The sequence below is a fragment of the Homo sapiens genome, chromosome X, assembly GCF_000001405.40.
Source record: "Homo sapiens chromosome X, GRCh38.p14 Primary Assembly".
Lineage (NCBI taxonomy): Eukaryota > Metazoa > Chordata > Mammalia > Primates > Hominidae > Homo > Homo sapiens.
Window position 1 is genome coordinate 94,503,924 of NC_000023.11, and position 144,179 is coordinate 94,648,102.

The 144,179-nt window shown below is 34.9% G+C and overlaps 1 long non-coding RNA gene and 1 pseudogene across 2 annotated transcripts; both read right to left on the bottom strand.

Annotated features, from left to right (window-relative positions):
• Window positions 1-19,471: 19,471 nt before the first annotated feature.
• LOC107985704 (uncharacterized) lies at window positions 19,472-96,402 on the bottom strand. Of its 2 annotated transcripts, XR_001755915.2 has the most exons (6): window positions 96,184-96,402; window positions 40,797-40,888; window positions 25,487-25,560; window positions 22,520-22,591; window positions 21,905-21,970; window positions 19,472-21,394 (listed from the first exon to the last, which is right to left on the bottom strand). It is a non-coding gene; the product is annotated as an uncharacterized LOC107985704 (long non-coding RNA). The 2 variants fall into 2 exon arrangements; XR_001755914.2 differs by lacking the exon at window positions 19,472-21,394 and having other exon boundaries at window positions 21,722-21,970.
• On the bottom strand, window positions 132,568-135,710 carry PAICSP7 (phosphoribosylaminoimidazole carboxylase, phosphoribosylaminoimidazole succinocarboxamide synthetase pseudogene 7; annotated as a pseudogene).

The following is a 144,179-nucleotide window of genomic DNA, read 5'->3' on the forward strand; positions in this document are numbered from 1 at the left end:
AAGATCAAGGCTCCAGAAAATTTGGTGTCTGGTGAGGGCCCATTCCCCACAGATGACACATTCTTGCTCTGTCCTCACATAGTGGATGAGCAAAAAAGGGCTAGCAAGCTTCCTCAAGCCATTTTGGTAAAGGCACAAATCCCATTCATGAGGACTCCAGCCTCATGACCTAATTATCTTCCAAAGACCCACCTCTTAAAATCATCATCTTAAGGATTAGGTTTCAACATGTGAAATTTGGAGAGACACATACATTGAAACCATACTAACAACTATCTCTCCCTCTATTCCTAATGCAGCTTGAAGCCAAATGAATAATGGTAGCAGTATATTGCATACTAGAAAGCGCAGAAAAGTACATAGACAAAAAAGAATTCTCTGTTGGTTTGTAGGTACTGACCAATGGACCATCTAGAGTTTATGCTAAAAATTTAAGATATTTTCAGAAACTCCCCAGGATTAGAGTGTTATAGAATGTTTAAACAGTTGTCATAGATAAATAATTTTAACATAGTAGAAATTGAAATATAATATAGTCATATCAACTTTCTTCATCTGTTGTTTTGGGAAAAAAATACCAATACAGTCAGTATCTAAGAGTAAGCACAGTAGCTCCTCATGTTTCTTACTGAGCAGTCAAGAATTTAAGCATTGTATCTGTGAAAAAAGAATGTGCCATGAAAACCTGTAAAGTGTTCCTTCTCAATCATGAAACTCATTGAATGAAGAATTCTGATTTTCCACTTCTATTAAAATTATATGACATTACTTGGGCCAATTCAAATGATATTATCTCATGGAAAACACTGCATACATCTCTCTTATGATTCCAGGATACTTTAGCAGGAACAAAAAAGTCTTATAAGGATTCTTTGAAATATATGGTGGGCCTAGGGAAATGAACCTGCTTCTGAAGTCTTGCTTAACACATCGTCCTGAAATTATTCATAGAAGTATAACTACTAAAAAGAAATCTGACTGGTATTACCAATGAGACATTGGAAAACATGCCCTCCATGAAAAAGAAAAAGCAAGTCATAAATGTAAGATAAACATCCTTAAGCTGCCAAAAAATAAAAATTAAACGAGTGAGTAGTTTCTATGCAGATCAAGAAAATGGGTATTCAACTTAAGAATTATAGTCCCACCTTATTCTTTTGCAGCAGTGATGGTGGCAGCAGCAGTTAGCAGTGCCAACTTGAGGCTGCACCCCAGGAAACCTCCAAGGTGGTGATCAGCTGAGACGGTTCTAAGTTCCCCGAAGGGGTGTGTTTAGTTAGGTTGAGATGTGGTGAGGTTGGATCAGCCAGTGGCCATGGAAACCCCCACGCACATGTCCCCCACACTCATCCCTTTTGTTTTGAAGTCTGCCCCTCTAAGAGCAGAGGCAGTGAGGGTATGTATGTGCCTCACAATAGTCCACATAAGGAGAGCACTGGGGACTGATTCCCAGCATCACCTTCTGGTCTTCCCTCCAGAGAAAACAGGAAAACTAGCATGAGCTACCAAGAACTAGCAAGTGCTTAAACAACAGACACCTGGCTCAAATTGGAAGGCTTTTCATTTGTCTATTGCTTCATTCCGGAAACTGTGATGGCACCATCTGACTAAGAAAAAACAAAAACAAAAACTTCTGAAAGAGAGAAAACAAAAAAAACCCAGAATTCCTAATAAAACAATGGTGGATTAGAGGCTTTGGGCATGCCCCAGCCACTTGGAAATAGCAAAATAGTGCATAATTATCAACTCTTTGAGATTTCATTCAAGAAGGAAAATGGGAATCCAATGTAACAATGAAGGGCAATCCAGATATTGGGAAGTAGAAGGTGGGCAAACACTCCCTGCAATGGCATCTAGCTGATAAAAGTCTGGGGTGGGAGGAAAGCTTCTGCAGCCATGGTTCCTCCTGGGTTACCAGCTTGGTGATGTGGATCTGGTCTGAATGTGTTATTGCTGCAATCACATTATCTGACTTCACACTATATTATAAGGTTATAATTTAAAAAATTAGCACGATACTGGCACAAAAACAGACACATAAACCAATGAAACATAAGAGAGAACCCAGGTAAAGTTGCACACCTACAGCCATCTGATCTTCAAGAAAGTTAAGAAAAATATGCAATGGGGAAAGGACTCCCTATTCAACAAAGGGGGCTTGGGTAACTGGTTAGCCATATGCAGAAGAATAACACTAGACCCCTGCATTTCAGCACATACAAAAATTAACTCAAGATCGATGAAGGATTCAAATGTAAGTTCTCAAGCTATAACGATCCTGGAAGAAAACCTGGTTTCCTAGTTTCCATTTTGTACACTGGTCCTGGCAAATAACTTAGGACTAATTTCTCAAAAGCAATTGCAGCAAAAACAAAAATGAACAAGTGGAATCTAATTAAACTAAGGGGCTTCTGCACAGCAAAATAAACTAACAACAGAGTAAAAATACAACCTACAGAAGAGGAGAAAATATTCACAAAATACTCATCAGAAAAAATCTATTATTCAGAATCTATAATGAACTTAAACAATTTAACATGCAAAAAACAGCCCCATTAAAAAGGACAAAGGATATGAACTGCCACCTTTCAAAAGAAGACATAAAAGCAGCTAACAAAGATTTGAAAAATGCTCAACATCCCTAATTATCAGAGAAATGCAAGTCAAAACCACAATGAGATACCATCTCACAGCAGTCAGAATGACTATTATTAAAAAGTGAAAAAAAAAAAATAACTGATACTGGCAAGGCTGTAGATAATAGGGAGCACTTATGCACTGTTGAAGAGAATGTAAATTAGTTCAGCCACTGTGGAAAGAAGTTGTGAAATTTCACAAAGAACTCAAAGCAGAACTCCCATTCAACCCAGCAATGTCATTACTGGGTATATACCCAAAGGAAAAGTATCATTCTACCAAAAAGATACACATACTCACATGTTCGTTGCAGTGCTATTCACAATAGCAAAGACATGGAGTAAAAGCACAAGTGCCCATCAATGGTGGATTGGATAAAAAATGTGGTACATACACACCCCTGAATAGTATGAAACCATTAAAAATAACAAAATCATGTCATTTGCATGAACATGGATGTAGCTGGAGGCCATTATCCTAAGTGAATTAATACAGGAACAGAAAATCATACCACATGTCCTCACTTATAAGTGATATCTTATCACTGGGAACAAATACACATAAATATGGAAACTATAGACACAGGAGACTATAAAAGCAGGAAGAGAGGGAACAGGCTAAGGTCTGAGAAACTACCTACTTAGTACTATGTTTAGTACTTGGGTGTTGGGGTCATTCATACCTCACACCTCAGTGGCACACAACATACCCAGGTAACAAACCTGCACATTTACACCCTGAATTAGAAATAAAACTTGAAATTATTTTTAAAAGGAATTACAGTTATCTCTGGACAACAAATCAAAACAATTGCAAATAAATATTCAACCCTATAGCTGTAGATTTTTACCAAAGTTGAAAAAATTCATGTGTATGCAGACTGATGGGTTCCATACTGAATAAGGTGAGACCCACACCTATACGCAACTGCAAATGTGTTCAGATTACAAAGGAAAATTTAAGTTTTTAAAAATATAACAGGAGAAAACTATATAACCTAAAAACATAGGATATAAGGGAATTGACATCACACTTCAATACAACCTTACTTGACAAAAACAACAACAACAACAACAAAAAACAGCCATATGTTTTTCTACCTTTTCATCACTTACGTGCTGAACTCACTCCCATTAACAGCAGCATTGCCTACATCAAGAGCTGGTAATTATGGCTTAGGGTTTGAAAGTTACCTACCTATTTCAGCATGCTATTTCATCATACCTATTTCATCATATGTCCTCAATGATTAAGAATTACCTTTCTGTAGAGTATTAAGGAAAAAAAGGTGACCAAGAATTTTATGCAAAAGTAGATTTTTTTTTTCAGGTATAAACACAACTAACATATTCTAATATGATAAATCCCTAGAAAACTAACCCATGAATATACTCTTCTTGAAAGACACAAGATTGCACTTTCACGAGTAATGAAGTTAATCAAAAAGAAGGAATGGACTCCCCCGAAAAGAGGGGTTAAAAAATTTAATTTTTTTTTATTTTTTCAAAATTTAGTTCAAAACTTTGATGTAGAGACCCAGGAATTTCAGTTAATTTCAGTCATCATGGAATCAAACCATAAACTCAGCAAATCATATTCAAACTAGTGAAACGAAAAATGAATTGTGAATCTTGAAAGCAGGCAGAGTTCATAACATCACCTTGAGAGAAATAGTGATAGAAATAATGGCTTCCTTCTCATTATAAATAATCAAGTACACACACACAAACACCACAATGGAACAGTACTTTTAAAATGCTGAAGATAAAAAAGGATCAATCCCTAATTCTATAACTAGTTAAAATATCCATAAAGTATTAAGGAAAAATACATTTTTAGATAAATTAAAATGAAGAATTTATTACTATGCAACTTTCACTTAAAGTAATGTTAAAGAAACTTCTTCAGAATGAAGCATTATATCACCAGATTAAATATCATATCTACACAAAGGACTGAAGTGTGACACAAAGAGTAAGTGCATAGGCAAATATAAATATATGTTTTCTCAATTTTAATTTCTTTAAGCAAATTGTTTACAACAAAATATGTATAGTAGATTTTCTGATACCTAAAGATGTGATCTATATGACAGCAATAGCAGCAAAGATCTGCAGGTAAATGTAATCATGCTATTCTCAATTTTTATGTTTTCTGTAAAGTGGTAAAATACTAGCTCTAAGAAGACTTTGTCTGATTATAAATCAAGAATATAGATTGTAATCACTAGCAATCATTATAAAAATAATCCAAAGAGATATAGCTAAAATAATTTAGGTACAAGAACAAACATGGATAGTTAGGTGACAAATTCAGAATGTTCTTCACCTGTCATGGTGTAGGAATTTACTGGATGAAGACCTAAAGGAATTCTGGGTGTAGTGGAACTATCCTATATCCTAATTAGGGTGATACTTACAGAGGTACACATATGTATCAAAATTTATTGAATTGTACAAATAATACCTTTGTATTTTCTTCTATAGGGATTTTCTTCACAAAATAATAACTGCAAACAAATATTGAACATGTTTTATTAAATTTTCTTTTAACAATGTTATGGGTTAGTGTTTCTGAAACTACTTCCTGTGTAAGCTAGGCTTGAGCAAATAAGTAAATACATTCAGTATAGATTCAGCATTCTCACTTTTAGAGCTGAAAATAATAAATAGTGAAAAAAGACAATTTGAGCTAGAATGCATCCATTAATCCTGTAATATCAGATTTTTATTGGACATGTTAGTATAATTTTCTACTGAGAAGAACTAGAATCAATGATTCCCCAGTAGGAATGAGCAAGGCTAGCAATCAGATTTTCATTTATGAATACCATTACCCAATAAAAGATTCCAGAGCTCCTTGGAGAAATAGCCAATTACAGGTCTGGAGCAAAAAAGTACATGATGGTCCTGGAAAAACTTGTTGTGCTAGAAATTTAGAGACTACTTGAAGAATGACAGGAATACGTCAAAGAGACCTGGAAAGTAGTTTGAATGAATCCCCACTGGTCGAAACTAAGGTGATATTACATCAAATTTCATTATTGTAGGCTGGGAATTATGGCTCAAGCCTGTAATCTCAGCACTTTGGAAGGCCAAGATGGGAAGATGCTTGAGGCCAGGAGTTTGAGACCAGCCTGGTCAACATAGTGATACCCAATCTCTAAAAAAATTTTAAAAAATTTAAAAAAAAACAGTTTAAAAAATTAAAAAATAGAAAAATAAATAAATAATTATATTAATGGGTTATAATTTTCTGAATATTATATAATTTATTAGTTCAAACTGATATAAATGACTAAATACGTAAATATGAAGGTGCAATGAGAAGCTATTCCTTATTTTTAATGATAGCCAATAAATGCAGAAGGAATAACACAGTTAGAAAATTATAAATAAATGTTAACACTAGTGGGTGGAGGGATTCATGTGGAAAAATATATTTAAATAGTCTCTAAGTATCTCCCAAATATTACTTATTACTTACAATAAAAATCATAGTATCTTTACCATGGAGAAATCTTGTAGGACTGCTTAGCTAGGTGACCAAAGTTAATATCACCAACACTGATATAAACCAATATTCACATTCATTTTGGTAAAATGCACCGAAATGAACACATCACTTCTGGCTCATTCTTGCCTTATATGATTTTTTTCATTTCATAATAAATAATAAATTAATTATATAATCAATAAAATATATTAATTATATAATAAACACAATATGGGTTGTGATTAGATTTTATATGAATATTAAATTCCCAGAGTGAAATAATTTTACTGTGGTTACCTATTTCCTTTTCTTAATAAATACATGCTGAGTTTTTCAGGAGTAAAGGGGCATGAGGATTGCCACTTACTCTTAAATATTCTGGAAGTGAGAGAGAGAGAACGATAAAGCGAATTGGACAAAATACTTTTAACTATCCTGAATCTGGATAAAGAGCTCATGACAGTTCTTTGTACTATTCTTCCAACTTTTTTGTAAAAATAAGAGCTCCTCTCTGCTAAAGGTACTGTCAATAGAATAAAAAGACATGCCACAGACTGGGAGAAGTATTTGCAAAAAAAGAGACATAGCTGATAAAGGACTGTTATCCAATACAGATGAAGAACTTTTAAAACTCAAGAATAGGAAAACAAAAGACCAAATTAAAAAATGGAACAACCACCTTAACAGACAAGTCACCAAAGAAGATATACAGATAAAAATAAGCATATAAAAAGATTCTCGATCTCATATGTATCAAGAAAATGCAAATTAAAACAACAATGCAATAATACCACACACCCATTAGAATGACCAACATCAAGAACACTGACACCAAATGCTCATAAGGATGTATAGCAACAGAAACTTTCATGCATTGTTGGTGGGAATGCAAAATGATACAGTCACTTTGGAAGACAGCTTGGTGGTTTCTTACAAAACTAAACAAATTGGCTGGGTATGGGGGCTCATGCCTGTAATCCCAGCACTTTGGGAGGCCAAGATGGGCAGACCACCTGAGGTCAGGAGTTCGAGACCAGCCTGGCCAAAATGACGAAAACCCATCTCTACTAAAAATACAAAAATTAGCCTAACATGGTGGCATGCACCTGTAATCCCAGCCACTAGGGAGGCTGAGGCAGGAGAATTGCTTGAACCCAGAAGGCAGAGGTTGCGGTGAGCCCAGATTGCACAGCTGCACTCCACCCTGAGCAACAGAGCAAGACTTTGTCTCAAAAAAAAAAAAAATCCTTTCCATATTATCCAGCAATAACACTCCTTGTTATTTACTCACAGAAGTTGAGAACATGTCTGTACAAAAAACTGCGGGATATTTTCAGCAGCAATTTTATTTATAATTGCCAAAACTCAGAAGCAACCAAGATGCCCTTTAGTAGGTGAATTATGGATACATGGACTGTAGTACATGAAGAAAATAAAATATTATTCATTGCTGAATATAAATAATCTATCAAGTCATGAGAAGACATGAAGGAATCTTAAAAGGATATCACTAAGATAAGCCACACTGAAAAGGCTACATAGTGTATGACTCCAAATATATGGCATTCTGGAAAAGGCAAAACTACAAAGGCAGTAAAAAATCAGTCATTGTCAGGGGTTTGAGAAAGGAGGGATGACTAGGGAGAGGACAGGGGATTATTTAGGTCAGTAGAGCTACTGTTTATGGTGCTATAATAGTGGATCCACGTCATTACATATTTGTCTAAACCCAGGTAATGTACACCACCAAGAGTGTACTGTAAAATAAACTATGGACTTTGGAGGAGAATGACTTGTCAATGTTGGTTCGTTGATTTCAACATATGTACCTTTCTGGTGGGGAATGTTGATAATCAGAAAGATATGCATGTGTAGGGCAGAGGTTGTATAGAAAATCTCTGTACCTTCCACTCAATTCTGCAGCAAACCTACTGCTGTTCTAAAAGTAAAGTTGAATAAACACACATACACACAAACAAACATTAATATAAAAAAAGTAAATAACAACATGATACCAAGGACTCCATCCAAGCCCCTCTGCACACATACACATTAAGAGAGTTGATCAAATCTATCATGACTATGTTACTAGGATGACTCTAGCCGCTTAAAAATGCCTGCCTGAGAAATCTCAATGATACGAAAATAATTTAGTCTTTGTTCCAGTCAAAACCTGACTGTAAACCCCTGACTTACCTTTCCTTAGGGAATTTACTTTAGAAAACTTGCAACTGTAAATATTTTCTCTGCCTTTCAGATGGAAATCTTCTACAATTCAGAAATGGACTTACATTTGCCATTTTGTTATTTGTTTTCTGTACAGTTTTTTCTCCTAATTTGCTCCATAGTTTCTCCTAATTTGCTCCATAATTTTTCATAGTGACAAATTTTTATACCCTTCTCATTTCCTTCTGAATATATTCTATAGGTATTTTATTTGTGGATAGTATGTGGATTGTATATAACATCTTAAAGTTAAAACCGTCTACTTTTAATTGATATGGTCTAACTTCAAGAGTATACAAAACTCTACTTTTTACAGCTCACCACCCCCACTTTATGTTAATGTACAAATAACATCTTTATACATTTTGTGCACATTAGCATACATTTACAATGATTTTTTTTCTGCATTTGTCTTTGATTTTCTTCATTTGTCTTTTCTGCATTTGTCAGAAATCCTGTGGTAAAGGAAAAGCAAAGTTATCAACAAAATTTGCATATATATATATATATATATATATATATATATATATATATATATATATATTTGTTGCTGTTGTTTGTTGGTTTGAGACAGAGTCTCCTCACTCTTTCACCCAGGCTGGAGTGCAGTGGTGCGATCTCGGCTCACTGCAAGCTCTGCCTCCTGGGTTCATGCCATTCTCCTGCTTCAGCCTCCCCAGTAGCTGGGACTACAGGCACCTGCCACCACGCCCGGCTAATTTTTTGTATTTTTAGTAGAGACAGGGTTTCACCGTGTTAGCCAGGATGGTCTCGATCTCCTGACCTCGTGATCCGCCCGCCTCGGCCTCCCAAAGTGCTGGGATTACAGGCATGAGCCACCGCGCCCAGCCACAATAATATTTTTATATTTGTCTATGTATTTGCTTTTCCTACAGATATTTATGTTTTCCTATGGCTGTGTGTTTGTCTAATGTCCTTTCATTTCAACTTGAAGAACTTAATTTAATATATTTTTTTAAATAAGGAAGCTCTAGAGGTAATGAATATTCTGAACTTTTATTGATATGGGAATGTTTTAATTTCTCCCTCATTTTTTAAAGACCCTTGATGTCTATCCAGTGTTTTGCTATATATAGTATTCTTGATTTACAGTTTTCTTGTTTTGCTAGATATAGAATTCTTGATTTACAGTTTTCTTCTTTTAGCACTTTAAATTATCATCCCAGTACTTCTGGCCTCTAAGGTCCTCACTGAAGAATCTACTGGTAATCTCGCTAGGAATTCCTGTGCAGTAGTCTTCCTTTATCTGCATTTTCACTTTCCATGGTTTCTGTTACCCATTGTCAACCATGGTAAAAATTATTAAATATAAAATTTCAGAAACAAGCAATTTATAAGTTTTGAATTGTGTGACATTCTGTGTAGTGTGATGAAATCTCACCCTGGACGTGAACTACTCCTGTTTCCAACTTATCCATGCTGTATACACTACCCACTCATTAGTCACTTTGTGGCCATCTCAGTTATCGGATTGACTGTTGTGGTATTGCAGTCCTTGTGCTCAAGTAACCCTTAATTTACTTAATACTGACCTCAAAGCACAAGAGCAGTGACACTGGAAGCTTAAAATATGCCAAAGAGAAGCCAAATATATGCCAAAAAGAGGTCACTTACTGTGCCTAATTTATAACTTAAACTTTATCATAGGTATATGTGTACAGGAAAACTTATAGTATACTTTGGGTTTGGTACTATCCATGGTTTCAGGTGTGTACTGTGGGTGTTGGAATATATCCCCCACAGATAAGGGAAGATTACTGTACTTGAGTCACTTCTCTCTTACTGTTCATCAAGATTTTGTGCCTTTTGGCTTTTGGGTATTTGATTATGTCTCATTGTGGGTCTCTCGGGGTATATCCTACTTGAAGCTCATCATGCACCTTGGATTTGTATATCCACACCTTTTTTTTTAAAGATTTAGAAAACTGTATGGCCATTATTTTTTCAAATAATCTTTTTTGCCATTTTCTCAGTTTTTACTTCTTAGAACCCCCGTAATGTGTCTATTTATCTGTTTGATGCTATCTCATAAATCCCTTAGGCTCTGTTAACATTTCTTTATTTCTTTTTTCTGCTCCCCAGACTCAATAGTTTCAAATATCCTATCTTCAACTTTGCTGGATCTTCCTCTGTCTGCTTCAGTCAGCTCTTGAACCCCTCTAGTGATATTTTTTTTATTAAATTATTGTACTTTCCACCTTTATTTATTTGTTGATACTCTTATTTTTGTTCACATATCATTTCTCTGTTGAGCTTTCTTTGGTTCTCTGTGCATGTTTTCCTTAAGCACTTTGCACATATTTAAGACAGTTTTCACATCTTTGCTTTGTATAACAAATGCCTTTGTTTTCCAAAGGACAATTTCTGCCACTTAATTTTCTTTCTTTGAATGGACCACATTTTTCTGTTTTAAAAATTTTCTTGTTTTATTTTGTTGAAAATTGGGCATTTGAAAAAAAAAGAGCCTTCTCTTAGTATTTACAGACTGGCTTATTTCTGGGGAAGCCCTTCAGTAATTATCAGGACATGTTCTGATCCTTGGGATTAGCCCAGGGTGAAGATTTCTGGAATTCTCAGGTTTTACCTGGTCATGCATCTTGCCTAATGTACATGTATTTTGGTGTGTGCATGTTTATTTTATTCCTCTTATACAAGGCTGCTTTTCAAGGTCTTAATTTACCAGCTTACTCCAGCTACTTCTTGGGGCCTTAGATGTTTTATTATATTTATCTACAAGTAATCTCTTGCTCTGAGGTATCTGAATGTTTGTAGTCCTCTTCAGCTTTGATGAAGACTGCTTGCTCTTTACATTGTCTTTTCCTAACCTGAGAGCTGAACTATGCTGCTTTCCCCCTTTGAGTTCTGAGTTAGACAAAACAAAGACCTTCCGGCATTCCACAGGCAGAATAGAACACTGCCTTCTCCTACTCTCTCAAGGGTGGCCATTGGGAATTGAGCTGTTGCTTCCTCCTGACTACAGTGTGTTTTGTGGTATGGAGGCAGGGCAAGGGCAAATCCATATGCCATGAAATTTCCTACTTTTAAAAATGTGACTTTTTCTTTATGGGGCATTTACTTGGTTTCTTTACATCTTTGACTGTCTTATAGAGTTCTTACAAAGTTATTTTAGCCAACTCTAAGTACTTTTTAAATGTTTCCATCGGGGGAAAAGAGCTTAAAACTTCATAGTTCTCTATCTTGCTCAGGTTGAGATCATCTTTATGGTCCTAAGTATACCAAAAGTCAAAAACAAAACAAAAAACACTGCATGCTGTTTGATTCAGCAATGTAACTTTTTAGTTTTCTTGAGCTGAATGATCAAGAATATTTACAAAAACATTATTCTAAAAGACCACAATTTTAAAATAACAAAGCATATGAAATGACATATGTATTTGAAATTAGGGGCTTGATTAAATAATGAAGCAGTCACACAATAAAATACTAGATAGCTATAAATTAATGTAGCATATTTATTTGTACAATAAATGCAGGATACTAAGTGGAAATTTTACCCTCAAAGTGTATGTAAAATATGTCATATTTTAGTTAAAAATACACATATGTGGATATATATATATATTACATATGTATCTATAAAGAGCAAAAACTACCAGAAACAATTTTCTCTGAGTCATTTGAAATGTGTGAATTTTTTTCTTCTAAATTCTTAATCAGATTTAAGAATGAATACATTTTAATCATTGATATGTTGTAGTTTTTCAAAATGTATGGAATTAATATGTTTTATTTTTGCAAATGTATAAAATGTGAATGTTACTAGAAAGGTCAATGACTTTGGGAACACTATATTATTTAGAGTAACTTAACCCAAAGACATAATCAGTGATGACCACAATGATGTATGTATAGGGGTTTTAGGGATTTGGGAGCATATCAAGAAAAAAGATCTGACTACTCATAGGCAGTAGAACACACAGATTTTATTGGGCAATGCCTTGAAATGTTTGCATGTGGGGGAAGTTCCTCACAGTAAGAATCTCAACAGAGGCTATAGCATGGTTCACCACTTAGAAGGGTCAGGAAATTCCCAGGGCACAGAGGAATTGGAGGGGAAGGGCTCACATGTATAGGTGATATTAGGCAGCAGCATAGTGCAATCTTTGTGTCATAGAGTTCTAAAGGGCAGCAGTGGCTTGGAGTCTTTATTGTCTGGGATTTATCTTATTTATGGCTAGTAGATGTTTAGTGCATTTTCATAGGCTATGAAAAAGGCAGAGTCTACATTGCTTTTAATTTAGGGCTAGGATTAAAACAATTTGATGGTAAAAATTTGACTTGGTGGTGGTGTAATTTTTTTTAAACTAATCCATCACATCCTGCTGTGAATAAATAAAAATTTCACACACTACATATCAATACACAGCAATGATCTTTGGCTTCTGCATATAATACTATCATTAATTATATTCATTAGTAGGAATTTTTAATAGCATAGTAAAATACATAACATCTGTAACAATTGTAATGCAGAAGTTAAAATTCCTGCTTTAGAGAAATATTTAGCATATAGGTAACACTTCATCATATAATAGTAACTAAAAAATGGGGTATAAACTATATAAAACACTTTTATTATTTTATAAATATATCTCTGACTATTCACTTATAAGAAACTGAAATTAAAACAAATCTGTTTATTTAGTAGCTTTGAAACCTTCTAATATATTCCTGGAAAATTAAAGGTGCTGTACATGTTAAAGACTAGTACATACAAAGGGCTGGTTCCACGCCCAGGAAAGATCTAATAAAAGACCCTAAACAATCACACCAGCCTGACCCTTAGATGTTGAGTTAGCACAAAACAAAGGCAGAATTACAAACTTCCTGCCTTTTACAGTCTGTTTAGGCTTCTTTAACAAAATTGCCATAGACTGGGTGGCTATAAATGACAGAAATTTATTTTCCAAGGTTGTAGAAACTGAAAAGTCTAAATTTAAGGTGACAGCAGGCTTAGTGAATACATTTCCTAGTTCATAAATGGCCTTCATATTACCGTGATGGCCTTACTGTGTCCTTACATGCTGAAAGTATGAGGGAGCTCTTTAGCGTCTCTTTTCTAAGGCCACTAATCTCGTTTAGGAAGGCACTACCCCATGACCTAATCACCAACCAAAGGCCCGACTTTCTAATACCATCATGTTGGGTGTTACAATTTCAACTTGCAAATTTTGGGGGACAAAAACATTAAGTCTATATAACTGCCTCAGCATTGAAGGTGTGCCACAACATACACACAGAGTAGACCTTAAAGAAATGAAAATGGGCCGGGTGCGGTGGCTCATACTTGTAATCCCAGCACTTTGGGAGGCCAAGGCGGGTGGATCACCTGAGGTCAGGAGTTCAAGACCAGCCTGGCCAACATGGTGAAACCTCATCTCTACTAAAAATACAAAAATTAGCTGGACACGGTGGCACATGCCTGTAATCCCAGCTACTTGGGAGGCTGAGGCAGGAGAATCTCTTGAGCCTGGGAGGCGGAGGTTGCAGTGAGCCGAGATTGCACCATTTCACTCCAACCTCAGTGACAGAGCAAGACTCCTTCTCAAAAAAAAAAAAAAAAAAAGGAAATGATGTAAACATGTTGAACGTAAAAGGATAGAAAAAGAAATGTTATATAAGCAAAATGAAAGCTTGATTGGCTAAACAAATATCAGACAAATGTAATGTTAAGACAAAAATTGTCATAGAGAAAAAAGCAAAACATTTATTAAGATAAAGGAGTCAATTCACCAAGAAGATAAAACAAATATGAATATATACGCACCTAGTAACAGAATACACAACATGCAGTAAACAACTGACAGAATTAAGGTAAGAAATAAATATTTAACAATATTATTTTTAGAGTTTAATTTTTCAGTTTCAGTAATGAATAGAATGACTAGACAGAATGTTAGCAAGGAAATAGAAGATATGAACTACGTTGTACATCTATAGATGTTAACTCTATTTTACATACAATGTAGTTTATGTCTTCTATTTCCTTGCTAATCTGACATCTATAGACCTATGCATCAATAACATCAAAATTCCCATTAAATGCTCATGAAACTTTTTACAGAATGTAACATATTTTATGTCATAAAACAAGTCTACATTGATTTAAAGGATTAAAATTATAAAAATTATGTATTCCCACTAAAATGGAATGGAATAAAAATCTATAATAAAGAAAATTTGGGAAATTCACAAATATTTGACAGTTAAAGAACACATTGTTATATAATGTATTAAGGTTCTCCTGAGGGACAGAGCCTATAGGATATATGCATATGTAAAAGGGAGTTTATTAGGGAGAATTGGATCACATGATTACAAGGCAAAGTCCTATGATAGGCCATCTGAAAACTAGAAAAAGAGGTAAGCTAGTAGTGTGGCTCAGTACAAGTCCAAAAACCTCAAAACCAGGGAAGCCTACAGTGGAGCCCTCAGTCTGAGTCCAAAGACCTGAACGCTTCCAAGAGGCTGCTGCTACAAGTCTCAGAGTCCAAAGACTAAAGAACTTGGAGTCTGATGTCAAAGAACTGGAGGAGAGGAAGCAAGTATCAGGTGTGGGAAGAGACACAGTGAGTAGACACAGCAAGCAAGTTACTTATTCCCCCCTTTCCCACCAGCTTTGTTATAGCTATGCTGGTAGGCAATTGAATGGGGTCCCACAACACTGAGGGTGGGACTTCCTGTCTAGTCCACTGACTCAAAGGGCAATCTCCTCTGGCAACATTCTCACAGAAACACCCAGGAACAATGCTTCATCAACCATCTAGGCATCTCTCAATCTAGTCAAGTTGATACCTAATATTAACCATTATATAAGACCAATATATCAAAGAATACATCATAAGAAAAACACAGAAATATGTTGAGAAAAAAATTAGAACAGTAACCAAATTTTATGAGACATAGTAAAAACAGTGCTTAAAGGAAACTTTATGGTTGTAAACACCTGTACTAAAAAGAAGAAAGATCTCAATTTAGTGATCTAACCTTCTACCTTATGAAATTCAAAAGAGAAGAACAAAAAATAAACTCAAGAAAAACAGAAAGAAGGAAATATTAAGGAATGAAAATAAATGATATAGCAAATGGAAAGCGATAGAGAAAATCAACAAAGCCCAAAGTTAGTTTTTTGAAAAAATTAGTAAGGTTGGCAAAACTTAGTTAGGCAGATCAGTTAAAAAAAAAAAAAAAGAAAGAAAAAGAAATTATTAAAATCGAGAAGGAATGATGTGGCATCAGCACCAACCTTACAGAAGTAAAAAGGATTATAATAAAATACCTTAACAATTGTATGCTAACAAATTAGGTAACCTATATAATAAAAATACCCCCCAATGTAAAATTTCCTAAAGTTAAAAACTATTGAAACTAACTCAAGAAGAAATTAAAAATCAGAATAAGCCTACAACAAATAAAGATAATAAATTAGAACCAAAGATTTCGCACAAAGAAAATTCTAGGACTAGATGGTTTCACGGGTGAATTCTACCAAACATTTAAGGAAGAAATCCACATTCCTTGACAATCTGTTCCAAAACAAAAAAGTAAAGGTAAAACTCTTCAACTCATCTTATGAGGTCAGTATGACTCTAATGCTAAAAACAGACAAATATATCACATGAAAACTATAGACCAATCATTGTTATAATATTGAGGCCTAAATACCCAACTAAACACTTAAATAACAATTTAAGCAAAATAGAAAAATGATTGCAGACAATAATAAAGCCAGATGAATCTCAAGAATAACCTTACATCAACAGGAAACTGACTTTCAAGAAGGGTGACAACATAACTCAGTGAGTTCAATAAAATATTGGCTTTTCAGCAGATGAATTTGAGACAACTGGATATCCATATGCCAAAGAATAAATTGGGTCACCTACTTCACAACATATGCAAAACTTAACTTAGAATACATAATTGACCTACATGTAAAAGCTAAAGTTTTGAAACTCTTTAAGTCAAGAAAAAAATCTTTGCTGCAAATGACACACCATCAAGAAAATAAAAAGGCAACCAATAGAATGTAATACTTATGTAATAAAATATCTAGTATCCAGAATACATAAAAATGTATAATTTGACAATAAAAATACAAATATCCAAATTATTTATTTGTTAGAGGATTTGAATAGATATATCTCTAAAGAAGATATACAAATGATCAATAAGCACATACATACATGTTCATTATCTTTAGTTATCAGAGAAGTCCAAGCTAAAAGCCCAATAAGATATTATATCACCCACACTAGGCTGACTGTAATGAAAAAGACAAACAATAGCAAGTATTGTCAAAAAATGTGGAGAAATTGGAACCCTCATATATGGCTAGAGGAAAGGTAGAGTATAGCTGCTTTTGGGAATGGTTTGACAGTATCTCAGAAAGTTGAACATAGAGTTACTACATGACTAAGCAATTTCACTTTTAGGTATATACTCAGGATATATAAAAACCTATATTCACACAAAATTGATACCTAAATGTTCATAGCAGCATTATTCATCATAGCCAAAATGTGTCAACAACACAAATGTCCATTATTTGTTGAATGGGTAAGTAAAATGTGGTATGTCCATACAGTGGGAGTTTATTTATCTATAAAGGAAGAAAGTACTAATGCTGCACCATAGATAAACCTAAAAACATTATGTTAAAAGAAAGAATCTAGACACAGAAGCCCACATATTGTATAATTTTAGGTAGTAGTTTTCAGGAGCTATGTGGAGTAAGGAATAACATATGACTGCCAATAGGTATGGAAGTTTTTGTGGGAAAATATAAATGTTCTACAATTAGATCATAATTAGTATTGTATAATTTTATGAATATAGTAATCAATAAAATTTCACATGTTAAATTTGTGAATTATATAATATGTAATTTCTATTTCAATAAAGTTTAACAATAGAGGTCAAATAAAACTTTTTCTAATTAACAAAAGCTGAGAGAAATACATGAATAAATCTGTGGTAAAAATGAATTCCTTTTAGACAATTAAAAGAAAACATACGCCAGAAAAAAAAAACTGGATCTATAAAATGAAGGTATATGGATTGCCAGATATAATAAATATGTTAGTAAATATACTAGTTTTTTATTTTTAATTCTGATTAAAAATTATTGCCTTATGAAGTACAAATAATAAGAAAGTGTATATGTAAAATGGATGAGTAAAACAACATAAAGAATGGAAACAGAAAATAGAAGTATATTCTTTTTAAGTTTTAGACTTGGGTCACCAAAATTATGGCTGGATAAGAGGCTCTTAACTATTCCTCCTTCCAACTATACACTGAATAAACGTCTACACATAGATAAATATCCTCTGAGAGAAAGCCAAATACTAGTTGACAGACTGCTGCATACTGACCAACTGAGAAGATGGCCACATCAAAATGGGTAGAAAAAGGTGACCCACGGTTATACTCAAACTCCATCCCAGGCACAACACTTGACAATGAGGAAGGAATTCACAACTCCAAGATTCTCCTTGAGGCATAAAAAGTGTGAATCACAGAAAGCACCCCAACTTTTATAACCTCTATTAAGAGTCTGGCTCTCAAATTACCCAGCACTGAAAGCAAAAATATCTCATCAGTTGTGAGTCTCCCTAGACCACGGAGAACAAAGTGTGGCTTTAAGTGGGTATGTACTTCCAAAAGCTGTACCCCTGAAAACAGTGCAGATAAATTGGGCGAAAATGCATATATACCAGTTTTACCCTGGGAGGGGTGTGCCTGCCTACTTTTCCAGTCGTTGCTCAAAAATGGAGTTTTGAACTAAACTGACTCTGGGGTGCAATGAGGCAGATAAACAATAGGCCTCTAGGAGCCTAAACAAGAATGTGGACACACTTCTCTTGACTACTGCTCCACCATTTACCTTCAATAAATCCAGGTATGTAATTCTCCTTGAAAGGAGATTGTGCACACATTTAATGGACCAACTTTTATAGCTCTTACGTAAGGGCTTGTCTTCTCAATCACCTAGCTCTGGGAATTGATAGGCCTCTGCATTCATAAGTCTCCCTATATTATGAAGACCAAAATGGTGAGTTTTAAATAGATGTGCAAACACTTCCAGTGGCCATTTCCCTAGGCTTTGCGGGTGGTCTGAAAAACAATGGAAGTAAATAAGAAAGAATTACAAAATACCTCCAAAAACCCAGTTTTTCCAAATGGCATCTCCAAAAACTGGCTTCTATCTCACCTGTCTTAGGATAATGACAGAATTTCACACAACCAAATATCCTGGGGGTCACTGTGAAAAAGATAGCAGTTGGGATAAGAATAAAAATTTAACAAGCACCCAGAATCTCTGGTAAGCTGGTGTGTGATGAGCATTGCCTACAAAAAAAAGTCAGTGTGACAAGGCTAGATGATATTGTTTTATTATTTCATGTACAGACACCAACACAGAGTCAAAGAAAATGAAGAAACAGGGAAAGATTAATATGTTCCAAATAAAAGAACAAGATACATCTCCAGAAACTGAACCTAATACAATAAAGATAGATAATAAAATAAAGATAGTTAATGTATTAGTTTGTATTAGTTAGGGTTCTCTAGAGGGACAGAACTAAATATATATATATATATATATATATATAAATGTACATATATATAAATGTACATATATTTTTATATATATAAATGTACATATATTTTTTAATATATATAAATGTGTATATATATATATATATATATATATGTTGTGGAACCTTGTGATTTTGTGAGTAATACTTAATAAAATCATATGATTTTATTAAGTATTACTCACAAAATCACAAGGTTCCACAATAGGCTGTCTGCAAGCTGAGGAGTAAGGAGAGCCAGTCTGAGTCCCAAAACTGAAGAACTTGGAGTCCAGTGTTTGAGGGCAGGAAGCATCTACCATGGGAGAAACATGTAGGTGGGAAGTCTAGGCTAGTCTATCCTTTTCATGTTTTTCTCCCTCTTTATATTCTAGCTGCACGGGTAGTTGATTATATGGTGCCCACCCAGATTAAGGGTGGGTCTGCCTTTCCCAGCCCACTGACTAACATGTTAATTGTTTTTTGGCAACACCCTCACCGACACACTCAGGATCAATACTTTGCCTCCTTCAATCCAATCAAATTGACACTCAGTATTAACCATCAATGGTATAATTTACCCAACAGATAATTCAAAAGAATGCTTATAGCTATGCTTACTGAACTCAGAAGAGCAAAGCATGAACCAACTAATAATTTCAACAAAGGGATAGGTAATATAAAAATATAAAGAACTCAAACAGCTGAAGGACACAATAACATAACTTAAAAATAAATAGAGGAATTCCATATCAGATTAAATCAAGTAGAAGAAAGGAACAGTGAACTCAAAAACAGGTTATTAGAAATCATTTAATCTGAGAGCAAAAAATTTGAAAAGTAAAGAAAGCCTAGGGGACTTACGAGACATCATCAAGTACACTAATATAAGCAATTTCAAGTCTCAGAAAAAGAAGAGAAGAGAAAAAGAAAAAAACAGAAAAAAGTATTCAAATAAATTATGGCTGGAAACTGTCCAAACCTGAAAAAAAAATAGAAATTCACGTCCAGGAATCCAAAGATGAATCCAAAGTGACTGATACTAAGACACATTATAATAAAATTGGGAAAAATTAAAGTCAAAAAGATAATTCTGAAAGTAGCAAAAGAAAAGTGATCTATTAAACACAAGGGAAGATTCATAATATGATCTGCAGGTTTTTCAGTAGAAATAATACAGGTTAGAAAAAAGTGAGATAATATATTCAAAGTGCTGACAGAAGAAAAACAACCCTATCAACCAAGAATACTGTACCAGCAAACATGTTCTTTATTAATTAAGGAGAGATAAAAACTTTCACAGACAACAGCTGAAGGAATTTATCACCACTAGACCTGCCTTACAAAAAGTGCTACATGAAGTTCATCAAGTTGAAATGACAAGATAGAAAACAGCAACATGAGAGCAAAAGAAAGTGTGACACTGGTTGGCAAATGAAAAAATATCGATGAAAAAAATTTAGTGTTATAAAAGTGGTGAATGAATCTATTGTAATCCTACTATAAAAGCCGAAAGACAAAAATATTAAAACAACTATAACTAAATTATATAGTGGATACACACAATACAGAGTTGAAAATTCTGACATAAACAGAACACACTGTAAGTAAAATAGATGTAAAAGAACAAAGTCTGAATGCAAGAAAAGTTATGCTGTTATCAGCTTAAAGTTAACTTGTAACCATAATATAATTTATTTAAGCCCCTTGATAACAACAAATAAAATAGTTACTGTAGTTACACAAAGAAAATAAAATACAAGAATCAAAACCTAGTAATGCAAAAGGAAAAGCACCAAAACACAAAATGAGATAGCAAAAAAAGCTACGAGGGACAAAGCAATCACAAGACAAATAAAAAACAGATAACAAAATGGCAATAGTAAATCCTTACTTATCAGTAATTTTAATGAAAATGGGCTTGACATGGGATTTAAGAAGGGCGACTAGAAGCATCTATTACTTACCCCCTTTACAAAGAAGATATCTAAATGTAGATGGTCACAATTTGAATAGATTACCTGAGAGAGAATGCTGGCTGCTACTCCCAGGGCTGAAGCATGAACCCTTGGTAGTGACTCCTGGTAGCAGGGCCACCACATATTTTAAAGCACCCTGAGGAGAGGCTGCCTTGCTTTTAGCTGCCACTAGGGGTCCAAGCATGCACTCCTCAGCTGCCTGTTTTTAGATGCTGTCACTGAAATCAACCTTGCCCTCCCCAGCAGCAGAGCCATAACACAACCACTGCTCCTCCCACCTAAGCATTCTACAATGAGCCTGGAAATTACCTGACCCAGGCAGGCTTACCACAACCAGCACCAGCGTGCACCACTGGGGATCCTGAGGTCAGGTCTGCCAAGCTGAGGTTTACCCAAGCCCCAGTGCCCAAGTATGTCATCCAAGGGCCACACTAGCTATAAAATAAAATAATTAAATTAAATTAAATTAAATTAAAAACCTAGGGATAATTTTAACCAAAAAGAAATACCTAGGAATACATTTAATCAAGAAGGTAGAAAACCTCTCTAAGGAAACCTACAAAACTCTGTTGAAAGAAATTAAAGAGAAAACAAATCAATAGAAAGACATTCCATGCTCATGGATTGGACTAATTAACATTGTTAAAATAACTATACTACTCAAAGCAATCTACAGATTCAATGCAATGCCTATCAAAATACCAATGCCATTTTTTCACAGAAATAGAAAAAGAAGGTAGAAAATTTATATGGAACCTGAACAGACCCTAAATAGCCAAAGCTATCTTAAGCAAAATAAACAGAACTGGAGGCATCACACTACCTGACTTGAACATATGTCACAAAGTCGCAGCAACAAAACAACGCATAGAAAACAACATTATAAAACAACACATAGAAAAATAGGACATAATAATGAACACAGAAATAAATTAATGCACTTACAATGAACTCATCTTTTGTAAAGGTGCAAAGAACGTACATGGAAGGAAGGACAGTGTATGTATGGTTCTGTGAAAATGAAATATTTGTATGCAGAAGAATGAAACTAGATACCCATATTTCACTACATACAAAGATCAACTCAAAATTAATTAAAGACTTAAACATAAAACCAAAATAAATAATTGGCCTAGGCAAAGATTTTATGACTAAGAACTCAAAGGCACAGGCATTAAAAAAATAGAAAAATCAGACTATATTAAACTAAAAAGTTTCTGTATGGCAAAGGAAAATATCAACAGGATGAAGAGAAAACCTATTAAATGGTAGAATACATTTTTAAAATTTTAATCTGACAAGGGATTAATATCCAGAATATACCAAAAATTTAAACAGCTTAACAGTAAAACAAAATGAAACAAAACCAAGAATTCTCATTAAGAAGCGGGCAAAGTATCTAAATAGACAGTTCTCAAAAGAAGAATGTATTCGTTTGTTCTCATGTTGCTCTAAATAACTACATGAGACTGAGTAATTTATAAAGAAAAGGGGTTCAATTGACTCACAGTTATGCAGGAGGTATAGGAAGCATGGCTGGGGAGGCCTCAGAAAACTTACAACCATGGTTGAAGGCAAAAGGGAAGCAAGCACATCTTCACATGACCAGCGGGGTGGGGAGAGTGCTTCACACTTTTAAACAACCAGATTTTATTAGAACTCACTCACTATCATGAAAATAGCAAAGGGGAAATCTACCCCCATAATCAAATCACCTCCCACCAGGTCCTTCCCCCAACATTGGGGATTACAATTAAACATAATATTGAAGTGGGGATACCAAACCAAACCATATTATTCCATCCCTGCCCCTCCCAAATCTCATGTCTTTCTCACTTTTCAAAACCAATCATGCCCCAAAGTTTTAACTCGTTCCAGCATTAACCCAAAAGTCCAAGTCCAAAGTCTCATCTGAGGCCAGGCAAGTCCCTTCTGCCTATGAGCCAGTAAAATTCAAACAAACAAACAAACAAAAAACAAGTTGGTTACTTTCAGATACAATGAGGATACAGGCATTGCGTAAATGCTCCTGTTCCAAAATAGATGGATAGGCCAAAACAAAGAGGCTACAGTCCCCATGCAGGTCTGAAGCCCAGTAGGGTAGTCATTAAATCTTAAAGCTTCAAAATAATCTCCTTTGACTCCATGTCTCACATCCAGGCCACACTGATGCAAGGGTTGGGCCCCCAAGGCCTTGAACAGCTCCTCCCCTGTGGGTCTGCAGGTTACCGCCCCCACCACTGCTATTATGGATTGACTTTGAGTGCTTGCAGCTATTCCAGGTGCACAGTGCACCTGCTGGAGTTATCATTCTAGGGTTTGCAGAATGGTGGCCCTTTTCTCATAGGTCCACTAGGCAGTCCCCAAGTAGGGACTGTGTGTGGGGGCTTTGACCTCATTTCCTCTCCACACTGACCTAATAGAGGTTCTCCATGAAGGATCCAACCCTGCAGAAGATTTCTGCCTGGACATCCAGGTGTTTTTATACATCCTCTGAAATCTAGGCAGAGGCTTCCAAAATTCAACCCTTGACATCTTTGCATCTGCAAGCCCAACACCACATGGAAGCCAGCAAGACTTGGGACATGCTCTCTCTGATGCAATGGCCTGACTTGTACCTTGGCACCTTTTAGTGACAGAAGAAGCTGGAATGGCTAGGACACAGGGCACTATGTCTTGAGGCTGCACAGTGTAGCAGGGTCCTGAGTCTGGTCCATGAAACAACTATTTCCCTTCTAGGCATTTAGGCCTGTAATAGGAGGGGCTGCCACAAAGTTCTCTGAAATTCCCTGGAGGCGTTTTCCCTATTGTCTTGGGCTATTAACATTTGGCTTATTTTTACTTATGCAAGTTTGTGCAGCCTTAAATTCTTCCCCAGTATTTTTTTTTCCTACCACATGATCAGGCTGTAAATTCTCCAAACTTTTCTGCTCTGCTTTCTTTTTAAATATAAGTTTCATCAGAAAATCTATTTGTGACCTCCTCTGAGTGTACACTGTTAGAAGTATCCAGGCCACATCTTGAATGCTTTGCTGCTTAGAATTTTTTTCTGCAAGATTTTGTAAATCATCTCTCTCATGTTCAAAGTTTCACAGCTTCTTAGAGCAGGGGCACAATGCCACCAGTCTCTTTGCTAAAGGATAGCAAGAGTGACCTTTACTCTAGCTCCCAATAAGTTCCTCTTTTTCATCTGATATCCTCTCAGCCTGGACTTCACTGTTCATATCACTATCAGCATTTTGGTCACAATGATTTAGCTAGTCCCCAGGAAGCTCCAAACTCTCCCTTATATTTCTCTCTTCTTCTGGGCCCTCTAAACTGATCCAACCACTGCCCAATACCCAGTTCCAAAGTCACTTCCACATTTTCAGATATCTTTATTGCAATGTCAATTTTTTTCCATTTTCTGTCCATCCCTGTTTCTAATAATCACTAATATACTCTCTATTTCTATATATTAACTTTTATTTAGATTTGAAATATAATTGAAATCCTGCAGTATTTTTCTTTCTATGCCTGGCTTATTTTAAATAACATAATATCCTCCATGTTCACCAATTTGTCACAAATGGCAATATCTCCTTTTTTAAAGTTAGTAGTATGGTATTGTGTATATATATTACAATTTCTTTAAATATTTACCTTTCCATGAGTACTTCCCTTGATCCCAATATCTTGGCTATTGAGCTTAATATTGCAATGAACATGGAAGTTCACATGTCTCTACAAAGTCCATATTTTATATTCTTTGAGTTATACCCAGCAGAGAGGTTGCTGGATCTTATGGTAGTTCTTTTTAAATATTTTTTGAGGAAAATGAACATAAAAATCACCAACATGCTGTTTTCTATAATGGCTGTACCATTTTACATTTAGTCCAACAGTGTTCAAGAATTTTCTTTTTCCCATATCCTCACCAATACTTATCTCTTGTCTTTTTGATAATAGACATTCTAGTAAGTGTGAAACAGTATCTCATTGTGATTTTGATTTGCATTTCCCTGAAAATTAGTCATGTTGAACATCTTTTCATATACTTGTTGACCATTTTTATATCTCTTTGGAAAAAATTTCTATTCAATTCCATTGTTCATTTATAATGGCACTATTTCTATTCTTTCTATTGAGTGAGTTGTGTCATTTATTTATATATTTTAAATATTAGCTCCTCATCAGATATATAATGTATTAGTTTTTTCTCATGCTGCTAATAAAGGCATAGCCAGGACTGGGTAATTTATTAAGGAAAGAGGAGCTTAATGGACTCACAGTTCCACGTGAGTGAGGAGGCCTCACAATCATGGTGGAAGGTGAAAGGCATGTCTTACATGGCAGCAGGCAAGAGGGGATGAGGACCAAGTGAAAGGGGAAAAAAAATTCTTCTGCCAGATACCCTAAATCATTTCTCTCAAGTTCAAAGTTCCACGGATCTCTAGGGCAGGGGAAAAATGCTGTGAGTCTCTTTGCTATAGCATAGCAAGGATCACCTTTATTCCAGTTCCCAACAAGTTTCTCATCTCCACCTACCGTAAGATCCAGCAATGAGCCGAGTTCGCACCACTGCACTGCACTCCAGCCTGGGTGACAGAGCGAGACTCCATCTAAAAAAAAAAAAAAAAAATATATATATATATATATATATATATATATAGTTTAGATTACAAAACCCAACTTCTTTTATGCATTAGGAAAGCCTTTCTAAGAAAGACAGGTACAAATAATCCCACACAGCAAAGTCTACAATAAATATCTAACTCCTCAATGCCCAGACATTAAAAAACATCTACTAGCATCAATACCAGCCAGGAGAAGGTGACCTCATCAAAAAAACTAAATAAAGCACCAGTGACCAATCTTGGAGAAACAGAAATATGTGACCTTTCAGAGAGAGAATTCAAAATAGCTGTGTTGAAGAAACTCGAAGAAATTTAAGATAACACAGGGAAAAAGTTCAGAATTCTATCAGATAAATATAACAAATAGATTAAAACAATTAAAATAAATTAAGCAAAAATTCTACAGCTGGAAAGTGCAACTGGCATACTGAAGAATGCATTAGATTCCTTTAATAGCAGAATCAATCAAGCAGAAGAAAGAAACAGTGAGCTTGAAGGCAGGCTATTTGAAAACACACAGTCAGAGGAGACAAAAAAAAAAGAATAATTAAAAAAATGAAGCACGCCTACACGATCTAGAAAATATCCTCAAAAGAGCAATTCTGAGTTATTGGGCTAGGGGTGGGGCCAAGATGGCTGACTAGAAGCAGTGCTGTTTGGAGGCTCGCATAGGAAAAAACACAGTAAGCATGTGAATCCTTCACTGGCAACCAAGGCATCCAGGTTCTATCATCAAAATTGACTAGAAGGCTGGTATGACCCAAGGAGAGAAGGAAGAGCATTGTGATGTGGCAACCCACCTGAGAGCAACATGGGGAAGGGGAACACCCTTCCCCCACCCAAGGGAGGTGGTGAGTAAGCGTGCTACCCAGCCAAGAAAACTGATTTTTCCCTGGAACTGTGCAACCCATGGATCAGGAGATCCCACTCATAAATGCATGCAACCGGGGCCTAGTGTCCTAACCCTGGAACATGCAGATTCTCACAGCCTCTCAGCAGGAATCTGCTTAAGCCTACCAAACTCCTGGGTTGGGGGGTGACCAGCACTGTCTGTGGCTGCCTGCTAAGCCATTTGAGCCCCTTGGGGGAGGGGCAGCAGCCAGCACTGGGACTTGCAATTGCCTAACATGCTAAGCTCCCTGGGCAAGAGAAGGGTGGCACCCATTTTTATAGCTCCAGGCTACACTTTTTCCCTGTTGGAGCCAGGGATGCTGGACAGCTTGGTCCCAAGACTTGCTCCCACAGCCCAACACACCAGCTGTGGGAGTCTGCAGCCAGAGTGCCTCTTCAGGTCTAACGCTGACCCATCCTTCCTCAGTGGGTGGTGCTTCCCTGCAGGATCTCCAATAATTCCAGCCAGAGTCTCAGGAACAGAATTTGGATCTCCCTAGGCCTGAGCCCCTAGGAGGAGGAGTGGCTGAAATCTCTGTGGACCAGCAGACTTAGCCTCTACTCCTGGTAGTTCTGAGGAATCTGGGCAATGAAGATGAGTGGGTTTCCCTCCCAGCAAAACACAGCCTCTCCACCAAAGGACAAAGTGCTTCATTAAATGGGTCCTGCTCCCCATGCCACCCAACTGGGTGAGACCCTCCAACAGGAGTTGTCAGGCACCCTATACAGGAGCAATTCTACTGGCATCAGTTTGGTGCCCCTTGAGGTCAGAGGTCCCAGAAAAAAGAGCAGGTACCCATCTTTGCTGCTCTCCAGCCTCCTTTAGTGACATCTCCAGGTACAGGAGCGAATCAGGTGAATAAGGCCTGAAGTGAACCCCCAACAAACTGCAACAGCCCTACAGAAGAGGGACCTGACTATTGAAAGAAAAACAAGCAGAAAGCGATAACAACAGCATGAACAAGAACAACAAAAATGTCCCAACAAAAACTCCATCAAAGGGTCGGCAGCATCAAATACCAAAACTAGACAAACTCACGAAGATGAGAAAGAATCAGGAATAAATGCTGAAAACCTAAAAGACCAGAGCGCCTTTTCTCCCCCAAATGATGACAACGTCTCTCCATCAAGGGCACAGAACTGGATGGAGGATCAGATGGACAAGTTGACAGAAGTAGGCTCCAGAAGTTGGGTAATAAAAAACTATAATGAGTTAAGGAGCAGGTTTTAGAAGAAAAAAATGTTAAGGGCAGCCAGAGAGTAAGGCCAGGTCACAGGCAAAGGGAAGCCCATCAGACTACAAGTGGACCTCTTAGCAGAAACCCTACAAGCTGGAAGAGATTGAGGGCCAATATTTAACATTCTTTAAGAAAATAATTTTCAACCCAGAATTTCATATCCAGCCAATCTAAGCTTTATAAGTGAAGGATAAATAAAATCCTTTCCAGACAAGCAAATGCTGAGAGACTTTGTTACCAACATGCCTGCCCTGCAAGAACTGCTGAAAGAAGTACTAAATACTGAAGGGTAAAACTGGTACCAGCCACTGCAAAAACAAACCAAAATATAAAGACCAATGACACTATGAAGAAACTGCATCAACTAGTGTGCAAAATAACCAGACAGCATCATGATGACAGGATCAAATTCACACATAACAATACTAACCTTATATGTAAATAGACTACATACCCCAGTCAAAAAACACAGACTGGCAAATTGCATAGGGAGTCAAGATTCATCAGTGTTCTGTATTCAACAGGCCCATTTTATGTGCAAAGACACACACAGGATCAAAGTAAAGGGATGAAGGAAAATTAAAAAAGAAATTGAAAAGCAAAAAAAAAAATAAAATAAAAAGTAGGAGTTGCAATCCTAGTCTCTGACAAAACAGACTTTAAACCAACAAAGATAAAAAAAGACAAAGAAGGGCATTACCTCATGGTAAAGGGAACAATTTAACAAGAAGAGTGAACTATTCTGAATATATATGCACCCAATACAGGAGTACCCAGATTCATAAAACAAGTTCTTAGAGACTGACAAAGAGACTTAGTCTCCCACACAATAATAGTGTGAGACTTTAACACCCCACTGTCAGTATTAGACAGTCAATGAGACAGAAAATGAACAAGGATATTCAGGACTTGATCTCAGCTCTGGATCAAGTGGACCTAATAGACATCTACAGAAGTCTTTATTTCAAATCAATAGAATATACATTTGTCTCAGTGCCACATGGCACTTATTGTAAAATTGACCACATAATTGGAAGTAAAACACTCCCCAGCAAATGCAAAATAACTGAAATCATAACGAGCAGTCTCTTAGACCAGAGTGCATTCAAATTAGAACTCAGGATTAAGAAACTCACTCAATGCCACACAATTACATGGGAATTGAACAACCTGCTCCTGAATGACTACTGGGTAAAGAATGAAATTAAAGTAGAAATCAAGAAGTTCTTTGAAACCAATGAGAATAAAGAGAAAATGTACCAGAATTTCTGAGACACAGTTAAAGCAGTATTAAGAGGAAAATTTATAGCACTAAATGTCCACATCAGAAAGCTAGAAAGGTCTCAAATGGACACCCTAACATCACAATGGAAAGAGCTAGAGAAACAAGAACAAACTAATCCAAAAGAAGATAAGAAATAACTAAAGTCAGAGCAGAATTGAAAGAGGTAGAGATGCAAAAAAAACCTCAAAAAAATCAGTGAATCCAGGAGATGGTTTTTTGAAAAAATTAAGAAAATAGATAGACTCCTAGCTAGATTAATAAAGAAGAAAAATGTGAAGAATCAAATAGGCACAATAGAAAAATGATAAAGGAAATATCACCACTGACCCCACAGAAATACAAACTACCATCAGAGAATACTATAAACACCTCTACACAAATAAACTAGAAAATCCAGAAGAAATGGATAAATTCCTGGATGCATACACCCTACAAAGACTAAACCAGGAAGAAGTCAAATCTCTGAATAGACCAATGGCAGTAATTAATAGTATATCAACCAAAAAATGCCCAGAACCAGAAAGATTCACAGCTGAATTCTACCAGAAATACAAAGTGAAGCTGGCACCATTCCTTCTGAAACTATTCCAAACAATTAAAAAGGAGGTACTCCTTCCTAACTCATTTTAGGAAGCCAGCATTATCCTGATCCCGAAACCGGGAAGAGACACAAAAACAACAAAAAAGAAAACTTCAGGACAATATCCCTGATGTACATCGATGCAAAAATCCTTGTTAAAATACTGGCAAGCCGAATCCAGCAACACATCAAAAAGCTTATCCACCATGATCAAGTTAGCATCATCCCTGGGATGCAAGGCTGGTTCAACATATGCAAATCAATAAATGTAAACCACCACATATACAGGACCAAAGATAAAAACACATGATTATCTCAGTAGATGAAGAAAAGGCCTTTGATAAAATTCAACATCTCTTCATTTTAAAAACTCAATGAGCTTGGTATTGATGGAACATATCTCAAAATTATAAGAGCTATTTATGGCAAACCAACAGCCAGTATCATATTTAATGGGCAAAATCTGAAAGCATTCCCTCTGAAAACTGGTACAAGACGAGGATGCCCTCTCTCCCCACTCCTATTCATGATAGTATTGGAAGTGCTGGCCAGGGCAATCAAGCAAGAGAAATAAATAAATCATATTCAGGTAGGAAGAGAGAAAGTCAAATTGTCTCTGTTTGTGGATGACATGAGTTTATATTTAGAAAACCCCATCATCTCAGCCCAAAAAACTTCTTGAACTGATAAACAACTTGAGCAAAGTCTCCGGACACAAAATCAATGTGCAAAAATTATAAGCATTCCTTTACACCAACAATAGGCAAGCAGACAGCCAAATCATGAAGGAACTCCCTTCACAATTGCTACAAAGAAAATCAAATACCTTGGAATACCACTAACAAGGGATGTGAAGCACCTCTTCAAGGAGAACTACAAACCACTGCTCAAGGAAATAAGAGAGGACACAAATGGAAAAACATTCCATCCTCATGGATAGGAAGAATCAATAACATAAAAATGGCCATACTGCCCAAAGTAATTTATAGTTTCAATACTATTTCCATCAAACTACTGTTGGCATTCTTCACAGAATTAGAAAAAAACTTTTTAATCCATCTTGAATTAATTTTTGTATAAGGTGTAAGGAACGGATCCAGTTTCAGTTTTCTACATATGGCTAGCCAGTTCCTTACACCTTATACAAAAATGAATTCAAGATGGATTAAAGACTTAAATGTTAGACCTAAAACCATAAAAACCCTAAAAGAAAACCTAGGCAATACCATTCAGGACATAGGCATGGGCAAGGACTTCATGTCTAAAACACCAAAAGCAATGGCAACAAAAGCCAAAATTGACAAATGGGATCTAATTAAACTAAAGAGCTTTTGCACAGCAAAAGAAACTACCATCAGAGTGAACAGGCAACCTACAGAATGGGAAAAAATTTTTGCTATCTACCCATCTGTCAAAGGGCTAATATCCAGAATCTACAATGAACTCAAACAAATTTACAAGAAAAAAACAAACAACCTCATCAAAAGGTGGGCAAAGGTTATGAACAGACTCTTCTCAAAAGAAGACATTTATGCAGCCAAAAAACACATGAAAAAATGCTCACCATCACTGGCCATCAGAGAAATGCAAATCAAAACCATGACGAGATATCATCTCACACCAGTTAGAATGGCAATCATTAAAAAGTCAGGAAACAACAGGTGCTGGAGAGGATGTGGAGAAATAGGAACACTTTTACACTGTTGGTGGGACTGTAAACTAGTTCAACCCTTGTGGAAGTCAGTGTGGCGATTCCTCAGGGATCTAGAACTAGAAATACCATTTGACCCAGCCATGCCATTACTGGGTATATACCCAAAGGATTATAAATCATGTTGCTATAAAGACACATGCACGTGTATGTTTATTGCGGCACTATTCACAATAGCAAAGACTTGGAACCAACCCAAATGTCCATCAATGATAGACTGGATTAAGAAAATGTGGTACATATACACCATGGAATACTATGCAGCCATAAAAAATGATGAGTTCATGTCCTTTCTAGGGACATGGATGAAGCTGGAAACCATCATTCTGAGGAAACTATCGCAAGGACAGAAAACCAAACACCACATGCTCTCACTCATAGGTGGGAATTGAACAATGAGAACACATGGACACAGGAAGGGGAACATCACACACCAGGGCCTGTTGTGGGGTGGGGGAGGGGGGAGGGATAGCATTAGGAGATATACCTAATGTTAAATGATGAGTTAATGGATGCAGCACACCAACATGGCACATGTATACATATGTAACAAACCTGCACGTTGTGCACATGTACCCTAAAACTTAAAGTACAATAATAATAAAATTTAAAAAAAAACTTTTTAATTTCATATGGAATTAAAGAAAACCCCATATAGCCAAGACAATCCTAAGCAAAAAGAACAAAGCTGGAGGCATCATGCTACCTGACTTCAAACTATACTACAAGGCTACAGCAACCAAAAGAGCATGGTACTGGTACCAAAACAGACATACAGACCAATGGAGCAGAACAGAGACCTCAGAAACAACACTGCACATCTACGACTATCTGACCTTCTCAACAAAAGCCAAAATTGACAAATGTATTCTCATTAAAAGAAGGAGCTTCTGCAGAGCAAAAGAAACTATCATCAGGTTAAAAGGCAACCTACAGAATGGGAGAAAATTTTTGCAATCTACCCATCTGACAAAGATATAATATGCAGAATTTATAAGAAACTTAAGCATATTTACAAGAAAACAAACAACCCCATTAAAAAGTGGGCAAATGATATGAACAGACACTTCTCAAAAGAAGACATTCAAGCAGTCAACAAACATAGAAAAAAAAAGCTCAACATAACTGATCACTAGAGAAATGCACATCAAAACCACAGTGAGATCCCATCTCATGCCAGTCAGAATGGCAATTATTAAAAAGTCTGGAAACCACAGATGCTGGCAAGGCTGTGGAGAAATAGGAATGCTTTTAGACAGTTGTTGGGAATGCCAATAAGTTCAGGAATTGTGGAAGATGGTATGGCAATTCTTCACGGATCTAGAACCAAAAATACCATTTGCCCAGCAATCCCATTACTGGGTATATACCCAAAGGAATGTAAATCATTCTACTATAAAGACACATGCACACGTATGTTTATTGCAGCACTATTTACAATAACAAAGAAATGGAACTAACCCAAATGCCCAAAAATGATAGACTGGATAAAGAAAATGTGGTACATATACACCATGGACTGCTACGTAGCCATAAAAAAAGAATGAGATCATGTTCTTTGCAGGGACATGGATGAAGCTGGAAGTCATCATCCTCAGCAAACTAACACAGGAACATAAAACCAAACACCGCATGTTCTCACTCATAAGTGGGAGCTGAATATTGAGAACACATGGACACAGAGAGGGGAACAATAAACACCAGGACCTGTTGCGGGGTGGGGGCTGAGGGGAGGGAAGTTAGAGGACAGGTCAATAGGTGCAGCAAACCAGCATGGCACACGTATACCTATGTAACAAACCTGCACATTCTGCACATCTATTTCATTTTTTTTTTTTACAAGAAATAAAGAGAGAAAAAAAGATTTATTGGGAGTTAAGAGGATATAGACAAAGAGATATGGGTAGAAAGTTTACTCGAATGGATAATAACAGAGAACTTTGCAAACCTAGGGAAATATATCAATATCCAAGTACAAGAAAGTTATAGAACACCAAGCAAATTTAATAGAAAGAAGACTACCTCAAGTCATTTAATAATTAAACTCTCACCAGCTCCAACAGCTTGGAGTTCCTCAAAAACCTCAAAAATTGAGCTATCATTTGATTCAGCAATCCCACTGCTGATTATATATCCCAAACAAAAGAAATCAGTATATCAAAAAGTTATCTGCACTTCTTTTTGTTGTTGTTGTTGTTGCAGCACTCTTCACAACAGCTATGATTTGGAAACAATGTAAGTGTCCATAAACAGATAAGTGGATAAAGAAAATTTGGTAAATATACACAATGTAGTATCATTCAGCAATAAGAAAGAATGAGATCCAGTCATTTGCAACAACATGGATGGAACTGGAGATCTTTATATTAAGTGAAATAAGCCACGTACAGAAAGACATATGTCACATGTTCTCACTTACTTGTGTGATCTAAAAATCAAAGCAGTTGAACTCATGGACATAGAGAGTAGAAGAATAGTTACCAGTGGCTGGGATGCGTATTGTGGGTTTTGAGGAAGGTGGAGATGGTTAATCTCTACTAAAGAAATAGAAAGAATGAATAAACCTACTATTTGTTAGCACAACAGGGTGATTATATTCAATAATTACTTAATTGTGCATTTTAAAATAACTTAAAGATTGTAATTAGATTTTTTTGTAACTGAAAGGATAAATGCTTGAGGCAATGGACTTAAAAATTAAAATAAAATTAGCAAGCTTTTAGTCAAAAGTCATATTAAATAAAAATAAAAACATAAAAATAAATGAGAGGGAAAAACTTTCTGTATTAGTCTGTTCTCACACTGCCATAAAGAACTGCCCACGACTGGGCAAATTATAAAGAAAAGAGGTTTAATTGACTCAAAATTTCACAGGGCTGGTGAGGCCTGAGGAAACTTACAATCATGGTGGAAGGGGAAGCAAACACATTCTTCTTCACATGGCGGCAGGAAGAAGAAAAATTAGTGAAGAGCAGGGAAAGCCCTTATAAAACCCTCAAGTCTTGTAAGAATTCACTCACTATCCCTAGAATAGTATGAGGGTAACCACCCCTATGATTCAATTACCTCCCACCAGGTCCCCACCATGACATGTGGGATTATGGGAACTACAATTCAAGATGAGATTTGGGTAGGGACAGAACAAAACCATATCACTTTCACATACAAACAAATGCTGAAGATGATTATCACCACTAGATCTCCCTTATAATAAATGTTAAAGTGAGTTCTTAAAGCCTAAGAAGCAGAACCCTAGCCAGTAACATAACAACATATTAAAATATATGTTAAAATAAATACATATTTAGATTAAGAATACTCATACTGTAATGATGGCTTGTAGATCAGTTATACCTCTGGTATAAAGATTAAAAGACAAAACAATTAATAATAATTGTAGCTATAATAGTGTGTTAACACATACAAATTATAGAAATATATGTTAAGATATTGAAAACACAAATTGGAAGAAGAAGTGAAGTGTTAAGTTTGTTCATGTAATTAAAATTAAGTTATTATAAACTTAGAATAGCCTGTTACAAGCATAAGATGTTTTACTTAAGCCTCATGGTAGTCATCAACAAAAACCTATAGTAGATACACAAAACATGAAAAGTTTCAAAGTGTAACACTACAGTAAATCATCAAATCACAATGGGAGATAGCAAGAGAGAAGGAAAGGAACAGAGGGTGTACAAATCAACTAGAAAACAATTAAGCAAATGGCACTAGTAGGTTCTTGCCTATACATAATTAATTTGAATACAAATAAATTATTTTTTAAATCAAAAGACATGAGTGACAGAAAGGGTAACAACAAAAACAAGACCCGACTTTATACTGCCTACACGAGACTCACTTCACCTTTAAGGGCATACTTAGAATGAAAGTGAAAGAATAAAAAATTTATTCCATGCTAATAGGAAACAAAACAAGTGCAGGTGTAGCTATACTTATATCAGATAAATAGACTTTAAGTCAACAACTGTAAAAAAGAGATCAGGACATTTTATAATAATAAAGGTATCAATTCATCAACAGGAGATAACAATTATAAAAATATATACGTACTCAAAATCACAGCACCTAAAGTATAAACCAAATCTTTAAATATCTGAAGGGAGAGTTAGACTGCAATACAATTATAGCAGGAGACTTCAACTTCCCAATTTTAACAATAGATAGATCATCTAGACAGGAAACCAATAAAGAAACATTCGATGAACTACACTTTAGAACAAATGAATCTGACAAACATACGTGGAATGTTCCATCCAACAGCCACACAATCCATTTTCTTCTCAAATGTATTAAAAGATAAATTTCAAAATTTCATGAGATAAACAAAAATAGAAAGAAAACTTAACAAAACATATTGGATGTGGCAAAAAGATTTTGAAGAGGGAACTATATAGCAATAAAAGCCTACATCGATAAAGAGGAAAAAACATAAACAATCTAATGTTACAGCTCTAGAACTAGAAAGTCATAAGGAAGACAAAATATAGTCACTTTTCATTAAGTGTAAGTTGAATATCATACAGGTCTTTATCTTAATCACCTTCACAATGAGTATACTGAAGAAGTGGAGGAAGAAGGAAGTTGGTCTTGCTGTCTCAGGGGTAGCAGAGGCAGAAGAAAATCTGTATATAAGTGGACCCACACAGTTCAAACCCATGTTGTTTTAGAGTCAACTGTACTACAAATCACCATATGCCCACAAATTTGATAATTTGGAAGAAATGAATAAATTCCCAGAAACTTATAACCTACAAAGACAAAATCATGCAGAAATAAAAAATCTGAACAGATTAATACTGAGTAAAAGATTGCATTAATAATAAAAAGTCTCCCGTTAAAGAACAGCTTAAGACCTAACAGCTTCATGGCTGAATTTTACCAGATATTTTTAAAAGACTGAATGCCAATGGTTCTCAAACTCATTCAAAAAAATGAAGATGAGAGAATACTTTAAAACTTATTTTACAAGGCCAGCATTACCCTGATACCAAAGCCAGACAAGGATACTATAAGAAAAAAAATATATAAGCAGATATCTCTGATGAATTCTCATGCAAAAAGTCTCAACTAAATTCTAACAAAGAAAATTCAAAATCATGTTAAAAGGATGATTCACCATTATCAAGTGAGATTTATCTCTGGGATGCAAGGACATTCAATATACACAAATCAACGAATATAATACATCATATTAACAAAATAAAAGACAAAAGCCACATTATCATCTCAATAGAGGCAAAAAAAATCATTAGACAAAATTCCACATCCTTTCATGATAAAAACTCTCAACAAGTTAGGATAGAGGGAATATGCCTCGAACAATAAAGAACATATATGACAAGCCCACATTAAACATTATTCTTCATAGTCAAAAATTGAAAGTTTTTTTATTAAGATCAGGAATAACACAAGGATTTCCACCCTTGCCACTTTTGTTCAACATAGTACTGCCAGAGCATTTACGGAATAGAAAAAGAAAGAAACAGATCCAAATTAGAGAAGAAGAGGTTAAATTCTCTGCTTTTGGACATCATAATTTTATATTAAAAAAACAAAGACTCTACCAATAACTGTGATTACTGATTACTGAATTCAGCAAGGTTGTAAAATACAAATTCAATGTGCAAAAGTCAGTAGAGTTTCTATACACCAACAACAAATTATTCAAAGGAAAGTATTTAAGAAAACAATCTTATTCATACTAGTATTAGAAGTATAAAATACTGAAAAGTAAATTTAACCAAGATGGTAAACTATGTGTATATTAAAACCTCTAAATCATTGATGAAAGAAATTGAGAATAACACAAGTAAATGATAAGACATGCTATGTTTATGAATAGGAATTATTAATATTGTTAAAATGTTCCATTTTACCCAAAGCTATATACAGATTAAATGCAATCCCTATCAAATTCAAATTATATTTCACATCAATAGGAAAAAAACCCTGAAATTCATATTGAACCAAAAAAGAGCTCAAATAGCTAAAGCAATCTTGAGGAAAAGAACAAAGCTAGAGATAGCACACTACATTATTTCAAAATATATTACAAAAATATTATAATCAAAACAGCATGGCACTTGCACAAAAAGAAACACGTTGTTCAGGATATAATGTCCAGAAATAAATGCATGCATTTATAATCAACTGATTTTTGACATAGCTGCCAAAAACACACAATGTGAAAAGGATAGTTTTGTTCAAAAATTTTAATGGGAAAACCATATATCCACAAGCAAACAGGTAAAATTGGACCCTTATCTCAAACTGCATACAAAAGTCAACTCATAATTTATTAACAACTTACGCATAAGATCTGAAACTGTAAAACTACTAGAAGAAAGCACAGAGGAAAAGCTCCACAACATTGGTCTGGCAATGATTTCATGGATGTGAACCAAATATGGGCAATATAAGCAAAAACAGACAAATGGGATACATCAAAATAAAATGCTTCTGCACAGCATAGGAAACAACAGAATAAAGAGGCAACCCACAGACTGAGACAAAGTATTTGCAAACCATATATCTGATGGATCAGCAATAACACTTCTAGGTAGAAATTCAAGTGAAAATATTAGGGAAGGAATTTAAATCAAATCATAAAAATATAAGCATTGTTTTTTACATGTTCATTCACTAACTCTATGCCTTAATATTATGTTAGTGAAATATGTATGTCTAGTATATTAAATAAATGTTGAACATTTATAATAAAAATGACTAGACCAGCATTTGCATGGCAAAATTTTAAGGAGAAATAGAAACTTTGTTTTTTGACATTATTCACTTAATAAATCACATATTTTGTGAATCATAGAAAGAAAAGTAACTAAAGTAGATATGAATGGGAACTGTTAAAACAATAAAATTCAATACTATGTAGTATGTAATGTGTTTCACTTCTATTACACACACGCAAGCATGACTACAGAATTGTGTGTATGTAATACTTTAGATTTTCTTTGGCTTCGAATAACTACTTAATTTGAAATCCCAATACTGCGGTATACAGTGTAATTCACTGTATACAGTGAATTACATAAATCTTTTTTAAAACATTAATTTTCAAGAAGTGCTTATTGTCTAAATATAAAATGGAAGTAGTCATGTTCTGTCTTTCTAAGAAAATAGCATGCATTCTAAGAGTTATAATCTTTCCAAATATGAGACTTTGAGGATGAATCATGAATTCAAAAACAATCTCAGATTTTAGGGAAGACTTGACTAACACAGTCACACGAGTGGTATTCTCTCATATACGTAGCAAGAAATATAACTTTAAAAAAGTATTTATTTTATGTCTCAAGGAGAAGTTTTCAACTAATTTATTGATTATATTGTTGTCTAAACTTGAGTTAAACAACGAAGACAACAACTCTCAAATGAATAAATGTCTTTTTACTTGAAATCTAAGGCTGTCTAATATGGTTTGTTTGAACGGTGAACATTAAAAGTGAGTTTTAAAAAGTTTTGCTTTTTGTTTGCTTTTAGCAAAGCAATACCTTAGAGTGTCTAATGAGGATTAATATAAATATGTGATCAGTGTTTCACTAGGATGATTTTATCTTGCCCTGTTATATTCTATTCATCTATGTTTATTCATCTCTTTCCTTTGTTCTCCTTCTCCCAGAGTTTTATTTTTGAACCCATTGACATAAATCAGGCTGCTGGTGGTACTGTCTTGATAAAAGCCCCAGTCTATTCTTTTCATCATGACAAGCTTATCTAGAAAATAACGCAATATCTCATTAGAATGACAGCATGGGGTTGTTGGAAATTTGTGAGTCCTGTTATTTTCTTACCCACAAGAAAGAACATCACTGGAAAAAATTAAAATATGAATTCATTATTTGTTTATTTTTTTTTAATTTTCAGAAATCACTTCAGTATTAGAAGAATTGGTGAAAAGATGTGGAGTATTTTATAATATTTAGAAATAGAATTAATAATATGCATAAGGTGCTGCATTGAGATTGTTGTTAGTTTTTAACCAGTGCCACTTGTAAAATTCATTATACATTTTTCTGAAATCTAATGTTTGAAATCTGATATTTTAAACTTCAGAGGATTAAGCTTAATCTTCACGTTTACTTTAGAAAGACATAGAATTAGATTTTGGAATGGTTTAGCTGTTTCTGAAAGTACATTAAAAAACTATAAATATTCAAGTAGACAGCTGTGTTAAAATAATATGTATGGTGACAAATCAATGCAGCAGAATTATATTAGTTCAATTTCCCTGAAGCCCTAGCCACTACGTTCTTTTTACAATGTTATACTCCTTTAAATGCATTCATAACATTGATTTTCTACTGTTACATTGTAATGTTTTTACCATGATAATCTGTAACAAATGTACGTCTTTACTTGTTTCCTTTTTCTTATGAATAGAAAATGACTGGCAGAAAAATATTGGAAAGAACTGTGCCAACACAAATAAAACATATTGTAGGTTATGAAAGATGTGTTAATTAAATAGAAAGAAACAGTCTGTTGTCAAATATAGAAATTGCTGTATATTTTGTCAGGCAAAAATATTAATCACAATGGCACACCTCACACATATGAAGCATGTTAAAATCAAGATTAAAATATACTAATCCTTATTAAACGAGCATCCTGATTATAAAAGCTGCTTCTAATTTTCTAAATGTTATTCTCATTCACATTTACCAGAAACTATGCTTGAGTATCTAATAATGAAATACAAACAAATCTGTAAGCCAAGAAGAACCCTAGTAAAAACTAGGTTTTCTATGCTTGATATTCCCTTTTTTACTTCCCCTGAGTCCAGTATTATCATGGTGCTTGCAGTAAATGTACCTAGCTTTACCATTTCTGCACCAATCCACCTGTGCTCTAGAATCTAGAACTTCCTGACAGTTTTTTTCATCTTCTAATCTTTCTAGTTATGTTCCCTTTCCTCTGGGACCTCATTTTATGGAAAATTATTTGAGGTCTGAATGGAAGATAACAGTTTAATAGCTGTTTCTAGCCTCAAGGGTTTTGTATTATTCTGTCTTTCTGAAAGATATTTAAAACTGCCATCACTCGAATAAAAATATATTTAGATGGCTTAACTGGTAATGCATACCTTTGGTTTACCTCTTTTGATTGTGGATGACTTGCTATAAAGATAAAATGCTATTAAGAATTATTTACCTAACGTGCTTGATAAAATTAAAGTAAAATTAGGCTCCAAACTTCAGAAAAGTTGCTTGACTCAAAAACTCAGCATTAATTGACTTGAAGAGGAAAGTGAAGTGCTACTTCTTATTCTGATTTCTTCACAGGAGAGACTTTGAGCATTGAAAATATAGAAACCTCTCAACCCTTAATGTACCAACGCACACAGAAATACATAAACACATGCACAGAGAGCTTGTAATTCTTCATACATTCTATTGTTACCAATCTAGTAGAACTTACTATATTTCATCCAAAAGAAAAGATTTTCAGATACTAAGAAAATCATCCGTGGGGACCCACCGTCTTTTCTGGCCAGTGTCTGAACACAGATATGGCTTCTGTTCATAAGGCACTGTGGCTTCTGTTCATAAGACACTATTATGTGTTTCTTTCTAAGAAAATAAAAAAGAAAGAAGAGGAAAGAAAGAAGGAAGGAAAGGAAGGAAGGAGAAGGGAAGGGGAAGGGAAGGGAAGGAAAGAAGGAAGGAAGGAAGGAAGCAAGGAAGGAAGGAAGGAAGGAAAAACAGGAAAAGATGGAAAAAAAAGAAATAAAATCTATTACTATTTTCTGGAAAGTACGGTGAGAAAGAATGAATTAATTCCATATTTAGCCAGTAAAGTTAATAATATTACATGCATCAAAGACATGCAAATCCTGAGCAGCTGCTTAAATATATTGCTGATCTCATAAGGTTTTCAAGGGATATAGCTACAGATGGTATTCCAGGCAAATGTCCACTACCCTAGTGAGCTAAACTCTAATCTCAAGGACTCAGTCTATTTCTTTGGCATAAAATCTATCGGAGGGTTTGTAAAGCCTTCAGAGAGTAGCAGTGGCTCCTTTTGGCCTTTTTTTGCCACTTATTTTATTTACTGAAATTTAAAACAAAATATTTACTAGACAGGAATTGAAAAGAGAGGCAACTCAGAAAGCAAAATTATTATTAATTTTCTCCTCATTCAAAAGTCCCTACAAATTGTTACACTATATTCCTTAGCCTTTCACATATGGCAAACCCTTTCTCCTAATGGCTTGGTGGGGGCCATTGAGCTTTCCTAGAAGTTGAGGTGTTTTATCTATATGTAGTAATAATAAATATGATAAGTAAAAGTTAACCAGAAAAACAATAATAGAAATTCATTTAGAATCAGTCATCAATTTCTTTTTGATTACTACTATTTTATATAAATAGTATCCAAAATTTCAAACATATGTTTTCATTCTACATAATTACATTCTAAATATAAGTTTTTAACTTCTCATTATCTTTTTAAACTTAACTAGATTAATGCATCTACAAGTCATACAGTGAAATGATTATAGTAGACCAAAATTATTGAGTGTTCTTTCATTTTTATATTGAGATATAAATTGCATATGATAAAATTCCACCTTTTAAAATTATACAGTTGAGTGGTTTATAGTGTATTCACAATGTTGTGCAATCATCACTACTAATTCCAGAATAGTTACATCATATCTCAAAAAGAAATAATGAAGTGCTGACGCATGCTACAACATGAATAAATATTTGAAACATTATGCTGTGTAAGAAACTAGACAAGATACAGATTGCCAGGCACGGTATGAGACAATTTATGTGGAATATCCAGAATAGGCAAGTCTTTAATAACAGAAAGTAAAGTAGTGGTTGCCAGGGTGTTAGGGGAAAGAGGAAACAGAGATACTTTGCTTATTTGCCCTTCTTCTTTACACAGAGTAATCTTTGTTTTCCCATTTGTTTCCTCTTTCCCCTAACATCCTAGCAACCATTACTTTACTTTTTTGCCATTTATATTGTAATCTTAACTCTAAACACCATATCTTCTTCCTAGTGCCTTGAACTTCAAATCAATAATCAAAGCCTTTATTTTCCTGTACATTCGAAACATAATTTGAAATTTCCCCCAAGTCACTTTTGCCTCTAACAATACCAGACATCTTTTTATTATCACAGGTATTTTTTATCTTAATCTTAACAGTCCGAGTCTAATAATGCTATACATTCATCTCTAGTATTCATATAGATTATTAAAACCTCTTAGTTCTGCTCTCCATACCTCAGCTCTGTTCATAATATATACTTCTCTCTCTCTTCAACCTCTTCTAAATTTTAACTTTATTTGATCAGACAGCATTTAAATTTCTAATAAATATTAAATATTGGTACTGGCATAAAAGACAGGAACGAATCACACATAGACATGGGAGTATAAGGTCTGGGAAAGTACATAATCATAATAACAAATATTACAATACCAGTTTACTATGGTATAAAGGTGTCTTCTAAAATGCATGTGTCGAAAACTTAATCCTCAATGCAACAGTGTTGGGAAGGAGAGACTCATGAAAAGTTTTTAGGTTATTAGGGCTCTGTTCTCATGAATGGATGAATGCCACTATGAGAAGGGTTTGTGAGAGTGGGTTAACTCTCTTTTGTCTTTCTGCCATGTGAGGACACAGGATTAGTTTCCTTCAGAGGATGCAGCAATAAGGTACCATTTTGGAGGCAGAGAGATGCCTCACCAGATGCTGGTGGCTTAATCTCGGACTCCCCAGTCTTCAGAATTGAGAATAATGAATTTTTTTTAAATAAATTACCCAGTCTGTGCCATAACAGGGTATAACAGAACAAAACAGACTAAGACAAATGTGATACAATGACTACGTATATATAGTGCTCTAAGAGCTCAGATTTTTCAGTCTTTTCACTTTAAGCACTTTACATCTAAAGTTTGTCAAGAATACACTTATCAAATAGCTATATGTAGCATATCTTGTGAACATTTTACGTCTTTCTCTAAAATCTTCAACTTATTCGTCCATTAAATCTTCATCCAACAAATATTTATATGTTGGCTACTTTGTACATGTTGTTGGCAAGGAAGAAATATGATAAAAGATGTATTTTCTACCTTCAAGGATTACTTTGTATAAAGAAGCAGAAAGGCATGTAAACAAATACAGCACATTCTGAAAGGGTATGATAAAGGTAAACAAGGAATTCTGTGGGGCCACTCAGGGAAAACCATTAACTCAGATATGCAGTGACAGAGAAGGTTATCAAGGCAAATGAATACCTTAGCTCTGTATTAAAATATTGAAAACATTGAGCATAAGAAGGAAGTAGTAATAGCATGTTTTGTTAAAATAAAAATAGAAAGAAGAGTTGTATTAAAGTACCAGTAAGGACAAAGCCACAGGATTTGGTAGCGAGGAAAAGGAGAAGAAAAAGGCAGAAATAAAAGCTTTCTTTGGGGTTTTAGCAACTAGGAAGATGACATTCAGTGATATAGTGAGTATAGAAGAGGGAGAACATTTAGAAAAAGACAGAAATGGGGTGATTTGAATTTTCTAGATATGGAGTTTTAGATGGCTATGGGACATGCACGTAGAGACATACATTGAATTGAACTTGAATCTAAAGATGAGAAGACATCAGAGTTTGAGCTAAGCTTAAGGAGCCATCAATTTATTGACATAATTGAAACCATAAAGGCAGATGTGATTCTTCAGGGGAAGAGAGAAGCTAAAAATCCAGAACATTGATTATGGGGCCATAGGTAATAGTATCACTTACAGGTCAGATGGAGAAAAAGGTACCCATAAGGCAGTCTTCATGAAGGAGTGACAAAGTAAGTTAAAAGAGAACTAAGAAAAGAGATATCCTGTGAGCTAATAAATGTGGGAAATTGAATGAGGAATTAGTCAACTGTATCTAGTGGCAACAGTAGCAGATAATCAAAACTTAAAAGTATCAAAATATGTGCTTTTTGTTGCCTACATAATAAAATTCTCAGCTTTTAGTCTAGCATTATGGTCTTTCAAAATTTTATCTCAAGCAAATTTCCTTGCTTCCTTTGCATATATCCTTTGTTCCAACTACGTTAGACTTCATGCTCTTCCCTAAATTGTCCCTTTTCATTCCAAACTCTTCCTCTCTTCACATTGTATTTGAAATCTGTAATAAGCTTTCCACACTTATGTTTGTCAAAATTCTATCAATTATTTATATATTTGTTCAAGTTATTAATTGATAAAAGGAGAGAAAGAGAGAGAGACAGAGAAGGGAAGCACACAAGCACGGATGTAGCTAAATGTTAACTGATAATTCTGGTTTTGGGCAAGGGTATTCAGTTATTCATTGTATCATCCTTTCTACTCTCCTTTCAACTACTGTATGATTCTTTCAACTGTACATTAAAACATTTTTAAACTAAAAAGGTAAAAACCTGAGAAAAGCAAACAAAAAATAAGGTTATATATAAGGAACTATCAACCTGTCTAGCCCATATGCTAATTTTTTCATGAATCCTTCCTTGGTTTTCCCAGCCAAAGGTAATTTTTTATTTACCAAAGTTTCAGAATACTTAGATTACATCATTCTTACAGGATATTTTATTTTATTTTTTATTCTCAGTCTTTATTTAATTATACATAGGTACTTATTTTGATTCTTGAAAAACTGAATTTTTAAAAAAAAGTTAATCTCCATTGAATTATATTTTCTTTAGGTAATTATTTTGCTTCTTGAGACTATTCATTATGACTGCACTCCTCTTGATCTTTGTGCAGTGCCCCGCTTTATACATGCTAACGATGCGGTATGTTTGTTGAACTGAGTGAAGAAGCTGAAGGAGAAAGACATTTTCAGCTAGTTCATGGTAGACACTTTCATATATGTGTGGAAGTTGTTTCATTCAACAGATTTTGAGTTTAGCCATGAATATGGGGACAAGGATATTGCTAGCCTAAGTTTAACAAATAATATATTCACTGATATGTTGAAGATAATAATACTGAAGGTAGAATTTATCCACTGCCCTGTTAAGCAATGAAAAAACTTCCGTGTCTAAATCTATTTGTTGGTACAATTTCATTGTAAAGAAAATCCATACTAATTTTCTTATGTTAATTTTCCAAGTTATTACAATCACACCAATTTATTTTCTTGAGGAATGGTTAAATATAATGAAAAGTTTATTTATTTGGGATTAAAGAAAATGACCAAGATGTGAATCTCAGCTCTATTATTTACTAGATATATAAACCTAAGTTAGTTATTTAAGCTCTGTGACCCTCAGCTTCCTCATATGTAAGTTAAAGACTATATTACCTATGCAGTAGAAATGCTAGAAGCATTAAGTCAAATGTTTTATTCAAGTTCTGACCATACAATGTGTGACACATAACACATCTTAAATAGACAGCAGTATCTTTTCTCCTCTTTTCTGAAGTCATGAGATCTGCCCGTTATTATAGTTCCCAAATGTAAAGGTTTCTAATCGGAATTTAGCTATTAATTTGCTTTTAAATACTTCCTTTTTCATAATCACCTGAACAATCCTGAACTAGATTATTCAATACGCATATAGTGTTTCCTTTCACACATAGCTTGCTTAACTGTTTTTAGATTATCCTTTCATTTACATGAAAGATGGTTGTTGTGTTTGAAAGGTTTGAACAATAGGTGTTCAATTGCTTCAATTAAGAGAAAAAAAAGAAAAAAACGTACATATTAAAGACTGTGGACCCTTGCCCAAGAAAAACCTATTTTCTCTCTATTCATATTTCTCGATGAGATTTATAGTGAGAATAAAATCATCCTTAACTGGTGAAGACACTCTAAATTTGATATATAATGCATTTAGCAACATCAAAAAAGTCTAATAGCCTGGAAAGCTTAAAACTCTCTATATGTAATCGCAACCTCTCTAATAAGGAAGCCACATTTCTGGGGAGAAAAGAGATTAAACACATGAATTTTCTTGTCAGACATAACTAGATTTGAGTCTGATCTGCAGCTTACCACCTATGTGGCCAGAATAAGCAAGTATAACAATCTTGCATCAGTTAATCCTATTTTTAAGATAAAAAAATTACTGCTCACCTCAGTGTTGTTTTGCTTATATGAAATAATGTATATTAAACAATAAATACACTGCTTGGGTTATACTAAGTGCTCAAAGATATGCCTATTTATTATTACTACTATTATTTTTCTGTAAGAACCTAAACATTAAATATATTCCACTTTTGTAAAGAAACAAAAATATATAGAAATAAATTCACTTGTCTAAAAGCACAGAGTGGATTAAAAAACCTAGAACTGAAAGACTTCAGTCTTCTGACACCCAACCCCATTTAACTATGTTATTAGACCTCAAATATAAATTAAGCATGCTTCAGGGTTACCATTATCTAGAATAATGTTACTTTCAGATATAAGTAAAAAATACACTGAACATTTTGTCAAGTTGTTATGGCATTTTATGTCTAAGTTCTCCTGAATTGTAGGGTGTAAATGTGTCATTAACAATCCTAGGTTTATGGCTGAGGCCCTTATAATAGAAGACAGACTAACAAGAGAAAAGTACACACATTTATTTAATACAAGTTTTAGGTGACACGGGAGCCTTCATCAGGAAACCAAGACCTCCAAAATTTGTAAGCCTGTGTATTTTTTATACTAGTGTTGTAGTCTTACCAATGCACCAAAATGTAACAGTCTCTCATTGTCTGAGATTATGCCCAGAATTGCTTGTCTTACCTCCAAAAAAATTAAGAAGTACGGACACAAAGATGAGGTTGAAGCAAAAGTTTAAAAAACCAAAGAAAGCTCTTTGCTAGCAGAGAGGGAGTCCCGAACAGTGGTACCTCCTATGAGGTCTGTTTTGGGGTTTCTATGGACTGGAAAACGGAAGGAATGTGCTTAGGCTGTCTTGGAGAACATGTCATTCAACTTGGCCTGCGACCCTGGCCCAGGACCAATCAGAAAGCTTGGCCTGGGACCTTGGCCCAGGACCAATCAGGAGCTGAAATAATGATTCATAGCTGCGACTTAGCTTGGCCCAGGACCTATCAGAAGCTGAAGTGAAAGTTGGCCTGGGACCAATCAGGGGCTGAAGTGATGATTCATGGAAGCGTGACTTACAGTCCAAATAAAGGAAAATAGAGTGCCCACTGGAACCCACCAGAGCCCACCGTGCCCATTCCCACAAAAAGGAGAATAAATGTTTTCCTACGAGCCTGCTGACTATACAAAAGACAAAGGCATTGTTATGCCAGGCCTTGTTCCCGTAACTGAGTGAGCTGGAGGTTTGTGCAAGTTTTTATTCAAATGGGCCAGAGGTTTTTCTATCTGTGCAACCATGGGCATTTTTCTCTAGGTACAACATCCTATGTTAGTTCCCTTATCAGTGCCTGCTGCCTAAATTTTTTCTCAGGCTGCTTTTTATTTTATGTGGGAATGAGGCACTAACCCACGGGCCGGGGGTTTTCCAGGGAACCTTCCTTGCTATCTACCTAAGGCAAGCTAAATAACTCCTTTCACTAGGTTTGATAAAGTGGATAGTAGTGAGGCAAGAGAATAGAGTCTGGAGGCAGGGAACATAGACGGCTGATTCATGCTGACTGAATGTTAGAGGCTACTCCATTTTCAACCTCTCCTTTTTCCGCTTTTTCTGCGTGGCAGTTGCTGTGTGGTAGCTGCAAACCCTTCTTTTTCTGCATGGCAGTTGAAAAATGAAAGTACCTTTGATAGGTCCCCTCCCACAACCAATCAGACCGGTTGTAGGCCTACTCTTCACTCTAATTGGTCCCCTCCCGCAACCAGTCAGACTGGTCACCATGGGCCACTACTTTATTTGCATAGAGTGAAGCAATGGGAAACCACCAGAGGGTATTTAAACCCCAGAAACCTGTGTAACCAATGCTCTTAAGCCACTGGCTCCAGCCTGCTCCCACCCTGTGGAGTGTACTTTCTTTTAAAATAAATCTCTGCTTATGCTTTCTTGCTTTGTTTGTGTGTTTTGTCCAATTCTTTTTTCAACATGCCAAGAACATGGACAATTATCCTCAACTGGTAACAATAGTGGAGAAGTATGACTGAATAAAAAAGTATGATCAAGTGACAACAAACTGGAGGAAATATAACATGACCCATTTTGTTCAGATTTTTATCTGTGTCTTTTCATTTTCAGAAGTAATAATGTTCTATTTCTCTGAATATAAAGAGGGCACCTCTCACGTGAGGTTTCTATGATCTGCTTCAGAGAAACGTCAGAAAATTTTTCCTAGGTTTTCCCTTCTTCAGGGGAGAAACACAGAAAAGGGTGAGAGAATAACCTTGCTGCTTCTGTGATTTTCCTCAAATTCCTTCAGCTTAAATACATTTGGTGTAGCATATCCTGAACCATACCAGTGTATGTCATGTTACCTCACATCTGAATGACATGTCTCCTGGGGTTTTGTTCATCTTTAGCATTCTTAGATTTAAGGGAATTGCTGTTGCAATTAACAAGTGTGCCAACAAAACATGAAACTGGAATATTTGCAGAGCATCTCTGAAGTTGAGTTTCCTTTTATGATTTTTTTTAATCATTAAACTTATCTCGGTATCTATAATTCAAAGACAGTATAGAGACTTAAAGTTGAAAAATAAAATGACAGTTTACATTACAAATATATATTTATAGTGTATAAATTATTTGCATGCTGCTCAGAATTATAGGTAAATTATTTTCTGTGAGCTCAATTATATTTTTCATGCTATTATAAAACTAATAAGCCAAGTATTTTCATCTTAGAAAAATTCCTAGTGGAATTTGATATTTTTCTTCTTTCCCATATATGTTGAATATGTTATTTCTGCTGTGTCTCTAGCCACAACAAACTATTCCTAGATCCCTGTTTCTCTGACTATACATTTCCTTCTGTTTGGGCTGCTCCCTCTCTTTTCTATACTTCTGTGATTGTAGAGAATCACAGATTCTCTACAATTTTTATAGAGAATTTTTTATTTTTTTTTGTAGAGAATCTTTCTACTGTTTTTGTAGAGAATCTTTCTCGGCCCAAGTTATCACATTTTCAATAGCCAGTTGAATGAATGTACTTTGATAACTCCAGTCTGGTGAACAACTTTAGTTGAAAAAACCAACAATTTTAAACGTATTGCTGTTGCTCATGGAATTTATTATGATATGCAGTATTGGAAAACTAAGTGATAGATTAATAAGTAACCAAATATTCTCAATTGTAGGAATTCCTCAATGGAACCAGGAGTATTTGAAGGCTTTTAGAATGTTGACTGGAACTGACTGAACAATTAAGTGCTTATTTGGATATTTCTAAATATTTGCTTACATTACAAGGTTAGAATAATGCCATCTTGCATAAACAATGTTTAAGAGTTTAAAGACCCATAAAGGTCACTTGAGGGCCAAAATAATTGAAATAAAAAAGAAGGCATACATTCAAATACAAAAGAAAATGTGATGGTATAATGGTAAAGACAATGTGTTTAAGAGCTTAACTGTATGGGTTAAAATTCTGCCTTTTCTAGTTAATAAACATGTAATATTAAGAATAGTCTACCTTTAAGTTCCTCATCTGCAAAGTGGGATAATATTAGTACCTATTATATTGCATGGTTGAGGAAAAATTGAATTAATACACAACAGGCATTTAGGAGAATACTCAGTAAAGTCTAGCTACTTATGATAATTAATACTGAGTATCAACTTGATTTGGATTGAAGGATGCAAAGTATTGATTCTGGGTTTATCTGTGAGGGTGTTGTCAAAGAAGACTAACATTTGAGTCAGTGGGCTGGGAAAGGCAGACCCACCCTTAATCAGGGTGGGCAAAATCTAATCAGCTGCCAGGACAGCTAGGATAAAAACAGGCAGAAGAACATGAAAAGACTACACTGGCTTACTCTCCCAGCCTACATCTTTCTCCCATGCTTGATGTTTCCTGCCCTCAAACACTGGACTCCAAGTTCTTCAGCTTTTGGACTCAGACTGGCTTCCTTACTCCTCAGCTTGCAGGTGGCCTATTGTGAGAACTTGTGATTGTGTGAGTTTAATACTCCTTAACTAACTCTTCTTTATATATATGCTATTTGTTCTGTCCCTTTAGAGAACCCTGAATAATACAGATTTTGGTGGGCTCAGCACGGTGGCTCACACTTGTAATCCCAGCACATCGGGAGGCTGAGGCAGGTGGATGCACGAGGTCAGGAGTTCGAGACCAGCCTGACCAACATGGTGAAACCCTGTCTCTACTAAAAATACAAAACTTAGCTGGGTGTGGCAGTGCATGCCTGTAATTCCAGCTACTCAGGAGGCTGAGGCAGGAGAATTGCTTAGATCTGGGAGGCAGAGGTTGCAGTGAGCCGAGATCAAGCTACTGCACTCCAGCCTGGGCAACATAGCAAGACTCTGTCTCAAAGAGAAAAAAAAAATCAGATTTTGGTACCAGGAGTGGTTCTAGAAGAAAAGAATATTAAGGATAGAGTTCTTTAATTGGTTTTGAGGTTTCTGGAGTTGGCTGCTTAACATGATTAGATCCAAAAATGCTAAGTACTCTACTTATAATAGTATGGAGAACACTGATAGTCCTTGTCATGAACTGTTTAGAAAATTATGCAAAATACATGCATTTGGCATTCCTGATTCACTGCTCATGAGAAGCAAGGAGTTTTGTGATGATTTACATAATACCTTTGACTAGATGTGGAGAATCTAGGAACATAATGAAGTTAGTTGGTTGCTGCTAAGTTCACTGAACAAAGTCATGAAAGAAAATGATGTTTATCACTCAGGTATTCTAACTCCTGGCTTGAGAAGCAGATACTGAGCCTCAAATCTGCTAAGATTGCCCTGAGTGAGAGTTTTATGTCCTGTAGAGAAAGAGCTAAAATTGTGGAAAATCAGACACAAGCTCTTATCATGAGAGTGGCTGACCTGCAATGAAAGGTACATGCACAGCCTTGCCAGGTGTCTACTGTTAAAGTGAGGGCATTTATTTGAAAAGAATGGAACCCTGCAATTTGAAATGGAGATGTGTAGGAGGACCCTGATGAAGCTGAGTACACTGAGGTTGTAAACTCTGATGAACCTTTTTTGCCAGAAGAAACAGGTTACCTATCTCCAGTAGTGGCAACATCCCCTCCCAGACCCACACTTCCATCAGCCTTTACATCTTTGTCTGGGGAGATAAACCATGCAATGTCTGAAGCAACAGTGATGGCAGAAATGGGGACTGTAATTGCCATGAGTATTTTCTCTTCCTTTTGTTAAAAACACATTTGTGAATGTATACACTTGTACTAAGAAAATACCTTCATTTTATTTTTTTTCTATATTATGTGACATAATATTTATTGACTTTATATGAGCATTTAATTGTTAACTTTATGTAATAGCATTTGGGTTGGGGATTGGTGTGTTTCCAGTTATATGAAGGATAATTGTACTATGTTAGGCATAATTATTACCTTATTATTGTCTCTGTTTGAGGATTATATATGATCTCAGGAGACGTGTATGGGTTCAAGTGGACAAGGGGTGGACTTTCGATGGTTAATACTGTCAACTTGATTGAATTGATGGATGCAAAGTATTTATCTTGGGTATGTCCATGAGGATGTTGCCAAAGGAGACTAACATTTGAGTCAATGGGCTGGAAAAGGCAGGCCCACCCTTAATCTGGATGAACACAATCTAATCAGGAGTCAGCACAGCCAGAATAAAAAGCAGGCAGAAGGATGTGAAAAGACTAGACTGGCCTAGGCTCACAGCCTACATCTTTCTCCTGTGCTGGATACTTCTGGCCCTCAAACATCAGACTCCAAGTTCTCCAGCTTTTGGGACTTGGACTGGCTTCCTTCCTCCTCAGCTTGCAGATGGCCTATTGTGGCACATTGTGATCGTATGAGTTTAATACTCTTTAATAAACTCATTCTGTCCCTCTAGACAACCCTGACTCACTTAAAGATACACTTTGTGAGGGCAGGGCTATTTTCCTATTTTATTATCTGTTATATCCCCTGGGCATGGTAGTTATTTGAATGGAGTAGGTGTTCAACAATTTTTAGTTAGATTAGTAATTCTATTAAGAGGAAAGCTTATGGAATATGTATCAATTTCAGGTCATTTATTTCCAATGATTCTGTTAATGTGTTATCAGTTGTATTTTAAATGATAAATCTTCAAAAATAATTTGAATTTATTATTAAGAATAACAATATGTGTTATACCATCATCTGGGAAATATAATTTTAAAAAGAAAGCTTCATGCCAATGCAAATGGAAAATATATTTTCAATGGATTCTGATCATGTGGTTACCAAATTTAAATTTCAAAATCAAAAATATTAACACACTTGACAAAATTTCTAACTTTATCATTTGTATTTAGGATAGGCTATATAAGCATTTCTTAAAATATGTTTAGAAGAACAATTTTTTTAAATGCTCTCTGAAATTGGAGGGCATGGTTTAGAGTCAAATAAATTTGGAATATTGAATAGTATATCCATACCTTGGAGGTTTAAAATGTACATTAGGGTGTTAAAGTTTCTTTGAAGATGAGAAATAAAGGAAATGGTGTAACCATCTACTCTTCCAAGCTATCTGCTTACAGAACCTCTTTGAATGTTACTGATGTTAACATCCAAAACACTAGCATTTCTGGAAGTGTACTTTGGGCAGTGTTGGGAGAGAGTAACACTTCCCAGTCTAATGTTCATTTGAGGCAGGCTTAAGATCTCAGTGATGTATGAGAAAATGCCATACAAGAAAAAAAGAAATCAGTATTAGTCATTATCTAGCTTAAGAACTTTTTGGTAAATAAGTACAATCAACTTCAAATAGCTCTACATGGAATTTTTTAAAACTGATTGTTATGATAATGTAATTGGGGTCACTGAATGACTCAATGACAATTGACTATTAACTGAAATGATAGAAACATTATGTCAATTTGATAGGCAGCACAGTGATGCCAGGCAGAGCTTATCCTTAAAAATGCTTGATTTTTAAAACCATATTCACAAGAGCTTATAATGGAGATATTATAGAAAAGAAAGACTAAATGATCTTTAAAGGTCAATTACTCTGTAACGTATTACTCCTCCAAAATTGTCATTTAAAGAATGTGTTATTCACTGATTTCTAAAAGATATAATCCTAGTATCAAGTGCTTTTTAAAAGTCTTTGTGCAATCAACAATGTCGGTGCTTCTTTTGGGACAAAGAAAAATACTTCCAAGATTAAATTGTTGTTTTCAAAAGCCTCAGTCAGTCAGAAAATAAATTTAGAGATAAAAAAGCTGTGAAAAAAGTACTGGCTGTTAGATTATTTCTACCCTTTTCAGAGTTGGTTGTCAACTGTTTCTAAACTTAAAATAAGTAGTTTAAAAGATGATATAAAACTCCAGCATTTTACTGTTATTCATAATTTTTCTTAACTTTAGAGGGGCCTTTTAGGAAATAGTATATGTCATGATAACAAAGCACTTATCTTCAACTAGTCAACTCATTCGGTTTCACATCATTTATTAGGTTTTAGGTTTTTTAATAAAATAGATGAAATGTTTTTGGAAAAATACAGCTTTATAATTATGACTTAAATTAAAAATATTTATATCTGGCTATCTCAGTATATTGGTACATTTTCACACTGCTATTTAAAAAACTTCCTGAGACTGGGTAATTTATAAAGGAAAGAGGTTTGACTCACAGATTTGCATGGCTGGGAAGGCCTCCGGAAACTTACAATCGTGGTGGAAGGGGAAGCAGGCATGTCTTACAAGGTGCCAGGCAAGAGAGAGAGAGAGAGAGAGAGAGAGAGAGAGAGAGAGAGAGAGAGAGAGAGAGCAAGAACGAGGAAGTGCCACACTTTAAAACTACAAGCTCTCGTGAGAACTCACTCACTATCATTAGAACATCATGAGGTAAACTGCCACCGTGAGCCAATTACCTCCCACCAAGCACCTCCACTGGCATGTGGGAATTATGGGGATTTCAATTCAAGATGAGATTTGGGTGAGGACATAGATAAACCATATAACTCAGTATTTTTTAAACTGCATATATTAATTAAATAACGCCTAGATACATGTTTCCAAATTTCATTATGCTAATTTATGGGTAATAAAAATATATTATTGTATTTTCTTATAGTTATTTACTGTAAGCATACATTACTTTTACATCTCTAATTTAAAATAATTTTTTAAAATATGTTACAGGTGCACATAGCTTTAAAATTCAAGAGATTCACCAGGCTTGTTAAGAAAAACAACAGTACTATCCTCACACGTAATTTTCCTACTACCTAGAAATCCTCTTTATTTAAATTTTGGCTATTTAATGCAATATATTTTAAAAACATACATGGATTTTACCACTTTATGTTTCATATTTATAATTTAGCTATTAATTTTTAATTACAGGAGATGAGGATTTAGTTGTTTTTCACACCTAGCCTCCCCTACCCTGCCAAATCACAGATGCATAAACTTCTTTTCTCTCTCATCTTCTCAACATATTTGTATTGCAATTATGGTTGAATAAGTATTCAGTGTTTATAACCTGATAAATATATTAGTGATATTAATAGCTAATAAATACAGTATAATGTTTAATTTTTGCTGTACTTTTTTTAAAAAAAGTTTTGACATTTTCCTCTATTGTTTTAGATTTGTTTAGTTTAGCTCTTTATTTTTCTCCTTATACTAAATATTAAAATGTCAGTGCTTATTCTTAGAAAATACAAGCCCTCCTAACATCTGATAGAACAATTTTTAAAAACTTAAGAAATAAAAATTGTGACGTTGTTTCCCACAGTTGTGGAGATGCTGATGCCCTATTGAATTAAAATGCTGGTACCGAAAAAATCATAAATTGAATGAATTTAATAATTTACAGTAGAAAAAAATCTTATTTTGCTAGTCTGAAAACTCACATTGAAATATACAATAACCTTGTCTTTTTTTCATTTAGACGTAAATGAAAAATTTTATAGTCTCTTAAATTTTTATACAAAATATTGTGAAACTCAATTCAAAAATTGTTATTGTACCCTGGAAAATGTAAATGTAAGCAATACCCACTGTAAAATGCAATTTTCATGGTCAGAAACTATAATAGTAGCAATAATAATAATAATTGATATCCTGGGAATAATATTAATTTCTGAAATGTATTAATTTATGAAGAAGGAAAATTCTTATGAACTCGGTTTGCTACAAATGTATTTATATTACCTTCATACTTGATTGCTAATTTGGCTGGGTATAGAAGTCCAGTTTGGAAATCATTTGCCTTCACATTTTCAAGAAAGCATTCCTTTGTCAGCTACCTTCCTCTGTTGTGTTAAGATATCTGGAATCATTCAGATTCTTGCTAAAAATATATAAGACCATGTGCGTTTATTTTTCCCTTGTTCTCTTTTTGGAAGTTTATACAATCTCATTTTTCCTAGTGTTCCGAAACATTACAATGATTTGTTTTTATGTGGGTCCATTTCTATCCATTTGCTGGGTCCTCAGTAATGCTTGTTTGTCTGAAAATTTGTAGCCTTCTATGTAGGAGAAAAATTGTGAATTGTTTCTTCCATTCAGCTTTTTTAAAATTCTCTTTTTCTTTCTTATTACTTTCTCATGTAGAACTTCTATTGGAACTCTAATTTTATAGCCTTTGTTTTATTTTTTATCTCTTTGTTTTATTGCTTACCTACAGGAAAGATTTTAAAATTAAAAAAAAAATCAAGAGTTCTTCTTTTCTCCTCTGAGTGTTCCTTTCACAATTGCATGTTCTTATTTCATGAGTATAACCTTATATTTTCTCAGATATGGAAGAAACATTTTATTCTATATCTGAGAAGGAAGATATATTTTTGATATGCTGGTTTTCCTGTTTTGGGGTATCATATAATCCAGCAATATCAGTGAGGATTGACAGTTCTACTTTCAATTTGTTGAGGAACCTACATACTGTTCTCCATAGAGGAGATACTAATTTACATTCCTACCAACAGTGTCCAAGAGTTCCCCTTTCCTCCCATCCTCACCAGCCATTGTTATTGCCTGTCACTTGGATGAAAGCTATTTAAACTGGGTGAGATGATAACCCATTGTAGTTTTGATTTGCATTTCTCTGATAATTAATGATTTGAGAATTTTTTGTTATACCTGGTTGCCATTTGTATGCCTTCTTTGTGTGTCTCTCTGTGTATATATGCGTGTGTTTTATTTCAGTAGCTTTAAGGGTACAAGTGCTTTTTGGTTACATGGATGAATTGTATTGTGGTCAGGCATGTCCTTGCTCTGGAGCAGTTCTCTGGCTGCTGTGGTGATGTTTCAGAGGGAAGCACAACTGACTATGCTGCACAGAAGAATACACAAAGGGAATGGGGAGTAGCAGCTGGCAATGAGCTCCACCCAGTTCCCATGCACTTGGCAAGCCACAGTGTCCCACTAGCAGCAGCTAGCTGGGTTCCAGGTAGTCTGCACTCAGAACTCAAAACTGTCCCCAGCAATAAAGCTTCCCTGCTAAGAAAGAAACCTCCTGGTTTAATGGGGTTTTCAGGCCAGACTCCTCCAAATCCCTTCTGTGAAGCAGGGGCATCAAGTTTCTGTGCCCAAGGCTACATCACACTTTCCACTCACTTCTCATTTCTGGCCAAGGGGGTCCATTCCCATTCAGGATTATATTATGAATCTCAGTTGGTAGCTTCTCTCAATCTGTGACTCCCGCCTGAGTTAGCTGGCTGACTTCCACAAGGTCCCCTGTGAGGTAAGATCAGAATTGGCTTGCCTCCATCCCCACTGCAATCTAGGACTGCACACAAAGCACGTGCAATGTTGATCCTTCTCATATACTCTCCACCGCTTACTAAATCAGCTCAAGTGCTGGGTAGGGTTAAAGCATTTCCCCATGGCCTGGGATTGCCAGGTTCCCCAGTGAAAGTGTATGTGTGCCAGAGGCATGGTCTCCCCCTCTCACACTGTGGGGACTCGCAGTTTTCTGCCTGACTCACATTGCAGGCTGAAGCCAACCACTTTTTTCAAAGGGTCTGTGGTTTTATAAAGTTTTCCTGCTTAGTTACTGTGTTGCTTATTGGAAAATATATGTCCACAGTCTGTCTCTACACATTACTTTTTCTTTTCAAGTGGGAGAGACATGCTAAGACGTCCTCCAATCCTGAAGTTGATGGGAAAATGTATATCTTCTTTTGAGAAATACCTGTTACAATATTTTACCGAATTTTTCATTGGTTTGTTTTTTTCTTATTAGGTAGTTCGAGCTGCTTATATATTCTGATTATTAATCCCTACTCAGATGGGTAGTTTGAACATATTTTCTCACCCCGTGGGTTGTTTCTTAACTTTGTTGATTGTTTCCTTTTTGTGCAGAAGTCTTTGTTTGTTTGTTTTGTTTTTTTAACATAATGTGATCCCGTTTTTTGCTTTGGTTGTCTATGCTTTGTAGGTATTACTCAAGAAATATTTCTCCAGACCAATGTCCGAGAGATGTTTCCCTATGTTTTCTTTTAGTACTTTCATGGTTTCATCTCCTAGGTTCAAGGCTTTAACCCATTTTGATTTGATTTTTTGTATGTGGCAAGAGATATGTGTCTAGTTTCATTCTTCTGCATATGATATCCAGTTTTTCCAGCACCATTTATTGAAGAGACTATCCTTTCTCCAGTGTATACTCTTGGTAACTTTGTCAAAAATCAGTTCACCATAGATGTATAAATTTATTTCTGGCTTCTTTATTCCATTCCATTTGTCTATGTGTCTTGTTTTATGCCAGTACCGTGTTCTTTTGGTTACCAGAGCCCTGTAGTGAAATTTCAAATAAGGTAATGTGATTCTTCCAGTTTTGTTATTTTTTTTCTCAGAATGGCTTTGGATATTTTTGTTTTTTTTGTGTGTGTGGTTCCATATAAATGTTAGGATTAGTTTTTTGTTTGTTTTAGATTTCTGTGAAGAGTGTCATTGGTATTTTGTTAGGGATTGCCTCAAATCTGTAGTATTTTGGATAGTATGGAAATTTTAACAATATTGATTCTTTAAATCCATGAACATAATTTTGTGTGTGTGTGTTCTTTTCAATTTCTTTCATCAATGCTTTATAGTTTTCTTTGTAGAGATCTCTCATATTTTTGGTTAAGTTAATTTCTAGGTGTCTTATTTTATTTGTATCTATTGTAAATGAAATTACTTTCTTGATTTCTTTTTCAGATTTTTTGCCTTTGGCATGTAGAAATGCTAATGAATTTGTATGTTGACTTTGCATCTGCAACTTTACTGGGTTCGTTCATTAGTTATCATAGTTTTTTTTGGTGAAGTATTTGTGTTTTTCTAAATATAAGACTATTTCATCTGCAATTAAGGATAATTTAACTTATGTTCCAAGTTGGATGCACTTTTTTTTTTCTGTTGTCTAATCACTCTAGCTAGGACTTCCAGTACTATGTTAAATAACAGTGGTAGTTTTTTTTTTTTTTTTTTTCATTCAGTATGACACTAGCTGTGGATCTATCTAATATGGGTTTTATTGTGTTGATGCATATTCCTTCTATAACCCAGTTTTTGAGAGTTTTTACAATGAAAGGATGTTGAATTTCATGAAATTGTTTTTCGGCATCAGTTGAAATGATTATATAGTTTTTGTTCTTTATTGTGTTGATATGATGAATCACATTGATTTATTTGTATAGTTAAACCATCTTTGCATCACTAGGATAAATCCCACTTGGTCAAGATGAATGATCTGTTAATCCATTGTTTAATTGGAGTTGTTAGTATTTCGTTAATTATTTTTGCATCAATGTTCATCAGAGATACTGGCACATAGTTTTCTTTTTTTGTTGTTTCTTTTTCTGGTTTTGGTGTCAGGGTAATACCGGCTTTGTAGAATTAGTTTGGAAGTATTTTCTCCTTCTCTATTTTTGGGAATAATTTGAGGATGATTGTATTTAGTTCTTTTTAAAATGTTTAGTAAAATTCAACTGTGAAGTCATTGATTCCTGGACTTTTCTTCGATAGGAGACTTTTTATTATGGCTTTGATCTTGTTGTTAAGGTTTTGGTTTTCTTTATTCCAATTTATTGTCATATACTTGCTCTAGTAGTCACTAATTATCCTTTGAATTTCTGCAGTATCAGTTGTAATATCTCTTTTTGATTCTCTGATTTTATTTACTTATTTTTATTATCTCTTTGTTTTTTAGTTTGCCTAAGTTTGTTGACTTTATCTTTTATGAACACCAACTTTCCTTTCATTAATATTTTGTAATTGATTTTAGTTTTAATTTCACTACTTCTGCTCTGATCTTTATTATTTCTTTTCTTCTACTAACTTTTGGTTTGCTTAGTAGGTGCTTTCCTAGTTCTTTAAGATGCATCATTGTTTATTTGAAATTTTTCTACCTTTTTAATGTAGTTACTTACTGCTGTAAACCTTTTCTTAGTGATGGTTTGCTGTATTCCATAAATTTTGATATGTTTTATTACTATTTTCATTTGTTTCAAAAAATTTTAATTTTTAAATTTTTTTTATTGACCAACTAGTCATTCAGGAGCATATTGATTAATTTCCATGTGTTTGTATAGTTTCCAAAGTTCCTTTTGTTATTGATTTCTAGTTTTATTCAATTTTGGTCAGAGGACATGCTTGATATAATTTCCTTCTCTTTTTGGAATGTTTTAAGACTTGTTTTGTGGCCTAAAATGTGATCTATCTTTGAGAATGATCCACATGCTGAAGAAAAGAATGTGTACTCTGCAGCTATTGAATGAAATGTTCTGTAACTATCTATTAGCTGCATTTGGTCTATAGTGCAGGTTAAGTTCAGTGTGTCTTTGCTGATATTCTATCTAGGTAATCTACTCAAGGCTGAAAGTTGGAAGATGAAGTCTCTAGCTATTATTGTATTGGTGTCTATTTCTCTCTTTAGCTTTAATAATATTTGCTTCACATATCTAAGTGCTCCAGCATTGGGTGCATATTTAAATCCATTTAAATTGTTATATTCTCTTGCTGAATATAACAATTCACCAAGAATTGTTTTGTCACTATTTAATGACCTTGTCTCTTTTCAGAATTTTTGTTGTAAAATATATTTTACCTGATAAAAGTATAGGCACTCCTGATCTTTTTCTGGTTTCTTTTGGCATAGAATATGTTTTCCATTACTTTATTTTTGGTCTGTGTATTTTATAGGTGAGTTGAGTTTCTTATAGGCAGCACATAGTTGGGTCTCCTTTTAAAATATATTCAGGCACTTTATGTCTTTTGATTGGATATTTTTGTCTGTTTACATTTAATGTAATTGATATGTGAGGACTTTACTGACATTTTGTTATTTGTTTTCTGACTTTTTTGGTGTTATCGCCCTTCTTTCTTCCTTTATCTTCATTTGTATAAAGGTGATTTTTCTCTTATGGTGTGTTTTAATTTCATGCTTTTTATTTTTTGTATGTCTACTGTAGGTCTTTTGATTTGAGGTTACCATGAGGCTTGTAAACGACATTTTATAAATGATCATATTAAACTGATGACAATTTAATTCTGATTGCAAAAAAACCCAACTAATAAATAACTCATACAATTTATAAACTTTAACTCCATCACCCCAAACTTTCTAATTTTTTGTTGTTTCTATTGATATCTGTTTATTGCATTTACGTCTTTTTTTTAAAGTTATACTTTAAGTTCTGGCACATAGTTTTCCTTTTTTGTTGTGTCTTTTTCTGGTTTTGGTGTCAGGGTAATACTGGCTTTGTAGAATTAGTTTCGAAGTATTTTCTCCTCCTCTATTTTTGGGAATAATTTGAGGATGATTGCAAACCTGCAGAATGTGCAGGTTTGTTACATAGGTATACATGTGCCATAGTTGTTTGCTGCACCCATCAACCCGTCATCTACATTAGGTATTTGTCCTAATGCTATCCCTCCCCTTGCCCCTCACCCCCTGACAGGCCCCGGTGTGTGATATTCCCCTCCCTCTGCCCATATGTTCTCATTGTTCAACTTCCACTTATGAGTGAGAACATGTGGTGTTTGGTTTTCTATTCCTGTGTTAGTTTGCTGAGAATGAAGTGCTTTGGCACAGCAAAAGGAGCTATCATCAGAGTGAACAGGCAGCCTACAGAATGGGAGAAAATTTTTGCAATCTATCCATCTGATAAAGGGCTAATATCCAGAATTTACAAGAAACTTAAACAAATTTACAAGAAAAAAGCAAACAACCTTATCAAAAAGTGGGCGAAGGATATAAACAGACACTTTTCAAAAGAAGACATTTATGCAGCCAACAAACATATGAAAAAAAGCTCATCATCACTGGTCATTAGAGAAATGTAAATCAAACCACAATTAGATACCATCTCATGCCAGTTAGAATGGCAATCACTAAAAAGTCAGGAAACAACAGACGCTGGAGAGGATGTGGAGAAATAGAAATGCTTTTACTATTTTTTTTTTTTTTTGGTAAGTTGTGTATGTCTAGTAATGTATCCGCTTTTATACTGTGGGTGGGAGTGTAAATTAATTCAACCACTGTAGAAGACAGTGTGTTGATTACTCAAGAATCCAGAACCAGAAATACCATTTGACTCAGCAATGCCATTACAGGGTATATACCCAAAGGATTATAAATCATTCAACTATAAAGACACATGCACGCATGTTTATTGAAGCACTATTCACAATAACAAAGACTTGGAACCAACCCAAATGCCCATCAATGTTAGACTGCATAAAGAAAATGTGGTACATATACATCATGGAATACTATGCAGCTATAAAAAAGAATGAGTTCATGTCCTTTGCAGTATCTACACCTTAAAAAGTATTTTAGTTATTATTTTAAATAAGTTTGTCTTTTAGTCTTACTACTCAAGATATGAATGGTTTACACACAGCGAATACATTGTCAGAATATTCTTTGTGTACTCACTGTTACCTGTGAGTTTTTACCTTTAGATAATTTCTTATTGCTCATTAACATTCTTTCTTTTTAGAATCAAGAACTTCCTTTTACATTTCTTGAATGACAGGTCTGGTGTTTTCCAAATTTCTTAACGCTCATTGGGAAAATATTTCTCCTTTATGTGTGTGCGTGTGTGTGTTTTTTTTTTTTTTTTTTTTTTTTTGTGAAAGAGTCTTGCTCTGTCACCCCAGCTGGAGTGCAATGGCACGATCTCCGATCTCGGCTCACTACAACCTCTGACTCCTGGGTTCAAGCAATTCTCTTGCCTCAGCCTCTCAAGCAGCTGGGGTTACAGGTGCACGCCACAACACTCAGATAATTTTTGTATTTTTACTAGAGACGGGGTTTCACCATGTTGGCCGGGCTGGTCTCAAACTCCTGACGTCGTGCATCCACCTGCCTCAGCCTGCTAATGTGCTGGGATTACAGGCATGAGCCACCGTGCCTGGCCTCCTTTATGTTTTAAAGGTATTTTCACTGGATACTGACACTCCTTTGTATGTTATTTGCTTGTTTTTTCTTGCTGCATTTAGGATTCTTTCTTTATCTTTTTGTTTTGGGAGTTTGATTATTGAATGTCTTGAAGTAGTCTTAATGTGTTAAATCCACTTGGTGTTCTATTACTTTCTTAAACTTGAATATTGATAACTTTCTTTAGGTTTCAAAAGTTCACTGTTATTATTTCTTTGAATAGACTTTTACCCCAACCTCTTGCTATACCTCCTCTTTTAGACCAGTAATGATTAGATTTTTTTGAGGCCTTTTTCTAGATCTTGTTGGTTTACTTCATTCTTTTTCATCCTTTTTTCTTTTGCTTTCTCTTACTGTGCATTTTCAGTAGCCGATCTCCAAGTTCACTATTTTTTTTCAGCCTAATAATTTCTGCTATTAAAATACTCTGATGCATGTTTTCATTTTGTTAATTGAATTTTTAAACTTCTAAATATCTACTTGATTTTTCTATTATTTCAATCTCTTTGTAAATGTTTTCTAATAGAATTCTAAATTCCTTATTTGTGTTACTGTGAAATTGGTTAAGCTTCCTCAAAAAAACCTATTTTGAGTTCTCTTTTGAAAAGTCACATATGTCTCTCACTCCAGGATTGGTCAGTGGTGCCTTATTTTGTTCATTTGGTCAGGTCATGTTTTCTTGTATATTCTTGATGCTTGTTGATGTTCATGATGTTTGGGCGCTGAAGAGTTTAGGTATTCTAATCTTTGCAGTTCTTTCTTGTTTGGATTTATACTTCTCGAGAAGACTTTCCCATATCTAGAGTTGCAACTTAAGTCTTTGGTTACTGCAGCTATATCTGCACTAGGGAGTGCCACAAGTCCAGTAGTGATGCCATATTTGCATACTTGCAGAGGTATATCATGGGTGGACTTGAATAAGATCTGGGAGCATTTCCTGGAATACCAGGGAGTCTCTCATCCTCTTCTCTCACTTTTCCCCAAACAAGTGTTTGTCTCTCTGTGCTGGGCTGACTGAAATTGGGGGAGGGATGATGCAAACACTTCCAGGGCCACCAAAGTTGGGACTATGCTGGGTCACACTTGAAGCCAGCACGGTAATGGGTCTAGTCCAAGGCCCATGGTGACTACTGCCTGGCTACCACTCATGTAGCCCTATCAAGGTCCCTTTAGTCAGCATGTGTTGCATCCTGCCAAGGCTTGGTTTTTCACTTCAGGTTAGTGGGTTCCCTTCTAGCCCAGGGTGGGTTTAGAAATGTCATCCAAGACCTAGGGTCTGGAATTGGAGGTCTCAGGACTCTGCTTTATGCTTTTATTTTTTTATTATTGTTATTTTTAAACTGTGGCTGAAAGTGTATCTAAGTCACAGGACAAAGTTCTTTTTACTCTTCCTTTTCCTTTCTGCAAGTGGAAGGAGTCTCTCCTGGAGCTATGAGTTGTGCTTCCTGGAGTTGGAGAAGAGCTGATGCAAGCATTCCCTTGGCCACTCCAGCTTTTGTCTCACTGAGCTGTGGGTATCTCAATACCACTGTCTCCAAGCTCAGCAAAGCAACAGGACTTACCCAAGGACTGCAAGCCTTGAGCCTGACTGTCTTTCAAGTTTATCCAGGACCCCAGGCTACATTAATCAGGCATTGATGGAGCTAGCCAGAGCTCAGGTTCCCACTGCTGGAGTAAAAGATTACCTTTTGACTGGGGTTAGTCTAAATGCCTCCTCTGTTGGCACTGGCTAAATTCTGCCCTGTGTTGTGTTCCACTGGGACAAGGTAGCACTGAATTCCAATACAAATACCAAAGTCCTTGACTCCCCCTCCCACAAGCACATACATTATCTCTCTTTGTACTGCTGGGGGATGGAGGAGGGATGATGTAGGCAATGCAAGACTACCCTGGCTACCCTCTTCAGTGCTTCTTTTCTTGATATGATGTTATAATCAGGTACTGTGATTGCTTATTTTTTTTTGGTTTTTATGGAAGTTCTTTCTTGCATGTATAGTTATTCAATTCGGTGTTCCTGTGGTAGGGTTATCATTGGAGAGATTTTTTTAGTCATCTTGCTCTTCCTATTCCCTAAAGTGTTTTAAAACTTAAAAGAAAAAAAGAACGATAAGCAAAGTAAAAAGACAAATGAAGCACTGGAGTTTACTTAAAATCTGTATTACAGAAAAAGGACTAATACGTTTATAACACAAATATACATATATGTGTATTTGTGTGTGCATGTTTGTGAGTGTGTTTGTGTGTGTGTCTGTGTGTCTGTGTAGAGTGAGTTCCAAATATCTGAGAAAGATCCCAGTCAATTTAGAAAGTTTATTTTCCCAAAGTTAAGGACATGTGCCTGTAACATAGCCTCAGGAGGCCCTGGTGACATGTGCCCAAGGTGGTCGGGGCATGGCTTGGTTTATACATTTTAGAGAGACATGAGACATCAATCAATATGTGTAAGATGTACATTGGTTCAGTCCTGAAAGGCAGGACAACTCAAAGCAGGGAGGGGGCTTCCAGGTCATAGGCAGATAAAAGGCAAACCGTTGCATTCTTTTTTTTTTTTTTCGCAGTTGCAAGATTTAATAGAGTGAAAACAGAGCTCCCATAAAATGGGAGGGGACCCAAAGGGGGTTGCCCTTGCCAGCTTGAATGCCTGGGTTTATATCCCAATCATTGTCCCTCCCCCTGTGCTCTCAGGCAATAGATGATTGGCTATTTCTTTACCTCCTGTTTTAGCCTAATTAGCGTTTTAGTGAGCTCTCTTTACTACCTGATTGGTCAAGTGTGAGCTAAGTTGCAAGCCCTGTGTTTTAAAGGTGGAGGCGGTCACCTTCCCGGCTAGGCTTAGGGATTCTTAGTCGGCCTAGGAAATCCAGCTAGTCCTGCCTTTCAGTCCCCCTCTCAACAGGAAAACCCAAGTGCTGTTGGGGGAGGTTGGCCCACGACCGCTCTAACTGCTTCCTGCTGAATTGGGGCGTAGTAGGGGTCGTGCAGTTGAGATTTCCTCAGGAGTGGCACCTTCGATGTTATTCTTTTGAGTTTCTGATTAGCCTTTCCAGTGGAGACAATCAATACATATCTATCTCAGTGAGCAGAGGAATGACTTTGAGTTCTGCATGCCCTTTGTCTGCAAGGAAATTTCTTGTGAGGCAGGTATGTAGCTTTTTTAATCTTACGAGCTATCGTTTTTAGGAATAGAATGGAAGGAAGATTTTCCCTAAGCAGTTCTCAGCTTAACCTCTTTCTTTGGCTTAGTGATTTGGGGGTCTCAAGATGTATTTTCCTTTTACATTTCCCCCTTTTCTTTTTAAAATCTTTCAGAGAAAGCATTTTAGAAGAAAATGAGTTTCTGGTCTCAGGTTCTGTCTGATCTGTCACGGAGCGGATGATTTATTCTTAGATGAATAGGTCCCACATTATTAGGAAAGCTCATTTTTAGCAGGTCGTAAAGTCTCACGTCCTACACAGAGAAAACTGGGGAAGAAGGGAAGCAAAATAACAAACAAAAAGATATTAATTCTGGAAAATTGATGTAGGCCATATTATTCTAAAATCTATACATCAGTAGGCAGATATGAAAGTGGTTTATTTATGTAACTAGATTGCTGTTATTTTCTTCTGAAATTTAAGTTGTTTAGCTTCAGTTCTCTTGGCTTTAAGAGAAGAGAGCTTAATTTTTAGTGATTTCAAATCAGAAAAAAATGGGAATAAAAGGAAAGAAAGGAAGGAAAATAATTGGAAACATTATTTTGGAGACTTGTACCCAGGAAAAATTTTAAAATTCATTCCAAACTGTAGAAAATAATAAAAATTGAAAAACATTAGGTTAGGCAAGACTAGAATCTAACAACAGGTGTACTATAGTTTATTTTGAAACACTCTCTCTCCAGTCCTGATTTTGCTAAAGACAAATCATAGGACAAATTCATTTGCAAAATAAGTTTTAGTCTTACTATACTTGGCTGGAGTATTTGCATAAAGTCAGCAAGAATAATTATTTACTATATAGGCTCCTCCTTTTTGTTAAAATTGGCTTTGCTGGAATTTTATTGAATAAGGAATCTCAGATCTAACTTTAATGCCTTAGACCCAGCCTGTGCCTGCAAATACCTTTATTAATTAGGTGAATTCTTCACCTCAAGGTCCCCAGAAAACTTGGGGCCCCTGGGCTTGTCAGAAAGCAACATTCTTTTTTTTTTTTTTAGACGGAGTCTCGCTCTGTCGCCCAGGCTGGAGTGCAATGGCGTGATCTTGGCTCACTGCAACATCTGCCTCCTGGATTCAAGTGATTCTCCTGCCTCAGCCTCCTGAGTAGCTGGGATTACAGGTGCGCGCCACCACACCCAGCTAATTTTTGTATTTTTAGTAGAAATGGGGTTTCACCATGTTGGTCAGGCTGGTCTCGAACTCCTGATCTTGTGATCCACCTGCCTCGGCCTCCCAAAGTGCTGGGATTACAGGCATGAGCCACCGCACCTGGCCAGAAAGCGACATTCTTTACTTACCACAGATCAGAAACCTATACGAGGACTTTGTAGACAAGGTTTGAAGTCAGCTTTCCCAAGGGACTTTCATTGGCTCTGTAAGCCATCTTTCATTCCTTAAAGGAGTCTTTACCTGATAGGATGCCATTTCAGTCAAAACCTTAAATAACCAATGTCTCCAATTCTGTCCTGTTAATAACACAGATTCTTATTGCACTTATGCAAATCACTATATTGCCATAAGTGAAGTATATTCTGTTAGGGACAAACCGCCCCAAAAAGCTTCTTGGTACTGCCAACACTCCCCCCAAACCTCTCCATGCTGCCCACCCTTCCCCAAAACCATTTTACATTTCTAAGCCCTTACCTAGGCGCTGTGGTGAAGCCAGCAGATTTTATCTATCAGGTCTTGCTTCAATAAAGCAAACCCCAATTACAAAAAATCCAGACCGCACGGGGGAGGTTGTGGGAAGCATAAACAAACTTTACCTACACCCTCCTGTAAATTCTACCATAAACATCACAGGGTAATATGTGGCAAAATTAACCAGCAAACAACCCCGGGATGCAGCCATACCAAAGAACTCCCTCAAACTCCCTCCCCAATATAAACCCCTCATTCTGTAAGCTGGGGGCTGCTCTCTCTGACTGTTTAGAGGGCAGTCTGTAGGTTAATAAAGGCTTGCTGAACTTGGGTCTCTCTCTCTCTCATTCTTTCTCTCTCAGCTGACCTTACATATTAAAAACTAGTTTCTAAATTTTGAAGAAATTAGGTAGAGAGAAATATGCTCCAATTTTTTTTATAGGAGCACACTTTATTCGATTGTTAAAAGCTGCAAATAGCTCAAAAGAAAAAAAATTTTTTTTTGGCTGTGAAAAACAAAGAAAAGGATAACAACATTTTAAGCAAAAAGTCATTACAGGATTATTTCAGTCTTCTGTTAGTTCAGTCCATGTCGTTACCTCCCATTCTGCTTGATATTCCGGAACATTTTAGCTCTCCATGGGAGTCTTGGGAGTTTTTTTTCCCTAATCTATGTCACAATCTCCAAAACTGCATTTCACAGCACCCATCAGAGTCCTATGCTGATTATAAAACCACCTTTTGAAAATGATAAAAGTAAAACAATTGTGGATGACAAAAGTCTTAAAACAGTCATAAAGACACAATTGACAAGAAAATTTGGTTACTTCTGTGGCATATAATTTTACATAATAATTATAATTACTACTGGTAACATATGCTAAAACGTATCAGCATAGCAGGAATTGTATACAATTCTGGAACACATACTAATAACACATTTATATAAATATAATCCAAAGAAAGGCTAAACACCTAATTTAGTTTGACAAAATATTGTCACGTATTTTATATTTGACAGTACTTCCTGTACGATTTCTTTATACCAAATAAGCTGAATATATTTCTTTTGGACTTCAGGGGACTAATATTAAAAAATTAATGAGGACCAAAGTTAGAACTTGACTTTGAAAAGTTTGTCAAAAGTAAAATTTTAAAACACTTAATATCACTAAATAGGATCACAGGTCGTTGTAAAATAAGTCACTAACTTAGCCAAAGTGATAACTCAAAGATTTTCAACAAAAGGCAAAAGCCTTTATTCTTTGAGAGAGGAGACTTAATTTCCCAAAGAATAAGCCCTAATAAAAGCAGATGAGTCCAATTTTATTCTGAAATAAATTCTAATATTCTGATTGCTCATTCTTTGTATGTGACCTGTCTTTATATAACTGCAAATAAGACATTTTATGTGTCTTTCTTCAAATTTACTACAACATGTCAAAGTAGATTTTTTTTAAATTATATACTGCTTGGTATATATTGTTCCTTCTCGGATTTATGTTTAGTTTTATTAGTTTGGTATTTTTCAAATAATTACTTACACTTCTTTCTTTTAATTCTCTATATCTGAACCTTTAATTAGATACATATTACATGACTAGACTTCTCATTCTATCTTCATTATCTTTTATGATACCTTTCATATTGTCCATCTTTTAGTCTCTGTGTTCCATATTGGGTAATTTTTTTCACAGACTCTCCCACTTCACTAATTATCACTTAAGTTGTGTCTAATATGTTGTTAAATTCTTCCATTGAGTTTGATTTTTGGTTAACAATTACATTTTCTGTATCTAGATTTTCCATATGTTGTAAATTTTCTCCCAAAATGTGTGTGTTCATTCCTGTTAATTTTCTGTGTTTGCCTATTTTTGTAAGTGTATCTTTTAGTTCTTTAAATGTTTTGTGCTTTTCTAGAGAGGATTGAGATTTATTGTTTGTAATTTCTGCGATTCAGTGACTTAACTTTGGTCCATTAGTGTGCTTGTGTGAGATAAAGCTGCATAACAACCCCAAAACTCAGTGGTTTACCAACACTAATTTTTCACTGACGGGTTGATGGGTAAGCTAAGGGAGCTTTGGTTCAAACCTGAACTGATTACCAGGTTCAGGTTTGTTTCACGTTCTTCCAGGGTTCAGCCTGGAAGAGTGGGGCTTACCTGAGGTATATTCTAGTTGTAATAGAGGGCTCATTTTTAGCTTTCATTTTTAGTTTGTAGTGTTGTGTACCATTTACAAACCTTAAAAAGTCAGTTTTCTAAAGAAATCCTCAACAATTTTATTTAAGTAAACATTCTCCTACAGAATATATATCCTGTAGCTTTGCTGTTGTGTTTTTATAAAATAAATACATGTAAAAACATATAATTTGATTTACTTTTAATAACATGCTTAATATTGGTATTTTCATATTATGGAATAAATTTCTGTTAATGGGATTCTAGTTTATAGAAACACACATGTAAGAAGTGAGAAGTTGACTTACAACAGTTTGACTTCAATCCAGTACTCAGAAATATATTAGTAAAGAAATTGGGGCTTTTCTGTAGTTATTATCTTGAAGATACAAGGCCAAAGATTATCAACCACAACTAAGAAACAAACAAATAGAAAAGGTACTTGTGCCTGCTAGTGAAATATAACAACAGTCGTTTAATTTTAAATTTTAGGAAGACCGTACAAGTTATTCTAGAGCCTTTGAATGCATTGACATTTGCTTTCAGTTAGGAAAAGAACAAACACACGCTTCTTAAATCAGATCACTAAGCTTAACAGAAATATTATTTGCACTTATAGTTGTTTGGATTTCAGTTACATCAGACTGCTTGGTATTCTCTCCTTTTACTTTAAGTGACACTATAGCAGAGAACACAATGTACATTTTTTGGTGTTCATGATATCTGTAATTTGTATCATCTGTCAAAGGTGGGATTATTTTGTATCTGCCATTGCCTGTAAGTATATGAAAGTAAAACTTTTCTACATGTTTCACTTAGTTAACACAGTTTTTAAAATACAACTTTGCTGATTTCCTTAGCAAGTTTATAGTTAGGCAGCTGCAAAAATACCAGTGATAAATAAATGGAAGATAAGAGAAATAGCTTTCTCCATCTGTTCCTATATTAAATGAGTGATGATACACATTATCTTTCATGCAGTTTCTCAACTTTGCCTTGATATTTCTGTAGTACCAGGATGCTGTTATACTATGCATATGTTTTGGTCCACTGGCATAATTGTTTAAGTTGGTATTACTGGAAGCATGCAATGTTTAACCCATATATAGGCTTGTGTCATACAGAAGGGTGTGATGGGACTGGAAAATAAGGAAAATGAGAAATAAGACCTCATTGAGACCAATGTTATTTTCTTCTAAAATATCTTAAACCCAGATAAACTTTACAATAAAGTGTCTTCAGCGGACCCGTAGGCTCACGCCTATAATCCCAGCACTTTGGGAGGCTGAGGCGGGTGGATCACCTGAGGTCAGGAGTTCCAGACCAGCCTGCCCAACATGGCGAAACCCTGTCTGTACTAAAAATACAAAAATATTAGCCAGGCTTGGTGGCAGGTGCCTGTAATCCCAGCTTCTCAAGAGGCTGAGGCAGGAGAATCACTTGAACTCAGGAGTCAGAGGTTGCAGTGAGCTGAGATGGCGCCACTGCACTCCAGGCTGGGTGACAAGAGAGAAACTCCGTCTCAAAAAAAAAAAAAAAAGTGTTTTCATTCTCCATGAATTCTGTGCATAAATAAGAACCTCCACCTCACACACTTTAAAATAATACAGATAAATAATAAACTTAAAGCTTTTAGGTCAAAATAGAGTTATACGAAGAACTTAGGCTGTGGCAGTTATGGAGATTTTATGACCTTGAAACTTTCAGAGTCTTATAACAGTAAGGCCTTTCAGACATCCTGGGGGATAGGGAAAATAATCCATACAATTCTGTGGGTAGTGCTGGAATTAGAACACTGTAGTCAGGGTAAGTATAATCAATGGCTAATTGGCAAAGGGCCTATCTCTGGCTTTTCCACCATTTAAAGCAAACCTATGGTAACAGCTAGTGCCTTGACTGTCCTATGGACTTCAAATTTTGAAAGTAAGTAGTAAGGACAGAAAACATTAAAAATGTGGGGCTAATGGGATAGGTTTTAACTGAAAGCAGAAGGGAGAATCAAATTATTATTGCTAAAATTGGGTCATTACAACTATTCCAGTGATTGAAACTGGAAGGATATAAAAGTAATTTCTGAGACAACACTGTTTTAATTTCAGACAAGATAGAATGGTAATTTATTAGGCAATTGAAAAGTAGTTAAGGAGATAGGTTGGCAGGCAGGCAAATGAAAAGGTAAATATTTTTAACAAGCCCCAAATAAGTATTTCAAATGACATCCTGCCCATATCTACTTGAATATCTTACGGAATCTCAAACATCATGACCAAACCAAGATTCAATATATTCTATTCTCCCATACTAACTGCTTATCCTGTAATTCCCATCTCATTTAATGAGGAAAATATTCATTTTATATCCAATAAAGAAACTTGAGAATCATCCCCAAGTTGTATTTTTTTAAAAAAATCTCATATTCATACTTTGATTCCTGTCAGTTTGACTTAATAAGTATATCTTAAATTTGTCATTTTATTTCCGCCTGGAAGTACTACTGGCTTTATTCTACTCACCATCATCTATTACCTAGAATACTGAAAAAGCTTTCTAAGTAATTTCTCTGCCTCCACTTTTTTTCTCCTTTCTCATTCCATCCTCCAATCTATCATCTCCAGGGTAATCTCTCTGAATGGAAATCTGCTCATGTAACCAACTTGCTTAAAAATGTTCAATGTCTGTTTATAGCTTTCAAGATAAAGTCCAAACTTTTTAGCATGCTGTGTAAAGCCCTGATGATCTGCCCCCAGGCAGACCATTTTCTTAGTTTTTCACCATTCGAAAATATATATCCTATGTCCCTTCCACAATTGTATGCAACTTGCTAATGCATGCCTCTGTACTTTTGCATATACTACTCTACTCCTCCCCTAGTGGCTTAGTTCAATATTACATTCTCCATAAAAATTTCTATGCTTACTTTTGTATACATCCATTTATCTGTAATTCTTTAGCATATTGTTGATTTGTTCATTTACTGATTCATTCATTCAATTATATACATATAATTGCCTATTATATTTAGATACTATATTGAACACATGAAAAACAAGATTCACTTCCACATCTGAAGGAAACCAAAACGTACATGGGGGATATAAAATGATGACAAGGCAATTTGGTAAGTGCCATAATACAAGTAACTGTAAGATACTATAAAAACCCACAGGTACAGTATCTATCCAGTATGTGATGTGGGGCAAGGGTTATATGTCAAAGAAACTTCTTTGAAAAGGTATTGGCTGGAGAAAGGCAGAGAAAGATGGGTGAATAGAAGGCTCCCCCAAAAGCCCTTCACCAAGAAAAACAATTTAACAAATATTTAAACAAAGAAAGCATCTTCGTAAGAACAAAGAATCAGATGAATAATCACAGTATGTTGGTTTAACTTCATATTACTGAAAGAGGCACTGAAAAGGTTAAAAAAAGACAGTCATGAATTGCTGACACTACACCTCCCCAGTGCCCAGCAGCAACTGTGTGGCAGAGATAGAGAATCTGTGATCTTGGAAGAGGGAGAGTGCAACAGTTGTGAGACGTTGCATTGAACTCAATACTGCCCTATCACAGAAGAAAACAAAACCAGGCTAAACTCAGCTGATGCTCCCCCATGGAGAGAATATTTAAGACAACCCTAGCCAGAGAGGAATCACCCATCTAAGCAGTCAGAAGCAGATTTCTAGCAAGCCTTGCCACCGTGGGCTAAAGCGTACTGGTGCCCTAAGTAAACTTGAAATGCAATCTAGGCCAGACGACTGAAAAACGTAGGCAAATTCTACTGCTGAAATGGGCTTAGAGCCAGTGAACTTGGGAGGCATGTGACCTGCTGAGACACCAGTTGGGCAGCTAAAGGAGTGTTTGCACAATACCTCCCTCAAACCCAGGCTGCACATCTCTCAGACACAAAAGTGACCCCTCTCTTCCACTTGTGGAGAGGAGAGGAAAAATTTTAAAAGACTCTGTCTTGCATCTTGGATACCAGCTTAGCCAGAGTAGCACAGGGCACCAGTCAAAGGCATGAGGCCCACTGTCCAGGCTGTAGGTCCAAGATAACACTTCTAGACACACCTGGGACAGAAGGAAAAATCACTGGCTTGAAGAAAAAGACTCAATCCCAGCAGGTTTCATCACCTGCTAATTAAAGAGCCCTTGGGCTCTTTATATCCAGTGATATCCAGGTAGTACACCATGGGCCTTGGGTGAGACTTGGATACTTGCTTCCTTTAGGTATCAGCTCTGCCACAGGTAAGTAGAACACCAAGTGGGCTCCTGGGATCCCCAAATTCCAGAAATTTGTCTCTTGAATGGCATTTCTGGAAGTGCCATGGGCCAGAGGGGAGCCCACTGCCCTGAAGTGTGAGTCCCAGGAAAGGCAACAATCATCGCAAGCTGACTGAAACCCACTTGGACCTTAAGGAAACTCTGGCATGGGCTGGCGGTGGAGGTGGCCAGGAGGTGAGGCTCCTCTGTCTAAGCAAAGGGGAGAAATAAGTGAGAATGACTGAATCTTGTGGTTTGAGTCACAGCTCAGCTGCCGTACAATGGAATAACAGATAAAATTATGAGAATTTGACTTCACCTTCTGGCTCACAATGGCACCACTGGACTTGCCAGGCACTTGGGGAAGCTCACTGCCCTGAAGGGAAAGACATGAGCCTGGCTGGCTTCTCACCGGCTAATTGTAGAGCCTGGGGGCCCTGAGTGAAAATAAGCAGTAGCCAGGGAGTGGTTAAAGCAGGCCTTGGGTGAGCGTCAGTGCTGTGCTGACTTCAGGTCTGACCTAGTGCAGTCTCAGTAGTGGTGGCCACAGGGGTTCTTGTGTCAGCCCATCTGCAACTCCAGTCAGCTTAGTACACAGAGATAGATTCTATTTGTTTGTTAGAAAGTAAGGAAAGAGAAAAATAGTCTCGGACTGGTAATCCACAGAATTCTTCTGGATCTTTTACAAGACCATCAAGGCAATACCTTTATGAGTCTACAAGAACCACAGTGTTAGTGGGCTTGGGGTGCCCGCTAATGCGGGTGTGACTTAGAACACAATTATAGGTGGGAATTGAACAATGAGAACACATGGACACAGGAAGGGGAACATCACACACTGGGGACTGTTGTGGGGCGGGGGGAGGGGGGAGGGATAGCATTAGGAGATACACCTAATGCTAAATGACGAGTTAATGGGTGCAGCACACCAACATGGCACATGTATACATATGTAACAAACCTGCACGTTGTGCACATGTACCCTAAAACTTAAAGTATAATAATAAAAAAAATTTAAAAGAAAAAGAAAAAAATAAGAACACAATACTGAAGTCCTTTTGAATACCTACAAAGCTTTGAAAAGAAGGATGATCACAAAGAAGCACAGACCGAAAAGACTATAATAAATATGTAACTTTTCAATGCTCAGGCACAGATGAACATCGAGAAATATCAGGACCATCCAGGAAAATATACTAAGGCACAACTGACCAATCCTAGAGAAATAGAAATATGTGGCCTTTCAGACAGAGAATTCAAAATAACTGTCTTGAGGAAATTCCAAGAAATTCAAGATAACACAAAGAAGAAATTCAGAATTCTATCAAATGAATTTAACAAATACATTGAAATAATTTTTAAAAATCAAGCAGCAATATTGGAGTTGTAAAATGCAACTGGCATACTGAAGAATGCATCAGAGTCTTGTAATAGCAGAATTGCTCGAGCAGAAGAATTAATGAGCTTGAAGACAAGCTATTTGAAAATACACAGAAAAGACAAAAGCAAAACAAATTTTAAAAATGGAGCATGCCTACAAATTCTAAAAAATAGACTCAATAGACCAAATTTAAGAGTTATTGGACTTAAAGAGGAGGTAGAAAAAGAGAAATAAGTAGAAAATTTATTCAGATGGATAATAAAATAAAACACTACAATCATAGAGAAAGGTATCAATATATGAGTTCAAGAAAGTTATAGAACACCATGCATATTTAACCCACAGAAGACTGCCTCAAGGCATTTAATAATCAAACTACTAAATGAAAAGGATAAAGAAAGAATAATAAAGACAGCAACATAAAAGAAACAAATAACATACAATGGAGCTCTAATGCATCAGGCAGCAGACATTTCAGTGGAAACCTTACAGGCCAGGAGAGAGTGCTATGACGTATTTAAAATGTTGAGGGGGAAAAAAAAAACAAAAAACATTTACCCTAAGATAGTATATCCAGTGAAAATATTCTTCAAGCATGGAGGAGAATTAAAGACTTCGGACATACAGTCAAAAAAACCCTGAGGAATTTCATCGACATCAGATGTGTTCTACAAGAAATGCTAAAGGGAGTACTTCAATAGAAGAAAAAGATGTTAGTGATCAAAAAGATAGTATCTGTTGGGAGGCCGAGGTGGGCGGATCACGAGGTCAGGAGATTGAGACCATCCTGGCTAACACGGTGAAATCCCACCTCTACTAAAAATACAAAAAATTAGCCGGGCATGGTGGTGGGCGCCTGTGGTCCCAGCTACTCGGGAGGCTGAGGCAGGAGAATGGCATGAACCTGGGAGGCGGAGCCCAGTGAGCCGAGATCATGCCACTGCACTCCGGCCTGGGCGACAGAGCAAGACTCCATCTCAAAAAAAAAAAAAAAAAAAGAAGGATAGTATCTGAATGTACCAAACTCACTGGTAATAGTATGTACACAGAAAAATGAAGAATATTACAACACTGTAATTGTGGTGTGTAAATTACTCTTATATAAGTGAGAAATATTAAATGATGATCTAATCAAAAGTATTAACTACAACAAATATTCAAGACATATACACTACAATAAGTTACAAACAGAAACAAAAATGTAAAAAGTAGAGGAAGAAAAGTAAGGCATAAGTTTTTCTTAGTTTTCTTTCTGCTTGTTTGTTCATGAAAACAGTATTGTTATTAGCTTAAAATTATGGGTTATAAGATACTATTTGTAAGCCTCATGGTAACCTCAAATCAAAAAAATCATACAACAGATATATAATGATTGTAAAGCAAAAAATTGAATCATACAACCAGAAAAAATGACCATCAATAAAAGGAGGATAAAAAAGAAGAAAAGAAGAAATTGAAGACAACAGGCAGGGCGCAGTGGCTCACACTTGTAATTCCAGCACTTTGGGAGGCCAAGGCAGGTGGATCACCTGAGGTCAGGAGTTAAAGGCCAGCCTGGCCAAGGTAGTGAAATCCCGTCTCTATTAAAAATACAAAATTAGCTTGGCATGGTGGCACATGCCTATAATCCCAGCTATTCAGGAGACTGAGGCAGGAGAATTGCTTGAACCTGGGAGGTGGAGGTTGCAGTGAGCTGAGATTGCACCACTACACTCCAGCCTGGGTGACAAGTGTGAAACTCCATCTCAAAAAAAAAAAAAGAAAGAAAGAAAGAGAAGACAACAAACAACCAAAAAATAATTAAGGAAATGAAAACAGTAAGTCTTTTCTTATCAATAATACCATTAAATATAAATGACTAAACACTCCAATCAAAAGACACTGAGTGACTGAATAGATAAAAGAAAAAACAAGTCCCAATAATCTGTAGCCTACAAGAAACACATTTCACCTATAAAGACACATATAGACTCAAAATAAATGAATGGAAAAAGATAGTCAATGCTAATAGAAAACAAAAAAGAGCAGTAGTAGCTATATTTATATCAGACAAATTAGATTTCACAACAAAAACTGTAAGAATTGACCCCTTTATTAGGTCAATTCTGCAAGAGGTTATATCAATTTTAAATATATATGCACCCAGCACTGGACCACCTAGACACAGAAAACAAATATTATTAGAAATAAAGGTCAAATATATAGCACCTATAAAAAGCTTAATCAAATTTACAAGAAAAAAAACAACCCCTTAAAGCACAGGACATGAACACACTTTTCAAAAGGAGACATACATGTGGACAGCAGTCATATACGAAAAAAAGCTTAACATCACTGATAGTTGGACAAATGCAAATCAAAACAACAATGAGATACCACCTAACACTGGTCGGAATGGCTATTATTAAAAAGTCAAAAAATATCAGATGCTTGTGAGATTGTGGAGAAAATGGAACACTTATACACTCTTGGTGAGAGTGTAAACTAGTTCAGCTATTTTTTTTTTTTTTTTTTTTTTTTTTGAGACGGAGTCTCGCTCTGTCGCCCAGGCCGGACTGCAGACTGCAGTGGTGCAATCTTGGCTCACTGCAAGCTCCGCTTCCCGGGTTCACGCCATTCTCCTGCCTCAGCCTCCCGAGTAGCTGGGACTACAGGCGCCCGCCACCGCGCCCGGCTAATTTTTTGTATTTTTAGTAGAGACGGGGTTTCACTTTGTTAGCCAGGATGGTCTCGATCTCCTGACCTCATGATCCACCCGCCTCGGCCTCCCAAAGTGCTGGGATTACAGGCGTGAGCCACCGCGCCCGGCCTAGTTCAGCTATTTTGAAAGACAGTGTGGTGATCCCTCAAAGACCTAAAGACAGAAATACCATTTGTCCCAGCAATCCCATTATTAGGTATACACCAAAAGGAATATAAATCATTGTATTGAAGAACTAGAAAAGCAAGAACAAGCAAAAACCTAAATTAGTAGATGAAAAGAAATAATAAAGATTAGAGCAGAAATAAATGAATTTAAAATGAAGAAAACAATACAAAAGATCAATGAAACAAAAATTCGGTCTTTTGAAAAGATCAACAAAATTGACAAACCTTTACTCTAACTGAGAAAAAAGAGAGAAGACTCAAATAAATAAATTCAGAGATGAAAAATGAGACGTTACAGCTGATACTACAGAATTTCAAAGGATCATTAGTGGCTACTATGAGCAACTGTATGCCAACAAACTGGAAATTCTAGAGGAAAGGAATGAATTTCCTCACGCATACAATTTGCAAAGATTGAACCAAGAAGAAATCCAAAACCTGAATGAATCAATAATAAATAATGATATCAAAGCTATAATAAAAAGTGTCCTAGCAAAAAAAAAGCCTGGGACCCGATGTCTTCACTCCTGAATTTTACCAAGCATTAAAATAAGAACTAATATCAATTCTACTCAAACTATTTCATAAAATAGAGGATGAATGACTACTTACAAACTCTTTCTATGGGTCTAGTATTAGCTGGATACCAAAACCAGACAAGACACATCAAAAAAAGAAAACCACAGCCCAATATCACTGATAAGTATTGGTGCAATCATCCTTAACAAAATACTAGCAAACCAAATAAAACAATATATTAAAATGATCAATCATCTTTATTTATCCCAGGGTTGAAAGAATGGTTCAGCATTGTCAAATTAATTAATGCAATACATCATGTCAACAGGATGAAGGGCAAAAATCATGTGGTCATTTCAAGTGATGATAAAAGAGCATTTTATAAAATTAAACATTCCCTCATGAGTACAACCCTCAAATAAACTGGATATAAACGAAACATACCTCAACATTACAATAGCCATAAATGACAGTCACAAAGTTAGTATAATACTGAATGCGGAAATGTTTCTTGTCGTGTTTCCTCTCAATTTGGTAACATGACAAGAATGTCCACTTTCACTACTGTGACTAACATAGTACTGTATGTCCTAGCTAGAGCAATCAGACAAGAGAAAGAAATAGAGCGTATCCAAATCGAAAGGAAATAAGTCAAATTATCCTTGTTTGCAGATAATATAATTTTATATTTTGAAAAACCTAAAGACTCCACCAAAAAAGATTAGAACTGATAAACAAATTAAGTTGGAAAAATCATTAACATACAAAAATCAGTAGCATTTCTATGTGCCAACAGTAAACACTCTAAAAAGCAAGTCAAGAAAGTAATCCTATGTACAGTTGCTACAAATAAAAAAAAAAAATCTAGGAATTAACCAAAGAAGTAAAAGATCTCTACAGTGAAAACTATGAAACATCAATTCAAGCAATTGGAGAAGACACAACATATAGAAAGATATTCCATGTTCATGGATAAGAAGAATCAATATTGCTATAATGTTCATACTACCCAAAGACATTTACAGATTCAATGCAATCCCTATCAAAATACCAATGACACTTCACAGAAATTTAAAAAAATTCTAAAATTTATATGGAGCAACAAAAGACTCAGAGTGAACAAAGATATTCTAAGTAAAAAGAACAAAACTGGAGGAATCACATTACCTGCCTTTAAATTATACTACTGAGCTATAGTAATTAAAATGATGTGCTACTGCAAAAAAAAATGCATAGTTCAGTGGAACAGTAGAGAGTCTCAAGAGACAAATCCATACGTCTTCAGTGAACTCATTCTTAAAAAAATGCCACGAATATACATTAGGGACAGTCTTTTCAATAAATGGTGCTGGGAAAACTGAATATCATATCCAAGAGAAACTAGACTCCTATCTCTTGTCCTATGCAAAAATCAAATAATAGTAGATTAAACACTTAAATCTAAGACCTAAAACTATGAAGCTACTAAAAGAAAACATTGTGGAAACTCTCCAGAACATTGGCCCGGGCAAAAATTTCTTGAGCAATAACTCATAAGCACAGGCAACCAAAGCAAAAACGGACAAATGGGATTACAGCAACTTGAAAAGCTTCTGCACAGCAAAGAAAACACTCAACAGTGACACAACCCACAGAATGAGAGATTATATTTGCAAACTACCCTTCTGACAAGGGATTAATAACCAGAATATATAAGGGACTCAAACAACTCTACAGGAAAAAATATATAATAATTTGATCTAAATATGGACAAAATATTTGAATAGACATTTCTCAAATGAAGACATACAAATGGCAAACAAAGCATATGAAAAGGTGGTCAATATCACTTATCATGAAAGAAATACAAATCAAAACTGCAATGAAATATCATCTCATCCCAGTTAAAATGGCTTATATTTCCAAAAGATGGGCAATAAGAAATGCAGTTGATGAGGATGTGGAGAAAATGAAATGATTTCTGATAATACTACAGTCTATTCCTGCTGTCAGACACAGGATTGCTACCACTACTGAACTTATAATGCATTCTGCTATGCCTGAATATTTCCATCCAGCAATGCATATATCTTAGGAAGTGAAACATTTACCTATTCTTCTAGATCAGGGGTATGACACTTTTTCTGGAAAGGGTCAGATAGTAAACATATTAGGTTTTGTAGCCTGTCAGGTCTCTTTCACAGACACTTAAATCTGTTTCTGTAGCACAAAAGAAACCAAAGGCAATGAGCAAATACATAAATGTTGTTGTGTTTCAACAAAACTTTAGGTACAAAAACAGTAAATGAACTGTATTTGACACTCAGGCTATAATTTACTCATTCCTGTTCTATATCACTGCATTGTTCTATTATCTCTTCTAATTAGACTCATTAATTTAAATGTACTTATCTTTTTGATAGAGTCGGTAGATTTTACATTCTCCAGTTTCATAGTTAAGCTGTGTGTGTAAGATTTTAACTATTTCAGAAGAAGTAGCAGCATCTAAATATTGATTGTGAGACTGAAGCTTCCTAATTCTCATTTCACATTGGCCAATGACTATTAAATATTTATAAGAGGTGATAACTTTTGTAAAATAAAATGTTAAAAAACTCACCAAACTATTGTAGAATGTTGAGATCTAACATACCATTTTACCACAAAAGAAAAGATAATTGAGAGGTACCATAGTTCCCAGGAGGTAATTTTCAGGTATGACAATTGTTTCTTTGACATATGTTTATGGTACTTGGTGGCATTCCTGCACTGTGGCAGGTGCAGGTAAGGGATTCATACCAGGTAATACAACCCATCAAATATTGAGTCAAATATTTAGTCAAATAATATTCTGTACCAAGGAATGGTAAAATATGAAGTCTTTTGTCAAATATGTCTCTATAAAACCTGAAAAAAGAACCTCAAGAAAAGAGAGTAAACATTTGGAAACCATTAGCAGTGGAAGGCAAGAGAAAATTTCGAGTTATACTAGATAAATCAAAAAGCTTTTGCTCTTTCACCCATTCACTCTCCCCAGTATCAAAGCAGAATTAGTGAGAAAAAGGAGGAGTAAATGAATGAAAGAACAGAAAAAATGCCTCCTCCATCCTACATGCTAAACTCTGAGCATCAAGTCAGAGGGATTGGTGGAATTAGACTGTGAATTATGTAAGAGATAAAAGATTTGATCTCATGTTCTATATTTTTTTAACTTGAAAATTACACTGTTAATATTTGAAAGTGACCTAAAAAGCCGTGTGACCTGCCTTTCCAGGTTGTCATTCAGAAGCAAAAAAGAGAGATTGGACTGAGTGTGTTTGAAACAAATAATGTGAGAGGGATCAAGCTGTTGTTTGGTTTTATCCCATGGAGGTATGCCTTTTTAATAAACAAGCTAAAATGCATATTCCTTTTCTCCAGCAATTCAACTTTTTAATATTTATCTTCTCATTGCCCTTCACTTACTTCTCCATAATATTTTACCTGTAAAACTTACAGAAAATTAAAATATTAAAAATTAAGTAGAGGAAATAATGAAACTAATAATACAGGGTACTTTCCACAAATGAAATAAAATATAATTCTGAAAATTCAAAGAGTGCACTAATGGAAAACAATATGCATAGCTAGACACATAATTGTGAAATTTCAGAGGAAAGAGAGAAAGAGAAACAGAGAAAAAAGGTACATCTGTTTTCTGTCCTGTTTTTTGACATCTCATAAACAATTCTGGACTCTAGAAGAAAGGAGAAAAGTTTCTTCAAAGATCTGAGGAAAAATGATTTTTATCTTACAATATTATACTAAATAAAATCAAGTAAAAGCCATATCAGAACTCAGAACACTTGCCTTTTATAAACTCCTTATTGAAAAGAGACTTGATATTTTTGCAGCACCACGAAGTAAACCCAGTTAGGAGAACATATGGAATTCAGAAATGAATAGATCTAATCCAGGAGAGCACTGCATGCTCAGAGACCAACTAGTTCAATATGGAGAAGACAGACAAGGAGTTCCAGAAGGAAGTTATCCGTGGTAAAAGGAGATCTCATAGAAAAGATAATATGCTTGAGACATTAGAAGAATTTACTAATAAGATAAAATCTAAAAATATATTAAAAACTAGAAATACTAATAGATATTCCTGCAAAGAAAAAAGTGTGCAAAAGAGAAAATGAAATGGAACAGACTATATGGCCATGAAGCAGAATTTGCTATGATTATATGAGCTGTCAATTTACAATTTTGGGGGTTCAACCTATAGACAAAGCACACAAAATATATAATTATAGACTGTAACATAAATGTAACCACGTTTTTGAGGAGTCTCAACTTGCTCAACTTGTTAACACATAAACACAAAATGAGGTTTTATATTTTTCCCTGATGACTGCTACCGCATTGTCTTTCAATTGTACCTCACTATCAAACCTCACTATCCTGATGTGTATCGTATATCTTAATAACATCTTGGGTAGATTCTATAATTTTCTTTCACTTTAACCTGCTTAAATATTCTCTTGTTGGTATTACCATTTCGGTTCTACTCATCTTAAAGCTGTAATATCAAACTTGCTTCAAAGTATTTATCCTACTGTTACAGGAAAGGGGTCCCGATCCAGATCCCAAGAGAGGGTTCTTGGATCCTGAGCAAGAAATAATTCGGGGTAAGTCCATAGAGTAAAGTGAAAGCCAGTTTATTAGGAAAGTAAAGGAATAAAAGAATGGCTACTCCATAGATAGAGCAGCCCTGAGGGCTGCTGGGTACCCATCTACCTGGTTATCTCTAGATGATAAAATAAACAAAGGGTGGATTATTCATGTCTCCCCCTTTTAGACCATATAGGGTAATTTCCTGATGTTGTCATGGCATTTACAAACTGCCATGGCACTGGTGGGAGTGTAACCGTGAGGTAGACCAGAGGTCACTCTCCTGGCAGTCTTGGTTTTGGTGGGTTTTAGCCGGCTTCTTTACTGCAACCTGTTTTATCAGCAAGGTCTTTATGACCTGTATCTGGTGCCGACCTCCTATCTCACCCTGTGATTTAGAATGTCTTAACCATCCGGGAGTGCACCCCAGTAGGTCTCAGCCTCATTTTACCCAATCCCTATTCAAGATGGAGCTTCTCTGGTTGACATGCCTCTGACACTACCACCCAACCTAAGACAACCTAGTCTGGTCTAAACTTCAAGTGACTTATAATGGCAAGAAAGGATCTGTGCATTATAAAACACACTTTTTCTCTCAGAATGTTCTCACCCTTCTATCTTCAAATTCTAGATTGCCAAATACCTCTTACCTGACAATCAGTAGTGAGGTTAGAAGGCAGGCCACATAGCACCATCAGGAGTACAACAGACTTCCAGATGGGTAACAGAATACTAACGGACATTTCCTGCAGGCAATTCTAATCTTTATGAATGGTTTGCTTGAATTATCACTCTCACCAGATTTCAAAAACTGTAATGCATCCATTCTTTTCCCTCATGATTTCTAGGCATGAGGTGGGGGAGGGTAACTGGAGAATGTAGGCTAGTTATGGGACACTCAGTAAGCCCCATGGGGAGAAACTGGTCTTAAACTGCATTTTTAGCTAATTTGATACCATTGTAGCACAATTTTGAACTTAGAATGAGAGACATTTAATGCATTTTGTACTCGATTTTACTCATAGTCATAATTTCAGCACAACAGGAAAAAAAATTACACCGTATACGTTTTTGTTATTATATGCAATTTACAAAATTGAAATAGATAAGAAACTGGCAGGTAGAAAGAAAAGAAAAAGAGTAGGGTTGCTAAAAACTTTTTTATAAGGTGCAGAGTCTAGAAATAGAGGTATAATTAAGTTATATAAGTCATAATTGCTATAGATAAGTTAAATAATATTAATGACTTAGTTTTCCTGGACAGGGAGAATGTGAGGAAATGTGGAGATACGTACATGAACTAAATCTTCAGACATGATAATGGGATTTAAATGGATCATGTTTAAAATGATAAACATTTCTGATATGCTATAAACTCAAAATATGCTAATATTTTAACATATTTTAAAATATTAACAAAACACAATTTGAGTTTATAGCATAACATATCAGAAAAGTTAAAACCTGAAGCAATTAAAGATGGCTTTTTTTCTTTTTTGCTCACAAGTAGGACTTGTGGTGAAGACTGAGGCAGGATTATTGCTTTTTATCATGATCCCTTTTGTATTGTTTCTGTAAGTCATATGGACAAATTTTTTTATTTAAATTACAAGATAATATTTATTTTGGCAATGAAGTGGTGAATTAGATACAGTCATGCACTGATGTGGAACTACATGTTAGTATTACTTTTTGGGAAAATTTTTTTGTAATTCATTCAGAACTTGAAGCATGTCCCTCTTGGACACAACAATTATTGTATCTTTGTCTCTCTTTGACAATCTTTCTGTTTATGGATATTCAGATTAGATTTGTTCTCTCTGGGAATTTCTTCCAAATTAGACTTTACTAGAAGAAAATGTTTTCTCAATTAGCCCCTTAGGTCTGACCTGGTGAATGTAAAGATAAGAAGAAAATGGAGCTGCAATAAATCAGCTGTACTAACATCATTCTATCTCTTACATAGTTTGATGAAAATAACCAAGGAGAAGCATACAGGTGGTGCTCTACAAAAATAAACTTCACACAGAAATAAACTTGATGAATTTCCAATATCAAAGATTAAGTAATTTTTAGTGATTAGAGTTATTGATAAGAATAATTTCCTTATAAATTTGTCCACATTTTAATGTTTTTAAGTATACACAATGATATTCAGGAACTAAAAAAGTACTGTATACAACACATTTTCTATAGAATTTACAAAAATTAGGAGTATTCACAGAAGTACACATTTTTCAAATTTAGTACAGTCTCTATTAACAATTCTGAAGTAATACAATAGTAATTCCATTTAGTTGGAAGTAAATACAAATATCAACATTCAATATTGTGGTATAACATTTATAGAAAAACTTTTTATTTTGTTTATAACTGACACATAATAATTGTACATGTTTATGGGGAACAGTGTGATGTTTCAGTACATGTATATGTTGTACATGCTGTAGGAGTGATTTTGAAATAAAGGGTCATGACAATGTTTTATGAGATCAATTTAGTGAATCACAATCAGAGGGTTTTTAAATGAAATTGAAAAGAAAAGAAAAAGGATAAAAATGTCAGATAACACTTGAAAGTTTCATAAAACTTTTATTTCAGTTAGCTATGTGAAGAAAAATACACACTCATATGTATATGATGAGTTTATACTGTGAGACCCAATCAAAATAGAAAAGCCTCCTTATATACAGGACAATGAGCCTTTCAAATTTTGTGAAAGATCAGGATTTACTTGTGCATGTGTGTGTTTGCAAGCATCTTTGAAAAAGTTCATGCACCAAAATAATAAACATGTATATACCTTTGTTCTAAGAAAGATGTCTCCTAAAAGATACAAATAGTCTCTAGTCTACATAAAATCCATAAGAAATTTCTGGAGAATTACATTTGATATTTGTTTTTGAATGCATAGCAGATGCCTTATTGCTGGTCGCTGCATGCCTGCTAGTGTACCATGCGGTGATTATTACACTACATGCTGAGCAACAAGTCAGCTGGAGAGCACCGGAAGAGAAATGGGTACTTCGTGAATAAACATTTGCTTACAGATCACATTATGTGTGATCACTGTTTTGCAGCTGCTGTTGTTAGTCCTTTGTTGTAAATTGAAACAAAATCAATGTGAAAAATGAAAGATTATTTCGTTGTTCATAGATGCTGAATTTATGTAGCCTTCAGGCATATTTTTGTGATGCTGTTATTATAGTATCTTTAAGTGGGAACAATATTGCATTTCTCTGAGTATGTTAGCTACCTATCTTCTTTCCTAGGTCAAATTCACAGGTAACAAATGACAGATAATTAAAAACTAAAGGCAAAAATAAAAAGAAAAAGGTCAATGGTAAAGCTATAGCTGTCCTAAAACACTTCTACTCATAAAGAGGTCTCTGAAGGTTAACTCTCAGTGGCAAAGTAACGGCTTTGGATTGCATTCATTTTGAGTGATGACCGAAGTAAAACCTATACATGCTTGCTATTGCTGACAGGAGAAAGTATAGATTAAGACAGCACAAGAAATGAGTACATTTATATTCATGAATAAATTCATTCTTTCCTTTACGTAATATGGATAATTTTGAATATCTTTTCAACAACAAATGAGCTGGCATTATGTGCATAAGGAACTATTACAAAAACGGCTTATAGTTTTGCACTCAGCTTCTCAATGTAATGTCTAGATCTATTGAATATCAGCTTGTATTGGTGATTATTATATATTTAAGTTCTCCTTTAACCTAGTGTTCACAATTTTAATCTATTTCTTTTTTTCTTCTCTATTCATTTTATTGAGGAAAATGTCATTGTACAGAAAATATTATCACCTTAGTTCATTTTTTTGTTTGTTCGAGACGGAGTCTCCATCTGTCACCCAGGCTGGAGTGCAGTGGCACGATCTCAGCTCACTGCAACCTCCGCCTCCCGGGTTCAAGTGATTCTCCTACCTCAGTCTCCTCAGTAGCTGGGACTGCAGGCATGTGCCACCACACCGGGCTAATTTTTGTATTTTTGTAGAGACAGGATTTCACCATGTTGGCCAGACTGGTCTCGAAATCCTGACCTCACGTGATCCAACCACCTCGGCCTCTCAAAGTGCTGGGATTACAGGCGTGAGCCACCGCATTTGGCCTTAGTTCATTTTTTATCTGCATTATAAACATACTCACATAGCACTTTTATTCTCATTCTCCAGTACTAATAAATATGATTTTTTAAGAATATTTTATAACAAATATTTGACTTAAAGGATGAGAAACTGAAAAGGATATATAAAATAAGTATTTTTTTTCTTAAGGAAAGCACTAATTATGATGATTATTATGATGATTAATATTATTATGAACATGATTAATTAGTTCTATATGTTAAAGTATTTTTATTTAAACTATAAAAAAGTCAGTTTGCTGTACAATTAAGAAAAACATGATATGAATAAGTAGAACATAAAACAAATCCTACTTAATATACACTAGAATTATTTTTGAAAAACCAAGCCAAATACAAAATCGTCTAGAAATGTCTAATGATTCCTAATTTAATAGATACATGGGCCAGTCAAAATAAAACACATCTTATTAAAAAAAACTAACAAACATAAGAAAGAATAAAAGTAGTTTCTTAGTTGTAAATATATACCAATATTAGGTTTATTGTGCAGTTAAATTAAAATTTAAATAACATGGTCAAGCTAGTATGAAGCTATCACTAAACATAAACACAATACAAATGCCTCTACAAAATGGATTAATGGCTAACTAAATACTCTAATGAGTTAAAACACGGAAAGTTTCTAAATGAAATTAAATTATATTAAACAGAAATGATATCACTACTCTAAAATGTATCAGATGACTTTATCCTAAAGATTGTAGGGGTGAAAGTTTAGAGATAGAACATTGCAATGACAAGATATCTGTGTTTAGGACAGAATTGTCAAAGTATATGTGGAGCTTCACCTAATGATTTTTTTTTCATATAACTGAGTTGATCTGAAAGAAAAAAATTGAAATAAAATGTGTTTACCAATATGTTTAACCCCCCAAATGGGAATGCATTACTAATATCTTATATGTGTATTAAATAATAAACACAATAAGCCACTTGTAAATTTTGATTTATGTAAATAAAGATATATGACTTTCACAGTAATTCTGACTTATGTAAGTAAATATATATGACTTTCACCTTAATGCAGGAATAATTTTAAAAGTATTTCCTGGAAGAAGTAAGCACAAACCCTCTTTGAAGAAATAGAAGCCTGCCGTAATGATTTTCCAAAAACAAAATACCATGTTATCTTACATTCAAAAATGACAAAATTCACAAAAAAGTTACTATGAATTACAAACACTAAACACAAAAGACAGCACAATCAGACATCATAATATTTTATAATTGGAGTTATTGAACACGTAATATAAAATATATATGATTAATATGCTCCAAGAAACAGAATACGTGAAAATATGATCAAATTTAAAAATAAAAGACTTTGGAAAAGGAATAGATTATTCCCCTAGATACATTGGGAAGTAGTAGACCCCTGCTGACATCTTGATTTTGGCCCAGCAGTACTTATTTTGGATCCTAGCCTTCAGAATTGCAAGTCAATTTTGATTGTTTTAAGTCACTGAATTTGTGATAATTTGTTACAGCAATCACAGGAAATAACACGATATATTTTCTGAGCACTTTTTAGTAGTCAGAGTCAGAAAATACATTTTTAGTGAAATCATGGGTTCATACTGTAACCTCCAATTCAAATTCAGTACCACAGGATGCTTTATTTTATTTTGTATGTTTATCTTTTTTCTTTCCTACTGAGAACTCAAGTTTCCAACAATATCAATATTTCATGACAGTCTTCTATCTTCAAGTAAACATAAAATAACTTCAAAGTTACCACACGAGTACTTCTACCAAAATCAAAAGTAAAAGTTGAGATTTTGTTGTGCTAACATTTGTCGTTAGAATGTATTCCACCAAGTGTGTAGAATCAGAGTATGTGTTTTTATTTTAGTTAGTAATGTGGGTTCATCCACATCTTCAGAGTATTTCTTTAATCTTTTTGTGTTTAATTTAATTTTTTGAGTATTTAAAGTATTTACATGTTCAAAACTCAAAATTAAGTGAAAAGTAGTAGTCTTGCTTCAATTTTACTCCATCACTCTTTACCTATCCACCAAATATATAATAAATATTTTCATTAGCATCTTGTTTTCTCACTTTTTTAGCATTTACATTATATCCTATAATTCACTCCATATCAGCTAAAAAATAATATCTTCATTCCTTTTATTAACATTCTCTTTTGAGGTAGTTATTGAATTACATGTAGTGGCAATAAATAATCAGATAAATCCTATATAGTTTTACCTAGTTTCCCCCAATGGTAACACCTTGCATAACTATTTTACATTGTCATGACTAAAAAATAGAAATTGATACACTCTATCTATTCATATTTTACCAGTGTTACACACAGTCATTGAGTCATTGAGTGTCTGTGTGTTTATTTCATACTGTGAAATTTTATCACATGTCACATGCAGATTCATGTGACCACTTCCACAGTCAGGATATAGGATAATTTTATCACCGCAAGGATCTCTCATGTTGTCTTCTCACAACCACATTGACATCCTTCTCCCTAGACCTTTGCAAACCCTAGAAACCACGAATCTGTTCTTCACTAATATTATTTTGTCTTTTCAAGAATGCTGTATACACAGAATCCTATGGTATGAAACATTTGCAGATTTACATTTTTTCCACTTAGTATAATTCCCCTAAGACCCCACCAGGACTAGAAGCGGCTTAGATGTGTGGCTTTCACAGAGAGGAATGGAAGGGGCAAGTAAATACAGTAGCTTCAACAGTAACATCCAGGTACTCGCATTGGGACTAATCAAGGAAACAACTTGACCCACAAAGAATGGAGAAAAATAAAGCAGGACGACAGCCCACCCAGGAGTGACATGGAACCAAGGGAACCTCTCAGAGGGAGGGGAGGGCTGCTATCTTTGCTGTTTGGGCAACTTAGCCATTCCAGCTTGTGGGCTTTGGAAAGCTCAAGCCAACCAGTGCATAAGCAGTACCCCAGCACAGCACAGCTGCTCTACAAAGGCATGGCCAGACTGCTTCTTTAAGCAGGTCCCCATATGAAAAAGGCATAGGCCCTAGAATAGGAAAAAGAATCTTAAAACATATGGATTAAGTAGGAGGAATCACTCTATCTGATATTGAATCTTACTATATAGCTATACTATTCAAGACAATGCAATATTGTTAGACGAATAGACACATAGATCAATGGGAAAAAAAAGAGAAACCAAATACAGATTCACACAAATGTGCTAGACTGATTTTTGACAAAGATGAAAAAGCAATTAAACAGGAAAATAGATACCCTTTTAAATAAATGATATTGAAGCAACTGGGTACATATTAACCAGAAAAAAAGGTAAACTTTGACATCATTCTCACGTCTTATACAAGACTTAACCCAAAGTGGATTATAAACTTAACTATAAGATATAAAACTATACAACCCTTAGGAAAAAAAAACATAGAGGAAAATTATTAAGATCTAGGGCTAGGCAAGTGGTTCGTAGACTCGACACCAAAAACATGACCCATAAAATGAAAAAAATTGATAAATTGGAAATCAAAATTGAAAATATTTGCTGTGTGAAAGTCCCCATAAAGAGGATGAAAATACAAGCTATGAAGAGACAAAATACTTGCAACCTGAATATCTGATAAGAAACTTATATCTAGAGTATATAAAGACATCTTTGTAAAAACATAGTAAATATAAGCAAATAAAGCAATCCAATTAAAATGGGCAAAGTGTTTGATGGGACATCTCACTGAAAAAAAGACATGGAAGCCTAATAAGTAGGAGTAATTTTCAACATCATTAGCCATTAAGAAAATACAGATTAAAATTACAATTAAATATTACTACAAACTTATTAAAATGACTAAAACAAAAACATGTGACAAGTGGCAAGGACAAAGAGAAACTGCATCCTATATGTATTGCTGATGGGAATGTAAAGTTGAACACGCTATAAAACAGTTTGACAATTTCTTATAAAACTAAACATTTGATTACCATATGACACAACGATTGGACTTTTTGACCTTTATCCCAGAGAATGGCTATATTTTTGTTTACAAAAATATTATACACTAATGTTCAAGCAGCTTTATTTATAATATTCAAAATCAGAAATGACTCAGCTGTTATAAGATATGTGATGAGCTAAACCATCCATTTCATAGAATACTGCTTACCAATGGACTAGTGATGTACACACTAATTACAAGGGCATTATGCTGTGTGAAAGAGCTCATCTCGAAAGGTAACATAATGTATGATCCCATTTTCAGAAAAATCGTGAAGAGACAAAATTAAAGAGATGGAGAACAGATTTGTGGTTGCCAGAGCTTTTGGGGGAGAAGTAGAAAGATGGCTCTGGTCTGAAGTTGGTAGCACAATAGATACTTGTGATAGAACTGTTCTATATCTCTACATTGATAATGATCATACAAATCAGCAAATGTTATGAAATTGCATAGAACTAAATATATGCACACAAAATAGTGCACGTAAAACTGGTAAAACCTGAATAAGTTTGGTGAATTGTATAAATGTTAATTGACACAGTACTATAGGAAAAATATTATCATTGGTTAACACTGAAACTGGGTAATAATTTTACATGAAATTTCTGTATTGTTTCTTACTACTGAATGTGAATCTAAAATTACCTCAAAATTAAAAGTTAAAAAAGATTAAGCACTGTTAGCATCTTTCTTTAAAAATTATATATATATGGATATACGTGTGTATACACACATACACTCATATATATTTCAGTAAATGTATAGTAAGCATTGATTTTTCCCATTTATGAAGTTTAATAAGTTAAAAGTCTGTGAGTAAAGTAGCATTATTTATTAAAATCATAGATTTTTCATGTCATGTTAGTCAGATTGTCATTCTGTATGCCATACAGCATTTCCAAAACAAATCATGGTTAGCCATACTTTACCTCCTCTTTTCCCCTGTCAATATGGGTACATCAGTAAAAGTTATACAGTTTAAAAACTTTCAGTTTTCCAGCTTTCTTTTCTCAATTCCATATCTAATATTGAGCTAGAATATTTAGTAGTTCATCATTTTCTGATCTCTTGTTACCTGAGTGACCAACTGGGAAATAAAAGTGAGATGAAATGAAACTGCAAGATAATTGAAGTTTCCCCTGTTCTCCTGTCAGTTTGAGAGAATATTTGAATAATGTATTGTTAAATATTGTATTGTTTATTGAAAAATAAAAGTGAGATGAAATGAAACTGCAAGATAATTGAACTTTCTCTTGTTCTCCTGTCAATTTGAGGGAATATTTAAATACTGAAATATTTCAAGCAAATGGAGCTGTTATTCTTAGCTCTTCTATCCAAAGCACCATTTTGTATAATTTTTCATTAATTAAATATTGTATGGTTTATATCAATTACAACTACATGCACTTATTAGTTTATTTTTTCAAAAACAAGCACAAATTTTACTCTCCTCAATATATCTACTATATCACATTATTATTTTCTTACCACACTGAAATGCAATACTTCCAAGAATCATCCTAAACCATGATGGCTACACCTGTTAGTGATATAAAGGAAAAAGTGCACAGAGCTAATGATAACCAAAAGTAAAAAAGACAGTTATTCTCTTCTGAAACTAAGGGTATACAAAATGGAGCTAAGATATAGAACCACCTGTGTGCTACAATACAGAGACATTCTAATGGTTCTCAAATACTTTCTTTCTACCAGATATATACTGTACAGTAGAATCTAAAATGTTTATAATGCTCACAAATAAGAAGCAGACTTTTAAAGTGCATTTCAAGGAACACTCATTTTATAAGATGTGAATAAGTGTCCTGCACACACACACATTTGCACACTCACATATACATAGACACACACATATATACATATACATGTATATATGTATATATCTGATAAATATATATATATAGTATAAAATAACTGAAATGTATCAGGATACAAGAGTGTAAAGTACTGCAGAACTTCAAAGAGATTATGAACAGTAGTTATCTGAGGGAGGAATTAATCTTCAACCATGTTTGAATAAAGAATTCTCCACTTTTTAAATGCATAAAACCTACATACATAACATTTCCTAACTAATTCTGTGAAGCTAATATAACTGATTCCAAAATGAAGTAATAACATAGCAAGAAAGGAAAACTGCAGACCAATATCACAAATCCAAGAGCACATTTTAAAAAGAATATGCATCATGAAAAAGTAGGATTTATTAATGGAATACAAGAGTGGTTCAACACAAAAAAAATTAATGTCACACACTGCATTAATCGAATGAAGAGGGGGAAGCACATAACTATTACAACTGATGCAAAAAAAAGAGCATTTGACAAAGCCCATCACCCTTTTCTGAAATAAAATATTCAACAAACTAGGAAAAATAAAATATTCAACAAAATAGGAATCGAAGAATATTTCTTCAACTTAATGAAAGGCATGTAAGAAAAATATACAGCTAACATCATACTTATGGTGAAAGACTAAAAGTTTTTCTGTAAGATCAAAACAAAAAAAGGATTTTTTTCCACTTCTCTTCAATATTGTGCTAGAAGTTATGGCCAGAGAAATTAGGTAACGATAAAAGTAAAAAGTATCCAGATTGGGGAATAAAGAATAGAATTCTCTTTATTCATAGGTGACATGATCTTATATATAGAATACCATAAGCAATCCATAAAAACTATTATATTTAAGAAGTTAATTCAGAAAAGTTGCAGCATACATCAGCATACAAAATCAGCTGTATTTTTATATATTAGTAGTCTTAAAGTGAAATTAAGAAAACAATTTTATTTACAATAACATCAAAAAGAATAAAACACTTAGAAATAAAGTTAGCTAAGGAGATGCAAGACTTGTATACTTAAAACTATAGAACAAGTTTGAGAGAAATTAAAGAGTAGATAAATAAATGAAAAGATATCCCATATTCATGCATTGAAAAATAATATTGTTAAGACAGCAATACAGCACAAATAGGTGTAGAGATTCCATGCAATAGCTATCAAAGTTTCAACTGCCTTTTTTGAAGAAATGACAAGCTCATCTTACAACTAATATAGAATTTCAAGAAAACATGAATAGCCAAAACAGTCTTGAAAAATAATAAAGTTGGAGGACTCTACATTTTTCCATTTAAAAAAAATGCAGAAAAAAGGAAGTACACCAAGTTGAGGAAAAATGATACAACATGGAAAATCACTTCTATAGAAAAAAAGTAAAACCAGCTTTCATATATATATATATATAAAAAATATATGTTTATATAACATATATAAATCTATTGGATGTATTAAATTCATTGTACATATAAATTGAAGACAATATATTATATTTGAGTATTATGTATCTAATACTATATATGTATTATATATAATTTCTTGCCTTCAATTTATACATTCATATGAATTTATAAATAGGTATATATGTGTGCATATATGTGTATGAGTCAATAAATATACATATATAAACATATACATTCATCCATACACAGGCACACACACAGGCACAGGTGACTACTGTAAAGATAAGCTAAATAATAGTAAATAAAATAATGTTAAAGGTCTTATATTTTATGTGAAGAAAAACAGTGCTAACCCCTTATAGACTTTGGAAGTTAACAATATGTATTACAACGGCCAGAGGAAAAGCTAAAAAATGCAAATATTTAGTCATGAAAAACAGATGAAAGAGTATCTGAAAAAATATTTAATTCAGTCATAAAGAGGAAAATAAGCAGAAATAGACAAAAATAAAGGGAACAAGTTGAAAACAAATGAGTAATTGTAAATGTGAATCCAAACATATCAATATCAATAATGACATTTAAATATTAATGGAATAAATACTCCAACATAAAAGTTGAGATGAATAAAACTCATTAAAAAGCTGCAGCCAACTTTATGTTGTGATAGGTTAAAGAAAGATAGATGGATATATTAAAAAAATGGCATCATAAGTAAGAACAAAAAGGCTGGAGTCACTATATCATAATCAGATAAGTTAAACTTAAAGTGTAGGAGTATTAACATAAACAGAGACATTTCATGATTTTATGGCAAATATGAAAATTTATCAGAGAGATATAACAACTGTAAATATGCATGTGCATTATAAATGGCATTCCAAATACATAAAGCAACACTTAACAGAAATAAAGATAGAAATATATAATTCCATGAGCATGCAGGGAAATTTTAACTGCATTCATAGTAAGGCTGCACTCAACAACTGAAGAATAAACTTCTGTTAAGTGCATATGGCAAGTACACCAAAAATGGATCATAAGCTAGGCCTTAAACAAGTTTTAATACATTTTAAAATAACTGTAAGCATATTGACTATGTTCTCTTACAATAATTGTATTGAATTAGAAATCATCAACAATAATATTTCTAAGAAGTTGTTCTGTGCAGGAAATGCACAAGGGGAAAGGAAAAGACACACACAATACTTTTAAGGGTAAACAGTCTTTATCCCAAGTATATGGCAATACAGATATAATAAACAAATCATATAATAAGCAAATCATATGATAAGCAAATCATGTAATAAGCAAATTGCAATGGGAAGGGGAGAAGGGAAAATATATATATATTTACACTCACCACACGATTGAGGATTCATCACCAGACCGAGAAGGTACAGCCTGGGCTCCAGAGTCAGCCTCTACACTCACCAGACTATGGCGGATTCATCATTATACTGGGAAGCAACAGCCTGGGCCCCAGAGTTGGTCATCCGTCCATGCACAGATGAGGAGAGGTCTCAGGAAGCTTTGGCGTGGTCTGGGACCTTACCTCTTTGTGTAATGAGTTGTTTGGTGTGAGGCCCAGTCACAAGGGCCATTCATGACTGGGCTCAAGGAACACAAAAAGGTCAACTTGTTTTTCAATAACTAACATACAGGAACAGATTGAAACAGAGATTTCTCGGAAATGGTGTTGGATGAATGCCTCAAGGGGCTCACACAACCTGTTCCAGGACTTGGTGACCTTTCTTTGTGTCCACGTTCAATCGAGTTCATATTTAATATTTAACTTTTCTTCCAAAGAAGTATAAATTTCAAATACTTAAAAATTAAACAATACACTTTAACAATACACTTTAAATTATTCATGGTTCAAAAGCACAAAGAAGAAAAGGTGCCTGCATGATAAGGCCTCTGGTTAATCTCTTTAATCTTCTTATAGTAGGAGATCTGACATTATGTGCCTCCTGCTGTGTTGCAAGGGGGTACTGACACATGAATTATGTAATACATTTGCCCCCAAACATGAATCATAAGCACCCTTAGAAGTAAATATTTGGCCGGGTGCCGTGGCTCACACCTGTAATCCCAGCACTTTGGGAGGCAGAGGCAGGTGGATCGCCTGAGGTCAGGAGTTCGAGACCAGCCTGGCCAACCTGGTGAACCCTGTCTCTACTAAAAATACAAAAATTAGCTGGGCGTGGTGGCAGGCCCCTGTAATCCCAGCTACTCAGGAGGCTGAGGGAGGAGAATCACTTGAACTCAGGAGGCAGAGGTTTCAGTGAGCCGAGATTGTGCCATTGCACTCCAGCCTGAGCGACAAGAGCGAAACTCCGTCTCAAAAAACAACAACAAAAAAGGAAATATTTATGTCAGTCCAGTATATGCACTTTCTATAGATTAAAAAAGCCTGGTTTTAGCAAACATTATTGCAGTGAAACAGACACACACACACACACCACAAACACAAGAAAGAGAAATCATTCTACTTCAACAGAAACTAAAAGGACACAAATGAGTAAAATTTTATAGAATTATAATGAAACATTAAAAAGCTGCAATATCTTTTGAGATCAACTTGGAGAAATGTGCATATTTTCATGAATCAGAGTATTTTGCATGATAACATGCAATTATTTTCAATTTTCATATGTGTAATAATAATATTGAGGTTATGCAGAAAAATGTTTATTAAAAATGTCTACTAAAAGTAGACAAAATTTGAACTGTTGGGGGTGAAGTGGGATGATACTGCTAATTCAAAATATATTCTTAAGAAAAATATGTTTGAATATAACTATATATGTGTTTGAACTAGAGAGACAAAAATCACATGCACTAAAATAACAACACCTGGTGACTGAATTGGAATACTACAAGGATTTAATTGTAGTGCATATCCTCCTTGAAATAGGCACAATATTGTTCAAAATAAAAAAGTTAACAATAACACATCTTCTCACAAAGAATACCCTGGTCCAACATAACTGTGCAGGTAAACTCTCCTGAGTATTTAAGAAAAGAAAAATTACCAATACAACACAAAAAATAACTATGAACAGTAGAGAAAGAGATAACCATTTTAAATTTTTTAATGTGTCTGGCAATATTTTATATCAAACTTTAGCAAGAAAGTAATCTAAGGAACCCCAGACATTCATTCCTTACAGAAATATTAAAGAAAGAACTAGAGGTGCATAAAATATCTTTGTAAGTGCCCTGATAAGCTATGAAAGATCTATATTAATAAAGCAAATGCTCCTCGACTCTAAAAGCTGTCTTTATGGCTGCGATCATTTTGTTGGGCTGTTGTAACAAAATACCACAGACTCTGTGGTTTACAAAACAGAAATTGATTTTCTCATTTTATGGAGGTTGAGGAGTACAAGATTAAGGTGCCAGCAGGGTTGGTGTCTGGTGAAGGTTCCCCACTTGTGTTGCAGATGGCCGCCTCTTTGCTGTGTGTTCACATGGCCTTTCTTAGTGCATACGGAAAAAAAGGGGAGAGAGGAAATAAAGGAGGGAGGGACAGAAAGAGAAAAAGAGAAAGCTCTCTGGTGTCCATTCCTATAAGGACTCTAATTCTATCAGATTACATATCAAATAAGAAACACTAGAGAGCAACTCAAAGGCATAAAAAAAATAGAAAGTTCTCCAGTAAAAGTAATACATAGAAAAATATAAAAATAAGTATATTGTAATTATTTATAACTCCACTTGTTATTCCTCTACACAATTTTAAAGATAAAAGTACAAAAATAATTATAAATCTATGTTAATGGGGACCCAGTATGCAAAGATGTAATTTGTGACATCAGTAACATAAACACTGATTTAACATAAATAATCACAAATCAATACCAAAAATACCCCAAAGGATTAGAGTTCTCAAGTGCATTTGAAGTAAATTTAAAATGGGCCATTATAACTTTAGAATGTTATATGTAATCCTTATGGTAACCACAAAAAATATATATAAAATACATATTTTATATATATATATATAAATTTTTTTTTTTTGAGTCGGAGTCTTGCTCTGTCGCCCAGGCTGGAGTGCAGTGGCGCGATCTCAGCTCACTGCAAGCTCTGCCTCCCAGGTTCACACTATTCTCCTGCCTCAGCCTCCTGAGTAGCTGGGACCACAGGCGCCTGCCACCACGCCCGGCTAATTTTTTTTTTTTTTTTTTTTTTGTATTTTTAGTAGAGACGGGGTTTCACTGTGTTAGCCAGGATGGTCTCCATCTCCTGACCTTGTGATCCGCCCGCCTCGGCCTCCCAAAGTGCTGGGATTACAGGCGTGAGCCACTGCGCCCGGCCTATATAGAATATTTTTTAAGTGAGAAGGTAATCATAATGTGTCATTACAAAAAAATCACACATAAAGGCAGTAATGGAAAAAATGAGGAAGAAATAAATATAAGGTATACAGAAAACAAAATGGCAGAAGTACTTTCCTATCAATAATTACTTTATATATAAATGGATTAAACTCCCCAAATAAAAAAATAGATTACCTGAATGGATAAAAACAAAACAAAAAGATTGAACTATATGCTGTCTACAAGAGGCTCGCTTTATATATAATCACACTCATAGTTTGAAAATAAAAGGATGGAAAAAGACAGTCTATGAAAATACTAACCAAATGAGAGGAGAGGTGGCTACAGTAATATCAGATAAAATGGGATTTACATTAAAAGCAGTTTCTTACAAGACTAAACAAACTCTTATTATATGATCCAGCAATCCTACTACTTGGTATTTATCCAAAAGTGTTGAAAACGTATGCTGACACAAAAATCTGCCTGCAGATGTTTATATCAGCTTTATTCATAATTGTCAAAACTTAGAGGCAACAATATTGTCCTTCAGTAGGTAAATGGATAAATAAACTGTGGCATATCCAGATAATGGAATATCATTTAGTGCTATACATAAATTAGCTTTCATAGAATGAAAAGTCATAGTAGAATCTTAAATGCATATTGCTAAGAAAAAGAAGTAAATGTAAAAAGGCTGCATACTGTCTGATTCCAACTATATGACATTTTGAAAGGAGAAAAATTATGTAGAGAGTAAAATGATCAGTGGTTGTTGGGGATTGTGGTGATGAAATGATTAATAGCCAGAACACAGAGGATTTTTATGGCAGTAAAATAGTTCTGCATAATGCTATCATGGTAGTTATATTAATATATATTTTTGAAAACCTATACAATGTACACCAACAGTGTACCTTAATATAAACCATGGCCATTTGATGATAAGGATGTATAAATATAGGCTAATAAAGTGTAAAAAAATAACACTTTGGTGCAGGTTGTTGATAGTGAGAAAGGTTGATCATTATTGGGGACAGGAGGTATATAGTACCTACCACCTAATCTTGCTATCAACCTAAGACTGCTCTAAAAAGTGTAGTTTATTAATTCTACAAAAGTCATTAGACAAAGAGTAAATTTGAAAGCAACAATTTACTGCACAGCAAAGAGAGAGGCAAAATATCTATAATATTCAGAAATTGTTCATGAGATGAAAAGAAGAAGGCACAAAATAATAGAAGAAAATGTACAGAAGCTATAAGCAGTGATAATAATTTGTTTGTCCATTAGTGGTCAGATTAATATAGGCTCAAATTGTAAATGGTCAGGTCTAGGTACATGGTTTGATATAGTGTCTCTGAAATCCCATTCTGAATTTAGCCAGAGGAAGAGAGGATTTAAAAAGTGACCTAAGATCCATTTCTCTCCTGTTCCAGAGAGAAGACCCAGAAAAATAATTGAGGAATGTCAACAGATATTATTTTTTAAAAAGTTGTGGTATTAGATCCAAATATCTGAGCAGAGATAAATAAATGTCATTAGTGAAACTTCTAGGTAGAAATAATTTTGATTGTTTAATAAACAGCTTTCTTCAAAATTTAGCAGGTCTCTTTGATTATTCTGCTGTGACCTGTATAGATGCAAAAGCTTTTGGAGATGATGAATTTGACAAATAAAACAAAATATAATTACACACAAACCACATGTACATACACAAACATACATCATATATGCTATGAATTATATATGTAAATACATACACACATATATATATATATACCTATATATGATGTGAATTTGTGTATGACCTGGACAATTTTAAACTCTCAAGTAGTCACGCAACTATTTTAAAACCTGGAAATTAAAAATTGTTTAACACTTACATGAAATAAGTGTTGAATAGATATAGGGTGATTTTCTTTCTTTAAAAAGTGATTCTATATCTAACATCAATTATAGTCTAAATTTCAAAATGAATATGTGCTTTTTTCATAATGTTTTTCCCATTTTTAATTTTCTTTCACCAATTTTTCACGGCATTGTCTATATTATAACTTCTCACATATTACGCTCATTTTTATCTTTTGATAATTTCTCCTGTTTTGCAATTTTTTCTCTTCTGTATTATATATTCCTTAATACAATATACATTTAGAACATTATACTTCTGATTATTTAGTCAGATAGCTCTTCTTCCTCAAAGCATACAAGAATGTAGCTTGTGAGTAGATGTGAACACCAAAAAACTAGTTAATGCAGAATTTCCTCTGAAAACTAAATGTTTATAAAGTGAAGGCTTATGCTAGTAAATTTAAACTCGAAGACTAGCACATTTAAAAGGAAAAATGTTTAAATTTTATTTAATAGCTAGATGCATATTTCTAGTTTTTTAGTGAATTTGATTTAATTTAGAGAAAATGACAAATTTTCTTTTTATGTGTGATAGCTAGAAGTGACAATTCAACACATAGCAATAATGATACTATAGGCTTTTCAGCTAGGAATCATAGAATAGCAGAGAAGGAAGCTTTCATTTACGCCAAGATAATTTCAACTCCTCACAGAAAATATTTATTCTTCTGTCAAGCTTACCTAGTTTATATACAGAACTAAAAACTTATCTAATTAAAATGAATTAATAAGTTCTTTCTATTCATTAAAAGAGATTCCTAAAAAGAACTATGTTCAAGAGAAAATTATTCCTACCCAATTCAAGAGCTAATGAAAATGCAAAGCTTTTGATTTCACTCCTTTGAGCTGTCAGAAGTGACAGAATGATGAGGCATATGATTCACAAACAGCATCAAACTGGGCTCTGAAATAAAACTGGCTGTTCCCCGGAATATACATAAATTAGTGTTTGATATTACACAGAATAAATTCAATAATGAAAGGCATTCCAAAAATCATAAGAGTGAAAACACTTATGAAAAACGCCAGTCAAATTTGCAATTAGGATTGCACATCCTCCTTGAAATACATGCAATTCACAATTGTGCTTAAAATATAGCAAATTGTTTTCCTTGATTGAAGTAAGGTGCCAAATTGAAATCGCAAGAGTAAGGTGACAAACTGAAATAGCCATTTGCAAAATGTGAGTTCTCCGCAATATGACAGTGGAAATGAAGGGAATGGAAACATAATTTAAAAAGAGGGTTCGTGAAGTTCACACACTAACCAAAACTGGCAACATTTAGTCTTCAGAAATTAAATACAAACAGCTCTACTATGAGACACAATATTTTTGCTGAAGCCTACAGTAAAAATAATTTTCTAATAAAAATATATTGATGTAACTTTTCATATTCAAAGACTATGCAATTTCAAAAGTATTCTAGCAAAAATGCAATTTTTTTCCTAAGGAAAGCACAGTCATGTAGAGGTGATAATATGCCGTATCTCTCAAACGCCAAGAATTTTTAAAATCTCATGAAATTCCTGAAATAGAAAAAAATTACCTGCCAAATTTGAATTATCAAATTGGTTTAATTGACTAAACTACCCCAAACAAGAATGTTGTGAGAAAAATTTAGGCAGAATATGAGGGATTCTGTAATGTTAAGTAAAATACCTGAGCAAGTAGAGAACATGATTATAGTGGAAATATTTGTCAGTGATGGGAATTTAAATGTGTACTCCACTCGTCTGAAATATTAAAATTCAAAAATTAAAAATACGTGAAGCTTCAACCTTAAACTAGTAAGAAGAGTACAAATTAAACACATAGTAAATAGAAGAAATGAAATAATATGGATCATTATGGAAACCAATAAAATAGAAAACAGGAAAAAATGGTACAGAAAATCAATGAAACCAAAAGCTATTTTTAAGATCAATAAATCTGATCAAATTACAGCAAGATTGATCAGAGAAAAAATACATATGATATAACTTACCAATATCAGGGAGTGAGAAGATAGCAAGAAAATAGGAATATTAAAAATATAAGATAATATGATGAACACATTTCTGCCAAAAATGACAACTTACATGAAATAGGCAAATTATTTGCAAGACACAAACCAACAAGACAAATCAAGAAGAAATAAAGTGAATAGCACTATATTTACAAGAGATATTAAATTTGTAGCTAATTCTCCAGTACTTCCGCTCTTATTTAACATTATGATCTCCAGTTCCATTTATATTGTTGCAAATGACTGAATCTCATTCTTATTTGTAATTAAATAGTACCCTATTGTGAATCTTTACATTTTATTTATCCATTCACCTTTTTTTATTTTGATGAACACATACATTACTTGCAAATCTTCGCTATTGTAAGCAGTCTTGCAACAAACATAGAAGTGCAGATATCTCTTTGATATACTGATTTTCTTGTTTGGGAGTACGCCCATGGGATTGCTGGATTATATACTAGCACAATTTTTAGTTCTTTGAATAACCTCCAAACTTTTCTCCATAGTAGTTTTATTAATTTACCTTCCCACCAACAGTGTAGAAGGGTTTTTTTTTTTTTTTCTTTTTCTCCACATCCTCATCAGCATTTGTTATTGCCGGATTTTTAGATATAAGCCATTTTAACTGGGGTAAGAAAATATTTTATTTTAGTTTTGATTTGCATTTCTCTGATGATCAATGATGTTGAGCACCTTTTCATATGTCTGTTTGTCATTTGTATGTCTTCTTTTGAGAAATGTCCATTCAAATATTTTGCCCATATTTGATCACATTATTAGATTTTTTCCTATAGAGCTGTTGGAGCTCCTTATATATTCTGGATACTTATTCCTTATTAGATGGGTAGTTTATCAATATTGTCTCCCAATCTGTGGATTGTCTCCTCACTTTGTTGATTGTATCCTTTACTATGTGGAAGCTTTTCACTTCATGTGATACCAGTTGTCTATTTTTGTTTGGTTGCCTGTATTTATGGGGTATTGCTCAATAAATTTTTGCCCATACCAGTGTCTTGGAGATTTTCCCTCATGTTTTATTGTAGTGGTTTCATTGTTTGGGGTCTAGATTTAAATATTTAATCCATTTTGATTTGATTTTTCTATATGGAGATAGATAGGGGTTGAGTTTCAGTCTTCTGCATATGGATATCCAATTTTCCCAACACTATTTATTAAAGAGACTGTCTTTTCCCAGTGTATGTTCTTGGCACTTTTGTCAAAAACAAGTGCACTGTAGGTGTATGGATTTATTTGTGGGTTCTCTATTCAGTTACATTGGTCTATGTTTCTGGTTTTTTTTATGACAATAGCATGCTGTTTTGCTTAGTATGGTTCCACAGTATAATTTTAAGTAAGGCAATATAATTCCTCCAGTTGTGTTATTTTTCCTTAGGATAACATTGTCTGTTCTCAGTGTTTTGTGGTTCTTTATGAATTTTAGATTTTTTTTTTCTATTTCTGTGAAGCATATAATAGGTATTTTAACAGGAATTGAATTGAATCGTAGATAGCCATGGGCCATACTAACATTTTAACAATATTAATTTTTCTAATGAATGGACATGAAATATTTTTCTGCCTTTTGGTGTCCTCTTCAATTTTTTTTTACTAGTGTTTGACAGTTTTTTTTATTATTATTTTTACATGACAGTTTTCATTATAGAGATTTTTTTCATTTTTTTGGGTAATCCCTAAATAGTTAATATAATGTGGCTATTGTAAGTGGGGTTACTTTTTTTTAACTTCATTTTTATGGTGTTCACTGTTGGCATATAAAAATGCTCCTGACTTTTCTATGTTGCTTTTGTATTCTGAAACTTTACTGAATTTGCAGTAGTTTTCTTGCTGAGTCTTCAGCCTTTTCCAAATATAAGATTATATCATCTGCAACCAAGGGTAATTTGACTTTTTCCTTTTCTAATTGCATGCCCTTAATATTGTTCTCTTGTTTGATTACTCTAACTAGAACTTCCAATGCTATGTTGAATAACAGTGGTGACATTGGTCAACCTTGTCATGTTCCAGATCTTAGAGGAAAGGCTTTCAGTTTTTGTCATCAAGTATAATTCTACCTGTGGATTTCTTATATAGGCTTTTATTATGTTGAGGGTTGTTCTTTCTATCCCCAGCTTTTTGAAGGTTTTTATCATGAAATAATGTTGGATAGTATCAAACACTTTTTTAGCATCAATTGAAATGGCCTTATGGCTATTATCCTATATTCTGTTTATATAATATATCAAATTGATTGATTTCATGTTTTGAACCATTCTTACATCCCAGGCATAAATTACTCTTGGCCATCATAAATGATATTTCTGATATATTGTTTAATTTGTTTAGACAGTATTTCATTTAAAATTTTTTGCATAAATATTCATCAGATATTTTGGCCTCTAACTTTTTTGTTGTTGTTGTTAAGTGTCTTCATCCGGTTTTGGTATCAGGGTAATACTGGCCTCATATAATAAGTTTGGAAATATTCCCTCCTCATCTATTTCTCAGAATAGCCTTAGTAGGGTTGGTATTAGTGCTTCTTTAAATGTTTGGTAGAATTCAGCATTGAAGTCATCAGGTCTTGGGCTTTCTGCTACCAGGAGGCTTTTTAATAGGGCTTCAATCTCATTACTTGATATCAGTTTTGTCAAGTTTTAGATTTTTTCATTGTTCATGATTGGTAGGTTGTATTTATTTAGGAATTTATTCATTTCTTTTAGATTTTCCAATTTATTGAAATATAGTTGCTCATAGTAGCCACCAATAATCCTTTGAATTTCTGCAAAATCTGCTATAATGTCTCCTTTCTTATTTCTGATTTTATTAGTTCCTTTCTGGTTTTTTGCTGTTGTTGTTGTTAGTCTGTCTAAAGGTTTGCCAATTTTTTTAATTTTTCAAAAAACCAACTATTTTTTATTGGTCTTTTGTATTTTTATTTCAATTTCATTTTTCTGCTGTTATTATTTTTTTCTTCTAGTATTTTTGGATTTGGTTTCCTCTAGCTTTTCTAATTTTTTAAGATGTATTGTTAAATGGTTCATTTGAAGTTTTTCCTCTTGTTTAATGTAGGCACTTACAGACATAAACTTCCCTCTTAGTACTACTGGTTTTGCTGTATTCCATAGGTTTTGGTATGTTGTTATAATTGTTATTTGTTTCTAGAAATTGTTCAATTTTCTTCTTAATTTCTTTTTTCTCTACTTGTCATTCAGTAGCATACTTTTGATTTTTATGTATTTATATGGTTTCCAAAATTCCTCTTGTTTAAAATTATTAGTTTTATTCTATTGTGGTCAGAGATTATGCCCAATATTATTTCAATGCTTTTAATGTTTTAGGACTTGTTTTGTTACTTGTGGACTATCCATGAGAATGATCCATGTGCTGAGGAAAATAAAGTGTATTCCACAGCTATTGGATAAAATTTTCTGTAAATGTCTATTCTAGTCATTTGGTTGATAGTGAAGATGAAGTCTTATGATTCTTTTTTGGTTTTCTTTATGAAAGATCTGTCCAATGATGAAAACATGGTGTTGAAGTCTTTAGCTATTATTGTATTGGAGCCTATCACTCCCTTTAGCTCTAATAATATTTGCTTTTTATATCTGAGAATCCAGTGTTGAATGCATATGTATGTAAAATTGCTATATTCTCTTGCTTCATTGACCCTTGTATCATTAGACAATGACCATCTTGGTCTCTGATAGTTTTTGCCTTGCAATATAGCTTGACTGAGATAAGTATAGCAACTCTTGCTCTTCATCCCTTTATTTGCAGTCTACCTAAGTCTTTATAGTCAAACTGTATTTCTTTTAGGCAACAAATCAATGATTCTTGTTCTTTTATCTATTTAGACAGTCTGTGCATTTTATTGGAGAGTTTAGTTCATTTACATTTAATGTTATGATTGATAAGTATGGACTTACTCTTTCCATTTTCTTCTTTGTTTTCTGATTGTTTTGTGGTCTTCTCTTCCTACTTTCTATTCTTTCTTCCTCTAGTGCAGATGATTTTTCTGGTGATATGAGTTAGCTTATTGCTTTTTATTTTTTATGAATCTATCATATGTCTTTTTCATTTAAAGTTACCATGTGGCTTACAAACACTACCTTATATCCCACTATTTTTACCTGATAACAACAACACTGTTTGCATAAAAAAATCAATCTAAAAAGAAAGCATGAAAACTCTATACCTTAACTTTGTCCCTGTGCTTTTTAACTTTTTGTTGTTTCTATTTATATCTTATTGTATTGACTGTGCCTTGAAAAGTTGTTGTAGTTATTTTATTTTTTATTGGTTTATTCTTTAGTCTTTCTACTTAGGATAAGAGACATTTATACACTACAGTTCCAATGTTATAATATTCTGTATTTTTTGTAGTCATTATTACCAGGGAGTTTTGTACCTTCAGGTAATTATTCATTGCTCATTAGTATTCTGGTTTTCTGATTGAAGTACTTCCTTTAGAATTTCTTATAATACAGATCTGGGATTAAGAAAATCCCTCAGCTTTTCTTTGTCTAGGAAAGTATTTCTCATTCAAGTTTAAAAAACATTTTTGCCAGATATACTATTCTACGGTAACAGATTTTTATTCCTTCAGCACTTTAAATATGTTGTGCCTTTCTCTCCAGGCTTGTAAGGTTTCCACTGAAAAGTCTACTGCCCAACTTACTGGAGCACCATTGGATGCTATTTGTTTATTTTCTTTTGGTGCATTCAGAACTCTTTCCTTATCCTTAACATTTAGGAATTTAATTAAAAGTTTTGAAGTACTCTTCTTTTGATTAAATCTTCTTGGTGTTCTATAACCTTCTTAACCTTCTTATACTTTGGTATTAATACCTTTTTCTAGATTCAGCAAGTTTTGTGTTATTATCCCTTCGAATAAGCTTTCTACCCCTATGTTTATCACTACCTCCTTTTTAATGACAATAACTTTTAGATTTGCCATTTTGCGGTTGTTTTCTAGATGTTGAAGGTGTACTTCATTGTTTTTATTCTTTTTGCTTTTGTCCCCTTTTACTATGTATTTTTAAATAGCTTGTTTTCAAACTTACTAATTCTTTCTTCTGCTTGAGCAATTCTGCTATTAAAGGACTCAGGCATTCTTCTGTATGCCATTGCATCTTATAGCTCAAGTATTGCTGCTTGATTCTTTCTAATTATTATTATTTATTTGTTAAATTTATCTGATGGGATTCTGAATAGCTTCTTTGTGTTACTTTGAATTTCCTTAGTTTCCTCAACACTACTATTTTCAATTCTCTGTACATATTTTTTTCTTATATCCAGGATTGATCCCTGGTGCCTTACTTAGTGCATTGGGTGACGTCATGTTTTTCTGAATGGCATTGATGCTAGTAAATGTTCTTCGGTGTCTGGGCATTGTAGAGTTAGGTGTTTATTGTAGTATTCACTGCATGGGCTTGTTTGTGGTTATTCTTCTTGGAAATGCTTTCCAGATATTTGAAAGGACTTGAGTGCTGTAATTTTAACTGTATCTACTTTAGGGGTCATTCCAATCCCAGTAATGCTGTGGTTCTTGCATACTCATAGAGGTACAACCTTGATGGTTTTGGACAAGATTGGGAAGAATTCTCTGAATTACCGGAGCATGACTCTTGTTCTCTTTCCTTACTTTCTCCAAAACAGAGTCTCTCTCTCTTTCCATTCTGAGCCATCTGAAGCTACAGTTGAAGTGACACTAGCATTCATGTAGCCTCCACTGCTATAACTGTGCTTGATGAGAACTGAAGCCTGCACAGCACTGGGTCTCACACATGGCCTGCTGTAACCGCTCCCTGGCTACTGCTTATGTTTGCTCAAGGCTCAGTGGTTCTGCAATTAGCAGGTGGAAAAGCCAGAATGGGCTCTGTACTTCTCATTAGGGTGGCAAGATTTCCTAGGTCCCTGGTAAGTCCAGAGGTGCTGGAAGTCAGAGACTAGAGTAAAAACCTTATAATTCTCCCTGATGCTCTATTATATTGTAGCTGAGTTGGCACTCAACTACAACATGAAGTCCTTTCCACTCTTCCCTCCCCTTTCCAAAGGCAGAGGAGCACCACACCATAGTCACTGTCACCCCAGGCCATAAGGAGTACTGCCAGATTATCATTGAGGTTTTCTTAGGGCCCAAGGTCTCTTAAGTCAGCTTGTCATAAATGCTGCCTGGGTTGGGACTCACCCTTCATTTAGTGAGCTTCTGGTCCAGCGTAAGTCCAGAAATGCTTTCCAAGAATCAAGTTATGGAATTTGGAACCCCAAGAGCTTGCTTGGTGCTCTAGCCTCCTGTGGTTGTGCTGGTACCTAAGGGGCAAGACGAAGTCCCTTTTACTTTTACCTTTGCTTTTCACAAGCAGAAAGAGTTTTGCCACTGGTGGTAATGTGCTGAGCCTCACCTGAAGCCACCAAGTGTCAGAGGCTCACCTAAGGCCTTTAACATAGTACCTGGGTATCACTGTGAGTTATTCAGAGCCTAAGAGCTCTTCAGTTAATGGGTGATAATGCTGCGAGGACTGGGTCTTTTCCTTCAAGGAAGCAGATTCCCTTTGGCCCAGTGTCTAGAAATGCTGTCTGAGAGCTAGAGCCTAGAACAGAGGCCTAATGAATCCGATCAGTGCCCCATTTTTCTGTGGCTGAGCTGGTATCCTAAATGCAAAACAAAGTCCTTCCAACTCTTCCCTCTCCTCTCCTCCAGTGGAAAAAAGAGGTCGCTTTTGGAGCCATGAGCTGCACAGCCTGGGGTTAGGGGAAGGTGATTCCAGCACTCCCTTGGTTGATTCAGCTATTGTGTCAGTATGTTGTGTGCCTCCCAGTCTGTCTCTGGGCCTAGTTCAGCACTAGGACTCAAAGAATGATTGCAATTTTTATGGCCCAAACTGTTTTTCAAGTTTACTTGCAAACAAACAGTACTGTAGTCCTAGGTGGTGTGGTTTTCAGGCATTCAAGTTCAGACTGCTGGAATTGGCAATTCCCATCTGCTAGGGCTGGTTTAAATGCTCCCTCCATTAGCTGAGTTTGGCATGGTTTTTCTTTCTGCTCTAACAGGACAGCACTGAGTTCAATGTCTCACATGTTGTGTTCTCTCTCCCTCAGTACCCAGAGATGCTCTCCACACCACACCACTGCTGCCAGAGAGTGAAGAAGAGGTGGCGTTGGTGATTAAGGACTTCTTCTATTTCTTCAGTTCTTCTTTCAGCAATATAAAACTAAAACCAGGTACTATAAGTAGTCACCATTAGGTTCTCATGAAGGTGTTTTTTATGTGTAGATACTTGTTAACTTAGTGTCTTTGCAGAAGGAAAAGTTAGTGAAGCCTTATATTCCATCATCTTGTTCCACCTCCTAGCAGATCTCTTTTGGTTACTCTTTACATAGAATATTATTTTTTCTATTTTTTTATTTTCAATATATTTGTGTCTTTGTTTCTAAAATGTGTCTCTGTAGACAGTATATTATTGGATCTTCCCCTTTTATCAATTCCCCTAGTCTCTATCTTCTATTTGAATTTATTCAATTTTCATTTAAAGTAAGGTGAAAGGAAGAGATTTATGCCATTTTTCTATATGGTTTTTAAGTGTTTTCCATATTTTTTGCCTTCAATTCATCAAATGACACTCTTTTGTGTGTTTGATGTTTGATTGATGTTTCTTTCTAATGTGTTTTCTTTTTATTATTTCCTTCTCATTTTGTTTTCTTTATATTTTTTAGTTGTTTACTTGCTGAAGATTACCATTGGCATCTTAAATTTACAGTAAACTAATTTGAATTTATACCCACTTATATTCAATAGTATACAAACACTTTGGTTTAATATAGTTTGCTTCCTTGTATCCTTGTACATTATTGGTATCACAAATTTCAACTTTGTATATTGCATGGTTATTATTATACATGTATAGTTATCACTTGTTGAATTTTTTTAATAAGAAACTACATGGCAAAGATACTTATTCCAATAGTTACCTAGGTAGTACCTTTACTGGATGTATTTGTTCGTTCTCACACTACTATAAAGAAAGTACCTGAGACTGGGTAATTTATAAGCAAAGAAGGTTAATTGACTCACTGTTCCACATGGCTATGAGGCCTCAGGAAAGTTACAATTATGGCAGAAAGGGAAACAGGTACATATTACATGACGGCAGGTGAGAGAGAGCAAACAAGAGTAGGAAAAACTGTCTTACAAAACCATCAGATCTTGTGAGAACTCACTCGCTATTATGAGAACAGCATGGGGTAAATCACCCCCATGATCCAATCACCACCCAACTGGTCCCTTCCTTGATATGTGGGGATTATGAGGATTACAATTCAAGAAGAGTTTGGGGGAGGGTACATAGATCCAAACCATATTATTCTACAACTGGCCCTTCACAAATCACAAATCCTCACATTCCAAAATACACTTATGCCTTCCCCTCAGTTCCCCAAAGTCTAATCTTTGGACTGTGGAATTTTGGGTTAATGCTGGAATGAGTTAAGACAAGACAAGTCTCTTCCACCTAGGAGCTTGTAAAATAAAAAGAAAGTTAGTTACTTCCAAGATACAATGAGGGTACAGGCATTGGATAAGTGTTCCCATTCCAAATAGGAGTAATTGGTCAAAACAAAGAGGCTGCAGGCCCCATGCAAGTCTGAAACCAACTGGGGCAGACATTAAATCTTAAAGCTCCAAAATAATTTCTCTTGACTCCATGTCTCACATCCACAGAACACTGATGCAAAAGGTGGGCTACTATGGCCTTGGACAGCCCTGCCCCTGTAGCTTTGCAGAATATAACTTTCTGCCCTGGCCGCTTTTGTGGCTGGTATTGAGTGTCTGTGGCTTTTCCAGGTACACAGTGCAAGCTGTCAGTGGATCTACTGTTCTGGGGTCTGGAGGGCAGTGGCCCTCTTCTCTCAGCTCCACTAGGCCCCAGTGGGGACCGTGTGTGGAAGCTACAACCCCACATTTTCCCTTTGCATTGCCCTAGCAGAGGTTCCCCATGAGGGATTTGCCCCTGCAGCAGACTTCTGCCTGGTCATTCAGGCCTTTTCATACATCTTCTGCTATCTAGGTAGATGTTCCCAAACCTCAATTCTTGACTTCTGTGCATCTGCAGACCCAATGCCGTGTGGAAGCCACTAAGGCTTGAGGCTTGCACCCTCTGAAGCAATGGCCTAAGCTGTACCTTGGCCCCTTTTAGCCAGGACTGGAGCTAGAGTAGCTGGGACATAGGGCACCAAGTCCCAAGGCTGCACAGAGCAGGGACGCCTGGGACTGGGCCATGTAACCATTTTTCCCTCCTAGGCCAGTGGGCCTCTGATTAGAGAGGCTGTTGACAAGATCTCTGACATGCCCTGGAGACATTTTTCCCATTGTCTTGGTGATTAACATTTGGCTACTTGTTATTTATGCAAATTTCTGCAGCAGGCTTGAATTTCTCTCCAGAAAATGGGTTTTTCTTTTCTATTGCATCATCAGGCTGCAAATTTTCCAAATTTTTATGCTCTGCTTCCCTTTTAAATATAAATTCCAATTTCAAATCATTTCTCTGAAGTTCAAAGTTCCACAGATTTCTAGGGTAGGGGCAAAATGCCACCAGTGTCTTTGGTAAAGCATAGCAAGAGTGACCCTCACTCCATTTTTCAACAAGTTTCTCATCTCCATCTGAGACAACCTCAGCCTGGACTTCATTGTCCATATTACAATTAGCATTTTGATTAAAACTAACAAGTCTCTAGGAAGTTCCAAACTTCCCCACATCTTCTTGTCTTCTTCTCAGCCCTCTAAACTGTTTCAACTTCTGCCTGTTTCCCAGTTCCATAGTTGCTTCCACATTTTTGGGTATCCTTATAGCAGTGCCACACTCTCTGTGGTACCAATTTCCTGTATTACTTCATTCTCACACTGCTATAATGATACTATCCAAGACTGGGTAATTTATAAACAAAGGAGGTTTAATTAACTCACAGTTCTGTATGGCTGTGGAGGCCTCAGGAAACTTATAATTATGGTAGAAGGGAAAGCAACCACGTCTTACATGGCATCAGGTGAGATAAAGTGAGCAAGAGCAGGGAAAACTGCCTTATAAAAGTATCAGATCTTGTGAGAAGTCAGTCACTATCAGGAAAACAGCATGAGGGAAATAGGCCCTCATGAACCAATCATCAGGTGCCTCCCCCAACACTGGGAATTACAAATCAACATTAGATTTGGGTGGAGACAAAAAGGGAACCCACATTACTAGTTATAATAATGCATGAATCTATCTTAACAGCCTAGAATGAAAGATTGTCCTGCTGGCTTTAAAGAAGTTATCTGCTGTGTTGTTAAAAGGCCTGTGAACACCTGTAAGAGCTGAGAGCAGCCCTCAGCTCACATTCAATAAGAAAATAGGAATCTCAGTACTACAACCCAATGAAACTGAATACTTTCACCAATCTGAAGGAGCTTAGAAGAGGGCCACAAGCACAGGAAACATAACCTAACTAACATACCTTAATTACAGCCTCGTGAGACCTTGAGCAGAGGACTCAGCTAAGCAATTTCACCATTCCTGATCCAAGGAAACAGTGGACTAATAAATGTAATGTTTTAACTAAGTTTGTGGTAATTTATTAGGTTGTAACCAAAAAAAAAAAACCTGGTATAATGTCCTCTTTGAAATTTTTAATATTTAGTTATATTTATTTATACATATATAATTTACAGAACACATAATATAATTATAATATATATCCCCTTTTTCTTTTATAACAGTCTACATTTTATTTGTTTGCTTTATTTTCTTTTCTGTTTTCTATCACTCCTCTTTATCAATCTATATTAACCTCACTCCAAAGGTGAAATTCTAATTCATAATTTTTAACAACTGTATAATATTAATAATATAAATATAATATTTTTGTGTGCTTATCCATTTAGATTTTTCATCTGTAAAATTCTCATTTATATAATTTGTTCATTGTTCTATTCTATAAAATTTTCCTTGTAAATCTCTAACAACCCTTTTTTAATGAATAGGACACATTTTCTATCAACATTATAAGTACATCCTTCAAAATCCATAGATTATTTACTAACATTATGGTAACATTTTATGTACAACAGTTTTAATTTTTTTGTATATTCAAATATATCTGATTTTGATTTTTTAAATATTTTTTGAAGGTTCTGAATTCTAGTATTGATCAAAAAATCACCCCAGCATCTCAGCTAGATTATAAAATGTGTATTAATTATTAGTAATAATATTTTGATACACATTCAATCTGGAATGTATTTGAATATTATATATCTACTAGAAGCTTCACTACAATGCTAAATGACGCTGACAAGCTTTGTATCTGTGCTAGTACTCATGCTATCACTAAATAGTTTAACTTCTGTTCTCATTTTGCTTAGAGTCATTAAAAATGGCTATTGTATTATTTCATACAGCTTTAAACAATATTGATGAAATTATACGTGTGTATATATATACCTATAGTCATGCATTAATTAGAGACATGAATATGTTCTGATAAATGCATCACTAGGCAATTTTGTTGTGCATACTTCATAGACTGTACTTACACAAACCTAGTTGGTATACCCTACTACACATGGGGACTATATGTAATAGCATATTTCTCCTATGCTACAAACCTTTAGAAAATATTAGTGTACTCAATACTGTAGGAAATTATAGCAAAATGCTCAGAATTTGTGTATGTAAACATCTAAACAATGAAAATGTACAGTAAAATAATATATAAGTGATAAAATATGGTATACTTACATAGGGCATGTTCCATGAATGGAGCTTACAGGATTGAAATTTTCTCTGTGTGAGTCAGTAAGTGAGTAGTAAGTGAATGTAAAGGCCTAGGATATTACTGTACACTCCTGTAAATGTTATAAACACTGTACACTTAGGCTGCAGTAAATTTATAAATTTTTTTCCTTTAAATAATTAATTTTAGCTTATTAAATTTTCTTTATAAAATGTTTAATTTTTTTAACTTTTGGATTCTTTTTGACTGTACATTCATGAACTGCATAATGAAAGTCAGTCAACAATAAACTGCATTTATGATGGGTGGGTCCCATAATATTATGATTTTCTAATGTCATAATTTTGAACAACCCATCTATGCTCAGAGGAGGGAAGGGGAGGCCTACTTGATCTTAGTAAATTTTTATTTTAATATACTGCGGGAGTCTGTTTCATGCATTTTATATATAATTGTTGTTTCTACATTCATAAAGAAGAGTACCTTCAAGTTTTTAAATTATTTCAATGTTTTATTATTAATGTTATTTTTGCTTCATACTACTTTATTTTTTGTTAGCTTATCATAAAATTTTTAATAATATTTGAATTATTTTCTATGTAAATTTTAGATAGAAGTATACTTGGAACATATCTTACCTTGATGTATTATTTAATGGCAGACACTCAAATTTTTTAACAATTTATTTTATGATAATGTATCCAAATAAATGTTTTACATCTCCAAGGGCAATTTTGGAAGATTACATTTTGATAAAAAGTAGCCTGTTTTCTCTATACTTTTGATTTACTTGTACATAGTAGCATGTGGTATTTTCTTGTTATTATTTTCATATTTTCACGTAAATGTGTTATTGCTCTTTTTTAGTGTTTACTTACATGTTTAGCTCTTATATTGTGTTAATCTGGCTCATAAAGCATTTATTATATTTTTCAATGAATAAATTAGAGTGTGTTTTATCACAATAAAACCCTAGAAAGCAGTAATTCAAGTTGTCAGTGCTGCCAAATTAGCTCCAATGTATAATAACTTGGAATATCATTAGGTGAAAAATCACATTTAACTCTCAATTGTTTGATTAGTGTCTGCATATTGATATATCAGAAAAAATGCTATTAATCAAAATGCTTGAACCCATGTTTAGAACCACACAGTTTTCCTGAGAATCTCTTAATTCAAAGTGTCTTTTTTCACTTTGGAATTTGTTTCTCAATTTCACATTAGTACTGTATTAGTCCTTTTTCACACTCCTGATAAAGACATATCCGAGATTTGGAAGAAAAAGAGGTTTAATTGGACTTACAGTTCCACATGGCTGGGGAGGCCTCAGAATCATGGAATAAGGCCAAAGGCACTTCTTACATCATGGCAGCAAGAGAAAATGAGGAAGAAGCAAAAGTGGAGGCCGGGAGCGGTGGCTCACGCCTGTAATCCCAGCACTTTGGGAGGCCGAGGCGGGCGGATCACGAGGTCAGGAGATCGAGACCATCCCGGCTAAAACGGTGAAACCCCGTCTCTACTAAAAATACAAAAAATTAGCCGGGCGTAGTGGTGGGCGCCTGTAGTCCCAGCTACTTGGGAGGCTGAGGCAGGAGAATGGCGTGAACCCGGGAGGCGGAGCTTGCAGTGAGCCGAGATCCCGCCACTGCACTCCAGCCTGGGCGACAGAGCGAGACTCCGTCTGAAAAAAAAAAAAAAAAAAAAAAGTGGAAACCCTTGATAAATCCATCAGATCTCATGAGCCTTATTCACTATCATGATAATAGCATGGAAAAAACCAGACCCTGTGATTCAGTTGTCTCACCCTGCATCCCTCCCACATCATGTGGGAATTCTGGGAGATACAATTCAAGATTAGATTTGAATGGGAACACAGACAAACCATATTATTCCGCCCCGACCCCTCCAAATCTCATGTCCTCACATTTCAAAATCAATCATGCTTTCCCAACAGTGCCCCAAAGTCTTAACTCATTTCAACATTAACCCAAAAGTCCACAGTCCAAAGTCTCATCTGAAAAAAGTCAAGTCCCTTCCACCTATGAGCCTGTAAAATCAAAAGCAAGTTAGTTACTTCCTAGACACAATGCGGTTACAGGTATTGGGTAAACACAGCTGTTTCAAATGGGAGAGATTGGCCAAAACAAAGGGGCTACAGGCCCCACGCAAGTCTAAAATCCAGCGGGACAGTCAAATTTTAAAGCTCCAAAATGATCTCTTTTGACTCCAGGTCTCATATCCAGGTCACACTGTTGCAAGAGGTGAGTTCCCATGGTCTTAGGCAGCTCCACCCCAATGACTTTGCAGGGTACAGCCTTTCTCCTGGCTGCTTTCATGTTGTGGTGTTGGGTGTCTGTGGCTTTTCCAGGTGCAGTGTGCAAGCAGTCAGTGAATATACCATTGTAGGGTATGGAGGACAGTTGCCCTCTTCTCACAGCTCCGCTAGACAGTGCCCCAGTAGGGACTTCGTGTGGGAGCTCCTACCCTACATTTCCCTTCTGCACAGCCCTAGCAGAGGTTCTCCATGAGGGCCCCGCCCCTGCAGCAAACTTTTGCCTGGGCATCCAGGCGTTCCCATACATCTACTGAAATCTAGGCCGAGGTTACCAAACCTCAGTTCTTGACTTCTGTGCACCTGCTGGCTCAACACCACATGGAAGCTGCCAAGGCTTGGGGCTTCCACCCTCTGAAACCACAGTCCCAGCTGTACATTGGCCCCTTTCACCTATAGCTGGAGCAGCTGGGACACAAGGCACCAAGTCCCTAGGCTGCACATAGCATGGGGACCCTGGGCAGGGCCCACAAAACCACTTTTTCCTGCAGGGCCTCTGGGCCTGTGAATGGAAGGGGCTGCTGTGAAGGTCTCTGAAATGGCCTGGAGGCATTTTCCCCATGGCCTTGGGGATTAACATTAGGCTCCTTGCTCCTTATGCAAACTTCTGCAGCCTGTTTGAATTTTTCCTCAAAAAAATGGGTTTTTCTTTTCTACTCCTTCATCAGAGTGCAAATTTTCCAAACTTTATGCTGTTTCCATTTTAAAACAGAATGCTTTAAACAGTACCCAAGTCACCTCTTTAATGCTTTTCTGCTTAGAAATTTCTTCTGTCAGATACCCTAAATCATCCCTCTCAAGTTCAAGTTCCACAAATCTCTAAGGCAGGGGCATAATGCCACTAGTCCCTTTGCTAAAACATAACAAGAGTCACCTTTGCTTCAGTTCCCAAAAAGTTCCTCATCTTCATCTGAGACCACCTAAACCTGGACCTAATCGTTCATATCACTATCAGAATTTTTGTCAAAGCCATTCAACAAATCTCTAGGAGGTTCCAAACTTTCCCACATTTTCCTATGTTCTTCTGAGCCCTCCAATGTGTTCCAACCTCTGCCTGTTACCCAGTTCCAAAGTCGCTTCCACATTTTTAGGTATCTTTTCAGCAACACCCTACTTCTGGTACCAATTTACTGTATTAGTCCATTTTCACGCTCCTGATAAAGACATACCTGAGACTGGGAAGAAAAAGAGGTATAACTGGACTTACCATTCCACATGGCTGGGAGGGCCTCAGAATCATGGCAGAAGGTTAAAGGCACTTCTTACATTGCATCAGCAAGAGAAAATGAGGAAGAAGCGAAAGCAGAAACCCCTGATAAACCCATCTGATCTTGTGAGACTTACTCGCTATCACTAGAATAGCATGGGAAAGACCAGCCCAGTGATTCAATTACCTCCCCATGGGTCCCTCCTGAGTCCCTCCCACTACACATGGAAATTCTGGGAGATACAATTCAAGTTTAGATTTGAATGGGGACACAGCCAAACCATATCAAGTACTGATAGAAGTATTGAAGACATTGCTGTCTGCTACATCTAAATTACAACAAGCTTAAAAAGAGAAACTAGTCACAATAACAAAGCCATGAAATCAACCCAAATGCCCATCAATGATAGACTGGATAAAGAAAATGTGGAACATATACACTATGGAATACTGTGCAGCCATAAAAAGGAATGAGATCATTTTCTCTGCAGGAACATGGATCAAGCTGACAGCCATTATCCTCAGCAAACTAACACAGGAACAGAAAACCTAATGCAGCCTGTTTTTAATAAGTGGGGCCTGAACGATGAGAACACATGGACACAGAAGGGGAAAAGCATACACTGGGGCCTGTTGGGGGAGGGCATGAGGTGGGAGAGCATTAGGGAAAACAGCTAATGCACACTGGGCTTAATATCTAGATGATGGGTCAATAAGTACAGCAAACCACAATGGCACCCATTTACCTATGTAACAAACCTGCACATCCTGCACATGTACCAAGGAACATAAGAAAATAAAATAAACAAAATAAAATAAAATAAAATAACTAAAGGAAATTGGCTAGAGCATGAACCAACGATTATCACTGAACAACTTTTCACATGAAGGAAAATAATAGTGATAAATAAATGAATAGCAAAATAATTAAAAATTCATTTATTAACTCACATAATGCTATTTTTAAGTGTTTTGAAACTTAAAAGAAAACATTTTAATTTCTAAAATTTCTACATTTACTGTACTTTTGTATTAACAAAAATAGTCTAAAGAAAAACTGTACAAATAAATTTCATTAAATGAAGATCCATGGGTATCTTTTAACCTACTACATATAGCATTTATAGTTTTCAGAAGAAACATTTGCATATTTTATCTTATGGGAATGTGTAGCATATTGAGGACATAGGAAATTTAAAAAGATCTAACAACTAAACATTTTCAAAGATTTGCTAATTTCCTTTTATTACAACACTTCTCTTAGTGAATCTTAAGATAAACAATCTTTTTCTTATTTGACAATTATGCCAGAAAATTGATAAAGTTCAAGTTTAGGGTTAAATAATGTTACAATCTCGCCAATGCACCAAGATGTAGCAGTCTCTCTTTGTGAAGTATCACTGAGAGTTATTTGTCTCATGACCAAGAGAATTAAGGAGTGTGGACACAAAAAATGAAGTTGGCGTGAAAGTTTGTAAGCAAAAGAAGAAAGTTCTCCACCAAGGACAGCAGGCCAGGAAGAAGGTTGTCCACTCTAAGTCAGGGTCCAGGGTTTTTATGGACTGGGAGGGGAAGGAAATACTGACTGATCTTAAAGGAAGCCTACTCAGCTTGGCTTGGGGCCTTGGCATGGGACCAATCAGTAGCTGAAGTAAAAGCTTAGCCCAGGACCTTGGCCTGGGACCAATCAGGAGTTGAAGCGAAAGTTTGGCCTGTACCTTGGCCTGGGACCAATCATTAGCTGAAGTGATGATTCATAGTGGCTCTGCTCACAGTCCAAAGCATGTCCAGAAAATAAAAGAAAAGTGCCCACCAGAATCCACAGGAGCCCACCATGTACATGCCCATAAAATGAAAAGAGACTATTTCCTGGAAACCCATGGGTTATACAAAGGAAAATGGCATTTCTATGTTGGGCCGTGTTCCTTTATCTGAGTGAGCTGAGGATTAGTGCAAATTACCCTATCTGTGCCTGCAGCCTGATTTTTCATGTTGTTTCTCTGTTTAAAGGAGTTTTGCCAAAGACCAGCTTTTCGCTGTCTGCCCAACTAAGTTTTCCTTTTTTCCTCCCTCAATAATATTACTATGTTATTTTTATATGACTGTTAAAGCAATGTTGTGTATTGAACTCTGGCTCAGACAAACCTGGTATGTAATATTGGCTCAGTCTCTGATGAGTGAGATAATAGATGATGGATATGTATATAACAAATATATATATAACATATATTATATATATACAGTGTTATATAGGTAAAAAACAGGGATACTTTTGGAGAAATGCTTCATTAGGTGATTTTGTGATTTTGTTGTTGTGTGAAAATCGGAGTGTATTTACACAAACCTAGGTGGTACAGCCTACTACACACCTAAACTATACTGTATAGCCCTATTTCTCCTAGGTTTCAAATTTGTGCAGAATGTTACTGTACTGAATATAATAGGTAATTATAATGGTCAGTATTGTGTATCTAAAAACAGGGAAAGTACAGTAAAAAATATGGTATAAAGATTTTAACATGTTACACCTGCATAGGGCACTTACTATGAATGAAGTTTGCAGGATGACAAGCTGCTCTAGGTGAGTCAATAAAGTAGTTAATTAAGTGAATGTGAAGGCCTTGGACACTACTGTATTCTCTTGTAGACTTTATGTACACTTAAGCCATGCTAACTTTATTTAAATTTTATTTTTGTTCCACAATAAATTAACCTTAGCTTACAGTAAGTTTCTTACTTTAGAAAGTTTTTGTTGTTGTTTTTAGAGACGGAATTTCACTCTTGTTGCCCAGGCTGGAGTGCAATGGCTCAATCTCAACTCACTGCAACCTCTACCTCTTGAGTTCAAGTGATTCTCCTGCCTCAGCCTCCCAATTAGCTGGGATTACAGGCATGCATCACCACACCCTACTAATTTTTTTGTATTTAGTAGAGACAGGGTTTCACCATGTTGGTCAGGCTGGTCTTGAACTCCTGACCTCAGGTGATCCACCCACCTCGGCCTCCCAAAGTGCTGGGATTACAGGTGTGAGCCACCATGCTTGGCAGAAAGATTTAAATTAAAAAAGAATTTTGACACTTATAAACACTTTGCTTAAAACACAAACATACTGTAAAAGTGTATAAAAAAGTTTTTTTCTTTAGATCCTTATTTTACAAGCTTTAAAATTTTTTTGAACTTTTAAAAATATTTTTGTTAAAAATGAAGACAAAAACTTACACGTTAGCCTCGGCCTACACAGGGTCAAGATTATCAATATTACTATCTTCTTACTCCACATCTTGTCCCACTGGAAGGGCTACATGAGCAATAATATTCATAGATCTGTCATCTATGATAACAATGCATTTCTCTGGAATACCTCCCGATGGACCTGCCTGAGGATGTTTTATAGTTAACATTTTTTCTTTTTACAAGTAGAAGAAGTATACTCTAAAATAACAATTAAAAGTATAGTACTGGCCAGGCGTGGTGGTTCACGCCTGTAATCCCAGCACTTTGGGAGTCCGAGGTGGGTGGATTGCCTGGGTCAGGAGCTCAAGACCAGCCTGTCCAACATAGTGAAACCTCGTCTCTACTAAAAATACAAAAAATTAGCTGGGTATGGTGCCGGGCGTCTGTAGTCCCAGCTACTCCTGAGGCTGAGGCAGGAGAATTACTTGAACCTGGAAGGCGGAGGTTGCAGTGAGCCGAGATCACACCATTGCACTCCAGCCTGGTCAACAAGAGTGAAACTCCACCTCAAAAAAAAAAAAAAAAAAAAGAAGAAGTATAGTATTATAAATACATATACCAATAAAACAGTTGTTTATTATCAAGTGTTATGTACCATACACCATACATAATTGTATGTGCTATTCTTGACTGGCAGTGCAATAGGTTTGTTTATACCAGCACCACCACAAACAAGTGAGTGATGTGTTGTGCTATGACATTAGGATGGCTATAATCTCACCAGGTGATGGCAATCTTTCAGCTTCAGTTCTCTTATAATCTTATGTGACCACCATCATAATGCAATCCATCATTGATCAAAATGTCATAGAGCTCAAGACTTGTGTGTGTGTATTTGTGTGTGGACGTGTGCGTGTGTAAAATAAAACAGAAAGTTTCAAAGAAGGTTGCAGTGAGGATAGTGAGGATTAAATTTGAAATATATAACAATATGCCTGCTATGTATTAAGAACTATAATACTCTTATTTCTTTGTTTTCTTTCTCTTTCTAGTTAGTGTCCAAGAATTATGAGGATATGACTATTGCTATTTTCTTTGCATGATTTACATTGGATCTTGATACTCTGTAGCACCGTAGTACCACTATGGGAATAATTTATCTCGGATCTGCTGATTCAGTTGGGTCACTTTGAAAAAATAAATAAAAATAAAGATTGTTTCTCATCATTTCTACTTTCTACACTGTATGTCAAAGGAGGATAGAACTACCATTCATGATCTGAAAACATAACAAAGTGGAGTTTACACTTTCTACAGTAAGGGAGTGATCTGCTCATCAGACACCATCTCTCCAAGCAGAGCAGATAGCTAATCTTGGATAGCTTTGAAGAAGTATGGAGTACAAGGATTGACTGGAAATCAGCGGTGTAATTAGCTTGTCATAATCTGTAGAAACTTTGTTACTTAGATGAAACTTATTTTTTTATTGACACTTCAAGGGATGTTTATCAGAATGAGGCTATCCCTGATTGACTGACTTTGAGAAGAAAAGAACAGGCATTGATTAGTTGGCTTAGAAAATTATTTTCAGTATAAAGGCAGACAAAAATTTAAGAATAAGAGACTGAATGCTCCCTCATGAAAATAAGGGCAGATGCTTCTTCCCAAAGCTTTGTTTCCGAATTTCTTTCTCTGTCCTTCTCAAATATTTGTGAATTTTTTAATGAATATGTTAGACTCTTCCCAGTCTCACAATTCAGGAATATTTCCTCAAGGAATTTGTATCCGAAGTTCTGAAATATTTCAGCCTCTTCCCAGTCTCACAACTAAGGAATGTTTCCACAAGGAACTTGTATCCATCGTTCTGAAATGCAAACATCAAGGGAGATAGTGCTCCTATTTCCCACTTTCTCTGGGGGGACAAGAGGCGAACTTCAGTGGGTATTTTGCTCCAATTTGCAGTAAGTTTATTTCCTCTCAGGGTAAAGCCAACACAGGGGTCTCTCCAATTACATGATAAAGTTAAGACAAACTATGTGTACAAAAGATGTTAAGTCCTCTTATTTGAAAACATTATTATTTATCTGAAAAACATGTATATAGTGGGTTGTGTCTGTTTGGCTGCATAAGGGGGTGAGATTCCTTTCTGTCTTAAAATTGCTTAAAAGATTGCCTGTGATGGACATCACATTCTGCTTTAATGCCTATTCAATAAGAAAACTCTTTTCCTTCTCTATTACCTTTTTGGAGAGGTTTTCTGGGTTGGGAGAACATTTTGGTTTAAATTAAATTTCCCGAACACTACTCAGGTAGTTTTTGTTAAGTTTTTGGAGACTTAAAACCAGTTCTAATAGCTGCTTTTGATTATAGCTACATAATAATTAGTATTTTACTAAGTTTGTAGTATTTTAAAAATTTGCACATACTTTCTGTTGCCACTGTGTAACATCATAGGCATTAGAGCTTAATCAACACAACTGATTAAATTGTATCACACAACTATCAATTCAAACTTCCTGGGTCTGTGTCTTACACCATTTTCTGCTGCTATAACAGAATACTATAGACTGGGTAATTTATAAGGAAAATAAGCTATTTTTACTCAAACTTCTGGAAACTAGGAAGTCCAAGAGCATAGTATTGGCATCTGCTGAGGGGCATTCCATGCTGAAAGTTAAGAGAGAAATAGACAATACATGAGACAAAGAGAAAGAGGAACCTGAACTACTGTAATAACTAACCCACTCCTGCAATAATGGCATAAATCTGCCTTCCCTGGGCACCTTTTCAAGGCCGTACCATTGAATTCAATTACATTGACAATTAAATTTCCACGTGAGTTTTGGAGGGAACATTCAAATCATAACGTTTTGATTGCTACTCTACACTTGCTAGTTATGTGATCATTAGCAAATTACCTTCTTTTCTATATTTCAGTATCCTTATCTGTCAACTACAAATACTAAAAGTTGCTACTGCATAAGATTTTTTTGGGAAAATGCTATGCTATGTTACCAAATCCAAAGTAGTTGCATTTAATTATGTTTATAATTAAATTAATTGCATAAAAATATATTAAATGTATAAAAATTTAGTATAATTAAATTATAATGATATCATTATTAAAATAGTATCTGACATATAATAAGGAGAACACATTGTGTTTACTAAATTAAATAAATATTTTTAGGCTATATATTTTAAATCAGAATCTACAATTAATTTTTTATATCCCAATAGCACCTAATACTAATGTGTGGACCCATTCAGGACCCCAGGGTTGGTATAAAAATTATTTTAGGCTGCAGAAATTTGAGATTCAACAAATACAAAAGGAAGCCCTTTTTGAGCTTCCCTTATAGAACTAAAACTTCAACTTCTGGAAAATGAGACTTCCATATAGTCTCTTTAAGAACAGCCTACTCCCAACAGAAAGAATAACGATAAGCCTGCATAAACCCTTATTTAAAGAGATTTATAACCCTGAAGAATATGGAAAGTCCACTCATTTATGTATAGAAAAATGTTGTTTCATTCGTTCTCCTAAAATCCCATTTTTTCCCTAAAGGGATCCGTGTTCTTCCCGTAAGAACCTTTCTTGCACCCTTCCATTTTCAGCTAAGTTAGGTATACAAGCTTCTAAGTTAAATTATTTAATGAACCACCTACTTCTTTGTTGACTTCTGTATACATACATATGAAACTTTTTCTCCCATTAATCTCTATTTTTCAGTTTAATTCACTGTCCTCCAGTTACAGAACATAAGAGGTAGAGGAAACATTTTTTTCTGCTTGATACTAACGATTTTAAAAAGTACTTTATTTGTAGTTAAAGTCAACTTTACAGAGTATATAATGTTTATTCTAACTCAAAATTATTTAATATAAATTAATAAGTGTGTATATTTCCAAGTAATGGCCAAAAGAATAAAAAGTAGTTCTGAAGCAACAAAATCATAATAGAACCAGGTAGTCAATCATCATGTCTTAGCGTATCCAAAGACTTTCTGTATCAGAACATATGGGGGAATAAAAATTAATTTCAAAAAGGGATTTTTATGAAAATCATATGTAGCTTTGGCCTCAGAAATAATGGACAACTTTATAAGAAGCAATATTGCAAATTGGAAAAAGCTCAGTTTTTATTTTTAAGTTGAACCTATGTTCAAACATAAACTATTCTGTATATTAATATTTCCAGAGTTTTAGATTTTGGCCATTCTAATAGGTATGTAGTAGTACCTCATGGTTATTTTAATTTAAATGACCCTGATGACATATGATGTGGTACATCTTTTCATATGCTTAACCTTAGGCTTTGTAGGCATATGAAAATTGTAATTCTTTGAAATTTACTTCTAATTTAAATTGAGTTATTTTTGTAATCATTCCTAATGCTAATTTGTTTTCCTCAAACCAGGTCCTATTATAAATGATTCCCAGTCATCTTCCATCTCCCAAACCTGCCGATGCAACCTTAGCCTTTCTGCTTTCTTTCCAAGGTACCAAACCACTTGTGTGACAGTTGAAAACCCAGATGCTCTGTTTATATATTTTTTCAGATTATTAGTTACTAAAACGAAAGAAAACTGTCTCCTTCTCCTCAAGAGGAAATAATACACATTGAAATGGACTATGATTGGACTGTGTTCACAAATGAGGAAAGTCGTTATATTTAAACCAATCCAGGAAGGAGCTTCTGTCAAGAGGACCTGTACTCAATGAATCAATCAATGTATTTTTTTTCTACCCATCCCAGCCTAAGTGTGCTAATTATTGTTTTGTGTCCCTGCAAAATATGGTTATCCAGAAAATAGCAGGAGTTCAAGCTTTAGATTTAGGCTTACAAGGAAGTAGAATAGAATGCCTATTGAATTTTAAGCCTAAGCTGCATTGGAGTGTGTGATAGGTGGTATTTAGGAGTGCCCTAGATAAGAATGAAAATGAATCTGTAATCCAAAAATAAAATCTTAGTCTCCCTAACTGACTAAGCAGACCCCTCTGGGCCAAGGGAACCTCAGAGAAACCTGAAAATTTGAATTGTAAGACATAATCGGAGGAGGTTGGGCACAACTTATTATACCTCCTCCCTTTTGGACTTTAGGTTCAACTGACTAGCATTATCATTAAAACAGAGATCATAGGATTAACAAAACAGACTTTTTGCAGCAATAAGATACTAATTTCTGACCTGACTCTGGTCCAGCATCATTTGGCAGATGACATATCCTGAAAAAAATGAAAATAATGTACCCCAAAATACATTTCTTTGACGTATTTTGAAATGGCCTTATAAAGCCATTTTTGTTAGTGAAATTTGCATACGTAGAGAATCTCCATTAATGCAGGAAGACTTTCCTTTCTACGCCTTTCCCAGGTCTAGGAGAGAGTAAATGAGAGTCTGACACCCTTAAATTCTGAAAAGAGACATTTACCAACTATTCCCTATGAAGGCTGCTACCTATGAGACTTCATCTACATAACAAAACCTTAACCTCCACAATCTCCCTTATCTTAAGTATTTCTTTCTAATTACTTCAAGTACTTAGACAAAACTTAACTTTCTCAACCAATTGACAATTAGAGAATCTTTGAATTCACCTGTAACCCATAAACAACCCCCTTCAGCTTCAAAATATGCTCTTTAGGTAGTACCAATGTACACTTCCCATGTATTAATTTTCTAATTTTACCTACAATTCCCATTTTCCTAAATTGTATAAAACCAAATTCTAAGCCAACTTATTTAGGCACACTTTCTCAGGGCCTCTTGAGACTGTTCCCTGAGCCATGGTCAGTCATATTAGCTAGGAATAAACCTCTTTAAATGTATTACAGAGTTTGGTTTTTCTATTAACAGGCCTTGTTTCTTATTGGCTTTATGCTCCATTTATGTATACATGTTAAAAAATTTCCCAGAAAAGCAGGATGATTTAAGCACACCTTATTTTGTTATGACTGTAATTACATCTTAATACTCTCACAAATTTATCCCAGATTTTCACAGCTAACAAGATGAATACATAACATATAGATCACTGATTTTTATTTCACCTACTATCCAAATAGTGTAATATCATGTGACTGGAGACTAAAATTTGTAAGAGAAAACCTTCAGTTTAAAAAAAATATATGTTTTATAATACAAATTCAACAGAATGATTGGTGGTGTGTAAAATAAAACTTATCTCATTATAAAGTAGTGTTTGATGATATATGATTTCATGAATATCTTTACATTGAGCTGTTAATAATAAATATGTTCATTCTGGGTGAAATGAGTCAACAATGAGGTATGTCTATTTTTAAAGTAGGTTTAGAAATAGAAGGCAAACAGAAGAGCATTTAAACTGAAAAATTATTAGCATATAAAGTTTAATATCCATTGGAATCAGGTGACTTTACCATTACATATTTGTATATATATAAAGGTGTAGGTTGCTAAAGAAATATGAGAAACATAGAAATAGCAGGATGGTTACCTAAAGCTTGTTAATTTTTATTTATTTATTTATTTATTTTAGTGAAAATGCTGAGGCTTCTTTGAATAAGAAATTTTCTCTATGTCAAATTCAAATGCTTCTGGTTTTGGCCTTAACTGTGAAGATCACAGAAACAGTTTGTTTGGTTCTAATTCTATTCAATTGTGTTAGAAACCTATAATAAACAACACAATATAAGATTATTATGTTTGCCCTCAGACCCTTACATTATAAAACAATTTTCTTCAAAATTTATCTTTCTGCAATGTATTCTTTGATGTATTACTTAGCTCAAACAATACGAATAGACTACTCATATTTGTCATTATTAATTCTACTCACAGATGATCGATTACCAACTCAGTGTATGCATAACAGTTCTTACCTCAATAATGCCTCTTATGCCTGTTTCTCTCTCTCTCTTTTTTAAATTTTTATTCACTCTTCACTAAATCAGACATTCATGACCTCTCATTTACAACAGTATCTGAAAGAATTTTGCTGTTTATAGCATTTCTTCAGTCTGGTTAAACTGTACAGTGCTACCAGGGTTTTCTTCTAAACAGAGGTCAGATCATATTGCTCAACAATATTCCATAAATCTTTCCTGACCCTTGTGTGCTTCCATGTATGTATATGCACATGCATATATGTATGTCTATTTTATATCCTCAGGGAAAGAAATAAATTAAATATATTTAGAAAATATCATGCTTTGCTTGGAAAACACTTCTATTTTACATAGAAAAAATATCAAATACGAATCTGCTATAATAGTTTATTGTACATGCTTCTTTTACTATTTGTACAATGGGGAAACAAAATAAAGAAATATCCACAATACTGTTCCTAATGTAGCCTCTTCAGGAATGTCAGTCTTTCTAAAATGACTGAAGGTAATTAACACATAATTAGCTTTAAGCCTTTAAATAACTGCTCACAATTTGCCCATGTTTGTTTCTACGTTTTTCGTCCTCATTGAGTTTTAAGTTTTGTCTTCCTCACCTAATAATCAGTTTGCCAACAATCATGTTATTTCCTAAATGTATACTTATGCCTTTAAAAAGCAATCACTGAGATTTGTTTTGTCTCTTTAAAATTATGGCATTATTTCTTGAGAGCTCTTTCAAACTAAGAAATTGAAATAGATAACTTTATTAACTTCTAGATGTCAACCATGACACTTTACAGCACTTTCTACCATTTACTCTATAAAAGCTTCACAATCGTCAGAATCATATCCCTGAAACTGACTTGTGTATGTACCAAACAGCACTGTGAGTTGGTTTTAATTTAGACTAAATTTCTTTAGAGTCTGGTGAGAACATGAGCAAGTTTGAAGTGGATTTTTTTTATTATTTTCTGTTTTAGCTGTGTTGAGAATAAATGTTTTTAAAAAATCCATTACTGCTTTATAGCATTATAAAAAGTATTCTTATTTTTCTGATTAGTCAAATAAAATGTGCCTGAGCCATTATTTCTAAGGAGAAACAGCTCCATCTAAAGGTGACTATGATTTATCTCAATCTTTCACTTCCAAATTTGCAAAAAGCTATTGCAAAAATGATTTTACTGGTACAAACAAAGCCTTCTTTGTCTTTAAAATAAAACTCTATTTAGAATACATATTTAAAAAGAGTATTATATATTATATATATATATATATATCTAAGAGAGAGAGAGAGAGAGAGAGAGAGAGAGAGAGAGAGACCCACATCTGTATTTACATCTATCATCTGTCTTACCTATCAGTCTATATCCTGGATACGTTAACTAACATATATTTAAATAAAGGAAAATAGATTCTGTATTTACCAAAGTTTTATATTTTTTTAGCAAAAATTGATATAGATTCAATTTTGTGTTGAGTTTGAAATATGGCTTGTGCTTTTGAGATACAGTATATTGACGTCTATTGCAATATTAAATTACTTTTTTAGCATTATAGAAAGGATTATTTCACCATAATTGATTATACCTTATTGGTGTTATTTTATCAAAAGAAATTATATTATTAATATTTTTTTTTCTGGAAACAAAGATTCTAAGCCACCTATAAATTTCATGTTTAATCTTCAGGAGGAAGTAATATAAATGATGTGTAATCTGAACACTTGTTAGAAATGAATTTTTGGTCAAACTGATTTTGCAAGGTGGTTTTTATTGTTTAGATAGTGATATGGTTTGCCTGTGTGACCTTCCGAATCTTGAATTGTAGTTCCCATAATCCCCACGTGTCATTGAAAGGACACAGTAGGAGGTAATTGAATCCTGGGGATGGTTACCCTCATCCTGTTCTCATGATAGTGAGTGATTCTCGTGAGACAGAATGGTTTTATAAGGGGCTTTTTCCACTTGTACTAGGCACCTCTTCTTCCTGTCTTCATGTGAAGAAGAATATGATTGCTTCCTCTTTTGCCATAATTGTAAGTTTCCTGAGACCTCCCCAGCCATGACAAACCACGAGTCAATTACGCCTCTTTTCTTTATGAATTACCCAGTCCCAGACAGTACTTTATAGCAGCATGAGAACAGACTAATACAATAAATTGTTACCACAAGGTAGTGGGGCACTCCTATAAGGATACTCAAAACTGTGAAAACAACTTTGGAACTGGGTAACAGGCAGAGGTTGGAACAGTTTGAAGGGCTCAGAGGAAGACAAGAAGATGTGGGAAAGTTTGGAACTTCCTGGAGACTTGTTGAATGGCTTTGACCGAAATGATGATAGTGATATGGACAATGATGTTCAAGCTGAGGTGGTCTCAGAGGGAGGAACATGTTGGAAACTAGAATAAAGGTGACTTTTGCTATGCTTTAGCAAAGAGACTGGTGGCATTTTGCCCCTGCCCTAGAGATCTGTGGAACTTTGAACTTGAGACAGATGATTTACAATATCTGGGAGGAAAAACTTCACAGCAAAATGTTCAAGAGGTCACTTGAGTGCTGTTAAAAGCATTCAGTTTTATGTATTAACAAAGATATGGTTCGGAACTGGAAATTATGTTTGATAGGGAAGCAGAGCATAAAAGTTTGGAAAATTTGCATCCTGGTGATGTGATAAAAAAGAAAAAAAATTTCTCCAATTTTCTGAGGAGAAACTCAAGCTGGCTGCAGAAATTTGCACAAGTAACAAAGGGTCAAATGTTAATTGTCAAAACAATGGGGATAATGTCTCCGGGGCATGTCAGAGATCTTCAAAGAAGCCCCGTCTATCACAGGCCCAGAGGCCTAGGAGGAAAAAATGGTTTTATGGGCCAGGCCCAGGGCCTTGATGCTTTGTGCAGTCTTGATACTTGGTGCCCTGCATCTCAGCCATGGCTAAAAGGGGCCAACATACAGCTCTGCCTGTTGCTTCAAAGTGTGTAAGCCCAAAGCCATGGCAGCTTGTACGTGGTATTGGGCCTGTGGGTGCACAGAAGTCAAAAATTGAGGTTTGGGAACCTCCACCTAGATTTTAGAGGATGTATGGAAATTCCTGGATGTCCAAGCAGAAGTTTGTTGCAGAGGTGGAGCCCTCATGGAGAACCTCTGGTAAGGCAGTGTGGAAGGGGAATGTGGGGTTGGAGTCCCCACACAGAGTCCCAACTGGGCCACTCTCCTCCAGACCCCAGAATGGTAGATACACCAAAAGCTTGTACCTTGCACCTGGAAAAGCCACAGACACTCAATGCCAGCCTGTGAAAGCTTCCAGGAGGTGCCTGTACCCTGCAAAGCCACAGGGTGAAGTTGTCCAAGGCCTTGGGAGCCCACCTCCTGCATCAGATGTGAGACATGAAGTTGAAGGAGATCATTTTGGAACTTGAAGTTTTAATAATTGCCCTACTGGATTTAGGACTTGCATGGGGCTTGTAGCCCCTTCTGTTTTTGCTAATTACTACTGTTTGGAATGGGTGTATTTACCCAATGCCTGTACCCCCACTGTATGTAGGAAGTAACTAACTTCCTTTTCATGTTAAAGGCTAATAGGTGGATGGGACTTGCCTTGTCTTAGATGAGATTTTGGACTTGAACTTTTGGGTTAGTGCTGGAATGAGTTAAGACTTTGGGGGACTGATGGAAAGACATGATTGTGTTTTAAAATGTGAGGACATGAGATATGGGAGGAGCCAGGGGCAGAATGATTTGGTTTGGCTGCATCCACACCAAAATCTCATCTTAAGTTGTAATCCTATAATCCCCATGTGTTGTGGGAGGGACCCAGTGGAATGTAACTGAATCATTGGTGCAGTTACCCTCATGCTGTTCTCATGAGAATGAGTGAGTTCTCACAAGATCTGGTGGTTTTATAATAGACTTCTCCCCCTTTTGCTGTGCACTTCTCCTTTCTGCCATCATGTAAAGAAGGCGTGTTTGCCTCTCTTTCCACTATGATTGTAAGTTTCCTGAGGCCTCCCCAGGCATGTGAAATTGTGAGTAAATTAAACCTATTTCCTTTATAAATTACCCATTCCCCAGCAGTTCTTGATAGTAGCATGAGAATGGACTAATACAGACACTGTGATAAATGAAATACCCATATAGAATATTTTCTTTTTTTAGGAATTGGGTGTTCATATTTATTAATATGGATCTAGAGAAGCCTTTATTCACTAATGCATTTCATTTGTGTTCTCTAATTTAAAATCACCTTTTTATCTTGCTTGATTTTTTTTGCAGCTAAATTAGAAATTTATACTTTTCTCTATAAGAAACACAATGATGTTCTTTCTTATAAATTACATTCTCTAATTTTCTTGTGGGCCTGCTTCAAGAGAATCCATGTGTTCAAAATGATTCCTTGCAGTTCTCCCCATGTCTAATGCTTATTTATTCCAAATATCTGAGCAGCAATATGAGCTGATCCTTCTGGAGAAAATATGGTTTAACAGGCAAGACCACTGGGACCACTGGGTAGTTGAAGAGAAGATCACACATCCTAAGTTCTCCAGACTAGTTTAAGAAGAACACAGCTAATGACTGGATATGTAGAGCTGCCATACATTACTGGTCCCAAACCATTTTTTCCACTTGCCACTGCCACAAATACAGTACAAATGCTATTCCCTTTATATTCAGCTTTACTCTTCAGAGTTTCATCTCGTCCATTATGTGCGGATGTTGCTCAAAGTTCACATGGAATTCCAAAATTTCCATAGGCCTTCTGATTTTTTTAAAGTGACAATTCTCTCTGCAACCCACTCAAATTTTTTTTTTTTTTACCATTTGGAGCCCTTGAAAATTTACTTCTTTGAGGATGCAATACAACAGTTTGTCTTTCTGTTGGCTTCAATCCCCTGATGGCCAGAGTCCCCAAAAATCATTATCAATAATACCAGCAAGAACAATTTACTGGATGGTTACATCAACACCAAATGTAGTCTTCATTCCAACCAGTGTAGAGTTCTGGGGCAACCAGGATTTCTCCAGTATTTAAAAAATAGCCTGTGTAGCATGATTCATGATATCCACTTCTGTATGGCCTATAGCAAATCCAAAGAAGCAAAATTTTGCAACAATTAGCTATTCTTCAGGCCACCGTGGGTCATTATTGGCATCATCCTTGAAAAACATCTCCACTGTAAGAATCAAATAGACCCAATAAAAAATGATAAAGAGGATATTTCCAATGATCCCACAGAAATACAAACTATCATCAGAGAATACTACAAACACCTCTATGCAGATAAACTAGAACATCTAGAAGAAATGGATAAATTCCTAGACATATACACCCTCCCAAGACTAAGCCAGGAAGAAGTCAAATCCATGAATAGACCAATAACAAGTTCTGAAATTGAGGCAGTAATTAATAGCCTACCAATGAAAAAAAGCCCAGGACCAGATGGATTCACAGCCGAATTCTACCAGAGGTACAAAGAGGAGATAGTACCATTCCTTCTGAAACTATTCCAAACAATAGAAAAAGAGAGACTCCTCCCAAACTCATTTTATGAGGCCAGCATCATCCTGATACCAAAACCTGGCAGAGACACAACAAATAAATAAAAATTCAAGCCAATATCCCTGATGAACATTGATGTGAAAATCCTCAATAAAATACTGTCAAACCAAATACAGCAGCACATCAAAAAGTTTATCCACCATGATCAAGTCGGCTTCATCCCTGGGATGCAAGGCTTGTTCAACATATGCAAAGCAATAAACGTAATCCATCACATAAACAGAACCAATGACAAAAGCCACATAATTATATCAAGAGATGCAAAAAAGACCTTCTATAAAATTCAACACCCCTTCATACTAAAAACTCTCAAAAACTAGGTATTGCTGGAACATATCTCAAAATAATGAGCTATTTATGACAAGCCCAAAGTCAATATCATACTGAATGGGAAAAAGCTGGAAGCATTCCCTTTAAAAACCACTGCAAGACAAAGATGCCCTCTCTCACCCTTCCTAATCAACATAGTATTGGAAGTTCTGGCCAGGGCAATCAGGCAAGAGAAAGAAATAAATGTATTCAAACAGGAAGAGAGGAAGTCAAATTGTCTCTGTTTGCAGATGACATGATTGTATATTTAGAAAACCCCATTGTCTCAGCCCAAAATCTCCTTAAGCTGATAAGCAACTTCAGCAAAGTCTCAGGATACAAAATCAATGTGCAAATATCACAAACATTCCTATACACCAATAATAGACAAACAGAGAGCCATCCATGAGTGAACTCCCATTCATCATTGCTACAAAGACAATAAAATACCTAGGAATGGAACTTACCAGGGATGTTAAGGACCTCTTCAAGGGGAACTGCAAACCACTGCTCAAGGAATTAAGAGAGGACACAAAAAAACGGAAAAACATTCCATGCTCATGGATAGGAAGAATCAATATCATGAAAATCGCCATGCTGCCCAAAATAATTTAAAGATTCAATGTTATCCCTATCAAGCTATCATTGACTTTCTTCACAGAATTGGAAAAACCTACCTTAAATTTCATATGGAACTGGAAAAGAGCCCACATAGCCAAGACAATCCTAAGCAAAAAGAACAAAGCTGGAGGCATCATGCTACCTGACTTCAAACTATACTATAAGGCTACAGTAACCAAAACAGCATGGTACTGGTACCAAAACAGATATATAGACCAATGGAACAGAAAGAAAGCCTCAGAAATAATGCCACACATCTACAACCATCTGATCTTTGACAAATCTGACAAAGACAAGCAATGGGGAAAGGATTCCCTATTTAATAAGTGGTGTTGGGAAAACTGGCTAGCCATATGCAGACAACTGAGACTGGACCCCTTGCTTACACCTTATACAAAAATTAACTCAAGATGGATTAAAGACTTAAATGTAAGACCTAAAACCATAAAAACCCTAGAAGAAAACTTAGGCAATACCATTCAGGACATAGGCATGGGCAAAGACTCCATGACTAAAACACCAAAAGAAATGGCAACAGAAGCCAAAATTGACAAATGGGATCTTATTTGTCAATTGATTGTTTCTGTCAGCATAAGTTTAAGAAGTTAAAATTATGCTGCATTTCCAGCTATAATCTGGTCCTTGGACTGTAGGAGGACTTGTCCTGGACTATCTATAATTCATAGACATGTGTTGTTTTACCCTCATACACTTTTTTCCCAATGTTCAATACCTCTGTTGTTGCCATTGTCCTGAGTGGGCTGAGGGTTGTGACCATACTAGGAAGAAAGGCAGAAATCTCAATTTTTAAAAATATTTTCCCATATTTACAATGGGTACAAAGTCATCTTTCAGGTAATTCTTCAATCAAGTATTTTATGGAGCTCTTATCAACATTCTACTAAGGAAGCCAGCAGAAAGAAGACTGCTTTTTTGGCTGAGAGGAACGCAAAATAATAATTTTTTTAAAAGATGGGAGAAGGCATATTTTTACATTAGGATTTCTGAAGCACTATGCTCTTCTTTTGTAGTGCAGAATACTTTGTTGATATCCTACTCACCAACCAAATCACCCCCAGAAAGGAAAATGGAAATTGTTAACTGCAAGAAGATGTAGCAGGTTCAGTTAAGCATTGATAAGTCAACATTTTTACATCTCTCTCCATCTCAGAATTTCTCTCTAGGCAATATATCTGCTGTCAGATCTTTAGCATGTGGCAACTAAGCTTTCTGCTCCTAATCCTGAGGAGGTGCTGCCTGTACCCTCTTGAAGCTTCTCTTCCCTCTATCTTTTTCCTTTCCGAAGGGCAACACTTACTATTTTAAGGTCGAGTAAAATTACTATCATTGTTCAAACTACTATTTTAAAGATATGGCCCCTATCCTCAAATAGTTAATGGAGAATTGTCATCCAAATCTTATAGTTGAGATAATTAAGGTCCACAGTGATAAAGCATAATCTTAAATTACAATAGCTTTTGGAGTTAGACAGAAATCAAATTTCTGTTCTTTATTGGATTTATCACATTGAACAAATTACTTAACTCCACTGTGCATCAGTTTCTCATCTACAAAATGAAGATGACGAAAAATATATACGGTATTTTATGTATTTGTTGTGAAGACTGAGTTAACATATGTAAAGAACTTAGAACAGTGCCTGGAAGTACTCTGCAAACATTTTTGTTGTTGTTATTGCTTTTACTCAAAGTCACACAGTCAGTAAATGAACTAGCTGAGATATAAGTTAAACTAAATTGAAACCAAATAACTCTCCACTTAAGATAATTTTTCCAGTTATAATGAAATAAATTTAGCGGTGGTTGTGATATTGTGGATATAATTCTGTAAGGGCATTTTGAACACCAGCATTTCAATCAGATATGTTTTCCTGCACTGAAACGTCAGGAAATATATGGTTTTCTCAAGTATACAATGGGGATAGTACTAAAACTACTTCATGGAGATACTAAAATATTATATGAGATAAAAATGTGATTTAATATAACTTTAAGCTTAATGTTAAAACACATGAGCAATGTATTTTATTAATACAATTATTTTGATGATATTGACAGTATTAAAGGAATCTCTCTTTTGTTGCAGTTGTCTTCCAACATCATTATACTTCTTTTAATCATGACAAACTTTTTCCTTCTGAGATTGTATACAATTTTTTTAACAGTTAGGGTGTCAGAAATAGAAATAGAGAAGGAAGACTAGAAATAGAGAAGGAATAGAAACTGATAAGCTGGATAGCACCATTACTGAATAAAAATAAGATTTAAGTATGAAAAGCGATTTCTTATGTGACTCATACATTGCCTTTGAAAATATTTCAAAATCATGACAACATGTAATTGAATGTGCAGTGTGTTTTATAAAGCTATTAACAGTAAATTCATTATTTTATAATTTTACAGAGTACAGTTTGTTTTTGTTTTTTGAAGTTTTTATTCATGAAGCATGTGACCTGAATATTCTTAAAACTCACCTTCATATAGTCTTAAAAAATACATACAATCATCTGTGTCCTACATTTATTTATATTTTAAAATGCTGTGTGATTCTTACAAAAGCCACTGGAGTTTACATTTAAATGGTTGAGAATAATCTTTTAAAATATCTTGTGAAGGTATAATGATCTCTGAAAGGCAATATTTATCAAAATAAGTTTAAGAAGTTAAAATTATGCTGTAGGTAGGTGTTAAAACTTTGTTTTCCTGCTATGCAGAGAAGAAAATAAACAAATTCTGTCCATTAAAAATTTTAAGTGATCAATTAGGAAATATTTTTTCACAAGACAGCTATTCCTTTTAGAAAGCACTTTTAGCCAAAATACCTTTATTCCCCCAAATACTCCATTATTTGTCATAGTGATCTATATATTCAATATATGCTAGCTAACAAGCACCAGACCCACAGTATTAGTTTTCTATGCTGTGTAACAAATTATCATAAACTAAGAAGCTTAAGACAAGACACATTTATTATTGCATGCTTTCTGTGGTCTAGTCCCTCCGACATGGCTTATCTGGGATGCCTCGTTAGGGTCTCACAGGGCTGGAAATCATGGTGTCAGCCCAGGATGAGTATTTATCAGAGCTTGATGGGGGAAAGAACTGCTTCCAACCTACCTCATATTATTGTAAAAATATACTTCCTTGCAATTTTAGAATTCATGGCAGATTGCTTCTTTAAAAGCAGCAACACAGGGAGAAAGCAAGTCTGCTAGCAACACAGAGAATTACAAAATGTAATACAATTACAGGCATGACATACCATCACCTCACCATTCTCTATTTGTTAGGTGAAAGTCACAGGTTCTGCTAACAAACAAAAAGTTATATTAGAATGTGGACATAAGGAGCTGGAGCTCAATGGGCCCGCCTTAATGTTTGCTTGTCACATTCACCTACATGTTTAAGATAACTAGAAATGTTGGATATAAAATATTTTTAAAGACTTTTTCTTTAGAATTTACATCTGTAAACCCAAATTCATATATACAATTGAATTAAGGTATAACTTCTCTCAAAGTGGCAACATCAAACACACATTTAAACTTGAATGCATTGTTTCATTCTATATGCAAATATTTTCATTGACTAGCGCAAAACAGCACTGGGGGAATAAATTACTTTCTCTGCATGGTGAATATAATTGATTTTATGTAAAATCCTAACTACCTCCCAAGTTTCAAAGGAAACTGAATTTTAACATTAAGCGTATATGGCACGTTGGAGATATGTATGATATAAAGATACTTGGATTAGAAAATATCTCCTGTTTAAAAGACTCACCGTAGCTCTTTCATTAACTAGTTGATTCAACAGAACATGTTTACCCTCTGACAATCTTTTAGCCCTTAGGCTCTATCTTTTGTGGAGAAACCATAAGCTACTTGTTAATTAGCACCCTGGCAACCACTTTTAGTTTTTTATTCAAACTGTATACTACAAATATTATTATAGCACCTCTAACTCTTGAAATACATGGTTGGTTCTACAAGTATTTTTTAATCAACAACATTGTTATTGATATTGGTATTATTTTTATCTCCAAAGTAAGTACTATACTTGGTAGACCTCTTCCTTATGGTTTTGCAGAAAGAGTATGCTTTGCACAATTTGTTACGAAATCAGCCATCATGGTAGTAAAAGAGTAAAATAAAAAGTGCAAGCATCGTCTATCCAATAATTTGACAATTTTGCTAAAATCCTATCCTATTCAAGACCATGCAGTATACTAACAAAAGCTAACTTTTTCACAAATTTCTATCCCATTTAATTCATTTGGAGTTTTTGTAAAATACCATAATCAAAGACATACCATTTACTTCATTAAGACAAAATCATCAGAATTGGCTCACGCCTATAATCCCATCATTTTGGGAGGCTGAAGCAGGCAGATCACGAGATCAGGAGATCAAGACCATCCTAGCTAACACAGTGAAAGTCCGTCTCTACTAAAAATACAAAAAAAAAAAAAAAAAAAAAAAAAAATTACCCGGGTGCAGTGGCACGTGCCTGTAGTCCCAGCTACTCGGGAGGCTGAGGCAGGAGAATTGCTTGAACCTGGGAGGTGGAGATTGCAGTGAGGAGAGATCACGCCACTGCACTCCAGCCTGGGTGACAGAGTGAGAGTGAGACTCCATCTCAAAAAAAAAAATTTAAAAAAAAGATAAAATCATCAGAATTAAGTTACTGAAATTAGCAGTCTAGTTCTGGACAAGCTTGCATGTCAGTGAAAACTTTTCAGAAACTATTTTTTTTTATTCTTTTTGTTTTTGTTTGGCACAATGACTACAGCATTATTATTGAAACTGTATGGTTTTTGGAGGTACAAAGTAAATATAATTCCAGGGTTAATTTTTCAATACTAGCAAAAGTCCTATTACAGAAAAATTTCTGTGCCAGTAACATGATAAACTCCTACTTGGGTTAGAGAAGTTTAAATTGAATTAACTGTGTAGTATCAGTCATTTAAAAGTGTTGATGGGATATTGTAGGAAGATATTTTAAAAGCAGTGGAGGATATGGGCGTCACTACATATTAACTAAAATGGCACTTTAATAAACTGCATTTCATATTTCATATTATTTAAATATCCATATTGACATAAAGTCTTTTGTTTCTTACTCACTAAGGCAAACATCTTAGTTGCATATTAAAGATTACTTGTCATAAATTTGAGACAAATTAAGTTTCTGTTATGTAGCTTATACAAAAATACATTCTAGATTAAATATTTCAATGAGAAACAACTCAAATGATAAATATTTTAGTAGAAAATATTGGAAACGGGTGTTCACTGCTAACTCACAAAAAGATAAATAAAAGTGACTGATAAACACAAAAAAGACCAACTCCAAATAACCAAAAAATTACAATTAAGATAGTGAAAAATTAAAAATAACTAATTGGTAAAGATTAAGGAGAACGTTAAAACCTGGTGATGTGAAGGAAGTGAGAAATTAGACATTCTCATTATCTAAAGGGAGTGTAATGCTAACAACTTCCCTGGAGATTTGGCTATTAATTGTATGTGTGTGCATGTCTGTATAATATTAAAATCACATACACCTTTTCAAGTGAGCAATCCGATTCTAGAAATTTATCACATTGAACTCACCATGGCTCTATCTTCAAGAATGTATATTGCAATGTTGTTTATAATACTGTAATTTTTTACTAGAAAATACTTAATTATGTAAAATAAATAAATACATTTATGTATAGCTATGCAATAAGCTACCATATAGCCATTCAAATGGTGAGGTAGAATATTTAATAACATGTGAAAATGTATATGTGATAATAAATGAACACTTCTGCAAACAATGTATATTATAATTTCATTTTATGAAACATAAATCTATTTATGGAAAAAAGGTATCTCTAAATGGTGAGCTTGTTGAATAATGTTTCCTAAAAAATAAGTATTATTTTTGAAAATTTAAGCAGTTAGTGCTCTAAAAATGTCGGCAACTATGTGTTTGTTCATTTATTAGGAACAGAATGTCTTCCAGATGAATTTTCATGAATATCAGTCAATAGTTTAACTGTTGCTACTTCCCATTCAGAAACATTTCAGCCACATTTAATTAAACATATCTAAGACACTTAACTAGAAGACATTGAGCAGTAGTCATCAGAATTATTTTTCTTCCATCAAAATGGAATTTTGAATTTTTTTGTTCACTAATTACAATTAGAACTGATTCATTTCCACAGTAAGGGCCCCTAAATTGTTCAGTTCTAATAATGATGATGAGAAATAGGCATTCTTTTAGGGAAACATACAAGTAACTCTCAATAATAATTTCTTATTAAGAAATAGCAAATCTTATTTTAAGAGTAGAAAACTAAGAAAACAAGTGACTTATTTTACTACTTACTGGAATAAAATTGTATTAAAAAATAAATATTGACATTTAAAAAATTGCACCAAATAGAGATATAAAATTTTATATAGCACCATAGATCCTCTATCATTTAGTGTTGGGTAATGAGAGTATGATTGGAAGCACTGTGCTTATAAACACAAGCAAACTTAATTTTAAGAAAATTAATCCTTTCATTTATTTTAATCATAAGTTCTGCTTTACAAACAATCTACATACCACATGACCAAAATTTACAAAATATATACCACGACTTTGGAGGCCACTTGGTAAACCATTTTGTAGTTGGGTTGTCAAGCTATCAATTATTATATCACATTATGTAGTCATCCAATAATAGTTAACAAGTCAACCATAATAACTGGATCACAGAGTGATTAGACCAGAGACTTAATAAGTAATTCCGATAAGACAATTCAAATGTCAGATTTTCAAAATCCCTATCAGCTCAATTTGTTTTCATCCTGGATAAAGAAAGGCATAGAAGGAACTAGAACTCCTGACCTTTAAGTATTTTTGTAGAAAGCAACCCACGATGAAATAAAGAATATAATGAATAAATCTTCATTCAACAGAATAGATTAACTTCATCAATTTTTATGCTCAATTTATGTGATATATGTGCAGACTATCAAAATCTGTCAGTGGCTCCTACTTCCAGTTTCCTTCTACTTAAATAGCCATATAGCCTTGTCAGCAAAATTTGTACCTATAGTCATTTCTGCTATTATGTCTTTAGATTCATCTAGCAGACATTTTGAACATTGAGGCTCCAGACATACCTCATTTTATTGTGCTTTGCCTCCTTCTCACAAATACATGCCTTTCTCACACGCAAAATACATTTATTCCTTCCCAAAAATCTCAAGTATTAACTCATTACAGTGTCAACTCTAAAGCCCAAAAGTCTCATCAAAGTTCAAAGTCTCATCGAGATATTTAGATCAGATATGAGTATGATTCAAGATATGATTCAGCCTGAGGTAAAATTCCTCTCTAACCATGAAACCAAGCAAGTTATACGCTTCCAAAATACAATGGTACAACAGGCATTGATTAGTCATTCCCATTCCAAAAATGAGAAATAGGGAAGGAAGGGGTGACAGATTCCAAACAAGTCCAACATTTAGTAAGGCGAACTCCGTAAGACATTAAGTGTCAAAAATAATCCTCTCTGGCTCAAATCTTTACCTTCCAGACCCTGTGGAGCAGCAGTCCTGCCTTCTGGACCCACTGGATAGCAATGCCACCCACACAGATTGATAGAGAGCTGTCTCTAATTTGATGTTCTTTGTTGTGGACCCACCCATGCTGTAGTTCTCTATTAGGATAGGGGTTATACTATCAGGGCAACACCAAGTGGCCCCATCCCTATGACTCTGCTGAGTGTTGGTCTTACACTTTGAAATCAAGGTGGAGGCAGCCCTTCCCCTCCCTGCGAGGATTGCGCACTCTTAGCATATAGTGGGAGTGGCAGCCCTGATGATCCTTGAATGCTGTTCAGGTCCTTCTCTTGTCATAAAGAATAACATGTGCTTATAGACAAATAGTTTTTTAGTCCAGTCCTGCACAGTCTAAGAAGTCTGAAGATCTTCCTTCATTTTGTCCAATTTTCTCTGTTCCCTTTAGTCTTAACTAAAACTATTTCTGCTGATTTCTGCTGCTATAATCCCATTATTATTCCTAGGTTTTGTTGAGGTGATTCATTAAATCTACAGTTCATATATATATATATATTATATATATATATATATTATATATATATATATATTATATATATATATATATTATATATATATATATATACACACACACACACACATATATATATACACACACACACATATATATATATATATATTTCAAACAATTGCTTGACAACACTTCAGTGTTCCTTTCCAAATATTCTTTCTCTCTCTCACTCTCTTTTTTTTTTGCAGTATGAATAGGCTGAGAATTTTCCAAATCTTTAAGTTCTGGTTTCTTTTTGCTTAACAATTCCATCTTCCTTTCTCTCTCCTCACATTTTACTATAAGTAGTCAGGAGGAACCAAACCACTTCTTCAAAACTTTGCTTAGAGATCATCTCAGCTAAATACCCAATATCATCACTCACAAGTACTATCTTTCACAAAATACTAGAACACAAACGTAATTCAGCAAAGTTATTTGCCGCTTCTTAACAACTGTTACTTTTCCTCCAGTTTCCAATAATATGTTTCTCATTTATGACTGAGACCTCATCAAAATAGCCTTTAGTTTTCATATTTTTCCTAACATTCTGTTCATGATCACTTAGGCATTCTCTCAGAAAATAGAAACTTCTTTACACATCTCCTCTTTTCTTTCTGAGCTTTCATTAGAATTACCTTTAAAACTTTGTTAACCAGCAATCTAGGCTTTCTCTACCGTGTACCTTAAACTCTTTAAGCCTCTACCACTTACCCATTTCCAAAGCCACTTTCATATTTTTTGGTATTTGTTGCAGCAGCACTATCATTTCTTAGTACCAAATTCTGTCTTAGATAATGTTGCTATAACAAATTACTATATACTGGATGTATTATAAACATCAGAAATGTATTTCTTATAGTTCCAGATGCTAGAAACTTGGGATTAAGGTGCCAATGTAATCAGGTTCTGGTGAGGGCCCGCTTTTATGTTGCAGACAGCCAATTTCTAATTGCATATTTATGTGAAGCTAAGAGGACTAGAGAGCTTTTTTTGGTCACTTTAATAAGATCACTAATTCAATTTATGAGAGCTCTACTCTCATGATCTAATTATCTCTCAGAAGTCTCACCTTCTAAGAAAGAACATCACATTTGGGATTAGAGATTCAACACATAAATTTGGGGGTAACACAAACAT